This window comes from Callithrix jacchus, chromosome 1 (assembly GCF_049354715.1).
Source record: "Callithrix jacchus isolate 240 chromosome 1, calJac240_pri, whole genome shotgun sequence".
Classification (NCBI taxonomy): domain Eukaryota; kingdom Metazoa; phylum Chordata; class Mammalia; order Primates; family Cebidae; genus Callithrix; species Callithrix jacchus.
Window position 1 is genome coordinate 83423419 of NC_133502.1, and position 144179 is coordinate 83567597.

Consider the following 144179-nt stretch of genomic DNA (forward strand, 5'->3'; position numbering starts at 1 on the left):
GATCGAAGTCTGTGGATGTTAGATATTAAGACCTGGGAGAAAGTAAATCAGCTGGTTACTGTGCACCATTTTTATAGGCACTCTCAATAGCACATAAGAAATAGCATGTTTCTCTCTCAAAAGTAAACTAATTCATGTTAATCAGTTGGCATATTTGGTGTGCACCTCTATGAGTTTTTTTGGGTATCTTTAAAGTCTTCACATATTGATCCTGTTAATCCAAAGCTTATTTAATAACATAAGCTCTTAGTTATCAATTAGATGTTAGGAAAAATAGAAAAATGAAGAGCTGATGTAATCAGTTAAAGGGATTGGAGCTGTAGAAATGCTGTTACCAGGAACAATGTTACCAGCAATTAGGATTGTTTGCTACTGCACCCAGCTGTGAATTCCCAGATAGGGAGAAGGATGAATGCTAAATCCATTACAAATGCCCATTATCTTTCTTTACATGGCTTCTACTGAAAAGTTCCTAAGTACCTAAATAGCAAGTGGTCTGAAATGATAGCAGCTGTTTATTAAAATAACATCTCAATTTTTGAAAACCATGAGTCAAATATTATTTTCTTCCTCCCATTTTACAGGTGTGCAACCTATAGAACAGAGAATTAAAGTAATTTTCCTAAGTGGCAGAGCACAGATATAAATCCTCTCATTTTGGCCTCAGAGTTTGTACTTTATTTTATTTTTTTATTTTTATTAATATTTATATTTTGAGATGGAGTCTTGCTCTGTCACCCAGGCTGGAGTGCAGTGGTGCAATCTCTGCTCACCACAATCTCCACCTTTTGGGTTCAGGTGATCTCCTGCCTCAGCCTCCTGATTAGCTGGAGCTACAGGTGTGTGCAACCATGCCTGGCTAATTTTTGTATTTTTAGTAGAGATGGGGTTTCACCATGCTGGCCAGGCTGGTTTTGAACTTCTGACCTCGTGATCCACCCACTTCGGCCTTCCAAAGTGCTGGAATTAGAGGTTTGAGCCACCACACCCAGCCCTTATTTTATTATTTTAAAATTCATTTAAAAAAATCCTCTTTTCTCACATAAAAATAATTGTGTATATGTGCCACATTTTTTTGTCCAGTCTGTCATGGAATAATATGTAGCCATAAAAGTGATGAGTTCATGTCCTATGTAGAGACATGGATAAACCTAGAAACCCTCATTCTCAGCAAACTGACACAAGAACAGAAAACCAGACACCATATGTTTTAACTCAGGTGGGTGATAAACAATGAGAGCACTTGGGCACAGGGAAGGGAACAATACTCACAGGGCTAGGTGGAGGGGGAGGTGGAGGTGAGGGGAGGTGAGGGACAGCACAGGGGTTCAGGGAGGATGGGGAGGGATAACACCAGGAGAAATGCCTGATATAGGTGAAGGAGGTGATGGGGATGGAGACAGCAAACCACCGTGGCATGTACATACTTTTGCAATAATGCTGCAGGATGCAGGATGTACGCATGTATTCCAGAGCCCAAATACCATAAAAAAAAAAACAAAAAAATAATTGTGCAGGTATGCTGAGGCTGACATTGTTTCAGTATCTCAAAGAAGGTAAGACTGCCTTCCCTGTGCTTCTCTTCACTTTTCTTTCTGGTGCACGGTGACCAAGGGAGCTCCTGTTATGTCTCCATCCAAACAGGACATACATAAGTAAAGAAAATGCAGCGTGAGCCCTGCCTGCACCCATGGTCAGGAAAAGCAAGAGGCTTTTTTTGAATCCTAGTAGAATTTCACTGAAGTCTCTTGGTTTTTTTTAAAAAAGATGGATTTAAAAATAATAAATCACAAACTCTGAGACCAAAGTGAGAGGATTTAAATCTGTGCTCTGCCACTTAGGAAAATTACTTCAATTCTCTGTCCTTTAGGTTGCATGCTTGTAAAATGGGAGGAGAAAAACAATATTTGACTCGTGGTTTTTTAAGATTGAGGTGTTATTTATTTAATAAACAGCTGCTATCATTTCAGACCACTTGCTATTTAGGCCCTTATAAATTTTTCCCTAGAAGTCATGTAAAGAAAGCCGAGCATTTGTAATGAATTTAACGTTCACCATTTGACTGCGTGATTTTGAACCAGAGCTGTAATTTTACTAACAAATTTTTCAGAAGCCAGTTAGCAACTGAACCTCACCAGCCAACCACCCTCAGCATTCAGTGCTCTTTTGTTCTTCTGTTTATATTCAAACTTGGTTACTCTCACAAAGTTATATAAACTTGCATTTCTTTTCTTTCCTTTTCTCTTGCTCCATCACTCAGGCTTCAGTGCAGAGGTGTGATCATGACTTGCTATAGTTTCAAACTCAAGTAATACGCCCACCTCAGCCTGCCAAGTAGCTGGGACTATAGATGTATGCCACCATGCAAAGCTAATTTTTTTGTTTTTTGTTGTAGAGATGGGATAATGCTGTGCTTCCCAGGATGGTCTTTAACTCCTGGCCTCAAGTGGTCCTCCTGCCTCAGCCTCCCAAAGTTCTGAGCACAGGCTGCCACCTGTGCCCAGCCCCCTATTTATTTTAAATAATAGCTTTATTGAAATATAGTTAACATACCTTACAATTGATTCATCAAAATATGCAGTTCAGTGGTTTTCAGAATATTCATGGAGCTGTGCATCTATCACCACAATTTTAGAAGCTTTCATTACCCTATAGAGAAATCTACATTTCTTTGCCACTAGTTTCTACTCCCCCTATACCCCTGTACTCCCATAGGTAACTGCTGATCTATTTTCTGTCACTATAGAGTTGCATAATCTGGACCTTTTATATAGATAGGATTGTGCAATATGTTGGGATCTTTGGTGGCTGGCTATTTTTTTTTTCGCTCTAGCACAATGTTTACAGATTTTCTACATGTCATAGCATGTGTCAGTATTTCTTTCCTTCTATGGCTGGTTAATACACTCCATGGTAGAGTGACACTACAATTTATTTATTTGTTCATCAGTTGATGAACATTTGGGTTGTTTTCATGCATTGGCCATTATGAATAATACTGCTATGAAGATTCATGTACAAGTTTTTGTGTAGACATGTATTTTTATTTCTCTGGGATATATGCTTAGGAGATAAATTGTGGCATTCTACTATATTGTACATTTAGGCTTTTAAGAAACTGTTTTCCAAAATGATTATACCAGTCAGGTGTGGTGACTCACATCTGTAATCCCAGCTACATGAGAGGCTGAGGTGTGAGGATCACATGAGCCTATGAGTTAAAGGAGACCAGTCTGGGTAAGATAGGAAGACGCTGTCTTGACTTAAAAAAATAAAATGAAAATGACAAGAAAATAAACACCCAAAAAAAGTGGTTGAACCACTTTATGTTCCCACCAGTAATATATGTGGGTTCCAGTTTCTACATTTTCACTAACATTTCTTTTTTTGAGACAGGATCTCACTGTGTCACCGAGGCATGAATGCAGTGGTGTGATCGTGGCTCACTGGAGCCTTGAACTCCCAAACCCTCATGATCCTTTTACCTCAGCCTCTTGTGAAGTTTGGACAACCTTCACATGCCACCACACTCAGCTAATTTTTGTATTCGTAGTAGAGAGTGTGTTTCACTATGTTGCCCAGTCTGGTTTCAACCTTCTGGACCCAAGTGATCCATCTGCTTTGGCCTCCCAAACTGCTGGGATTACAGTGTGAACCACCATACCTGGTTATCTCTCTCTTTTGTCTCTTCCCTTCCTTCTTTGGTAGATGGAAGAAAATAGTATCCATGTCTTGTTTTTAGGCCTGAGACTTTTAAAGCATATGAGGGAATATATGATTGTATTTATAGATGTTTAGTGGGAAATAGCCTTGAATACAAGTGATATTAAAGGATCCCATTAAAGATATTTGGAATATGTTTCAAAAAATCTGTGTGTTGCCAAGTTACCACTTTACTTGTGAGGTCACATGTATCATGAAGCACCTCATGAGACAATTTGCAATTGTTATTTTGTTTTGTTACTCTGTAGATTTAGTTGTGCTCAAGCATTCAAATGATCTTTTCTTAATTTTTTCCCCCCTGAGACAGAGTCTTGCTCTCTCACCCTGGCTGGAGTGCAGTGATATGATCTTGGCTCACTGCAACCTCTGCTTCCTCGGTTCACACAATTCTCCTGCCTCAGCCTTCTGAGTAGCTGTGATTACAGGCATCTGCCACCACTCCAGGCTAAATTTTGTTTTTAATAGAGACAGGGTTTCACCATGTTGGCCAGGCTGGTCTCAAACATTCAACCCGTGATCTGCCTGCCTCGGCCTTTCAAAGTGTTAGAATTACATGTCTGAGCTACCATCCCCAGCCTGTCTTTTCAAAACCACCCTTGATGATTAAATGTTAAATATGTACTAGTGGATATTACTTTGCTGAATATTGCATAGTGAATATTAAATGTTTATTCTCACCTTTCAGACACAAACTTATTAATTCTACACATGAAGATTTACAACTTGATAAACCAGCTTCAGGAGGTAGGTCTTCAGTGTTAACTCAGATGAGAAGATCATGTGCAATAATTATTTAATGCTTACCATTGATTTTTAATTGTATCTTCCACATGAAATAATATGCCTCTAACCATTAATTATGTGCCAGGACAGGAGAGTTCATGTTGTCCAAATTTTAATACTCTCTAGAACAATTAACTCACTTTGCTTATATTAGCCCATTATCAATAAGTGTGAATATTGCATTTATGTGAAGATAGGACTAAAATAACAGTATTTGTCCTACTTCTGAGTTGCATAATTTATCTGGCATAGTGCATTGAACAGTTTATTATTGAAGTCTACACCAGTCAACTGAACAAGTTTTCATCAACTGTCCATGATGCCCAGAACCTAAGAAGCTTTCCTTTTAGAGTGTGGAGCCACACATATAATCTCTTAATTGTTAGATGTGTTTTGAAATAAATAGAATTGATTTCATTACTGGTTTTGTCTCTGGAGTGGAGACGGACAAAACAGAATGGACTCACACTGTTTAGATTAACTAAAATGGATGGATTGCCAGCAAGATCATATTTCTAGTCTCCCATAGCAAATGTTTTCTTTCTTTTCTTCTTTCTTTTTTTAAGATGAAGTTTTGCTCTGTTACTCGCTCTGGAGTGCAGTAGTGTGATCTCAGCTCACTGCAACCTCCACCTCCTGGGTTCAAGCAGTTCTCCTGCCTCAGCCTCCCAAGTAGCTGGGATTACATGCATAAACAACCATGCCAATTTAATTTTTGTATAGTAGAAGTGGGGTTTCACCATGTTGGCCAGGCTGGTCTTGAGCTCTTAACCTCAGGTGATTCACTCACCTCAGCCTCCCAAAATGCTACTGTGCCCAGCCTGCTCACTGTTCTTGAGTGCACTGAGTTCTGCTTTTTCCCAGCTTTAATGAATGTCTGTTTCTTCCTTTTTTTGTGCAGTGTCAGCATAGTTTCAGTAATAAATACATTCTGAAATCTTAGAAACAATTTTAGTCACAGGAAAAGGAAAAATAATACTGCTTTTTTTATACTAATATTAGAGTTGTGTGAGAGTAGAGAGGGAAGTGGATATGAAGGGATGGGAAATGGGCAGGAAAACCAGCATTGTAAAGACCTGGACAATTCAGGTGACACATTGGGTTCAGGGAATGAGGAATAAAGTATGGCAGGAATGCTTTTGAGAGACAGTAATTTGCTTGTATGGAATTTTGCCTGAGAGACCTCACTACAGTTTCTAATCTTGTAATGTTATCATCACTGTCCCTGTCAGATAGTTTGGAATAGGTATGATGATCACAGTAACAACAAGCATAATATTTCATGAATTCTCACAAAATCACAGGCAGGTACCACAGTTAACCCCATTTTATGAATGAAGTGATGAAGATATAGGGATAAAAAGTGATTTGCCCAAGCTCACATGGATATTAAGCTGAGTCAGATGTAGGGACTGGCTTGACTTTAATGCTTGCTCTTTTCATGAGCACCATGTATTGCTTCCCCTATGCAGTTAGGCAGGTGAGTGAAAGAAAAGCCCAGGTTTCTCTCTAAGTCAAACACTTTGACTGACTGACTCTGTGTGGAGCTTATACACTAAATTCGCCAGTGCTCTGAGTATTAACTGGGTATTCCACAATATTATTCTGACACTACCTGGAGCTGGTGTGACCCCTACTGGTTAGGGGTTTAGTCCCATGAGACTACCCTTGCTTCAGATCCCCATGGCAAGTACTAGGTTGTCACTTGTACTTTTGACCAACCTGTTACAAATCAGGGGTTCTCATGACCCCCTTCTTGGATTTAATCATTTGCTAGAACAGCTTACAGAACTCAGAAAAAGTTCATTTTCTTTTTTTCTAAGAGACAGGGTCTCATTTTGTTGCCCAGGCCAGTGTGCAGTGGTGTAGTCATAGCTGACTGCAGCCTTGACTGCCTGGGCCCAAGTGATCCTCCCGCCTCCCTAGTAGCTGAGACTACATGCCTGCATCACCACATCTGGCTAATTTCTTTTATATTTTTGTAGAGATGGGGTCTTGTTTTGTTGCCCAGGCTGGCCACAAATTCCTTGGCCCAAGTGATTCTCCCACCTCAGTCACTTAAAGTGCTGGGATTACAGATGTGAGCCACCACATCTTGTCAGTTCATTTCCTATTTTTGGTTCACTGTAAAGGATACATGTCTCAGAAACAGCCAGTGAGAGAGATGTGCATGCTGGATGCAGTGGCTCACACCTGTGATTACAGCACTTTGGGAGGTCGAGTTGGGAGATTGCTTAAAGAAAGGAGTTTGAAATCAGCCTGGGCAACATAGCAAAACCCTGTCTCTCTAAAAAATGCAAAAATTAGCCAGGTGTGGTGATGTGCACCTGTGATCCCAGCTACTCAGGAGGCTGAGGCAGGAGAATCCCTTGAAGCCAGGATGCAGAGGTAGCAGTGAGCTGAGATCACGCTACTGCACTCCAGCCTGGGCTACTGAGTGAGATTTTGTCTAAAAAATAAATGAAAATAATTAAATGACTAGGTGTGGTGGTGTGCACCTGTAGTTCCAGCTAATAGAAAAGCTGAGGTGAGGATGCCTTGAGCTGGGGACTGTGGAAGCTTAGGTTGCAGTGAGCTGAGATTGTGCCACTGCACTCTAGCCTGGAAAAAAGAGTCAAACCCTGTCTTTAAAAAGAAAGAAAGAGAGAGGAGAAAGAAAGGAAGGAAAGGGAGAAAGAAATGAAAGAAAAATGGATGCCCAGGGGAAGGTAAGTGGGAGGGGCACAGAGCTTCCATGCCCTCTGTTCAACGTGCCACCATCCAAGCATCTCCTGTGTTCAGCAACCCAGAAGCTCTGCAAACCCTGTTGTTCTGGGTGTTTATGGAAGCTCTATTATGTAAACACGATTGATAAAATCCTCTGCCATTGGTGATTAAGTCAATCTCCAGCCCTTCTCACCTCCTGCAGTTCAGCAGGTGAAGCTGAAAGTTCCAAGCCTCTAATCATGTGGTTGCTTTCTCTGGCAATCAGCCCTCCTCCTGAAGAAATCCAGGAGCAGGCAGCCACCAAATCATCTCAAGCACATCCCCAAATGCATTCATAGCATGCTGGAGATTCCAAAGTTTTTAGAGGCTCTTGTGTTAGAAAGCTGAGACCAAGACCAAATATTAAAACAAAGATGCTCCTATCACCTCTATCACTGAGGTCTTAATAAGCTTTAAAAGCTCTGTGCCAGGAACAAGGGACAGAGACCAAATATATATTTCTTTTCTTTTTTTGAGACAGATTCTCCCGGTGTCATTAAGACTGGAGCACAGCGATATGATCATAGCTCACTATAGGTTTGACCTCCAGAGCTCAAGCGATCTTCCCACCTCAGCCTTCAAAGTAGCTGAGACTAAACATGCATGTCACCCATGCCCAGCTAATTTTTGTAGAGACAAGATTTAGTTATGTCACCCAGGCTGATCCCAAACTCCTGGGCTAAAGCCATTATCTCACCTCAGCCTCTCAAGTAGCTGAAACAGCAGGCACACACCACCCTGTCCAGCTAATATTTATTTTTACTTTTGTAGAGGTGGGGTCTCACTATGTTGTCCAGGCTAGTTTCAAACTCTGGGCTAGTGTTCCTCCTGCCTTGACCTCCCAAAGTGGTGGGATTATGGGTGGGATCCACCATGCCCAGCAGTCACAAAGATCTTTATAAAAGAAAGAGGGTAGGAGAGTCAGAATTGGAGCAGGAGATGTGGTGATGGAAGCAGAGTCAGAGAAGGCTATTTGAAGATGCTTCACCTCTGTCTTTGGAGATGGAGTTAGGCGCTGTGATCCAATGAATGAGGGTGGCTTCTAGAAGCTGGAAAAGCCAAGGGAACACTTTAGAGCCCCAAGAAGGAATGCAGCCCTGCTGGCATCTTAAATTTAGCCTTAATAGACCTAGTTTGGGCTTCTGATTCCCAGAACTGTAAGATGATAATTTTGTGGTGTTTTAAGTGACTAATGTAGGGTAGTTTATGGCAGTATCAAGAAGAAATGAACATGATGCCAGGCATAGTGGCTGATGTCGGTAATCCCAGCACTTTAGGAATCTAGGCAGGAGGATCACTTGAGTCCAGGAGTTCAATATCAGCCTGGGAAACATAGGGATACCCTGTCTCTATGAATAATTAAATTGACTGGGTGTTGTGGCTCACACCTATAATCCCAACACTTTGGGAGGCTGAGGAGGGCTGATTACCTGAGGTCAGGAGTTTGAGACAAGCTTGGGCAACATGGAAAACCCCCATCTCTACTAAAAATACAAAAATTAGCCAGGTATGGTGGCATGCACCTGTGATCCCAGCTACTTGGCAGGCTGAGGCAGGAGAATCACTTGAACCTGGGAGGTGGAGGTTACAGTGAGCTGGAATTGCACAATTGCACTCCAGCCTGGGCAAGAAAAGTGAAACTCCACTTTGAAATAAAATAAAATAAATTAGCCAGGCATGATAACATGCACCTATAGTTCCAGTTACTAGGGGGTCTGAGGTGGGAGGCTCAGTCAAGCCTGGGAATTCTAGGTTGCAGTGAGTTGTGATTGCACCATTCCATTCCAGCCTTGGTGATAGAGTGAGATCTTGTTTTAAAAAAAAGAATGAACACGGTGGGAATGGGGACAGATGGCAATGTTAAATACAAGGGTCAGGAGTGGCCTCCTAGTAAGAATTGAGCCAAGACTTGGAGGGGAAGGGGCTGGCAAAGGTGCTGAAGGAAGAGAATTGTAGGCAGAAACAACAGAATAAAGTATCTGAGGTGTGTCTGAGGCTCTGGAAGGAGGCTAGTGGAGCAGGAGAGAGGGAGAAAATTAGGGGAGGAGGCCATGGAATTGCTGGGCAGAGATCAGTACAGATTGTGTAAGCCCTGGGAGGTTATTGCTGGGGCTTTGGGTTTTGCTCTGAGATGGGAACTGTGGTCGGGTTCTGAGCAGAGAGGCGACATGATCTCTCTCCTGATGTAAAAGCATTCTCTGGCTGCTGAGTTGAGAAAGACTGTGGGAAGATTTGGGTAGACACATGGGGGTCAAGCTGTGGTAACATCCAGGTGAAAGATGATAGTGGTCCTGACCAGGGTCATGGTGGTGGTGAGAGATGGTTAGAGGAGAGAAGTAGGGGAGGAGTTCAGGGAGTTGCTGGGTGGGGATCTTCAGAACATGGTGAAGACAGTCAACAGGATTTCCTGACAGACTGGATGTGGGGTGTGAGAGAAGGCAGGGGTCAAAGTTGAGTTTGATCCTTACTGAATTATTAATTTTTGAAAACACTACTGCATTTCCCAATGTTACCAAATATGGGATGCTAGATTAAAGAAATCTCTTCAGGCTCAGTGTGGTGGCTCATGCCTGTAGTCCCAGATGTTTGGGAAGCAGAGATGGGAGTATCTTTTAAGGGCAGAAGTTCAAGACCAGCCTGGGCAACATAGCAAGACCTTCTCTCTACAAAAATATTTTTCAAAATTTAATAAAATAAGTGTAGCTAGGCATGGTGATGTATACTTGTAGTCTCAGCTACTCAGGAGGCTGAGGTGGGCAGATCTCTTGAGTTCAGGAGTTTCAGGCCAGCTTGGGCAACATAACAAGACTCCACACTCTCCAAAAAAAAATTAAAGAATAGCCAGGTATGATGGCAGTCAACTGTAGTACCAGCTCTGGGGAACTGAGGCAGGAAGATGACTTGAGCCCAGGACATTGAGGCTGCAGTGAGCTATAAGTGCACAACTGCATTCCAGCCTGGGTGGCAGAGCAGGACCTTGTCTCACAGTACAAATACAAATACAAATAAAGTAATAAAATCTCAAGTCAGAGGCTTTTGGCTCTGCAGCCTTTGCAACTCTGAAGCCATGCAGTGGGCTTATTATCACTGAGAATGAGTGACTTAACCCCTGCATTCCCAACACTTTGGGAGAATGAGGAGGGTGAATTTCCTGAGGTCAGGAGTTTGAGACCAGCTTTGCCAACATGGCAAAGCCTTATCTCTACTAAAACACATACAAAGATTAGCCAGGCATGGTGTCAGGTGCCTGTAATCCAAGCTACTTCAGAGGCTGAGACAGGAGATCCTTTGAACCGGGAGGTGGGGCAGAGGTTGCAGTGAACCAAGATTACGTGCTTCATTCCAGGGCTCATTCCTTGGGGAAAGAGCAAGACTGTCTCAAAGAAAAAAAAAAGGATTACTTATATTAACACTTAATGGCTTTATTATTGTTATTGTTTAAGATGGAGTTTTGCTCTTGTTACCTAGGATATAGTGCAAAGGCATGATCTTGACTCACTGTAAACTCTGCCTTTCAGGTGTAGGCAATTCTCCTGCCTCAGTCTCTCAAGTAGCTGGGATTACAGGTACCTGTCATCACACCTGACTAATTTTGTATTTTTTATTAGAGACAGGGTTTCAGCATGTTGGAGGGCTAGTCTCACACTCTTTACCTCAGATGATCCACCCACCTTGGCCTCCCAAAATGCTGGGATTATAGGCATGAGCCACCTCACCCAGTCAATTTTATTATTAATATGTAATGAATAATAAATATTTTTAAATTTTTGTTTTGTATGTTATATTAACATGTTTTGTATTAGTTATATTACATTGTATTAGTTATATATATAATATTAGCTATATTAGTTGTATTACATTGTATTAGTTATATTAACATGTTTTGTATTAGTTATATTAACATGTAATGGTTTTATTATTAATATGTAATGAATAAAATATTTTAAATTGTTTTATTTTTTAACTTTAATGTAATTATTTATGTAAAGAAAAGTCTTAGAAATCTTACATAAAGTTAAAAAATGTAATGGGATGCTAGACCCCAAAAGATTTAGAAGCATTACTCTGAGAACTTCCAGTTTAGAAATATTCAGAGTAAGCCACATACAATTTGCTACTTGATCTTTTTTTTTCTTATTTGTTTTAGGATATGGGGTCTCACACTGTCACCTAGGCTGGAGTACAGTGGTACAATCACAGGTCACTGCAGGCTTGCACTCCTGAGCTAAGGATCCTCCTGCCCCAGCCTCCTGAGTAGCTGGGACTGTAGCTGTACATGATGACACCTGGTTAATTTTTAAATGTTTTCATACACAGCAGATCTCTCATTAACCTGGTTAATTTTTAAATGGCGTCAAACTCCTGGCCTCCAGTGACTTTTCCACCCCTGCCTCCCATTCTAGAGGCATGATCCACAACATTGAGCACTTGTTCAATTTTCTAAAAACATAAAAATATCTAAAGTAAGCCTGTGGCAGGAAGATAAAAGTAAAAAACAGAAGAATAACTTCTAATGATTTATTCCTACATATTCTTTTGACAGCAAGAACTTTTAATAGATACATTTTTTTACAAAGGCAAATAAACCATGTTTTACAGGTACTTCAACACACACTATAATATTCTTACTTCTCTGACATCAGTTCTTGGTTTACTTGACTATCACTATCAGTATTTTGCTCCTCTGATCATTTTTATCAGCTTCCTCATCTGTTAAATTCTCTCCAAGGTATGTCATATCGTGACATGCTGCTACTGCACGAATATGGCCAGGGGCATCCTGTTACACATGTAAAATGCTTCCCTAATTTCATTTTTATGCTCTGTTTCTTTGTTTTGCATTTTTCCTACCTTTATTTTCAGAAAATCCAGAAAGTCACCTGTACTAATTTATTGCCATTTACTTTATTCATTAATTTGCTTATAAGGAATTTTCCCCAACAGACCTCATTACAATTTCTAACCTTTTTTTTCTGAGACACGGTCTTGCTCTGTTGTCCAGTCTAGAGTACAGTGGTGCTATCACAACTGATTGTAGCCTTGACCTCCTCAGTTCAAGCTATCCTCCCACCTCAGCTTCCAAAATGGATGAGACTATAGGTGCTTGCCACTATACCCAACCAATATTTGGACTTTTCCTATATGTGGGTTCCAGAAGGCTGACTGCAAAACATGAGTATGCATGAATTTTGGTATATGCAGAGATGATGGGCTGAAACTAATCTCTGTATACTGAGGGATGGGCGGTATATGTTTTACAATCATGCTGTAGGACACATATTGTTCCATAGCCTTGAAAATGATAGTTTTAATGCCAACTAATTTTTAATTGAGTGGAATAATAATAATAAAAGTAGCAGCTGGCCAGGTGTGGTGCTTCACAATGGTAATCACAACACTTTGGGAGTCTGTGGCAGGAGGATGGCTCGAGGCCAAGAGTTTGAGACTGGCCTCGGTAACAAAGGGAGTCACCATTCCTACAGAAAAATACATACATTAACCTAGTGTGGTGGCATGTGCCTGTACTTCCAGCTACTTGAGTCCAGGGAGTCCTCCAGCCTGGGTAACAGAGTGAGACCCTGTCTCAAAACAACAAAAAACTGGCAGATATCATTAACTGATCTTTTACCAGGTGCCTGTAAATATCATAGTTTAATTTCTTTTAACTGTTTCTTATTTTACTTAACCACTCTGTCTTAAATTACTCCCAGATTTTCACTGTGTTTGTGCAGATGACCTTTTGTTTAGATTGAATTGTCTCCCAAGGTATTTACAGAAGTGAGATTACTGTGTGTCATGGGGAATGGCCATTCTCACTGCCCTTGTTGTAAACTGACAAGGTTTTGGGTGCCTCCCAGCTATAATCCCAGCACTTTGGGAGGATAAGGCAGGAAGACTGCTTAAGACCAGAAGTTGGAGGAGGCGGTAATAGAGACACTGTCTCTATTATTTTTAAAAATTGCCAAGCTTTACCTTGGAAGGCTTATAGACAATTTAAACTTTTCCATAGTATAAGAAAGTGCCCATTTCACTGAATCTTTGTCAGCACATGGTATTATAATTTAATTTTTTTATTATTTAAATAGAGAAATGACCTCATGTTGCTTTATTTGTCATATTTCAACATCTTTTCTTATCTTAGTTTATTAGCTCTATTTCTTTTCTGTCTGTAAATGGTTGTCTTTGTTGTTTTGTTCTTTGAGATGGGGTCTTCCTCTGTCACCCAGGCTTGACTATAGTGGCATAAATCATGGCTCACTGCAGCCCTTACCTCCCAGGCTCAAACTACCCTCCCTCTTCAGTTTTCTGAGTAGCTTGAACCACAAGTGTGTGCCACTACATACAGCTATTTTTTTTTCTCTATTTTAGATAGAGACACGGTCTTGCTGTGTTGCTTAGGCCAATCTCTAGATCCTGGCCTCAAGAAATCCTCCTGTATTGGCTTCTTAAGTTACTGGAATTTCAGACATGAGCCACCATGCCTGGTCTTGGCTAGTCCTATATTCTCCAGAGTTATAGGACTTTATGCTAGCCAATCTCATTATGCTGTTCCTGTTATACTGAATAATTCTCTGTATTATATTTTACCACTTTAAACTTTTGAGTGGTTTATGTCTCCTGATTGGACTCTAATACAGAGTTGATGCTAGGAAGGATCCCAGGAGATAGATAAACCCACACAGATGGGATTTTGGCATAGGTTTGGTTATCTGAGGGGCAGTGCTGAGCTTTTTCCAATGAGAAATGGGATGCTGGGGATTTCCAGAAAGTGACCTTACAATGACTCAGGCTACCACTTACTGTTGATTGTGGTGAAATGCCAGCTGAGGCACATGCTTTGGGAGCTAAGTTGTTGCTGCACTTGACCACTATAATGACTGGTGTGGAAAGGGTCCTTTTGTATGTACTTGAGCAGGGGTCCCCAACCCCTGAGACATGGAGCTGTAAGGAGCCACACAGCAGGAGGTGAGTGATGTCTAGTGAGCGAAGCTTCATCTGTATTTACAGCCACTCCCTGTTGCTCACATTCCAGCCTGACCTCTGACCTCTGCTAATCCCATCAGATTAGCAGAAGCATCAGATTAGCAGAAGCATCAGATTCTCTTAGGAGCATGAACGCTATTGCAAACCATGCATGTGAGGGATCTAGGTTGTGTGGTCCCTGTGAGAATCTAATGCCCGATGATCTGTAACTTTCTCCCATCACACTCAGATGGGACCATCTAGTAGCAGAAAAACAAGCTTAACATGCCTACTAATTCTACATTATGGTGAGTTCTATAATTATTTCATTTTATATTACAACATAACAATGGAAATAAAGTGCCAAATAAATGTAATGTGCTTGAATCTTTTGACTCTGCTCCTACCTCCTGGCAGCCTCTCCAGTCACAGAACTTTTTCCATGTCAGCCTCTACAGGCCAAGCTCATGGCTCACAATGCCATATTTAGGTGCATACCCTACCTCGTGGTAGTCTCCTCAAATGAGGCTACTACCTCATGGCAGCCTCCACAGGCCAAGGTTTATCATTACAGTGGCCTATTTAGGCCCAGCTCCTGCCTCCCTGTCTTCTCTTCCAGGCACAGAACTTTCTCAAGTCAACCTCACCAGGCCCAGCTCCTGCCTCTCATTGGTCTCCCAAGGGCCAGCTTTTGCTTCATGGCCACCTTCCAATACCCATTTTCTGTTTTACAGCAGCCTCCTGAGGCCCAACTTCTGCCTCCTGGCAGCCTGTACCAGCCCAGCTCCTCCCTTACTGTGGCCTCTTTAGTCCCAGCTCCTGCTTCTGGGTGATGTATCTGGGCCAAAAGTGTCCACAAGCCAGCCTCTCAAGACCCAGCTCTTCCTCCCAGCTGTGCCTAGAGGCCCAGCACCTGCCTCACATCTCTTGTGGCTCAGCTTCTGCCCAGCTCCTGGTGGCCTTTGTAGGCCCAAAACTGCCTCAAGTCAAGCTCTCCAGGCCCACCTCTAGTCTCCCAATGACCTGGACAGGCCCAGCTCTTGCCTCCCAGTGGCCTCTGCAAACCCAGCTTTTGCCTCACAGAAGTATTCCTTGAACAGGTTTCTACTTGCCTCCTGGTAGCCTTGACAAGCCCTGGTCCTGCCTCACACTAACCTCATTAGGACCAGCTCACAGTGCCCTCTTCAGACCCAGCACCTCTCCCCTGACAGGTTGTCCAGGCCAAAACTTCCTCGAGTCACCCTCTTCAGGCACAGCTCCTGTCTCACACTGGCCTCTTTAGGTACAGTGCATGCCTCTCGGCAGCCTCTTGAGGCCCAGTTTCTGCATCTCTGTGGCCTCTCTAGACTAACAGATTTCTCAAATATGCCATTCCAAGTCCAACTCCTGCCTCCAGTCAGCCCTTATAGGCCCAAACTCTGCCTCACAGCAGACACCCCAGGCAAAGCGTGTGCCTCACCACAGTGCCCCCAGGCCAAGCTCCTGCCTTTCAGCAGCCTCTGCAGGCCCAGCTACTACCTCCCAGTGGCCTGTCTAGGTGAAGCTCATGCATCACAGTGGCCATTCTGGCCGAGCTTTTGCTTTTTGGCAGCGTCTCCAGGCCCAGAACTTCTTGAAGTGGGTCTTTCGATGTCCAGCTCTTCCACCCAGTTGCATCTCCAGGACCAACTCCTGCCTGACACCCTCCTTTGGATCAGCTCTTACACAGCTCCTGGTGGCCGTTTTAGGCCAAAAACCTCAACTCAGGTTGTCCAGCAGAAACTTCTGAGGAACAATGGCTTAAACAGGCATAGCTACTGAATGACAATAGACTCTCCAGGACCAACTCTTACCTCATGAAGGATTTCCCTGGCAAAACTTTTGCCAGCCTCCCAGCAGCCTTGACAGGCCCAGCTCCTGCCTAACACTGACTTCATTAGGCCAAGCTCCTCCTACCCACCAGGTGGCCTCTCCAGGCTGAAAACTTCCTCATGTGGGCCACTTCTGGGCCAGCTGCTGCCTCTCAATGGCCCCCTTTGACCTTGTCGGCCTCTCCAGGAGGCTTAGCCCCTGATCACTCCTGGTGACATCCTCAGGCTTGGCTCCTACTCCTGGCCATGTCCACGGGCCCATGTCCTGCCTTCTGGCACCCTCTTTTGGCTCAGCTCCAGGCAAGCTCCTGGTGCCCTGGACAGGCCCAGGTACCACCTAAAAATATCCTCTCCAGAATCAGCTCTGACATCCCAGCAGCCTCCTAAGGACCAGCTGCTGCCTGCTGACAGCTTCCCCAGGCCAAGATCCTGCCTGCCTGCCTGACTTCCTGCCTGCCTGCCTCCCAGCTGTGCCCATAGAACCAGAGCCTCAATCACGCTGGCCCATTGAGACCCAGCTCCTGCCTCTGGCAAACTTTTCTGGACCCAGCTATCACCTGGTGCTGGTCTCGAGTCTGGTCCCAGGTCTTCCCTCACACTGGCCTTTCTCAGTCCAGCTCATGACTCTCACAGACTGTGTACGAGGACAGCTCCTGCCTCCTAGGGCTCTGTCCAGGACAGAAGCTTTCTTCCCAGGCCCAGCATCCACAGGCCCAGCTCCTGCCTGTGCTAGGTCCTTAAGGGACCAGCCTCTGCCTCCAAGTGGACCCTCCAGGCCCAACTCATTGTCTCCACTCAGCCCAGCTCCTGCCTCTGTGACAGCCTGTTTCCACAGGCCCAGCCCCCGGCCTCCCTATGGTCCCCTCAGGCCAAGCTGTTGCCATCCAGTGGCCCTCCCGGGCCCAGTGTTGCCCTTCTGGCATCCTCTCCATATCAAGAACATCTTCAGGTTGGCAGCTCGTGGCTCAGCTCCTCCTCCAGGTGGCATCTATGAGCCTACCTTCCAGCCTCACCTCCCAGCAACCTCTGAGGACTTGGCTCCTACCCAGCTCCAAGTGGCCTTTGTAGGCCCAAAAGCTCAGACCATCGACTCTGGCTCTCCAGGCCCACCCAGCTCATGCCTCACAGTAGCCTCTCCAGGCTCAGCTCCTGCCCTCCTAGGGCACCTCCAGGCCCTAAAACGTCCCTGAGTCAGCTTCTGCCGGCCTGGCTCTGGCCTCCGCCTGCTGGCCTCCGGAGGCCCAAGCATTGGGTATTGAAATTGGCCTCTCTAGGCCCAGCTCCTGCCCTCTTGGCATCTCCTCCCCATGAGTGCAAAATGTCTTCACATGGGCGCTGCCTCCAGGGCCAGCTGCTGTCTCCTAATGGCCCCCTGGGTCCCAACTCCTGCCTCCCCTCAGCCTCTCTGGGAGGTCCAGCCTATGCCTCCTTTCTGGTGGCCTCCCCAGGCCCAGGTCCTCCTCCTGGCTACGTCTACTGGACCACATTTTGCCTCCTGGCAGCTTCTTTTTGCTTGGCTCCTGACCAGCTTCCAGCGGCCTTTCTTCTGTAGGCCTGAACCTTTCTCAAGTGGGGCTTTCTGGGCCTCTTTTGTGCCTCCTGATGGCCTTAACAGACCCTGCTACCACCTGACATTGGCCACTCTGGGCCCAGCTCTGGACTGTCTGCAGCCTCCCCAGCACAAGCTGCTGCCTGCTGGTGACTTTCCCAGGCCAAGATCCTGCCTGCCTGCCTGCCTGCCTGCCTGCATCCCGGTTGTGTCCACAGGCCCAGCACCTCCCTCACACTGGCCCGTTGGGGCCCAGCTTATGCCTGTGGCAAACCTCTCCGGACCCAGCTCTTGCCTCACACTGGCCTTGAGTCTAGGCCCAGACCCTCCCTTGCAGGGGTCTTCCTCAGCCCAGCTCGCCTATCATGGTATCTCCCGGGCCAGCTCTTGCCTTCCAGTGGCCTGTTCAGGCTCGAAGCTTCCTCTCTGGGCCCAGCCTCCCCAGGCTTGGCTCCTGCCTGCTCCACACCCCTCCAGGCCCAGCCTCTGCCTTTCAGTGGACCCTCCAGGCCCAGCTTGTGGCATCACCTTGGCCTCTGCTCAGGCCCAGCTTCTGCCTCTGTGGCAGCCTGTACCCACAGGCCCTGCCCCAGTCTCCCTATGGCCCCATCAGGCCAAGCCAAGCTGGTGCCTCCTGGTGGCCCTTCCAGGCCCTGTACTGGCCATTTTCTCCAGGTCCAGAATGTCTTCAGGTAGGCCTTTCAGGGCCCATCTCCTCCTCTTGGCAGCATCTATGGGCCCAACTTTTGAATTTGCCTTGCAGCAACCTCTGTGGACTCGGCTTCTGCTTAGCTCCTGGTGGCCTTTGTAGGTATGAAAGCTCAGGCCCTCAACTAGGGCTCTCCAGTCCCACCCAGCTTATGTCTCATGCTGGCCTCTCCAGGCTTGGCTTCTGCCCTCCCAGGGTGTCTCCCAGCCCCAGATGTTCCCGAGTCGGCTTCTGCCAGCCCAGCTCCTGCTGCCTCCTCCTGCTGGCCTCAGGAGGCCCAAGCATTGGGTCTGAAGTCCATCTCTGTAGGCCCAGCTTCTGCCTTCCTGGTGGCCCCCCAACATGGGTGCAATACCTCATCACGTGGGCCCCTCCAGGTCAAGCTTCTGCCACCCAACAGCCCCCTGGGGCACAGCTCCTGCCTCCCGTCAGTCTCTCCAGGAGACCCAGCCTCTGGCTCCCTACTGGCAGCTTCCCCAGGCCCAGATTCTCCTCCTGGCTGCATCTACAGGCCTACGTTTTGCCTTCTGGCAGCCTCTTTTGGCTTGGCTCCTGGCCAGCTCTTGGCGGCCTTTCATCTGTTGGCCTGAAGCTTCCTCAGAGCTTTCAGGGTGTCCCTTCTGCCTCCTGGTGGTCTCGACAGGCCCAGCTACCTCCTGACATTGGCTTCTCCATGCCAGGGGGATGTGGGCATCCCCACAGCCCCAGCAGCACCATTCACTGTCTGCCAGCAGATCCTCCCAGCCAAGATCCTGCCTGCCTCCTGGCTGCTTTTACAGGCCCAGCGCCTCACTCATACTAGCCAGTTGAGGCCCAGCTCATGCCTCTAGCAGACATCTCTGGACTCAGCTTTCACCTGGCACTGGCCTCGAGTCTGGGCCCAGGTCCTCCCTTGCACCAGCCTTTCTTGGCCCAGCTCACCTCTCATGGACTCTCCCAGGCCAGCTCCTCCCTCCCGGTGGCCTGTCCAGGCCTGAAGCTTCCTCTCTAAGCCCAGCCTCCCCAGGCTTAACTCCTGCCTGCACTAGGCCCTCAGGCCCAGCTTCCATCTCTCAGCGGACCCTCCAAACCCAGCTCCTGGCCTAACTGTGGCCTCCACTCAGCCCACCTCCTGCCTCTGTGGCAGCCTGTTTTCACAGTCTCAGCCCCTGGCCTCCCTGTGGCCTCCTCAGGCCAAACCAGTGCCTCCAGGTGGCCCTCTCATGCCCAGCATTGGCCTTCTGGCATCCTCTCCATGTCCAGAATGTCTTCAGGTCAGCCCCTTGAGGCCCAACTTCTCCTCCTGGTGGTGTCTAAGGGCCAACCTTCTGGTCTCATCACGCAGCAACCTCTGTGGACTCGGCTCCTACCCAGCTCCTGGAGGCCTTTGCAGTCCCGAAAGCTCAGGACCTCAACTCAGGCTCTCCAGGCCCACGTGGCTCATGCCTCACGTTGGCCTCTCCAGGCTTGGCTTCTGCCCTCCCAGGACGCCTGCAGGCCACAGACATCCTTGAGTCAGCTTCTGCAGGCCAGGCTCTGGCCTCATTTTATTGGCCTTGGCAGGCATTGGGTTCTGAATTAGGCCTCTCCAGGCCCAGCTCCAGCCCTCCTAGCATCTCCTTCCCATGGGTGCAAAACGTCATCAGGTGGGCCCCTCCAGGGCCAGCTCCTGCCTCCCAAAGGCCCCCTGGGCCCAGCTTTTGCCTTCCATCGGCCTTTCCAGGAGGTCCAGCCTATGCCTCATTTCTGGCGGCCTCCCCAGGCCCTGATCCTCCTCCTGGCCAAGTCTATAGACTCTCGTTTTGCCCCCTGGCAGCCTCTTTTGGCTCAGCTCCTGGCCAGCTCCCAGTGGCCTTTCATCTGTCAGCCAAGAGCTTCCTCATGTGGGGCCTTCCAGGCATCCCTTCTGCCTTCCAGTGGCCTTGACAGACCCAGCTATCTCCTGACAATGGCCTCTTCAGGCCCAGCTCTGGCCTCCCCTCAGCTTCCCCAGCACCAGCTGCTGCCTGCTGGGGTCTTCCTCAGGCCAAGATCCTGCCTACCTCCTGGCTGCATCCACAGGCCCAGCGCCTCCCTCACAGTGGCCTGTTGAGGCCTAGCTCGTTCCTGTGGCAGACGTCTCTGGACCCAGCTCTCATCTGGTGCTGGTCTCAAGTCTGTGCCCAGGTCCTCCTTGCACTGGCCTTTCTCAGCCCAGCTCGTCTCTCACAGAGTATCCTCGGCCAGCTTCTGCCACCCAGCAACCTGTCCAGGCCTGGAGCTTCGTCTCTGGGCCCAGCCTCCCCAGACCCAGCTTCTGCCTGCACTAGGCCCCTTGGGGCCCAGCCTCTGCCTCTCAGTGGACACTCCAGACCCAGCTATGACCTCACTGTGGACTCCACTCTGCCTACCTCCTGCCTCTGTGGTAGCCTGTTTCCACGGACCCAGACCCCAGCGTCTCCCTGGCCCCCTCAGGCCAAGCCAGTGCCTCCTGGTGGCCCTCCTGAGCCCAGCATTAGCCTTCTGGCATCCTCTTTATGTCCAGAACATCTTCTGGTTGGCCTCTCAGGGCCCAGCTCCTTGTCCTGGTGGTGTCTATGGGCCCAACATCCTCTAGGCCTCTAGGCCTAGATGCCACAGAGGCACAAGCTGGGCCTGAGCAGAGGCCATGGTGATGCCATGAGCTGGGGCTGGAAGGTCCATTGAAAGGTGGAGGCTGGACCCGGAGGGGCCTGGTGCAGGCTGGAGCAAGGCCTGGGGAGGCTGGGCCCAGAGAGGAAGCTTCAGGCCTGGACAAGCCACCGGGAGGCAGGAGCTGGCCCGGGAGGGTTCCTGAGAGGTGAGATGGGCTGAGACAGGCTGGTGCAAAGAGGACCTGGGCACAGACTCGAGGCCAGCACCAGGAAAGAGCTGGGTCCAGAGACATCTGCCAGAGGCACAAACTGGGCCTCTATGAGCCACTGTGAGGGAGGCATTGGGCCTGTGGATGCAGCCAGGAGGCAGGCAGGATCTTGGCCTGGGGAAGCTGCCAGCAGGCAGTGACAGGTGCTGGGGAGGCTGTGGGGAGGCCAGATATGGACCTGGAGAGGCCACTGTCAGGAGGAATATGGGCCTATTGAGGCCACCAGGAGGTAGAAGGGACACCCGGAAGGCCCCACCTGAGGAAGCTTCTGGCCAACAGATGAAAGACCTCTGGGAGCTGTCCAGAAGCTGAGACAAAAGACTGCTGGGGGCAAAACTTGGGCCCATAGACTTGGCCAGGAGGAGGATCTGGGCCTGGAGAGGCCACCAATAGGGAAGCAGAGCCTGGGCCTTTTTGAGAGGCTGATTGGAGGCAGGAGCTGGGCCCCAGGGGGGCCACTGGGATGCAGAAGCTGGCCCTGGAGGGGACCACGTGATGATGTATTGTGCCCATGTTGAGAGTGCCACTGGAAGGGCAGGAGCTGGACCTGCAGAGGCAGACTTCAGGACCCAGTGCTTGGGCCTCCCAAGGCCAGCGGGAGGAGGCAGCAAGACTGGGCCTCCGGGCTCAGCTCTGGACTCCCTGCAGTCTCTGCTGCCTATTGGCTGCTTCCCCAGGCCAAGGTCTTGCCTGCCTGCCTGCCTGCATCCCAGCTGCATCCAAAGGCCCAGTGCCTCCCTCACACTGGCCAGTTGAGGCCCAACTCATGCCTCTGATAGATGTCTGTGGACACAGCTATCACCTGGCACTGGTCCTGAGTCTCGGCGCATGTCCTTGCACCAGCATTTCTTGGCCCAGCTCACCTCTCACAGACTCTCCCGGGCCAGCTCCTGCCTCCTGGCGGCTTGTCCAGGCCCAAATCTTCCTCTCTGGGCCCAGGATCCCCAGGCCAGGCTCCTGCCTCCACTAGGCCCTTCAGGCCCAGCCTCCACCTCTCAGTGGACCTTTCAGACCCAGCTCTTAGCTTCACCATGGCCTCTGATCAGCCCAGTTTCTGCTTCTGTGGCAACTTGTTTCCACAGTCCCAGCCCCCAGCCTCCCCACGGTCCCTTTCGGCCAAGCCAGTACCTCCTGGGGGGTCTTCCCGGGCCCAGCATTGGCCTTCTGGCATCCTCTTTCTGTCTAGAACATCTTCAGGTCATCCTCTCGGGGCCCAGCTTCTTCTCCCAGCAACATCTGTGGGCCAACCTTTCGGCCTTGCCTCACAGCAACCTCTGTGGACTTGGCTCCTACCCAGCTCCTGGTGGCTTTAGTAATCCCTAAAGCTCAGCCCCTCAACTCAGGTTCTCCAGGCCTACGCAGCTCATGCTCAATGCTGGGTTCTCCAGTCTCGGCTCCTGCCTTGCCAGCATGCCTCCAGTCCCCAAACATCCCCAAGTTGGCTTCTGCCAGCTCGGCTCCTGCTGTCTCCTCCCACTAGCCTCGGGAGGCCCAAGCACTGGGTCCTGAATTTGGCCTCTCCAGACCTCTCCTCCCCATGGACACAAAATGTCATCACGTTGGCCCCTCCAGGGCCACCTCCTGCCTCCCAACAGTCCTGTGGAGCCCAGCTTCAGCCTCCTGTCAGCCTCTCTGTGAGGCCCAGCCTCTTTCTCCCTACTGGTGACCTCCCCAGGCCCGGATCCTCCTCCTGGCCATGTCTATGGGCCCACGTTTTGCCTCCTGGCAACCTCTTTTGGCTCAGCTCCTGGCCAGATCCCGGCGGCCTTTCATCTGTCGGCCTGAAGCTTCCTCGGAGCCTTCAGGGCATTCCTTCTGCCTCCCAGTGGCATTGACAGGCCACGATAGCTCCTGACAGTGGCCTCTCCATGTCCAGCTCTGGCCTCCCCACAGCCTCCCCAGCACTAGCCGCTGTCTGCCGGTGGCTTCCCCAGGCCAAGATCATGCCTGCCTCCCAGCTGCGTCCACAGGCCCAGCACCTCCTTCACACTGGCCTGTTGAGGCCCAGCTTGTGCCTCTGGCAGACGTCTCTGGACCCAGCTCTCACCTGACACTAGCCTCAAGTCTGGGCCCAGGTCCTCACTTGCACCAGCCTTTCTCAGTCCAGCTCACCTCTCATGGACTCTCCTGGGCCAACTCCTGCCTCCTGGAGGCCTGTCCAGGCTCAAAGCTTCCTCTCTGGGCCTGGCCTCCCCAGGCCAGGCTCTTGCTTGTGCTAGGACCCTTGGGCCCAGCCTCCGCCTCTCAGTGGACCCTCCAGACCCAGCTTGTAGCCTCACCATGGCCTCTGTTCAGCCCAGTTTCTGCCTTTGTGGCAGCCTGTTTCCACAGGCCCAGCCCTGAGCCTCCTCGTGGCCCCCTTGGGCCAAGCCAGTGCCTCCCAGGGGCACTCACAAGCCCAGTGTTGGCCTTCTGGCATCCTCTCCATGTCCAGAACATCTTCAGGTCGGCCCCTTGGGGCCCAGCTCCTCCTCCCAGTGGCATCTACAGGCCAACCTTCCAGCCTTGCCTTGCAGCAACCTCTGTGGACTTGGCTCCTACCCAGCTCCCGTCTGCCTTTGTAAGCCCGAAAGCTCAGGCTGTTGACTCAGGTTTTCCAGGCCTCCCAGCTCATGCCCCACACTGGGCTCTCCAGGATCAGTTCCTGCCCTCCCAGGCCTCCTTTAGGCCCCAAACATTTCCGAGTCAACTTCTGCTGGCCTGGCTCCTGCTGCCTCCTCCCACTGGCCTCAGAGGCCCAAGCATTGGGTCCTGAAGTCAGCCTCTCCATGCCCAGCTCCTGCCCTCCTGGCTTCTCCTCCCCATGGGCACAAAACATCCTCACGTGGGCCACTACAGGGCCAGCTCCTGCCTTCCAATGTCCCCCTGGGGCCCAGCTCCTGCCTCCCCTCAGCCTCTCTGGGAGGTCCAACTTATGCCTCTCTTCTGGTGGCCTCCCCAGACCCAGATCCTCCTCCTGGCTGCACCTACCAGCCCATGTCCTGCCTCCTGGCAGCTTCTTTCTGTTCCACTCCTGGCCAGCTTTCAGCAGCCTTTCCTCTGTTGGCCTGAAGCGTTCTGAAGTGGGGCTTTCCAGGCCTCTGTTCTGCCTACTGGTGGCCTTGACACACCCTGCTACCACCTGACATTGGCCACTCCAGGCCCAGCTCTGGATTCCCCACAGCCTCTGCAGCACCAGCTACTGACTGCTGGTGGCTTCCCCAGGCCATGATCCTGCCTGTCTGTCTGCCTGCATCCTGGCTGCATCAACAGGCCCAGCTCCTCCATCACACTATCCCATTGAGGCCCAGCTCATGCCTGTGGCAAACCTCTCTGGACCCACTTTTCACCTTACACTGGCCTCGAGTCTAGGCCCATGTCCTCCCTCACAGCGGCCTTTCTCAGCCCAGCTAGCCTATCACGGACACACCTGGGCCAGCTCCTGCCTCCCAGTGGCCTTTCCAGGCCCGAAGCTTTCTCTCTGGGCCTGGCATCCCCAGGCCCGGCTCCTGCCTTTGTTAGGCCCCTCCAGGCCCAGCCTCTGCATTTCAGTGGACCATATAGGCCCAGCTTGTGGCATCATGGTGGCCACTGCTCAGGCCCAGCTCCTGCCTCTGTGGCAGCCTGTATACACAAGCCCCATCCCTGGCCTCTCCATGATCCCACTGGGCCAAGCTGGTGCCTCCCGGTGGCCCTCCCAGGCACAGCATTGGCCTTCTGGCATCGTCTCCATGCCAGGAACGTCTTCAGGTCAACCTCTTTTGGCCTAGCTCTTCCTGCTGTGTCTGGAAGCCCAAGTCTTTCCTCGCAAGAGCCATCTCCCCACCTCTTGGTAACCTCTGTACACCTCAGTCTTCCTCAAATGGGCTTTTCAGGCCCTCCTTTGGCCTCCTGGTGGTTCAGAAAGAGGTAGTGCTTTCCACAAAGCTGTCTCTCAAAGCCTAGCTTATCTTGTGTGGGCCTTCTGAGGCTTATTTAACACCTGTTTTTCAACACTTTTGGCAGGTTTTTTTTTGTACACACTTTCCTTTCCAAGACCATCTGCTTAGTCATGTCTCCCTCTGAAGATGTTGAAAACAACTTCTGTTTTGCCATGGCCTTTTTTGCCTCAGTTCCTGCCTCATGATGGCCTCTTCAGGCTTTTCTTCTGCCTTGTAATGGACACTCAAGTCTCACCTCCTCTCTCATGGTAACTTTTTCTGCAGTGCACTTGCCTTATAATGGCCTCTTCGCAATCCAGCTCTATATGTCTTTGATTGTTAACTGCATCTAGAATTCCAAAGCTTCCCTGGACTCCCATGTGTTTAATTTCTAGCAGTGTGCCTTGGCTAAATGCCTGTGTCTACTTTTAATCTTGAAAGTGTATTTCTGACCGATTTTTAGTAAATTCTGCCTGTATAATTTTACAGTGTGGTCTGTTTTATTTAATGTTTCATTGTTTTTCTTGTCTTCTGGGGATTCGGAGTGAAATGGGTCTCTGCTTTGGCTGTTTGTCTTTGCCCTGAACATGGTAGCTGTTCATTTCATGTCTCCTTTTTTATATTTTTTACTGTTAACTTTTTTTATCCTCTTGATCTGTCACCCAGGCTTGTGTGTCATCATGTTATCATGGTTCCACTGCAGCCTTGGCCTTTTGTTCTCCAATGATTTTCCCCAGTCATCATCTTTAGTAGCTGGGACTGCAGGCAGATGTTGCCATTTCTGACTAATTTCTGATTTGGTTTGAGAGGTAGGTTCTCACTCTGTAGCTTAGGGTGGTCTTTCTTTTTTTTTTGAGATGGAGTCTCACTCTATTGCCCAGTCTAGAGTGCAGTGGCAAGATGTCAGCTCACTGCAGCCTCAGCCTCCTGGGTTCAAGTGATTCTCCTACCTCAGCCTCCTGATTAGCTAGGATTATAGGTGCATGCCACCAAGACCAGTTAATTTTTGTATTATTAATATAGATGTGGTTTCAGCACGTTGTTCAGGGAGTCTGGTCTTAAACTTTTGGACACAAATAATCCTCTTTCCTGGGCCTCTCAAAGTGCTGAGATTACAAACATGAACCAACATCCATGGCCTGTTTTTTGCTTGCCAAGAACTACTAAGAATTTACTTTTTGATTAATATACTATGGTTACATACATTTGTGAATATACAAATATTTTAGTTTTCTGGGATATCAATTTTTTTTCTTTTTTGAGACAAGTTACTGCTTTGTCATTCAGGCTGAAGTGCAGTGGTTTGATCTCAGCTCACTGAAACTCCTGCCTTATTGGCTTAAGTGATCCTTTCACCTTGGCCTCCTGAGTAGCTGGGAGAGCTGCCATGCCCATCTAATTTTTATATTTGTGTAGAGACGGGTCTCACCACTTTTTCTCGGCCAGTTTCAAACTCTTGGGCTCAAGTGATCCTCCCTGCTCAACCTCCCGCTGTGCTGGGATTACAAGTGTGAGCCACTACACCTGGTCTGCCATTTTCTTTTTATGGATCATTAAGAATTTACCTTTTAATTAGTGTACTATGAGCATATATATGTAGACATGTGTGTATATATTTATATGTGAATATTTGTGTGTATATCTTTTCATAGCATGCACACACACCCATGATAAACATTGTGACAAAGATATTTGCATACTCAGAAATTGATAAGCTTCTTCCAGCTTTTGAAATAACCTTTAGTACAAATATGAAAGAAGTACAAAGTATCATTATTAATGACCATGGACCAAGATGACCATGAGTCAATAGTACTTTGCAGTTCCACGACCTTCCGGCAGAGCATCTCAAATGGCTGGATATATCTGAACATCATACCCATTCACATTCATTAGGATGCTTTGTAATTATTACTTTTCTTGAAATTTCCTTGTGACCCTTATCAGTGTGGAATCAGAAACTATTTCCCAAATCTTAGAGTTATTGAATAACAGCTTTCATAAGAAAATAGTTATTGCATTTGATTTGTCATGACAAGTTCCTGGCCTAGGCAGATAAAATATTGCAGAAGTGTGTGTGTGTGCACACATACATTCTTGTACACAGCTGTGGAGGTAGAAGTAGATGGTTGAATTTGATAAAACCAGAAGGGGTAGGCTGTTGGGGCAGGCACTTATTATGGCAGCAGCTGTGTAACTGTGGAGTTAAGAAATAATTGTGTCAGTTTTCTCTCCCAGAAAATAAATATTATAATTTCTGCCTTGATATGTCCATTGGGTGGTCCACTATATGCAAAATATTTAGTATAAAATAAATGCTGAACATATACTACTTTCTGTAACTCATTCTTAATTACTGCTTACTTTTGAAAACCTTAGAATAACGATGGCTTTTATAAAAATTATTTGTAATTATTATAAAAATATCTAAGTCATATAGAAAAGTGCAAAGAGGCTGGGCATGGTGGCTAATGCCTGTAATTCCAACAATTTGGGAGGTTGAGGCAGGCAGATCACTTGAACTCAGGAGTTCGAGACCAGCATGAGCAGCATAGCAAGATCCTATCTCTATAAAAAATTATAAACCAGTTATGGTAATGAGCACCCGCAGTCCAAGCTACGTGGGAGGCTGACGCAGGTGGATCACTAGAACCCAGGTGTTTCAGACTTCAGCCTGGGAAACAGAATGAGACTCTGTTGAGAGAGAGAGAGAGGTAGAGAGAGACAGAGAGAGATAGATAGAGAGAGAGAGAGAGAGAGAGAGAGAGAGAGAGAGAGAGAGAGAAGTAATAAATCAGGAAATTTTTAATTACCAAGAAATAACTCTTAACATTAGGTGATATGGCCGGGTGCTATATCTCATGCCTGCCATCTCAGCAGTTTGGGAGGCCAAGGTGGGTTAATCACTTGAAGTCAGGAGTTTGAGGACAGCCTGGCCAACATGGTGAAACACTGTCTCTCCTAAAAATTCCAAAATTATCCAGGCATCGTGGTGGGTGCCTGTAACCCCAACTACTCGAGAGGCTGAGGGACAAAAAACACTTGAGCCTGGGAGGCAGAGGTTGCAGTGAGCCAAGATGGTACTATTCCACTCCAGCCTGAGTAATGGAGTGAGACTCTGTCTCACAAAAAAAGGTGATAATTATTTCAAAACTCTTTTTGTGCAAATAGGTTGTTAGATGAATAAATAAATTGATCAAAAATAACTACAGATTTTGTTTGTGTTTAGTTTAAATATATATATAAGTTTTATTTGCCTGATAGAACAGAAGCTGGAGAAACTAAAGTAAGGTGGGAGAATTTCTGAACTTCAGATAAATGCCTATGTACAAGTGATATCTTTTCATTCAACATTCATTAAAATTATGAAAAAGATAAATGTGTCATGATTCTTTTTAATCTGCAGTTTCTATCTTCACTCACAGCTGCTGTATTTTTAAAATTGGTTTGATAGTTTCTGTTTAATGCTTGTATACTTGGATGACATCTTTCTTTGGAGAATATTATTGATTCTTTTTTTTAGTTCTTTAAGTTCTGACTCTATTGTCATCTGGTTCTGGCTGGGGCTATGGGAAGGTCTGAGGCTGGCTGGAGGTTCTTCTCACGTGTATGTTATATTTTCCTGCCGACAGGCCAGTGGAGTACTATTTTTTTAATCATTGAAGTTCGGTAGCTTAGCCAGGGTTGGCTCTAGGTCAGTCATTTTGTATTAGTTTTTCCAGGTATATGATGTGCCCTTTGACTACTGATTATGTAGTTCTCTATCTCTGCATTCCTTCCTTTCCTTCTTTCTTTTACACTCTCTCTTTTTTCCCTCCCTCTTTTCTTCCCTCCCTCCCCCAATTCCTTCCCTCCTCCCTCCCTCCCTCCTTTTCTTACTCCCTCCATTCTTACATTTCTTCCTTTCTTTCAAGACAATGCCTTGCTCTGTCACCCAGGTTCTAGAAGAAAGTGGTGTAATTATAGCTCAGTGCAGCCTTAAACTTCTGGGTAAAAAAATCTTCCTGCCTCAGCCTCCCTTGTAGCTATGACTACAGGTGTGCACCACCACACCTGGCTAATTTTTCTTACTTTTCTAGAGATGGGGTTATGGTATATTGACCAGGCTTTCCTGGAACTCCTGGCCTCATGCTATTCTCCAAATTTAGCCTGCTAAAGCACTGGGATTATAGGTGTGAGCCACCATGCCCAGCCCTGTTTTTTATTTATTTTAAGGTTCTCTAACTCAGGGTCACCTATTGACAACCCAGTGTTAGACTACCATCTCTAATTTTCATATTTTTTTCAGTTGCCTTAATGTAGTTCTTTTATTGTCTGATTCACTCTGATCTTTTTTTGAGATGGAGTCTCACTCTGTCACCCAGCCTGGAGTGCAGTTGTGCAATCTCAGCTCACTGTATCCCTTGCCTCCCAAGTTCTAGTGATTCTCCTGCCTCAGCCTCCCAAAGTAGCTGGGACTGCAGGTGTGCATCACCACATCCTGCTAATTTTTGTATTTTTAGTGGAGACAGATTTCACCATGTTTGCCAGTTTGGTTTGAACCTCCTGATCTCAGGTGATCTGCCCAACTTGGCCTCCCAAATTGCTAGGATTACAGGTGTGAGCCACCACACCTGGCTGCCACTTTTTTTATTCTTTTTTCTATTGATGGAAGGAAACTTAGGTTGATTCTCTCTCTTCACTATTGTGAATAGTTGTCTGCAAATGTTTTTGCACTTGTCATGGAGGGATAGAATTCACTTTCTCTTCTCTTGAAAATGAGGCTAGACTACTGCTTCTGTAAGTAGAATACAGTAGAAGTGCTGCTCATGACCTACCAAAGTTAGGCCTTAAAAGACAATACTGTTTCCACTGGGCTGTCCTTCCTGGGAGGTGTGCACTTAGAACCCATTCACCATTTGGTGAGAAAGCCCAGGCCATGTAGGGAGGTTATGTGTGAGTATTCCACCAGGTAGCCCTGGCTAAGCCCTGGCTGAGAGCGCACATTAACCAGGGGATATTTGAGCAAAAAAACCTTTGACACTATTCTAACTCCATACTGTTTGAAGGCAACCACATCCTAGGCCAGAACTGCCTAAGTGAGTCTAGTCAGCCTCCAGAAGTATGAAAAGACTAATAAACACCATTGTAACTTTATACTTTGGGTCGTTCTTTTTTTCTTGTTTGTTTATCTGTTTGTTTTCTTAGACAAAGTCTCACTCTCTCACTTTGTCCCCTGGGCTGGAGTGCAGTGGCACAATCTCAGCTCACTGCAACCTCTGCCTCTAGAGTTCAAGTGATTCTCCTGTCACAGCCTTCTGATTAGCTAGGATTACAGGTGTGTGCTACTACACCTGGCTAAGTTCTGTGTTTTTAGTAAAGACAGGGTTCATAATGTTGGCCAGGGTGGTCTCAAACTCCTGAACTTGTGATCCACCTGCCTCGGCCTCCAAAAGTGCGGTGATTACAGGTGTGAGCCACCATGCAAGGCTGGTATGTTACACAGCAATAGATAGCAAATACACAGAGTCATCTTCCAATATAAATATTAGGTCACTTCTCCACTTGACAGCATTTAATGGTTTAGAATTGGGTGTAAAATAAAGACAAATCCCAATCCTGAATCCATCTGATGATGGATTAAAAACCAGAGTATGTAAGTAGCTCAGGGGAAAAATAAATAGGAAAAAAAGCTCTAATAATCTGATTTAAAACATGCAAAAGATCAGAATAGACCTTTCTAAAAAGAAGACATATAAATGGCAAACGGGTATATGAAAATGTTCTCAACATCATTGATCATCAGAGAAATGCCAATTAAAACTACAATGAGCTATCATTCCACCCCAGTTAAAATGGCTTATATCCAAAAGACAGGCAGTGACAAATGCTAATGAGAGTGTGAGAAAAGGGAACCCTGGTACACTGTTGGTGGGAATGTAGATTAGTGCAACCACCATGGAGAATGGTTTGGAGGGTCCTCAAAAAACTAAAAAGAGAGATTTTTTATGACATAGGAATCTAATGCTGGGTATATACCCAAAAGAAAGAAAATCAGCATATCAAAGAAATATCTACATTTCTATATTTGTTGCAATACTATTTACAATAGCCAAGATTTGGAGGCAATCTAAGTGTCCATCAACAGGTGAATGGATAAAGAAAATGTGGTATATATACACAATGGAATATTTTCCCACCATTAAAAAGAATGTAATCTGTTATTTGCAACAACAAGTGTAGAACTGGAGATCATTATATTAACTAAAATAAGCCAGATGCAGAAAAATAAATTTGCATGCTCGCAGTCATTTGTGAGTGCTAAAAATAAAAACGATTGAACTCATGGAGATAAAGAGTAGAATGATTGTTACTGGAGGCTGGAGAGGGTAATGGGCTGGAGGGAGTGCATGGGAATAATTAATGGATAGAAAAATACAGTTAGAAAGAATAAGATGTAGTAGTTGATAGTACAACAGAGTGACAGTGGTAAACAATAATTTATCGTATACTGTAAAATAGCTAAAAGAAGCCAGGCACGATGGCTTATGCCTGTAATCCCAGCACTTTGGGAGGCCAAGGCAGGAGGATCAGGAGTTTGAGACCAGCCTAACCAACGTGGAGAAACACCATCTCTACTAAAAACACAAAAATTAGCCAGAGGCAGTGTCGAGCACCTGTAGTCCCAGCTATTCAGGAGGCAGAGGCTGGAGAATCACTTGAACCTGAGGGGAGGATGTTGCAGTGAGCTGAGATTGTAACACTACACTCCATCTCAAAAATAAAAAATAAAAAGAGCATAATTATATTGTAAAACAAAGAATAAATGCTTAAGATGAGGGGTATTCTATTTATACTGATGTGATTATTACACATGCATGCCTGTATCAGAACATCTCATGCACACCATAAATATGTACACCTACTCTGTACTCACAAAAATTAAAAGTAAAGCATTTTTAAACCCCAATCTTGGCCAGATGTAGTGTACAAACCTGTAATTCCAGTGTATTTTGAGGTCAGGATAGGAGTATAACTTGAGTCTGGGAGTTTGAGACCCACCTAGTCAACACAGCAAGACTCCCATCTCTAATAACAATGAAAAAAATTAGCCAGTCCTGGTGGGGTTACCCCTTGAACCCAGGAGGTTGAGGCTGCGGTGACCTATAATTGCCCCACTGCATTCCAGTCTGGGTGACAGAGCAAGACTATGTCTTCTTAAAAAACAAACCAATCCTAGCATGATCTGACCCTGGCTGCCACCCTCTATTCTTTTCATCTTGCTCATTGTGCATCAGGAATCTGGGCTTCTTTTCTGCTCCTGTAAATGCCAAGTGGTTTCCCTCTTCAGGACCTTTGCACATACTCTTTTCTGCCTGAAGTGGACTTCCCACATCTCCTGCCACAGCTGGATTTTTCTCGTGTTTCAGACCTCACCTCACACATCACCTCTGCAGGGAAATCCTCCCTCATCCTGTGAAGGGGGAATCATCCTTTTCTGCATTGCCTTGTCCTGCCTGGTTCTATCAAAGCAGATATCACAGTCAAAAACCAGCTTCTTATTTATTTAATTGCCTGTCTGCATGTTCTCGCAAACTCATGCCAAATCAGAAGAGAAGCTCTCTATGACAGGAGTCTCATCTTTTTCATTCTCAGAACCTAATCTAGTAATTGGCACACAGTAGGCACAAAATAAATGTCATTAGAATGATTAAGTATCAAGGGGCCAGGCACTGTGGCTAATGCCTGTAATGCCAGAGCTTTGAGAGGCTGAGGCAGGTGGATTACCTGAGGTCAGGAGTTCGAGATCAGCCTGACCAACATGGTGAAACCCTGTCTCTGCTAAAAATGCAAAAATTAGCTGGACATGGTGGTGTACACCTGTAATCCAAGCTACTCGGGAGGCTGAGGCTTGAGAACTGCTTGAACCTGAGAGGCAGACGTTTAAGTGAGCCAGAGGTTGCAGGGAGCCAAGATTGTGCCATTACACTACAGCCTGGGCAAGAGAGTGAGACTGCATCTCAAAAAAAGGGGAATGAATAAGCATCAAGGAAGGGATATTTTTGATTTTCCACCTTTACATGGAAATCCTACTTAATATTGACATTTTCTATTTGATGGTATTTCTAAAATAGGAAATTGAAAGTGAGCTAATTAAAGGAGAATGAAGCTGGACACTGTGATTCATGCCTGTAATCCCAGCATTTTGGGAGGCTGAAAGGGGAGGATCACTTGAAACTAGGAGTCTTGACCAGCCTGGGCAGCATACAGAGACCCCTGTATTTGCAAAAATAACTTTTAAAAAATTAAACAGGTTTGCCAGGGGCAGTGGCTCATGCCTGTAATCCCAGCACTATGAGAGGCCAAGGCAGCTGGATCACCTGAGGTCAGGAGTTTGAAACAACCTGGCCAACCTGGCAAAACCCCATCTCTGTTAAAAATACAAAAATTAGCCAGGTGTGGGTAGCAGATGCCTGTAAGCTTAGCTACTTGAGAGGCTGAGGCAGAAGAATCACTTGATCCCAGGAAGCAGGGTTTGCAGTAAGCTGAGACTGAGCTCCCCAGCCTGGACCACAAAAGTGAAACTCTGTCTTGAAAAAAAAAATGTAGTGGCATTTGCTTATGGTCCCAGCTCCTCAGGAGGCTGAGGTGGGAGAATCACTTGAGCCCAGGAGATAGAGGCTACAGTGAGCCATAATTTCACCCCTGCACTCCAGCCTGAGTAAGAGAGCTACACATTATCTCTAAAAACAACAACAAAAAAGTCCAGGCTCGGTGGCTCACACATGTAACCCCAGCACTTTGGGAGGCCAAGGCCGGTGGCTTACCTGAGGTCAGGAGTTCAAGACCAGCCTGGCCCACATGGTGAAATCTATCTCTACTAAAAAATTAGCCAGGCATGGTAGCAGGTGCCTGTAATCCCAGCTACTTGGGAGGCTGAGGCATGAGAATTGCTTCAACCTATGAGGCGGAGGTTGGAGTAAGCAGAGATCACACCACTGCACTTCAGCCTGGGTGACAGAGAGAGACTCTCTCACAAAGAAAAACAGAAAAACAAAACAAAAACACAAAGAAAAACACGAAAAATTTCCAGCTGCTTGTGAAGAGACTGGGTATGAAAGGGTAAGAGTAGGAGCAGGACATCTGGTGAGGAGCTGCCAAATCAACATTTTTTTATCACTTGAGGCCAAGTTTTGAGGAGGGCCTCTGCAAGAATATGGCCCAGCCTTGAATACCTTAATTCTGACTCAGTGCTGGTGGAGGCCCTGTGAGGTCACACTGTGGAGGCTTCTTGGGAAAGTGTTGGCTCTTCAAAATCAACATCTTTGTTCATTCTTTCGATGCTGGAGACAATGACCTTTCTCTCTTCATATATCTGCTCAAGACAATTAGAGAGCATCTTATAGTCCAGGAGCTTGTCTCCTCTAGAGTTTGCACAAACACAAATAATCATCACAGGCTCTCAGGCCACATGTCTTGGTTATGATGCAAAACAGTCCTCCAGCAGTGGATGTCTACATTGTGAAAGTGGAAGTTCCCAAACACCATTTTTTTTCTTTAAGACAGAATCTCACTCAGTAGCCCAAGTGCTAGAGTGCAGTGGTGCAATCTCATTGCAACATCTGCTTCCTGGGTCCCAGTTCAAGCAATTCTCCTGCCTCAGCCTCCTTAGTGGTAGAGATTACAGGCATGTGCCACCGTGCCCAGCTAATTCTTGTATTTTTAGTAGAAACCATGTTTCACCATGTTAACCAGGCTGGTCTTCAACTGCTGACCTTGTGATCCCTCTGTCTTGGCCTCTCAAAGTGCTGGGATTACATGAGTGAGCCACTGTGTTCAGCCTTTTTTCTTAATATATAGGGACAAGGTCTCACTCTGTTTCCAAGGCTGGTCTCAAACTCCTGGCCTCAAGAGATCCTCCTTCTTCAGCCTCCCAAAGTGCTGGCATTACAGGTGTCAACCACTGGGCCTGCCTTTTTGTTTTTTTAGACAGGATCTTGTTCTGCTCCACAGGCTGGAGTGCAGTGGCTTGATTACAACTCACTGCAGCTTCAAATTTCTGGGCTCAAGTGATCCTCCTTCCTCAGCATCCTGAGGAGCTGGGATGACAGCCATGCACCACCAGAACCAGCCAATTATTTTTTTTCTAGAGACAAGATCTCACTATATTGACAAGGCTGGTCTTGAACTCCTGATTTTAGATCCTCCTGCTTTCACCTTCCACCTTGAGGACCTCTTTTCCCATGTTTGAAAATAGAATCCACGCTTTGAAAAAAGGAAGAAATGGGGAGCCCAGAAAGCCAAAAAGCCAAGTAGGCTTGCATGGATACACACTAAATCCCTTAAATTGGTTTTACTTCAATGATACAGCTAATTAAGGAATTTTTTTAAAGTTCCTACTTGGCATGTGAATAGCTTCTTCTTCAGTAAATTTGAACATCAAGTGTCTATCTGTGATTGAACCAAGCAAATATTTTACACATGGAAAACCATTATTAAATGATTGTATTATAGAAAGGGGTGGATGGGATGGGGCAAGTCAGGGGTGGATGTCACCATGCCTGTGTCCCTGTGCTCCCACCCACCTCCTCTGTCCCTGCTCCTTATGATTCTTGTCAAGAGGCACAGTGCACTGAATAAGGAGTTACCAGGTAGCATATCCAGAAGACATCATTCTAGGCTTCATGTAATTCACTTACTTTGATCTAATTTATTTACACACAAAATTCATTTAAAAGCTCACATCCACTGCTTCTGAATATCTAAACCAATTGTCAAACATAGTGATGTTACTGGATTCTTAAAACAAGCTGGAAGTCCAGCACAGGGATCGCACCTGTAATCCCAACACTTTGGAAGGCTGAGGCTGGTGGATCACCTGAAATTAGGAGTTCGAGACCAGCCTGGCCAACATGGTGAAACCCCATCTTTACTAAAAAAAAAATTAGCCAGACATGGTGGCGGGAGCTTGTAATCTCAGCTACTTGGAAAACTGAGGCAAAAGAATCACTAGATCCCAGGGTCAGAGGTTGCAGTGAGCCAAGATCACACGCCTGCACTCCACCCTGGGAGATAGAGAAACTCTGCCTCTAGGGGAAAAAATAGCCAGGAAGGGTTTGTTGGGCTTTATTTTGAAATTGTGAAGACAGGCAGTGAGATTAAGTTGTCCAAATTCAGGTGGCAAGCTGTAGACACGCAGTCCCTGACCCTTTACAGCCAGAGTGTGTGGGCTGACCGTGTGGTGGAATGCACTCCCCCTCCATCTGCTATCACTACCATGTACCATATCTGGCCTCACCACCTGGAGAACTGGGAGTCTTTGGTTTTCCCTGACCTGTGGCATCAGACCTGCTTACTTGCAAGTCCTATTGGTTGTACCCCTTCCAACATTTCTCCTGTCTTCCTACTTTTTATCTTCATCATTGTTTTCACCTGGCTATGATCATATCTGGCCCAGGTTGCTGCAATAGCTCCTAGTTGGAGTCCTTTAAACTCTCTTCTTTAAAACAAAGATGGCCTAACAGTGACTCACGCCTGTAATCCAAGCATTTTGGGAGGCTGAGGCAGGAGGATCACTTGAGGTCAACAGTTCAAAACCAGCATGGGCAACAGAGTTGGACCCCCATCTTTGCAAGAAAATTCAAAATTAGCTGGGTGTAAGAAATAATGTATACAGTGGTCCATTTCCAAGACAAAGTGCCTTAAATCAGCCTAGGTCAGCGAACTACAGAAGAAACAGGCTATGCTAGGTCCCTGCTTGAGTCTGGATATCCAAGTCAGCAAACTACAGAAGAAACAGGCTACACTAGGCCCTGGCAGGAGTCTGCATATCCAAGTCAGGAGTCTGCTTGGATAGCCAATGCCTCCTTCTCACCCCCACCCCCTTAGTTGCCCTCACCTGAACCAAAGAAGTTTAGTCTAAGATGAAAGTTTTTACTAGCCTGCAAAATATCTCATTTGGTCTGTTCTTATTATACTGCCCAGCTAGTTAAGTCATAAGTCAAATACTTGAAGAGCCTTTGAGCTGACTAGGATTGCAATGTGGGCTGCAACAAGATGCAGCAGGACAACCCTAAGAAACCCTAAAGAAAACACCAAAAACCAATATGTGACATCAGGGAAGATTGTGGCCCCAAAGTACTCAGCCTATAAGGAACCAGGAAAGGGACGTGTGCACTAGGGGATAAACTGATTGTTGAAACTGTGCTGGGTATGCCTGCTGCCAGACACCAGATATTGCCAGATCATCATTAGAAGTCTCACTTTCACTGTTTTCTGAGTCTCTGAGTCTGTTCTTTGGGTTTGGCGGGGTGAGTTTTTTTCTATAACGGGGAGTAAAAATCATACATTCCCTTGGGGGCAAGTATTGGGATCTAGGTGGGTTATAGCTAAAGATGTTTTATCATTATGGTATGCTCTAGAGGGGTATATGACCTCATGCCCACAAAGTTGGTGACATAATACTAACACAGGAAACAAGGAGAAAAACAGTTATGCTGAAGCTGATTTAAATTGCTATTTGGAGGTTGCAGCACTTGAGTTCCACTTTATAAGGAAACAGAACTTACGATAGCTGAGCTGTTAATGAGGCTGTGATTTCCCAGGTAGGGAGACTGGGTGTATGAACATCTGGAAGGAGAAGAAAGTGAAGAGAATGAAAGGAGGCAGGGGAAAGGCACTGTATATGGGGGAGCAGTAAGGCCACACTGTGGTGGAAGAAAAGCTTAGACATTTATTTATTATTTAGATTTTTAAATTACTTTTTGAGATGGAGTCTCACTCTGTCACCAAGGCTGGAGTGCAGTGGCACTACCCTGGCTCACTGCAACCTCTTCTTCCCAGGTTCAAGCAGTTCTCTTGCCTCAGCATCCTGAGTAGCTGAGATTACAGGCATGCACGAACATATCCAGCTAATTTTAGTGTTTTTAGTAGAGATGAAGTGTCACCATGCTGGCCAGGCTGGTCTCAAATTCCTGATCTCAGCTGATCTACCCACCTTGGTCTCCCAAGTGCTAGGCTGATATGTTTGGGCCACCATGCCTGGCCAGCTTAGACATTTAGATGTATTGTTAGGCACAGGAGAATTAAACATTTTTTGAGAGAATGAGTGACTTAAAACTGTTAAAGCCAAGATTAATCTGACATCAGTATTTATTTAATTTTAAATTTGTTTTGAGGCAGAGTCTCCCTCTGTCACCCAGGCTGCAGTGCAGTGTCACGAACTTGGCTCACTGCTACTCAGGTTCAAATGATTCTCTTGCCTCAGCTTCCCAAGTAATTGGGATTAAGAGCACATATCTCCATGCCTGGTTAATTAAAAAAATTTTTTTTGGTAGAGACAGGATCTCCCTATGTTGCCCAGGCTGGACATACTCATTTTAAATGGAAGGGGACAAGGCAAGGGGAGTGGAGTGGAAAGGACATTAGAGTCAGACTGTGCCTTGGCGCAGCTGGATGCCAGGTCATTCATGGCCCTAGCTGGGGGCCTTGTGTAAGTGACCTCACCTGGCCGAGCCTGTTTCCTGATCTGTGAAATAGTACATATGTCAGAAGCCCCTTTTGAGGATTAGTCAGTCATTCACCAAGTATTTTACTTGGTTTCTAGAAAGTGCCAGACAGTTTACTAGGTGCCAGAAGTACAACAGACAAGACAAAACATAGTCTTGGTACTCCAGGATCTTACTCACTGGGGTAGAAGTCAGATAATTAAAAAGGCAACAAACAGATGAAACATTGCAAAGTGTGATAAGTACCCTGAAGAAGGCAGGCAGCAGGAGAGTTTCCTTCAGTTTAAGAAGCCAGGGAAAATTTCTCTGAGGAAGTGAGACTTGCTGAGACCAGAGAATCGAGAAGGAGACTATCAGTCAAAGAGCAAAGGGGGCCAGGCACGGTGGCTCATGCCTGTAATCTCAATACTTTGGGAGTTTGAGGCAGGCAGATCATTTGAGGTTGGGAGTTTGAGACCAGCCTGGCCAACACGGTGAAACCTGGTCTCTACTAAAAATAAAAAAATTAGCCAGGCATGGTGGTGCATGCCTGTAATCCCAGCTACTCAAGAGGCTGAGGCAGAAAAATTTCTTGATCCTGGGAGATGGAGCTTGCAGTGAGCCAAGATTGTGCTACGGCACAGCAGCTGGGTGAAAGAGTGAGACTCCATCTATAAATAAGTAAATAAATAAATAGCCAAAGAGAAGAACATTCCAGACAGAGGAATGAGACATGCTGGAACAGGAAGAGCTTGCTATGTTCTGGAAACAAACACATTTCTAGAGTACAAGAGGTGAGGTGAGAAGAAAAGCCTGTGATGAGATGGAGAGGAGAACCTTGCCGGCCCTGGCAGGAGTCTGGGCTCTCTTCTAAGTGAAATATAAGACACTGAAATGCTTCAGTGGAGAGGGACCTGTCCAGATTTGCATTCTAAAAACTTATTCTGCTGTGTGATCCAAGAAACACACTGAAGGTAGGATCAAAGATCTTGGATGTGGATGGAAAGAGGGAAAAAATAGTGAAAGCAAGTGTGACTCTTAGCTAAGTTTCTGGCCTGAGTGAAAGAGGAGAATATATTGCAATTTCTGATATGGATAAGACCTATATGAATAGGCACAAGTTTTGCGGTGGAGATGAGATAACATGTTAAATATCCTTTTCATGCCTGGCAATAGAACACACAATGTGGGAATTATTACCACCATCTGAACATCCTGTGTTCCATATCAATAACTTCTAGAAAATGAGTAAAAATAGTAACTTCTGTGTCCTTAAGTACAGTTTGCAAGCATAAAATAGAACAGAATTCTGAAACTGGATGGTGATAGGTTCTGTCTGAAATAAATTACAGAAAACTTCACTAAAAAATAAATGATGCAGACCAGGCACAGTGGCTCAAACCTGTAATCCTAGTACTTTGGAGGCTGAGGGGCTTTAAAAGAGCAGGTTTGTGAACACACATTGTAAACTGTGAATATAGTATAATAACAATAATAGTCAATAGCTTGAAAAAGCTATGTACTACATAAATTGTAGCCTGTACTACAATGTTTTAGTTGTTCATGCTAGTTCTTCTTAACTTCACCTCACGTGGGGATACTGTGCACATGAATCCTTCACCATAAAGCCTGGAGCCTTATGTTTAAGGTTACTTTAAGGGGGTCCAAAGTGGCTCCCGCCGGAGGTTGGGGCACTTGTGAAGGCGAGGTCATGAGTTCAAGGCTAACCTGAGCAACCTTATAAGCTCAAACTGAATGGCCAAAAAAAAGGTTACTTTAGGGGCTAAATCATATCAAATATCAGTCTCAGGGCCAAAAAAATTCTGTTGCAGCAAAGTTGACTATATAAACTTCTGAAAAGTGAATTCTATTTTCCAACTGATATCTTAATTAATATCAGAATCATGTCTCCCAGAAAATATTTCAGTGGATTAAATAGAAAAACTCATTTTCCTATTTAAAGAATTATAGAAGTTGCCTAATTATCTTTGAAGGGTCTTTGTCAACTAAAATAGTAGATGGTTCTGATTCTATTTTAGGATTCAGTCTGGGAGTTACCCTTTCTCAAACTGGGATGCCACTGGGCGTATCCTGCTCTTATTTTCATGGGGTCTTAAAAACGTGTCTCTCTTCTTGATGTAGATCTGGTAAAGCTCAGTTTACTCAAACTTTGTTTCTTTTCTAACTGTGTGGCCACAAAGGACAGAAATAGAATTTGTACTGATGTTACTGAAGGAAAAATCCAATGTAAAAATCTTTCTAACAACCAGAGCTGACTAATAAAGAAGTAGCCAGTAATGAAGAAACTGAGTTACTATGGTAGTAGAAAATAAAGGGAACTCACCACTTACTGAGGATAAGCATCCATTTTAGAATATTACTGCTCATCCTTTATCTATTCTAACTAACTGTAGGCATCCTGGAAACAGCTTTTTAAATTTTGTTGCTTTCTGGATCTCTGGATGTACTGTAGATGTTTAGTAAATACATTTTTAATAATTGAAAAAATAACACAGAGGAAAATTCTGCACTTATTGAGTGGGGCATTGGAAAGCAAAACTTTAAGATGCTTTCACTGTGAGATTTTTGGAAGCATTCATCATCCTGTGGAAAATTGAATTCAATGGTAAGCATGTAATATGTTAGACTGTTGTCAATTTCTTCTTGCAATTCTGTGTTTAGAAAACTTTCTTTCTTATCTAAGGCCCCAACGTTATACTAAGACCACCGAGAACCGAGAAATCACTCTTCTTACTGTAAGGTGTCTGAAATTTCAAAGAGCTCTGCTGCCAAATTGTCTTTTAACTGCATAAGCCACATACCAATTGGAAAAATAGCTGATTCTGAAAAACTTTAAGTTTTATATTATGACAAATAAAACCCAAATTTGATAACTTCTGGATTCTACCAGACTTGTTTGTTTTAAATAAAATATACTTGAATTTCATATTATTCTCGAATACACTCAACATCCAGATTTAATTATGTCTGTGGTTAAGACTCATACTCTGAGTCTCAATTTTTTCTTGGATAGTAAAATCAATTTAATGGATTGAATGCAGAATTTTTTTATGATACAATGAAATTAAACAATATCAGAATGCATTATACCTAGTAAGGAAAAAAATTTTTAATAAAATTTCCATTTTGGTAATTTAGATTTTCATATATGCATATATGGGTTGTGATATAAAATGTATTTCTTACAGTGAATCACATGCAAAAAATAGTTCTGTGGCCCTTTAAAATAATATCTACAGTATGTCAATAGTATAATGTATAAATGATATCCACAGTATGTAAGTATTTCAATATTTTCAGGAGGTCATTTTGATAGATAATCAGGCTCATACATGTGAAACTACTCAGTTCAAAATTTCTCATTAGCAGCAAAGGGAACAGATGATGCAGTTGCCAAGTTTCATGCACCTAGATTACCTGGAACTTAAATAGGAAGAGGGTGATGCTATTCATTTTACATCTTCCACAGAGAAAGTGAAGGTCAATTGGTGCTTTGCAACTCAAAGTCCAGATGTAGATGCTCCTACTTCCTTCCCCAGGGTCAGTGCACAGGCATTGTTTCTTTCCAGGAGTTATCTTGCTTCTACTTTTATAACCCACTCTTATTACTGTCTCCTCTACTCTTTTATTTTACCACTTGGCAAATATGTAAGGCAAAGTTTACAGGAGTCAAATATTTCAAAGAATATTGTTCTTAAAAGGTTGTTAGAAAGGAGTCCCTTCTTCTGCCCTCCTTACTTCCCTTCCCCCTCTTTTCTTCACTCTCCCAAGACCACAAGACAAGTGTTTAAAAGCATTTTTGTTCTACAGAGTGGTCTGTATCTCCTTTAGAATGGTAAGGTTCTATGTATGGTGGCAGTGGTTGAATAACTCAAAATGAAAAAGGTTAAGAGAATGTAAACAATTTTAAATTGCCTTTTTCAATTTTGTTTTAGTAGCCTTAAATAGCTATACATAATATACATTTCATAAACTAAGGAAAATTAATTCTTATAAATATTATTTCAGGAGAAATAAAATATTAGGTGCATTTCACTTGGTAATATATTTTCCATTTACTGATTCTTTTCTAAAAGACTCCCCCTGCCCCAAATTTCTGTCTTATCAGTATAGTGGATAGAGAATATTTGACTTCAAGCTGAATCTATTTTCTGAATTTTTTTGAGTGACTATTCTCTAAGAAAAGTATTATTAAAAGCAGGCTTCCCCCAAATTGACTTTAATGACAATTATTTTCTTTGTATATGAGAAGGATATTTTGATTTCCCAAATGCATGTTAACTGAATTTTTGAACTGGATTTTTATGGCTAAATTTTCTCTATTTTTTTCTGTAATAGAAATATTATGTTACATTGTCTCCCTGAGAAATCTAAAGCTGAAGGATCCATGATATGTGTCTTGCATTAAATAAAACTGCAGACAATAGCAAATTTATTTTTCTACTTTTCCATAGCTCCTATGCTAACTAAATTTTGAACTATGGCTATGCTGAGTGGATTTTCTTGTCAGGCTCTGTAAAATTGCATTTCAGAGAGAGCAAAAGCAACTTGAGTTTTCTGAAAGGGACCTGTGAGAGTGGACAAGTCACATGGCTTTTTTGGGCATCAATAACTTCTATTCCATAAAGTAAGAACTTTCAAATAGAATAATCTCCAGGGTTTCTTTTTTAAGTAGTTCTAGCAATAAAAAAGTGTTGATTCTGTTAACTAATACTTACTCATTTTAAGTTTAACAAAACCAATTTTTACATCATTGTAGCATTACAAATGTATTAGGTTTCTTTCAAGTTGACCAGAGAGAACTTCTTAAACATATATTGAATTTTGGTGTTCTAGATATAAATTTGAGCATTTCTTAATGAAGAAGGAAAGATTAAAACTTACATTGGCTCAATTATACTGGAGTATGTTGAGAACATCTGACAAGGCAAGAGCAAAGACAGCCCCAAGTATCTCCTCTCCTTTGTTGAAATATTTCCAGCAAAACATGACTGATCAAAAAAGACTCACAAATTAGATGACAGCCTATGCCTACAAAATATAATACAATTTGGTCAAGGTATATTAGATCAGTGGCTAAGAGCCTTGTGTTTCTTTTAGTAGTTACATAAACAGCTAGATGTGTTTGCTTTTTTTAAGACTAAAAAAAGGGGAAATTGCCAACACAATTACCAAAATAATTAATTAAAATCCAAAAAAAAACCACATGATTATCTCAATTGATACAGAGAAGACCTTTGACAAAATTCAACAACCCTTTATGCTAAAAACACTCAATAAACTTGGTGTTGATGGAACGTACCTCAAAATAATAAAAGCTATTTACTACAAACCAACAGCCAATATCATACTGAATGGGCAAAAACTGGAAGCATTCCATTTGAAATCTGGCACTAGACAAGGAGGCCCTCTCTCACCATTCCTATTCAATATAGTACTGGAAGTTCTAGCCAGAGCAATCAGGCAAGAAAAAGAAATAAAGGGTATTCAAATAAGAAAGGAGGAAGCCAAGTTGTCTCTATTTTCAGATGACATGATAGTATATCTAGAAGACCCCATTGTCTCAGCCCAAAATATCCTGAAACTGATAAGCAACTTCAGCAAAGTCTCAGGTTACAAAATCAATCCGCAAAAATCACAAGCATTCCTATCCACCAATAACAGACTTAAAGAGAGCCAAATCAAGAACGAACTGCCATTCACAATTGCTACAAAGAGAATAAAATACTTAGGAATACAACAAACAAGGAATGTAAAGGACCTCTTCAAGAAGAACTACAAACCACTGCTCAATAAAATAAGAGAGAACACAAACAGATGGAAAAACATTCCACGTTCATGGTTAGGAAGAATCAATATCGTGAAAATGGCCATACTGCCCAAAGTAATTTACAGATTCAATGCTATTCCCATCAAGCTACCAATAACCTTATTCACAGAACTGGAAATAACTACCTTAAACTTCATATGGAACCAAATGAGAGCCTACATGGCCAAGTCAATTCTAAGTAAAAAGAACACAGAGGGAGGCATCACACTACCAGACTTCAAACTATACTACAAGGCTACAGTAATCAAAATAGCATGGTACTGGTATCAAAACAGAGATATAGACCAATGGAACAGAACAGAGTCATCAGAGGCAACACAGCATATCTACAACTATACAATCTTTGATAAACCTGACAAAAACAAGCAATGGGGAAAGGATTCCCTGTTAAATAGATGGTGTTGGGAAAACTGGCCAGCCATGTGCAGAAAGCAGAAAATGGACCCCTTCCTGACACCTTACACTAAAATTAACTCCAGATGGATTAAAGACTTAAACATAAGACCTAACATCATAAAAACCCTAGAAGGAAATCTAGGCAAAACCATTCAGGACATAGGAGTAGGTAAGGAATTTACGACAAAAACACCAAAAGCATTGGCAACAAAAGCCAAAATAGACAAATGGGACCTAATCAAACTCCACAGCTTCTGCATGGCAAAAGAAACAGTCACTAGAGTGAGTCGGCAACCAACAGAATGGGAAAAAATTTTTGCAATTTGCCTATCTGACAAACAGCTGATATCCAGAATTTACAAAAAACTAAAACAGATTTACAATAAAAAACAAACAAGCCCATTCAAAAGTGTGCAAAGGATATGAACAGACACTTTACAAAAGAAGACATACATGAGGCCAACAAACATATGAAAAAATGCTCATCATCACTGGTCATGAGAGAAATGCAAATCAAAACTACATTGAGATACCATCTCACACCAATTAGAATAGTGATCATTAAAAAATCTGGAGACAACAGATGCTGGAGAAAATGTGGAGAAATAGGAACACTTTTACACTGCTGGTGGGAAAAACCATTGTGGAAGACAGTGTGGCGATTTCTTAAGGACCTAGAAATAGAAATTTCATTTGACCCAGCAATCCCATTACTGGGTATATATCCAAAAAATTATAAATCGTTCTACTATAAGGACACATGCACACGAATGTTCATTGCAGCACTGTTTACAATAGCAAAGACCTGGAATCAACCCAAATGCCCATCAATGATAGACTGGACAGCGAAAATGTGGCACATATACACCATGGAATATTATGCAGCAATCAGAAATGATGAGTTTGTGTCGTTTGTAGGGACATGGATGAACCTGGAGAACATCATTCTCACCAAACTGATACAAGAACAGAAAATGAAATACCACATGTTCTCACTCATAGGTGGGTGTTGAACAATGAGAACACATGGACATAGGGAAGGGAGCACTACACACTAGGATCTGTTGGGAATAGGGGAGGGATGGGGGGGTGGGGAGTTGGGGAGAGATAGAATAAGGAGAAATGCCAGATATAGGTGAAAGGGAGGAAGGCAGCAAATCACACTGCCACGTGTGTAACTCTGCAACTATCTTGCATGTTCTTCACATGTACTCCAAAACCTAAATTGCAATTAAAAAAAAAATCCAGCCCCATAAGCAACAGCTGGCTGCAGTTGTCCCAAGTGTGCCCTGAGGCCACGGATTCTTGCAACTCCTTTCTCCGGAAAGGAATGCTGCCATTATCTCATTCTTAATGGAAAACCACCTCTCCCGTCACACCCCTATAAATGGTTGAACTTAAAGAGCTTTTCCTTAATCCAGAAATGAAGGTAATGGAAATTAAAGTAGGCTGTTCAACTATAAGTCTTAGGAAGCTTCCAAAAGCCTTCATTCCTACACATAAGCTCCTAAAGAGGAGGCCTCAGGTTAGGGAGATAACCAATACTACTTTTTGGAGTCTGGAAATGTTCTCCCCAACTCCATTGGTCTTTTAAGTAAGGAACCCAGAATAAAAAATAAATATTTGAGAAAGACACAGGAACTATATTTTGATCTTACAAATCCTTTGTTTTAACCTTATTTATTGAAAAATTTTATATATATATCTCTACTTTTATATATATCACAAGGTGAGGTCCTTGTGAGGGACCCCCTCTTCTTCTGCCCAGAATGTTCTTCTTTCCTGTCCCTGTCAATGTGAAAATTGGTTTTGATTTAAAATGATTAAATATTAGTTAACAGAATCAAGTTTTTTATTTCTAGAAAGACTTAAAAAATAGATCCCACATTGATCTATTTTTAGGCTTTGTGGTGACATAGCCTGGAACTTAAGGGACACTCAGATATATATAAAAGTAGAGAGGGTAATATAATGCACCCCTTGTATGAATCTTTAAGCTTCAACAGTGATCAACTTCTAGCTCATCTTGTTCATTGTTTTGAAGCTAATCCCAGCCATCATGTCATTTTAGAGGTTTTAGAGATTCTGTGTGTATATGTAAAAGGGTTTTGCTCTGTCACTCAGGCTGCAGTGCAGTTGAGAGATTATAGCTCACTGCAGCCTTGACCTCCAAGCTCAAGTGATTCTTCTCCCTTAGCCTCCTGCATATCTGGAACCCTAAGAATGTGTCATTATACTCAGCTATTGTTTTATTTATTTTTGCAGAGACAGGGTCTTGTTATATTGCCTAGGCTGGGCTCAAACTCCTGGCCTCAAGTGATCCTCCTGACTTGGCCTCTGAAAGTTCTGGGATTGCGGGCATGAACCATCACACCTGGCTTAGAGATAATTTTTTAACATAAAATTATCTTCCCCTTCTCAGAGGTCAGGAAATATAAATGAAGGAAGAAAAATGAAAACCTCAGCTAAAATCATTACAGTTGTTAAGATATGTTATATAAACTTGTTATACTCTAAGTACAGTTTTCATTTTAGCCTCAAAATTGATAATTTTCAATCATGAGTCAACAAATATTTATTGAGTGTCCCTTAAGTTCCAGGCTGTGTCACCACAAAACCTAAAAATAGATCAATGTGGGATCTATTTTTAAGTCTTTCTAGAAATAAAAAACTTGATTCTGTTAACTAATATTGAATCATTTTAAATCAAAACCAATTTTTACATTGACAGGGACAGGAAAAAAGGACATTCTGGGCAGAAGAAGGAGGGTCCCTGACAAGGACTTCACCTTCAAGCCTGAAACCATGGCCCAAAGTGAGAACAATCCCTGTTGTCCCACTGGAATGTTGCCTTTGCCAAAACCACCCATGGCCTGCCCCACTCCCCATCCTCTGCCCATTAAAACCACAGGCTCAGCCAGCAGAGAGAGGAGCAGAGGAGATGCAGCTGGATGTCAGATACTACAGTTGGAGAGAAGCTGCTTGACTTCAGAGGGACAGCTTGATGGCACAGCTTTGGAGACAAGTTGGGCCATCTCCAGCCAGACTCCATAGGAAGATTATCTTCCCCCAATCCATCCTCTCTTCAGCTTCCCTTCCTGCTGAGAGCCTCCTTCATTGGCAATAAAATACCCCATTTTGACCATTCTTCAAATTCATTTATGCAACATTCCTTCTGCACACCAGATAAAAACTCAGGTGCAGGTGCAAAAGGCTGTCACACTGACACTCTACTGAGCTGTTAACACTTAAGCTGTCCATGGATGGCAAAGCTAAAAGTGCACTGAGAGTAACACTCCTTCTGGGGCTTCAGGGGTCACAGGCAACCCCAAGATGATTTGATAACTTCATAAATTATATAACTGATACATTCAAGAGAAAAATATTTTTAAAAATTGAAGCTTGCATTATTAAAAATTATGCATATAAAAATAGATATAGGTAAACATATCCATTCATGTATACATTACAGTCAAATTGCGAGGTAAATTTTTCATTGGATTTACATTTTTAAACAATGAATGTACATGTTTTAGGTGCATTTTGCCTAAGTAAAGTGGTAGCCAAATATGAAATATTGATATTGACCACTATAGAAGCAAGCACATAAGAAGAAAAGCACTAATACAGGAAAGAAACTGATTCATAATTGTAAATAGTGTGCAAATCGGGTTTTTTTTAATTTATACTGGTTTCAGTAGTGAGTTTCTAAAATAAGTCAGCAAATGAATAAAAGTATCAAGTTACCAATGAAAATTCTAAACAACTGCAAATAAATTAGATTCCCGAGTAATTAATCTTGAATCCCAGATCACCTTTATCAAGAGGAAGACTGAGAAAATAGATAAGCTCTCCATCCTGCCTAGAAGGTCAAGGACACAGTTGGCATCATCAGCTCCACATTCCTAAGGGGAGGACCCTTCATCAAGAATGCAAAAAATGGTTTCTTGGTCTGGATAAAACCATTGGTTCTGGGGCTGTATTTCTGCTGGTGCATGGCAAGGCAGCATGCAGCACTTTAAAAATAGCATGCTTTGATGCTATTCAGCTATTTAATAAAATATTTGCTGACATGGGAAAACAGCACCCTGTATGTTGTTAAGAAAAAAACAGGTGGAAAGCTGTAAATGTAATTTGATACAATTTTTGTCAAACAACATAAGATACATAAAAAAACATTATAAGGCTTTGCCAAACATAATACAAGACACCCACGTGCAACAGGTTTTAGGGTAGCTTTTTTCCTGTTTCTTTTGTGTTTTTATTTGTTTTCCAAGCTTTTGGCTGTATGTGTTATTTCTAAAGTATAGAACAGTTATTTTAAAACATAGAAGGAAGTGAGGCAACAATAAAGTGATACTGAGAGTAAACAAAACACAATATATTTGTAAGTGCTTAGTAAACAAATCAGCGCCCTACCACAGCACATAATATTTCAAAGTAACCACAACATACTATGTTAAAGATTTAATTTAAATTATAATATGAGGCTGAAATAGGAGTTATTATAAATATTGTGTAGTTATTAGGTATTGCTAGACCTCATTAGCTAATCAAAATTTATCAAGAAAAAATGCACATGAAATTGCAGTTGCCAACATATAGACTCATTTATAAATCTTTAAAAATATTACTGACATGTTAGAGACCATGACATCATGTTTGAATCAACAATATTTAAATCAACCAATATACAGGAATTCCCTGTTATTTGTGAAGAATAGGTTCCAAGACCCCCAGTGCATACCAGAAACTGCAGATATTAATAGTACTAAATGCTATATATACCATGTTTCCCTATACATTAATACCTATTATAAAGTTTAATTGATCAATTAGGCATATTAAGAAATCAACAGTAATGGATAATAAAGCAGAACAATTATAACAATATGCCAGCATCTCTACCCTTGCACTTTGAGGTCATCATTAAATAAAGTAAGGGTTACTTGAACACAAGCACTGCAATACCATGACAGTTCATCTGATCACCAACACAGCTACTAAGTGACTCACAGGCAGGCAGCATATAGAGCAGGAATGTGGATACCCTAAACAAAGGGATGATTTATGTCCCATGCAGGGCTGAGTGGAACAGTGAGAGATTTAAAATTTATAAATTGTTTATTTCTGGAATTCTTCATTTGATAGTTTTTGTCCCCAATTGACAGCAGGTAACAAACCACAAATAAGGGGGGAACTACTGCATGTGTTATGATTTTAGGGGAAAAAGCCATTGAGGGTGGAATTTCTGAGCTTCCCATAGGTTGCATTGACATGAAGAAACCCCTCCTTCTACAAGGCAGTCGCTACTTCTTTGATTTCTATTTCCAGTGTGTAGCATGTGCTGGAAGGTGTTGCCCAGTAAATATCTGTGTCATGAAGAGAGCCAAAGTCTTGCTTACGGTGGTGAATGTGCTAAAAGTAATCCCAAGGTCCATATTGTAGAAATACTCCTTTGTATTAGAGTCTTGCCAACACACAGCACACTTACTATTAAACCGATAGGATTATCAGTATTCATAAAAAATAATGATCATTTCCTTAAACTTACTCGATACTTGCTTATTCACTGATTAGTCATCAGTCACAGGCTGTAAAGTTGGAAGGAAAAACTTCTGGCTCCTGCTGTAAATTCTCAAAAATACTTGTAAAGCCTTTTCATTTTTTCTCCTTTGACTTTCAGAAACTCCTGCTTTATCGAATCAACTAAAATAAGAAAGACTTTTGGTTTAGCTTAGTATTCCCTGAATTTATGGGAAAGCCAATGGCTTTTTTACTGACTAGATCTGTATGCCAACTTGGGAATATCAATTCTCAGAAAGCATTACTTCTGTCTCTTCATATTTGATTTTATTTGACTCTCCTGTGCTGCTTTGCCTATATGGTTACTTAAAAAGGGCTGTTCAGAATGCCCGGTTAGGTTGCTGAAGGTGATTGATAAGTGATACACTTTTATCCTTACACAGTTTGTCCCTGTCAAACTGTTTCCAAGTACTCTGTAAACTAGGAACTTGGTTTGTAAGTTCCAATCCCCAGGAATCCTCAAGAACAAGGAGCTGACCCTGCTGTTCCTATATTAAAAGCGAATCCAGAAAGAAAGATGCCTTGCTGGGCACATGCCTATTTACCTCAATACAGATGGAGAAGGACATGTTGATCACTTGGGCTCCCTTCCAAGTTCACTGAAATTTGGTATTTATTCTTTGTGCATTGTTTCAACAAATATTGGTTTAGTGCTAACAATGTACAGAGTTCTGTTTTAGGTTCTCCAGGGATATATAGTTGTAGAAGACACAACTCTAACCCTCAATAAATTTACATTCCATGCCAGTTTACAATCTAGTTAGTTCAGGCAAATTCTCTCCCAAATAAATAATACAAATAAGACCAATTCCCATCCAAAGTCAGTGGCCTGTCTATTTTAAAAAATGTTAGAAACTGCCTAATTTCTGTGTGTTTTTTTCTGTTTTTTGTTTTTGTTTTTGTTTTTGTTTTGAGACAGAGTCTCACTCCATCACCAGGTGCCAGGCTGGAGTGCAGTGGTGTGACCTCGGCTCACTGCAATATCTGCCTCCCGAGTTCAAGCAATTCTCCTGCCTCAGCTTTCTGAGTAGCTGAGACTACAGGCACGCCACCATGCCCAGCTAATTTTTTGTATATTTAGTAGAGACAGGGTTTCAACATGTTGGCCAGGATGGTCTTGATCTCTTGACGTCGTGATCTGCCTGCCATGGCCTCCCAAAGTGCTGGGATTACAGGCATGAGCCACTCTTCTTTTTCTTTTTAAATCTCTTTTTGTATTTTATTCTTTGTTTTTCTTTTTCTTCCATTTTTTTCCGTGTGTTTTTTTAAAAAGGTGTATCTACAGAGTCTCAAATAGGAAAATTCAAATTGTTAATTCTAAGTACAAATTAAAGTTCCTGCTCTACTTTCTTAGAAGACTCGGAAGAACAAAAGAATCTGGAAGAATTAAAAGAATCTAAGATCAGAGCTGAACTGAAGGAGATTGAGACTCGAAAAACCCTTCAAAAAATCAATAAATCCAAAAGCTGGTTTTTTGAAAAGATCAACAAAATAGACAGACCAATAGCCAGATTGATTAAAAATAAAAGAGAGAACAACCAAATAGATGCAATAAAAAATGATAAAGGGGAAATCACCACAGATTCCACAGAAATTCAAACCATCATCAGAGAATATTACAAACAACTCTACGCACATAAACTAGTAAACCTGGAAGAAATGGATAAATTCCTGGACTCCTGTGTCCTCCCAAGCCTAAACCAGGAGGAAGCTGAAACTATGAATAGACCAATAACAAGGTCAGAAGTCGAGGCAGCAAATAAGAGCCTACCACACAAAAAAAGCCCAGGTCCAGACGGGTTCACAGCCAAATTCTACCAGACACACTAAGAGGAGCTGGTACCATTCCTTCTGAAACTATTCAAAATAATCCAAAAAAAAGGAATCCTTCCCAAATCATTTTATGAGACCAACATCATCCTGATAACAAAACCCAGCAGAGACCCAACAAGAAAAGATAACTTCAGGCCAATATCAATGATGAAAATAGATGCAAAAATCTTCAATAAAATATTGGCAAGCCAATTGCAACAGCAAATCAAAAAACTTATTTCTCATGATCAAGTAGGATTCATCCCGGGGATGCAAGACTGGTTCAACATATGCAAGTCTATAAACGTAATTCACCACATAAACAGAACCAAAAACAAAAACCACATGATTATCTCAATTGATGCAGAGAAGGCATTTGACAAAATTCAACAGCCCTTTATGCTAAAAACCCTCAATAAACTCGGTATGGATGGAACGTATCTCAAAGTAATAAAAGCTATTTATGACAAATCAACAGCCAATATCATACTGAATGGGCAAAAACTGGAAGCATTCCCTTTGAAATCTGGCACTAGACAAGGATGCCCTCTTTCACCACTCCTATTCAATATAGTACTGGAAGTTCTAGCCAGAGCAATCAGGCAAGAAAAAGAAATAAAGTGTATTCAAACAGGAAAGGTAAAAGCCAAATTGTCTCATTTGCAGAGGACATGATAGTATACCTAGAAGACCCCATCGCCTCAGCCCAAAAACTCCTGAAACTGATAAGCAACTTCAGCAAAGTCTAACGATATAAAATTAATGTGCAAAAATCACAAGCATTCGTCTACACCAATAACAGACTTAAAGAAAGCCAAATCAAGAACGAACTGCCATTCACAATTGCTACAAAAAGAATAAAATACCTTGGAGTACAACTCACAAGGAATGTAAGGGACCTCTTCAAGGAGAACTACAAACCACTGCTCAACGAAATCAGAGAGGAAACAAACAGATGGAGAAACATTCCATGTTCATGGTTAGGAAGAATTAATATCGTGAAAATGGCTATACTGCCCAAAGTAATTTACAGAATCAATGCTATCCCCATCAAGCTACCATTGACTTTCTTCACAGAACTGGAAAAAACCACCATGAACTTCATATGGAACCAAAAGAGAGCCCGCATAGCCAAATCAATTCTAAGCAAAAAGAACACAGCGGGGGGCATCACACTACCAGATTTCAAACTATACTACAAGGCTACAGTAATCAAAACAGCATGGTACTGTTACCAAAACAGACCAATGGAACAAAACAGAGGCACTGGAGGCAACACAACATATCTAAAACTATACAATCTTTGATAAACCTGACAAAAACAAGCAATGGGGAAAGGATTCCCTGTTTAGCAAATGGTGTTGGGAAAACTGGCTAGCCATGTGAAGAAAGCAGAAACTGGACCCCTTCCTGAAACCTTACAGTAAAATTAACTCCAGATGGATTAAAGACTTAAACATAAGACCTGGCACCATAAAAACCCTAGAAGGAAATCTAGGCAAAACCATCCAGGACATAGGAGTAGGCAAGGACTTCATGAACAAAACACCAAAAGCATTGGCAACAAAAGCCAAAATAGACAAATGGGACCTAATGAAACTCCACAGCTTCTGCACGGCAAAAGAAACAGTCACTAGAGTGGATCGGCAACCAACAGAATGGGAAAAAATTTTTGCAGTTTACCCATCTAAAAAGGGCTGATATCCAGAATTTACAAAGAACTCAAACAGATTTACAGGAAAAAGACAAACAAGCCCATTCAAATATGGGCAAAGGATATGAACAGACACTTTACGAAAGAAGACATATATGAGGCCAACAATCATATGAAAAAATGCTCATCGTCACTGGTCATCAGAGAGATGCAAATCAAAACCACATTGAGATACCATCTCACGCCAGTTAGAATGGCGATCATTAAAAAATCTGGAGACAACAGATGCTGGAGAGGATGTGGAGAAAAAGGAACACGTTTACACTGTTGGTGGGAGTGTAAATTAGTTCAACCATTGTGGAAGACAGTGTGGCGATTCCTCAAGGCCTTAGAAATAGAAATTCCATTTGACCCAGCAATCCCATCACTGGGTATATATCCAAAGGACTATAAATCCTTCTACTATAAGGACACATGTACACGAATGTTCATTGCAGCACTGTTTACAATAGCAAAGACCTGGAATCAACCCAAATGCCCATTGATAATAGACTGGATTGGAAAAATGTGGCACATATACACCATGGAATATTATGCAGCAATCAGAAATGATGAGTTTGTGTCATTTGTAGGGACATGGATGAATCTACAGAACATCATCCTCAGCAAACTGACACAAGAACAGGAAATGAAACATCGCATATTCTCACTCATAGGCGGGTGATGAAAAATGAGAACACATGGACACAGGGAGGGAAGTACTAAACACTGGGGTCTATTGGGGGGAAAAGGGGGAGGGCCAGTAGTAGGGGGAGGTGGGGAGGGATAGCCTGGGGAGAAATGCCAAATGTGGGTGAAGGGGAGAAAGGAAGCAAAACACACTGCCATGTGTGTACCTACGCAACTGTCTTGCATGTTCTGCTCATGTACTCCAAAACCTAAAATGCAATAAAAAATTTAAAAAAAAAGAATCTAAGGTCAGAATTTTAAAAAGGAAACTTAACTCATATGAATGGTGTAACATGGCTTCTCTGCAGTAAATAGTAATTCATCAAAGTGACAGATTAAGTTATATAACACAGCTTCTAGGACATTCGCAGATATAGTCTTTGTTTTTCTTATACATACTTAGATTTTCCTTAACCAGTTGAACATTCCAGTTCTTTCTTCATTCCTTAATCCCTTAGCCCACTCTCCATAATATTCCTATTCCTCTGCTTAGTTCTCTGCTATCTTTGGCCACACTAATTTCTTTCAGAGACCATTGAAGGCTATTAAATATCTATTCCAGAAATTCCTCCAATGCTCATGTCATCAAGGCATAGAGAGGTATTTTTGCAGTAGACAGCTCCTCCATCCGTCAAACAAAAATAAACAGTTCTCTAACAAACTGAAATATTAGTGTTGATAATCCTGGCCCAATTGTTTTATCATCTGGGTTTTTTGTTCTATCCTCTTAATTAGATTGGGCCACACATTATGGCATGCTGTAAAAAAGTTTCTGAAGGGCAGAATTTGTGGAAGAGAGAGAGTTCTAAACTGGAAGACTCAAAAATTAAAGATATCACAAATGAGAGCAGATAAAATGTTCACATTCTAACTTTTTTTTGAAAGAAAACAATCCTCAGAGGCAAAAAGAATTATTATTAGTGGTAGAAAGAAAAATACACACAGGCTGAAGATTAGACACTAAAACTGGGAGCAAAAAGGCAGTGTAAATAAATACAAAAGTGCATATAGAAAATGTTGTAGTTAAGAGAATAAATTAAGAAAGGCATCAGATTGAACCAAAAGAAAAGCAGTGAAAGAATTATGAAACCCTAGAAACAGAAGTCAGAAACAAAAGGTAACTGAGAACTTCAAAATATAGAGGCTTAGAAGATCAAAGGATAGGCCAGGTGAGGTGGCTCACATCTGTAATCCCAACACTTTGGGAGACTGAGGTGGGTGGATCACCTGAGGTCAGGAGTTTGAGAGCAGCCTGGCCAACATGGCAAAACCCCATCTCTACTAAGAATACAAAAATTAGCCAGTCGTGGTGGCAGGCACATGCAATCACAGCTACATTGGAGGCTGAGGCAGGTGAACCGCTTGAACCTGGGAGGTGGAGGTTGCAGTGAGCCGAGATTGCACCATTGCACTCTAGCCTAGGAGATAAGAGTGAAACTCTCTCTCAAAAAGAAAATAAAGGAAGAAAAGAAGATGAAAGGAAAAATGGAAGATATGTAAAGATAGGAGGAGTGGCTTAAAAGTGCCTCAAATAATTACCAAAAAGAAAAAATAATATTTTGCATAGAATAATTCTTGCAATGGAAGCTTCAGAGAGTTATACCTCCTGTATGTTTGCATGCTCACTGAGTTACTTTATTCCTTAACTGAAATTTCACAGAAAAAAATCATTCCTTCTGAAGCAGTCTTTCACAAAAGATTGTGGCAGTATCTACTGTTTACATCAGAAAAATGCTACTTTTGGGAAAAATCAGGATTCTCTGTTTTGGAGAGTGGGATGGGAAAACAATCTTATCACAGCTTCCTGGAATGAGACAAAAAATAAATTGCTTTCACCAAGGTTCAACACATGCTAATCCCACCATCAATTTAGTTAGTCTGTCTTTCTGTAGCAACATTGACTTTGAGTCATCTGAACAGATTCTTGGTGTCATCAGTGTAACTAGCATTGCTTGAATATACCCTGTATGTCTCTAAGGTCTGAAGTTAGTGGAACTGGACAAACTCCATAGTTTAGGACACCAGAAGAGTCTAGAAACCAATCATTGGCATGCATGGGACACTAAGGAAATGTTGCACTAGATAAATGTCTTTCTTCTCTCCCACTCTTTTCAAAATCCAGGATGTAGGGCATCTCTGACCTACATACTTGGCCCAATCTACAAACTCTTTAAAATTCAGGGTACCACTGCAGTTTGAATCTACCCACAAGATGAATAACTGGAATGTATAATCATTTAGTAAAACCAGTTATGTCATATACGGGGAAACTGTAGCCTGAGTTGAAGTTTCATACTCACACTTTTGATGATGCCAGCACAGGTCTAGTGACTGCGTGGTAAATGGTGGCCTCTGGGGGCAGTGGAATGGCCAGGATGTAGGTTTAAATAGTTAAAGCTTTAGGTTGTTTTCTACTATGGAAATGGGAGGTTTATGGGAAATCCCTAAGGCTCCGGCCAACAGCAAGTCTTAATAAAATTTGGTTAGTAAAATGAACAAATGAATGAATGATTTTTATAACTTCTCTCAAAGCATTAGGTGATTGCAGTCACCTCCCTCACTGCCTGATCACCCCCAGTCCACTACAGTAGAGTCAGCATAGGCAATAATCTAAGGACAGTAATATTTTGACTTGGCATCCCTGCATTTATTAGTTTCTTTCACCAGTTGATAAAACCATTTGATATGAAGTATGAGGGACTTATGTGTTTCCTTCATGCATCTTTTGTTGAAGCAGTTTTATGTTCATCAATATTCAGCAAAAGATACAGAGCATTCTCATATGCCCCACGAACATACAGTCTCCCCCACTATCAAAATCCTTCACCTGTGTCCTGAGGAATGAAATGTTCCAGTGATATGGAAAAAAAAAAATCCTGCACCAGAGTGGTGCATTTCTTAGAATCAGTGAAGCTCCATTGGCACATCATTACTACCCAAAGTCTACCATTTACACTAGGGTTTACTCTTGGTACTGTATGGTCTGTGGGTTTTAGCAAGTGTATAATGGTGTGTACACACTGTTATAGTATCATATGGGATAATCTCACTGCGTTAAAAGCCCTCTGTGCTCTGCCTATTCATCACTTCCTCCTCCTCACCCCCCTGCAACCACTGATCATTTTACTCTAACATTTTGCCTTTTCTAACAAGTGATATAGATGGAATCGTACAATATGTAGCCTTTTCAGATTGCCTTACTTCATATAATAATAATCACTTAACATTCCTCCACATCTTTTCGTGGCTTGTTAGCTCATTTTCTTCTAGTGCTGAATATTTCATTGCCTGGACATACCTCAGTTTATTTTTCTATTTACCTACTCTAGGACATCTTGGTTGCTTCTAAGTTTGGGCAATTATAAATAAAACTTGTAGAAATTTTAACTTCTTTGGGCAAATACCAAAAAGTACAATTCCTAAATCTATGGTAATAGTGTTTGGTTTTGTAAGAAACTGGCAGACATTCTTCCAAGGCAGCTGTATCATTTTGCATTTCCAGCAGCAATGCATGAGGGTTCCTGTTGTTCCATGTCCTTGTCAGCATATGATATTGTCAGCGTTCTGGATTTGGGCTGATGTAATAGATGTATAATAGCATCATTGTTGTTTTTATTTGCAATTCCCTAGTGACATATGAAGATAAGCATCTTCTTATATGCTTATTTTACATCTGTAGGTCTTCACTCGTGAGGTGTCTCTTCATGTCTTTTACCCATTTTTTAATTCATGTTTTCTTGTTGTTGAGTTTAAAGAGTTCTCTGTATATTTTGGATAACTGTTATAGTATTTTCTCAGATATGCCTTTTGCAAATATTTTCTCCCAGACTATGGCTTGTCTTATCATTCTCTTCAACTTCCTGTATCTTCAAATGGGAGCCACAGAAGAGACTGCTTAATCCAAAGCAGGATTTCTAAATCTCAGTCCATACTATAGGCACTTTGGGTTCAATCATTTCCTTGTTGTGGGGACTGTTCTGGGCACTATAGTATGCTTGGCAACATCCGTGTTCTCTATCCATTAGATGCCAGGAACAGTCCCCATCCCAGTTGTGACAATAAAAAAATATCATTAGGCAAATATTCTCTGGTGGCAAAATTATCCCTGGTTGACAACTTGTAATCAAAAGGAATGACTTCCTAATGGTGAAATTTAAGTCATTAGTAAAAAAAGGGAGGTGCAGAAATATTTTGGCTCAACATCCTTTTCAGTCCACCAGCAATGGTAGATTTGAAATAATCTGAGGCTGTTGGGTATGGTGATTATGCATCCTAATTTGTCTAGTATATGTTTACACCTATAGTCATGGCAAAATTATTAATTGCACCTTCTTTTACTCTCAAAGCTATCCCAGTTTAGATAATAAATGAAAAGTCCATTCTGGAACCTTTAAGGACTGTAATTTGAATTTGTGCCCTCCTTGTGGTCCTCTGGACTGGGGTGTCTGAGATAGTAAGCAATTGCTGTATGCAGCCACAAATCTGGTCATTCATATGCTTTATATTCATGTGCTTGTCCATGAGGCAGTGGAGAATCAGAGATCTCCAGAAAGCCTTGGTTGTATAATTTACATGGCATTGGAGTAAAAGACAAAAGAGGATCAAAGTATTTTGTGTACGTGTGTGTCTGATTTAATGAGTACTTATCAATGCCTAGATTCTGATTTCCTTCCTGGTGTATGAGCAGCAAATTCACCATGGTGTAACTCTACACAATGGGAAGGAACAATTAGTGTGTGATTTTTAACTGCTGTTGAAATCTGTAACGTATCTGTGATATTATGCTTTTCTCCTGTTTATATCAGAATATAACACAGGTCAGAGCCAGGACAGGAATAAAGCAAGTGACTCAAAAAGTTTCTGTGTATTAATTTTGGGTATATTTATTGCAGGAATTGCCCTATTTTAATTTTTATTTTGGAGTGTAAAAATCAGGCAATAATATTTAAAATGCTCTTAAACATTAGCACTTTTTTTATAAATAAATAAGAGCTATTATTTAGCTATTATTATTGCTAAACTCAGGGTTGCTACTATAACCAAACATGAACTCTAACCTTTTGACAGCCCAAGCAAGGAATAAAATAAACATTAAAAACTAGTCACTTATCTGCGTTTATGATGTTAAAGTTAAAGGAAGCCTATTAGTTCATCAGGAGGGCACATTCTGTTTTTCTAGCTTTGTAATCTAACATTAATTTAACAAAGTCTTATTTACTATACATGAGATTAAAAGACAAAATGAGCAGTATCTTTAGAAGTAGTTTTACAAAAATTGCAAAAATGTCTTTCTGTAGATACTTTAATTTCTTATATTCTTCCCAATAATCACCAAGAGCAGCGTAAGAAGCCTAGCGATCACAGGTAATGGGACTGAGTGTTGACTGTGTCAGGCTCTACAATAGTGCTTTGCCTGCTTTAACTCATTTAATCTTTATAAATAAGTTATGATGTAAAGGCAGGATTCAAAGCAGAAAGTATGCTCTGGAGCCCAGATCTTGGCTCTTGCTATTAGATGCTAAAGTGACCTATGGAATTTGAATGTGTTGCTTCCTGGTGCTTGGGCTTGCTGCAGGGTCAGAGATGATTAACACTAGAGAAGTAAATTGTTAGCACACACTACAGGATCTTTTTCTAGATTCTAGAATTTTGATGCTCTCAGATACTTTTGTGCTAGTAGGTGTTAGCTGAAAATTCAAGGCTAAACTTTTTGGCATCCACTTAAATTATGTGTTTAATTGGATTTTCAATTTAGAGTCAGAAAGCATCTGTTATGACTTTGGATGACTTCTACAGGCTCTTGAATGGAGCATGTGTGCCAAGGAGGCTATTTGGGCATCACACAGCTCTTACAAAAGAGGACTTTCCTAAACTGAATGTAAATGAAGTAGAAATATAAGAATTACAGCCAGGCGCAGTGGCTCACACCTGTAATCCCAGCACTTTGGGAGGCCGAGGCGGGTGGATCACAAGGTCAAGAGATCGAGACCATCCTGGTCAACATGGTGAAACCCCATCTCTACTAAAAATACAAAAAATTAGCTGGGCACGGTGGTGCGTGCCTGTAATCCCAGCTACTCAAGAGGCTGAGGCAGGAGAATGGCCTGAACCCAGGAGGTGGAGGTTGCAGTGAGCCAAGATTGCGCCATTGCACTCCAGCCTGGGTAACAAGAGCGAAATTCCATCTCAAAAAAAAATATATTTCTTTTGAAAGCAAGGGATTTAAAAAATTATAGAAAAATTAGTGTGGGAAGGAATATCTGCTGCCCCAGATAGCTGTGTCATGCTGCACTCCCAACACAAAGTCTATTTGAGTTCTCTTTTAGCTGTGGCAGAGGGAAGGCCCACCAGGCTAAATGAAATTCCAGGACACAAATCTGATAAAAGTACCAAAAAGGAATCATGAGCAATAAAATAAAATTGTAAAACAAATTGGTAGGAAGCATTAGTGTTGCTAGGTACTTACCTGCTATCAATGGAGAAGAGCTATATAAATCATGGATGTGGGAACAACCCTCTGGTTTGGAACTGTTTTGGTGATTGAATGCTAATTCAGAAAAGGAGACTAAAGTAAGAAGGGCAATTTTCCTCCTTAAATATCCCATATCCCTTTCCTTTGCTGCAGCACACAGAAAAATGTTCACATTATGCTGAACTACTTTTCTGTTTATCCTCCAAATTAGCTGTGAATTCTTTCCTTCCAACTTTAAGTCTTCCTAGGCCTCTCAATTCCACTTGTCTTCTTATATTCGATTCTCTTCAAGGCCAGGACCTCTGGAATCTTAGCTTCATTTCTGAGGTAATTTCTGCTGGGAGACAAAGTTTGACACATCAGCTTTTAATATGTGCTGTGGCAATTGGTGGAGACAGGGAGGGAGGAAACGGGAGAGGAAGAAGAACGTTAACCTACTAGCCTTGGAAATTCAACTGGAAATTCTGTTAGTTACATTTTTTTTCTTGAAACTGATTTATTACCAAACATATGACAAACTCCAGTGAGGCTCTAAGACTTTATGTGATAAACTTTGGAAGACAACTAAAACTCAAAAAACCTTTTGGCAGCAGGGATTCTAGGATGTTTTCCTGAGATGTTGAGGCTTTTTCAGGTAGGTGGTAATTCAAGAACATAAAGAGTCAATATGGGATGTGAGCACTGAAGTTCTCTCTCATGCTCCTACAGCCTCAGAATGGAGTGTCAGGCTGACAGGGGAATGGCAGTGGTGAGAGCCTGGTGAGGGCCTGGCAAGGAGACTCCCAAGGAGACCTGAATTCCTAAACAATGAATGGTCTGACGTTAAAGATAGGATTTATGAGGGAAAGAAATGGAGTGCTAAATCAGGCTTGTCAAAGCTGAGCCCCACCCATGGGCAGCACCCAGGTTGCATCTCAGCTCTCATCAAAGTAGGATCTAATCAGTGGGGCAAGGTCAGAAGGGTTTGGTGAGGAGGACGTGGAAGCCTCTAGTGGACTGCATTCCGGCCGGGACACTCACCAAGGCAGGTGACATGTACGAGATATTGGTGACATTTGCTCAGATGAAAAGTGCAGGGTGCAGTGTTATCAGTGCTTTGTTTGGCTAGGCAGTCATAATTATTCCAAGGTTACAGGAGCTTGAGTGTCAGATAGCTTGGTTGGGAAAGCTAGAGGTTACAGCTGCCCTGTGTTTGGAAATGTCTTTTTTTTTTTTTGAGAGGGAGTTTTGCTTTTGTTACCCAGGCTGGAGTGCAATGGCACAACCTCGGCTCACCACAACCTCCCCTCCTGGGTTCAGGCAATTCTCCTGCCTCAGCCTCCTGAGTAGCTGGGATTACAGGCATTCACCACCAGGCCCAGCTAATTTTTTATATTTTAGTAGACACGGGGTTTCACCATGTTGACCAGGATGGTCTCAATCTCTTGACCTCGTGATCCACCCACCTCGGCCTCCCAAAGTGCTGGAACTACAGGAGTGAGCCATTGCGCCTGGCCTGGAAATGTCTTTAAGGGTCATCCTAGCTGCTATGTAAATGTAATATCAGGAAAATATCCATTTGTGCCCATTGTACAGTTAAACATCAAAAACAAGATTATTCTGAGTAGAAATTAAAACCTCATGGTTAATATATGGTAGATCTCTGATGAGTTAAATTTTTTTCCCTTCCATCACTTAGAGAAATTTTTTGCTTGTTTACATACAATGAACTAACTTTAAGGGGGTGTATAATTGTGAACATTTTAACAAATGCATAGTCATATAACCATCACCACAATCAGGACACAGAACAATTCTCTCACCCCGTGTCCCTGATGCTTCTCCTTTGGAGTCAAACTCTTCATCCACCCTTGGCAACTCCATCCTATAGTTTTATCTTTTCTGGAATTTCATATACATTTAATTATATATTATGAAAACTTTTGTGTCTGGTTTCTTTCCTTAGCATAATACATCTGAAAATCATCAATATTGTTGTACACATCAACAGTCCTTCCTTACTGAGTAGCATTCCATTGTATGAATGGATCATGACTTGCTTATCTATCCACCCACTGAAGAACATCGTAATAGTTTCTAGTTGTTGGCAATTGTGAACAATGCTTCTATAAGCATTTGGATACAGGTGTTTGTGTAAAGGTGAATTTTCGTTTCTCTAGAGTAAGCACCTAGGATATTGACTGCTCAGTCATCTGATTTGTGTATGTTTAATTTTATAAGAAATTGCCAAACTGTTTTCCAGAGTGCCTGTACTGTTTTGCATTCCTACCAGCATTCCATACGTTCCCAATGTATGAAAACTCAGATGCTCCATATCCTTGCCAGCACTTGAAAATGTCAGTTTTGTTTTTATTTTTACCCATTTTAATAAGTGAGTGGTAGTATCCCATTGTGGTTTTAATTTACATTTCCCAAATAACTAATATACTCAAGTCCTTTTTCATGTACTAATTTGCTATTTATATATCATTTTTGTAAAGTATCTGTGTAAAGGTTTTGCTCAGTTGTACTGGCTTGTTTTTTCTTTTCTTTTCTTTCTTTCTTTTTTTTTTTTAGGCAAGGTCTCGTCACCCAGGCTAGAGTACAGTGGTGTGATCTTGGCTCACTGCAACCTCTGCCTCCTGGGTTCATTCTCATGATTCAGTCTATGAATTAGCTAAGATTATAGGCCACAGTGCCCACTACTTTTTGTATTTTTAGTAGAGACAGAGTTTCACCATGTTGTTCAGGCTGGTCTTGAACTCCTGGCCTCAAGTGATTTGCCCATCTCAGCCTCCCAAAGTGCTGGAATTACAAGTAGGAGCCATTGTGCTTGGCCATTTGTTTTCTTTGTGTTAAAATTTAAGGTTTCTCTATATATTCTGAGTACAAGTTCTTTATGAGTATGTGATTCCTGAAAATGTTGTCTTAGTCTATATCTTGTCTTTTCATGCTCTTTAGAATGTCTTTTTCAGAGCAAAGTTTAAAATTTTCATGAAGACTAGCATATCCATTTTTTATTTTATTAATCATGCTTTTGGTGTTTTATCTAAGAACTCTTTGCCTAGACCAAGTCCATAAATATTTTCTCTTGTTTTTCTTCTAAAAGTCGTATAGTTTTACTTTCTACATTTTGATCTGTGACCCATTTTGAGTTAAAAAGTTTTTGAAACTGTGTGAAAGGGGTTGCTCATTAATTGAAACCAGCATGTCCATTTACATTTGGTCCTTGATGTGTAAACTTTGAGCTACAAGATATTTTTATCAGAGGTATATTCAGCATTTGATGTTCTTTAATCAAACAACAAATATTCATTAACCATGGCATTTCACTTTTATTACTACATTCTGAGCACTTTAGAACAATCCTAGTTGGACGTCCTGTACTCCCAGCTCACATCCCTGGATTTCATAATTCTCACAGTTAATTCCATGGAACAAAAGTTACTTTCATTAGCTACCTACTGATAGATATATAGTCAAGGAGTTTGGAGTTCAAAGAGGGAAGAAAACTATCTTGTATCTATTCCCAGGAAAATTCAATTCACTGTCCTCCTTGACCAAAAAAAAAAGACCATGTACACAAGCAAATTGAAGACCAAAATGAAAGTAATTGGTTAAATAATTTAAACTTCAAAAGTTCTGCCCCATTACTGATTGTAGTACATGCGTGTTTTTCAGTTCCAAGAAGTAAACTATGGTTTTCAGGGAAGTGGATTTGGGAAATGAAGCTGATTTGGGAAATAAGTTTTAAAAGTTTTGAAAGGGAGAATTGTGACTAAGAGAATAAGGTAACTAGAAAGACTGGGGAGTGAGGTCTGGAAAGGGAGATTAAAGAAAGGAGATTATGATTTAGGGACTTTTTCAGAGGAGGATCTAGAGTTATTGAGTGGGAAATACGAGAAAGGAGGCTGTGGTTTGGAATAAGGGTATCAAAAGAAAAATTAGAATAAAGAAAAGGAGTTTGAAGAAATATCCTATGGATTTGCACTACAATTTACTCGTCCTGGACTCCAGGTCACATATTAAATAGATATATTACAAAAATGTACCCAAAAGAACAAATGTACAGTTTTGAATATTATACAGTGAGTCTTTTTAAACAATAACTCTGAATGCTTTCTTCTTTAAAATAAATACTTAGGTAACATTCTTATGCAGTGGTGTTTTAAGATTGCCCAGAGTTTAGAGGTTTTTTTTTTCTTCTGATTGTGGCAGGGTGAAAATCCTGCCTATTTCAAGACAGCCCTGCGCATAGATAATGGTGCACGTGTGAGACCTGGAATCCCCCCTGTAAAATAATTCCCAGTCTGACACATGCAGGTAGCAGCTGAACCTTGTTTGTACAGGGAAGGAAGGGGTAATGCCTTCTCTTAGATTAAGAAACTACCAAACAGGAACCCAAAAATTGATCCACTTTAGAGCCTGCAGAAAGAGCAAGCTGGTCAAGAGCAAACAGGTCTTCCAAGAGTGTATAAAAGTTTTCAAGAGCTAGCTGGGTGCGATGGTTCACGCTTGTAATCCCAGCACTTTGAAAAACTGAGGCAGGTGGATTGTGATGTCAGGAGTTCAGACCAGCCTGGCCAAGATGTTGAAACCCCATCTCTACCAAAAATACAAAAATTAGCTGGGCATGGTGGCAGGCGCCTGTAATCTCAGCTACTCAGGAGACTGAGGCAAGAGAATTGCTTAAACCTGGGGGGGCAGAGGTTGCAGTGAGCTGAGATCATGCCACTGCACTCCAGCCTGGGTGACAGAGTGATATTCCATCAAAAAAAAAGAGCTGAGACAGAGATAAGCCCTAAAAAGACATCCACATTCATTGGCAGAGAATAAAGTATTTGAAATTTCTTTTTATTTTATTTTATTTTGTTTTATTGCATTGCATTTTAGGTTTTGGGGTACATGTGCAGAACATGCAAGATAGTTGCATGGTTACACACATGGCTGTGTGATTTGCTGCCTTCCTCCCCTTCACCCGCATCTGGCATTTCTCCCCATGCTATCCCTACCCAACTCTGCTCCCTGCTGTCCCTCCCTTATTCCACCCAATAGACCCCAGTGTCCATGTGTTCTCATTGTTCATCAACCGCCTATGAGTGAAAACATGTGGTATTTTATTTTCTGTTCTTGTGTCTGTTTGCTGAGAATGATGTTTCATTCATTGAAGTGGGTACTTCTCTGTTTTTATTTAAGATGCCTGTGAGTAAATAAATGTTTTAGCAACTTTATTCATAATAGCCAGAAGGTGGAAACAACTCAAATGTCCATCAACTGATAAACAGATCAACAAAATGTGGTATATCCATACAAGGAAACATAATTTGACCATAAAAAGGAATGAAGTGGGCCAGGCGTGGTGGCTCAAGCCTGTAATCCCAGCACTTTGGGAGGCCGAGGCGGGTGGATCACGAGGTCAAGAGATTGAGACCATCCTGGTCAACATGGTGAAACCCTGTCTCTACTCAAAATACAAAAAATTAGCTGGGCATGGTGGCGTGTGCCTGTAATCCCAGCTACTCAGGAGGCTGAGGCAGGAGAATTGTCTGAACACAGGAGGTGGAGGTTGTGGTGAGCTGAGATTGTGCCATTGCACTCCAGCCTGGGAAACAAGAACAAAACTCTGTCTCAAAAAAAAAAAAAAAAAAGGAATGAAGTTCTGATATTTGCTACAGTATGGATGAACCTTGAAAACATTATGCCGAGTGAAAGAAACCAGACACAAAAGACCACATATTGCATGATCCTATTTATATAAAGTGTCCAGAATTGGAAAGTCTGTAGAGTCAGAAAGTAGATTAGTGGTTGCCAGGGTCTAGGAGAGAGGAGACTGTTAATGAGTATGGAGTTTCTTCGGTGGGTGATAAAAAGAATATCTGCAGCTAGTTAACAGTGATTGTTGCTCTGATTGTGCACTTTTAAAATACAAACTTAAAAAAAATACCCATGGACATATATCTCTTTCTATAGCTAAAACAAACAAACCCTGTTAGTTCTGTAGCTGGCACTTTCCTGAACAGGTACAGATGGTAACACCAGGCTCCTATCTCTATCCTGCCCTCCAACCAGACAGGAGCAGGTAATGTCTCCCAGCTCCATGCTTCTGTTTATGTTCATAAGCTGATATCCCCCTACCCTTTCCTACATCTTAAAGTCCTTGACCCTCTTGAATGCCACCTACTCCAGGAAATATTTTCCTCCTATAAGTACCCTCTGTATGCTCAGACTTTCTGTAGACACTTCTCCCACAACCTACAGCTAACTCCTTCCAATATTATGGGATTTATGACCTATGTAAGCCTTACTTTGCCTTGCCCTGTAAGCCAATTGAGAGTCACAACAATCCAACACTCATATCTTTCATGCTAGTGCATAGCCTGGTACATGATAGGAACTGAATGGAGTAGATTCAAGTGAGAATACAAAACCTCGCTAATCCTGGCCCAACTCACCTCTTCTGCTGTCCCTGGTTATAGGCAGATCCTTGTTTCCATCCCTCAACCCCTTACAGTTTCAATCCCCACAGGAGCAATGAGGGACCTCAGCATCAACTACACCTTTCACTTTACCCAAGGCTTCCTGAGCCTCTCGGGAACAAAACTCCTTCAGATAGATACTCAAGTTCTATGGTTAACTCTGATAATAATGAAGCCTCTTTTTTTTCTGTTCTTTGAGTGCTAACACTAGGCTATGCACCAGGCTGCAGAGCATCACTTCCCTTTTCTCATATGCCTCACTGTCCACTGGCCCCATCATATCCAAAGCACTAATGAATGAGAGAAGCAGCAAGGCTGGTTGGAGAGGGAGAAGGGGCAAGGTTAGGGGCAGGAGTAGCAGAGTCATTACAGCAGATCCAGCTTGCCAGGCCTGTTAGAGATGTCAATAAGCAAGAGGCCGCCTCTGCTCCATGCATATCTCTATTTTGTGGGCAAGAGCATTCTATCAGCATAGGTTACTTTTCTAATTTTTTGCTTCCAACCTGGATTAAAAAGCTAAACCAAAAGGCATGTAAATAATTTTGTGGGAACCTTGCCCAGTCCATGCATATCAGTCCATTAACACTATGCTCATTATTTTCTGTCTAAATTGTTCACTGCTGACCACTTTAACAGGCACACTGTTTGTATTCTAGTTTAAACATTATAAAGGGGAGTAAGGATGTCTCCTTACATTGGAAGATGATCTATAACTTATCAAGTGCTCACCATTGAATTGTTATTTACTCATGCCTCATTACAGATAACATGAAATATCTTGTTTAGCACCTATGGAATAGCAATAATTATATCTGCTTGAATATATCTCAATTAGGCCTTGCCAAAAAAGGAGGTATTTAGCAGTGGAACAATACTCAACAGGTACAATAATTATAAACTAGATGTATCCTAGCCCTATTCTATTTTATTATTTGGCAGTATATGCATGAGTTCATTTTATGATTTTTTAAATCTATCAGTGATAAGGAAATTATTAGACTGCTTTTGAATTTCCAATTAGAGTTCTTTTCCTACTGAGGTGTATTCTCATTGGGCTTCTTAGCTTACCAAAACTTCTTTCCATCATATCCAAATTCTGACAGAACTATGTTTGAATTATACTTACCCTTTAAATTCTAAGGCTAATTGTAAATTTTTCATCATCTTTTTAATATGGCAAACCTTATTGAAAGGTGAAGAATTATTTAAATTTAACAATTTTTAATTAGGAATCATCAGGGCAGCTAAGACCTGAATAAACCATTTTTAATATGATTTTGAAAGAAACTATTTTCTCCAAGCAGACTCTGTTCTCCCCTGCCTGCACCCAGGGTACAAGGCTTAGTGAGTGGAGCACAGACAGAATGTCAGTGCCCCCGAGGCCTCTTTGGTAGAGCACAGCTGCACAAGCATGCCCAACAGCTCTAGGAATAGTCTAGAAATTAGCTTTATTTACAAAGTTACTCATCTTTATTTGCTAAGTTGATCTAAGCAGTTCAAACACATTTCTTGGACAAAACCTAGAAATCAGCATTCTGACCAGAATGTCAAAGTAAAGTCAAAGTAATAAATGAATGAGAGGTATGGTAGAATCATGAGTTAGCCAAAGTTATGAAGATAACTGAAAGAGTAAGACCAAAATTAAATTACCTGCCTCTGGTGTGGAAATCAATAGAATATAGACACTTTTGCTTATATCTTATGTTAATTTCATGGGACTTCTGGTTTTGACTATTGTCTTTACAAAATTGTATGGACATAAAAATTGATAATGTCTTCTCACAGTGTGATCTGAAAGCAATTCTTAGAAATCTGCTTGGGCAAATCTTTGGCCCAGGGATTTTATTCTGAAAATATATTCTAAAGAGTACAAGTGTGGCAACAATATTTTCAACAGCAAAATATTGAAAACTGCTCAAACATTTATTAATAATGGGTTGATAAAACAAATCATTGTGTGATCATATTGTGAGTCTGATAATCATATGATTCTATTTGAACTGACAAGGAATAAGACCAAAGAAAATATATTATTGAAGCAAAAAAGGCAAATGGCAGAATAGTAGAAATTCCATTAATGTAAGAAAAATGTGTGTTTTAAATGTGCAGATGTATGTATGTATGTATGTATGTATGTATGTGTAAACACATAGAGAGGTATTTATGAGGCCATAGTCCTGAGTGGTCATTGCTAAGGAAGAGTGTGAGATTTGAAGATTTGGAATAGAGAGGGGTGGGTAGAAAATTGGGAGAGGGTATTCATAAGGGCCTTATAGTTTCTGCTGTATTTGCCTCTGCAGTTTTTTAGCAATAAGCATGCATTACATTTGTAATTTAAAAGTAATTTTAAAGAATTTTATAGACAAAAAAAGGAAAAAGATTACTCATAATTGCGTCGCCCAAACACAATTTTCACTTATACATATTGCCACCCAAGCTTTTACTATGGGTTTAAAAATGGGGAGAATATATAAAATTTCAAAATTACTTAATAAGAATGTTCCTGTATGGTCATTATAACTTTGAATTTTATAGTTTTAATATAAACTACATAACTACAGTATATAAATTGCCACTTTGTTGCAAATAGTTATCATTTGGTATTGATTCATATACATACAATTATTGTACCTGAATGTAATCAACCATTTTATAGGTACTTATGTTAGCTGCTTTGGACTTTATGTTCTTCTCATAAACAATGCAGAAAAACATTAGTTTATAATGTGTTCTGTCTTTGGATTATATCTTTAAGGAAAATTATAAGTAGTAAAGTTATCAAATTAAACAAGAATTTAAACATTGCATGACTCAATATACATTGCCAATTTTCATTTCAAAAGTAGAGTTTAACCTTATTGCACAAAAAGTGTATTAGCTTTTCTTCATCTTAACTAGCATTAGGTATTAATTTTCTAACTACTCTGGCCAAAATAGAACCATATATTTCTAGAATCAATTATAAATTTGAACATGTACTGACTTGTACTAACCTAACTGACTCCATCTTCACTGCAAACCTAAAAACTTTCTCTAGCCTCTCCCTCCCTGCCTCAGCCCCCTCAGGGACACCACTGTGTCACACTACACTCAAAGCTTTGAACCATTGAGAGTGGTTCACACTGTTAACAGCACCTGTATCCACTGTGACCACATCCTTCTTGGCAAGTCTACCTGCTTTTGTGAATACGCTTTTTGGTGATTGATTGTATGGAAAGTTCCCCTGCTACCCACCCTTGAGGATTGTAGGGACATACCCTTAGCAACCACCAATCCTGGAAACCTCCTGCCCTGGTTACCAGCTTCTTTATCTAACTTGCTTGTTCTGCTTCTGTAAAATTTTGCTTCAGCTAGGCTCCCCTCTCCTCTGCTTAAATCAAGGTATAAAGGGAAATCAAGCCCCTTCCTCAGGGCCATGATAATTTTGAGTGTTAGCCATCTCTTGGTCATTGGCAAATGAAACACTCTTAATTTGGAACTCAGATAATGGTACTTTCCTTCTAACTTGCTCTGTTACAACAAACATTTCTCTTGTATTACAATTTGTTAACTGTAGTTGACTGTTCAGGTCATTTTTTAATTTATTTGTTTATTAATTTTGCTTTTACTAATAACTATAATAGGTAACTCCTACTGAATGGTTATCAAGTGCCAGGCACTGTTCTAAATATTTTACTTACATATCATATTTAAACCTCACAAAACTCCTAAAAGTATTACTATTATAACTATGTTACAGATGGAGAAACTGGGGACCCAGATAAGTTTATATTATAGGAAGTCTATCATCAAATCTGAGGCTCTTACTCTCACCTCAGTATACAATACCTCAGTATACAGCAATATATGAATGCATTAAATAATTAAGATGTCATCTCTTTATCTGTGATACTTATCAAAAGCATTTTTCCAATGTTTTGTATTTTTATTGTTCTTGTGTTTTTATATGCAGAACACATTAATGTTCTTATAATCAACTCATCTTTTCACATTTTTGTAATTATTTTTTACAATTTCTAAGCTTATAAAGGTGTCTCCCTCTGCTCCATCTTTTTAACCCATGCAGACATTGTCTTGCTGTACAATAATACAAGGTATTTGAGGCTGCTTTTCTGACGCTGACACTGTTACTGGGTTGACAATTACTCTACCAGTGCTCAGATGAGATACTGAGCCACCAGGATTTAAATCTTCCAACTTGCCTTTCCTGAAAGTGATATGATTAAGATGAGACTATTTAACCCAAGCCCTGGTGAGTCAATCCAAACCCTTGAATCATTCTGAGAAATTTGTAAAGCTTCTGTTGAATCAATGCCTTGGAGAATTCTTTGCTTGTCTGGTTGAACACTGGATGACTGCAAGACTTATGATTTAGTGACAGGCACATGTCTGACCCAATGGGCACACCCATTATATTTCTCCATAGAAGAAATATCCTTGGAGTTAAATGAATCAGTAGAGCAGCACATGTGGTATGCTATTACTTGTGTAAGAGAAACTGTATGTCTTCTGTACATAGAAAAAAGGATATAGATTAAGATACGCATATATAGCTATGATATAGCTATATGGGAGGGCAAGGACTGACTGAGACTTTTCATTAACCTTTCATAATTTTAAAAATTTAACTTTTAATTTCAACTTTTATTTTAGATATGGGGATATATGTGCAGATATATTACATGATACTGAGTTTTGGAGAATCCTGTTACCCTGGTAGTGAGCATAGTACCCAATAGGCAGTTCTACAAATCAGTAGAATTTGTATACATCAACAACATCAAGGCTGAGAGTGAAATCAAGAACACAATCCCACTCACAACAGCCACAAAGAAATAAAATACCTAGGAATACAGCTAATCAAGAAAGTGAAAGATTCCTACAAGGAGAGCCACAATACACTGCTGAAAGAAATCAAAGAACTGAAAAAGAGCCCAAATAGCCAAATCAATTCTAAGCAAAAACAAAAAGAAGCAAAAGAAAAACAAACAAAGCTGCAAAGCTGGAGACATTACACTTTCATAATTTTGAATTTTGTTTTATGTGCCTGCATTACCTATTAAATTTTTATATCAAAAATAATGAAGGTCAAGTTTAATAATTTTACTAATAATGCAGTAATATTTTCTAGTGACCTTATGACATTATTACAAGGTTGACCACATAAGGGGCTAATAATTCCAAGGCAGTTTGGCAACATTCTTCATTACACAAAACTTAAATTTGTTGTGCTATGCAGTCCACCTCCAGTTTGTTCTCATAGGAATCCAGCACTCTGCTTTGGCTGAAAGAAACTACATTTCCCAGGCTGATCAGACCTCTTGTCCAGCTAGCTACAGCCAAAGGAAGTTACTGGAACACTAGAATGAGGAGTAAAAGGAAGAAAGAAGCTAGAGTGTGTTTCTGTGTTTCCTGTAGTATTTCAAGCACCAGTAATGTCACCTCTGCGGTCTCAGCTCCAACAGAGAAGTCTCTACTATGGTTCTAGTTCCCACTGAATGGCCCTGGGCTCTGAAAGTGTCATTTCCTGCTATTGTTCTTCCAGTCTTAAAGTGAGAAATGTTAGGACAGGCGGGGTGGCTCATGCCTGTAATCCCAGCACTTTAGGAGGCCGAGGTGGATCACAAGGTCAAGAGATGGAGACCATTCTGGCCAACATGGTGAAACCTTGTCTCTACTAAAAATTCCAAAATTAGCCAGATGTGGTGCCATGTACCTGTAATCCCAGCTACTCAGGAGGCTGAGGCAGGAGAATTGCTTGAACCCAGGAAGCAGAGGTTGCAGTGAGCTGAGATCATGCCACTGCACTCAAACCTGGAAAACAGAGCAAGACTCTGTCTCAAAAAACAAAACAACAAAAACAAAAAGAAATACTTATTAAAAAATGATATTTTAACTATAAGAATTCTCCTCTGACAGAATCTAACAATATTAAAGTTATACTGCAAGAACTGGATACTATAAAAAATGAATAACTCAAAATAAGAAAGAACTTTTAGAAATTAAAAATATGGTAATTTAAGCAAAGTTTTAATAAATGGATTGAAAGATAAAATAAAGAAAATCTCCAAGAAAGTAGAAAATATAAGTAAATTAAAAATGTGAAAGAAACACTAAATTGTAATGTACAAATCCAGTAGGCTAATGTTCATTGAATAGAAGTTCCAAAAAGTACAAACAAAATGAGAGAATACAAGTGACTCAGGGAGAGGAGCATCACACACTGGGGGCAGTTGGTAGGGGGCTGGGGGGGATAGCTGGGAGTAGGGAGGTATAACATGGGGAGAAACACTGGATATAGTCAAAGGGGGAATAGAGGCAGAAAACTACCTGGTTATTTATGCACCTATGCAACAACCCTGCATAACCTGCACATGTACAGAACTTTAAAATAAATTAAAAAAAAGAATTTGGAAAAAAATGAAAGAATACAAATCAATTTCTAAAAGGAAATTTATGAGAGCTGAAAGACAAGAGTCTCTAGATTGAAGAAAAAAAGGAGAAAAAAGTAGAATACTAAACAAAATGAATGAAAAGTGACCCACATTTAGTCGCACAACAGTGAAATTAACGAATATTAAAGATTTTTTAATTTAAAAAATATTCAAAGCAAAAGAAACAGAAAACAAAAAACAAATTGCCTCTATTTCCAAAAATTCAGATTGTCGTCTAATTTCTCAGCAATACTGGATGATAGAAGACAACATTGCCTTTAAATTTCTGAGGAAGAATGATTTTAAATGAAAAAGTCAATATTCAATCAAATTATCAATATAATTAGAGAGTAAAATAAAGTTATTCTGAGTAATGGAAGGACTCAGTAAGTTTATCTCAGTAAGTTTCCCTTCTTATAGAAGTGATTCAAGGATATGTTCCCACAAAACAAGACAATAAATCAAAAAAGAGAAAAACATGTAGTTGAAGAACAAACAAGAGAAAAATGGAAGGAAGACATGGCTTATCTGTCTCTTCCATTTTAGCTTTTCAATAAATCTAGAGAAAAAAAGTCCAGTTTGGAGCTGGTGGGACAAGAGCTTTAAAAGGCATATGTCTGGAAAAAAATGTAGATGAACTTAAGTGATCCACAGATCTGATGCTATCTTTAAGAAACTGGAATATATCAAGCTGTATAAAAAAATCACATAATGCAAAAGATGGGGATGCCGAGGAGGAAATAATGAAAATTCCAAGAAAATTGCAAAGCTATGTAAAAAAAGATATAAAATCATAGTATCTTATGCAGCTAAATGGTGAACAATCTTTACATAATCATAATGTTATAATCGCTGCTGATCAATTTTCAACTCTTAGAATCAACTCACAGGGTCCTCCTATAATGGAAGACTTGGGGTAGTTGCAGAATGAGGTTCATGTTTTTTGTTTTCTTTTTTCTTGACATCATAAACTAAAATTAAGCATTTGATTGCAATCAGAAGGAATCAAGAAATGAAGAAAAGTGTAAGGGCTTTCATACTTTCACCTCACAAAGCAAAGAATTAAGAGGTACTGTCAAATGGTTGATGGAACTAGAATTAAGAATGTGAGTATATTTTTTGTTATTACAAAGGTAACTGTTAATAGTGGGAAGTGGAGAAAAGAAAGGCCAGATTTGAAAGATAAGATAAGTGAGTAAAATCCATAGCTACCATTGTAGAAATCAGCAGATAATGTCTAAACTTGTTGACTAAAGAAACAGAGAAGTAGTAATAATGTATTGATGAATTTATTACAAGTAAAAACAAAATGTATGCCAAACATAGCACAAAGGCTAGGAGGAAAAAAGAGGTATACTGGGGGTTCATACACTACACATGAAGTGGTATTGGATCACTCAGAGGGAGATTATGATTAGCTAAAGAGGTATGTGATAATACTCTTCCAGTCAAATGGAGTAAGAAGGATTAGATTTATTGTCCTGCCTGAAACAACTAAAATACCAGATAAAATATATGAAACTATGGCACTCAAGACGTTGGACACCTCATGATAAAGAACAATGATTGCTAAGAAAAGAAAGAGAAAAAAATGTAAATCTATACAAACACTTGTGTAAAAATGTTCATAGCAACTTTATTTGTGACAGCCTCATGCTGGAAACAACCCAAATATCCACCAAAAGATGAATGAACAAATAAATCATGCTATATCTATACAATGAGATGTATTACTTAGTGACAAAAAAGAATGAATTCAGCACATGTTACTACATGATTGTATCTCAAATTAATTATGCTGAGTGAGAGAAGCCAGAAAAAAATAGCACATACTGTAAGGTTTTATTTATTTAAAATTTCAGAAAAATGAAAACTAAGCTATAGTGACAGAAAACAGATCAGAGAGTGTGGAGAAAGGTGGTAGGGGGTAATAAAATGCTCATGGGGAAACTTTCAGAGGTGATAAATACGCTCAACCCTGACAGTTTCCTCTTGCCCCTTTTAAAAGCTTGATTGTGGTATATATAATTGTCAAAATTCATCAGACAGCGCACATTAAATGTGAGTAGTTTATTGTGTGTCAATTACATTTCAATGGTTAAGAAAGAAAAGAAAGACATGGCATAAACATATTATTTAAAATATATATATAACATATATTTATATATAAAACATATATCAAATAAATAATAAACATGGCATAAACTTATTATTTTAGGAGTATCAAAGTAACTGCCAAAGAGCTGTAAGGGAAACTGTTGAAAGTGTTTCTTCATGTGAGGAAATGTGGGGAAGGAGAGAATGAGGGGAGAAACTGTTGCTTCTTCATAGAAGCCCTTCCGGATTTGCTCATTTTTACCAGTGAGTATGTATGTCAGTTCAGATGCTCAGAGAAGAGAGGCTTAGATGGGACTTGATGTTTAATGCTTAGCCTGTGAATAATAGAGGGAAGAGGAAGCAGGAGTAGACAGGGAGAGAGCTGGGACTGAGATCAGGTCTGCCACATGTGAAGAGAGGGGGCAAGGAAAGCCTGGATAGGAAGAGCCTCGAAACTCAGAGCAGTTCTGAGAAAGATTTGCTGGGCTGATAGTGAGTGTCTAAGAAAAAAGTTGCCCATTAGCAGAGTCCTGAGTCAGGCAGGACAAGCCAGCTCTTATCCTAGCACCTCTGCAGTGTTCAGTCATTGGCTGGGACAGCCCAGAGTGCTGTGGCTCAGCATGAATGCCACAGTAAATCCAGAGATGTGGGAGTTGGGGCTATCATTCTGCTGTGTGCCCCACAGCAGGTCTTCTTAAAAAGCATATATTCCTGGCTGTTACAGCAGACATTGATTTGATTTTTAAATTTCAAATTTTTTTAAAAAAGAAGAATAAATTCCTCTGATCAACTAGTACAATCAGGCCCCACAGTGGCTCACACCTGTAATCCCAACATTTTGGGAGGCTGAGGCAGGAGGATCACTTGAGGTCAGGAGTTCCAGACGAGCCTGACCAACATGGTGAAACCCCACCTCTACTAAAAAAATACAAAATCAGCTGGGCGTGGTGGCACACACCTGTAATCTCAGCTACTTGGGAGGCCGAGGCAGGAGAATCACTTGAACCCAGGATACAGAGGTTGTGGGGGGCCATGATCATGCCATTGCACTCCAGCCTGGGCAAAAAGAGCGAAACTCTGTCTCAAAAACCAAAAATATAAAATGAATAAACATTCAGAGAGTAGCACAGTTTTTTAGAGTTGAACATTCACATGGTTGGTGCTATATATTCTGCATACTTTTTTGTTCAAAGGTGTCAAGTTGAGTAGGCTAAATCTATTTGGTTCTTTCTTAGTTGAAGGATCACAGTGGACAACCAAAGAGGCAGTTATTTTCTGCAAAAACTATCTGTAGAGTCAATAAGTGGGGTTCTGTGAGCACAAGGAGGAGTGTCTCTTGAGAACCTATGGATTCTGATGAAACAACCCTGTGAATCACATAAAACCACTTAGGAAACCTTGAGCTCACTAGAAATCCTCTCTGTAACCCTCATGGCTCTGAAATTTCTTCTGACTTAACAAATAAGACTAGCAAATAATAAATAAATTATGTTTACATGACAAAGCAACTGAAAAAAGCTGTTAAAATATGTATACACAAACATATATATTTATATTTAGAAATATATTACCTATATATTTGCAATTCAGACATCAAGAGGTTTTTAGATCCTGGAACTTATACAGTTTTTCAGGCTTTGTTAAAAAATATATATTATAACAATAACATGCCCTCGCATGACCACTCACCACCACCCTGCGCAAAGGAAAGAATCTGTGTGTTGGGGTGGAAAGTGGGGCAGAGTGGAAAGATGTAGCAGTCTTAACCAATTGTGACTCAAGTTATTTTATTTTATTAAATTTTGAGAAAATGTATGACCATCTGAACACTTTGTAGAACCCTTCTCAGGGCCTTGGAGAGGATCCTGATGCCTCCACTTTGCCAGGGTTGCAGCCATATCTGAAGAACAGATAATAAAGAACTGTGATTCCCTTAAAAAACTTTGGATATAAGTATAAGTTATCTGGGGACAGAAGTTGGCCCTTCACACACATGTTAGTACTGAAAATAAAAAGGATATGCACAGAGGAAACTGCCTGTTGATGTAAATCATCTTTCATGTGTCTTGCACCCCCAGGCACTGGTCACTCCCTGCAGGGCCTGGCTCCAGCCACACTCTCACGTGCCTTCTGCATGCTCAGTACATAGTTGCATATGATTTCTCTGAGAACCTGTCACTCAGAGCAGGGAGAATGATGACAATGAGCAAAGCACATTAATTTTGTTATTAAATGAAATGGATTTGACTTAGGTCAAATGGTTATACAGCACATGATCACATGGTTATACAGCACATGATCACAACTACTTTTTTTGACACCCTGAAAGAAAATGTAGGGAAGTACACTCAAATATGCTAACTATAGATGTCTTTGGGTGTTAGAACTATGGGTAATTTTTTTTGAACTTCTCCCTCACATTTTCTTTAATAAGCATATGTCTTTAAAATGGAAAGTGAATTTCAAAAAATGTTTAGAAAAAGTGCATTAAATTCATATATATATAGATACACACAGGTAGATGTATTAATTAATGCAAGCAATGTGCAGTAATCTAGAGAGATCTGAAACTTCCCAAGGCTTCTAGTAAGAATATTTCACATGGCAGCTATTACCAGTGTGGTATGAGAATCAGAGAATCAATTAATCCTGCTTTTGAAAAGAACTTTGTACTAGCTATCTATTGCTGCATCACAAATTACCCCAAACTTTAGCAGCTTAAAACAATGAATATTTTGCTGGGTGCGGTGGCCCACGCCTGTAATCCCAGCACTTTGGGAGGCCGAGGCGGGTGGATCACGAGGTCAAGAGATCGAGACCATCCTGGTCAACATGGTGAAACCTCGTCTCTACTAAAAATACAAAAAATTAGCTGGGCATGGTGGCGCGTGCCTATAATCCCAGCTACTCAGGAGGCTGAGGTAGGAGAATTGCCTGAACCCAGGAGGCGGAGGTTGCGGTGAGCCGAGATCATGCCATTGCACTCCAGCCTGGGTAACAAGAGTGAAACTCCGTCTCAAAAAAAAAAAAAATTAACATTTATTATTTCACACAGTTTCTGAAGGTTAGGAACCTAGAAGTGACTTAGCTGAGTGTCTCAGGCTCAGGGTCTCTGATGGGATTACAGAGAAGCTATGAGCCATCATCTGAAGGTTTATCTAGGGCTGGAGCATCTACTTCCAAGATGGCCATCCATGTAGCTATTGGCAGAAGTTCTCAATGCCTTGCCACATGGGCCTCTCCATGGGGCTGCCTAACTGTTCTTACAACACAGCATCTGGCTTCCACTGGATGGAATGATGTGCATGTGTATGAGAAAGAGAGAGAGCCACAATGCCTTTTGTGATCTAACCTAGGAAAAGTCATACATCATTTCTACTGTATTCACAGACCAATCCTGCAGTGTGGGAGAGGACTACACATATCCAAGGCAGAGATCATTAGAGGTCCTTCAACACCATCATGTTCAATCCTCATGGGAGCCTAGAGAAACTAAAATTTTTCTGTAAAGCAAGAAATATTGAGATTTTCAGTCAAAGTCATTTAATCCTATCAAGGAAATAGGTACTAGAATCCTATTTCATGTTCTGATTCAGCGGTAATATTTTTTCTGAAAACAATGTCAAAGATTGTGAGTGTAATGTGACTTTAAAATGTTAATTGGTTTTTACTTCTTGGAAAGTTACACAATTTTATTTCTTTTTGCCCAGGCTAGAGTGTAATGGTGTGATATCAGCTCACTGCAACCACTGCCTCTTGGGTTCAAGCAATTCTCCTACCTCGGCCTCCTGAGTAGCTGGTATTATAGGTGTGGGCCACCACACCTACCTAAGTTTTTATTTTTAGTAGAGACAGGGTTTCTCCATATTGGCCAGGCTTGTCTCAAACTCCTGACCTCATGATCCACCTGCTTTGGCTTCCTTGGTGCTTGGATTACAGGTGTGAGCCACGGTGCCCAGTCTGATGTTCTGTAAACAGTCAGCATTCCTCTACTTATTTTAACATTTCAACTAATAAATTAAAAATTAAGAAGTTATAAGATTAGATATGCCCACTCTTTAAAATATTCACTTCTGATGTAAATAGTTCTTAATGTTTCCTTATATCCAAACCTAAACTGTCAGATTCTATTAAATGCTTTAAACATTTTAAGAAACAGAAGATATACCCAGAATGTCACAATCATTATATCAAGCCAGTTATAAAAATGTTAACTTCACTGGGTGTAGTGGCTCACACCTGTAATCCCAGCACTTTGGGAGGTCGAGGCGGGAAGAACACTAGCTCAGGAGATTGAGAACATCCTGGCTAACACCGTGAAATCCTGCCTCTACTAAAAACACAAACGATTAGCTGGGCATGGTGGCACCCAGCTACTTGTAAGGCTGAGGCAGGAGAATCACTTGGACCTGGGATATTGGAGGTTGTGGTGAGCCTAGGTTGCCCCACTGCACTCTAGCCTGGGCCACAGAGTGAGACTTCATCTCAAAAAAAGAAAAGTTAACTGCATGGATTTAATTTCTTTCTTATACTTATTTGAACACTTTCTCTGGATTCTGATTTTCCATATGTTCTAGGTTTATGCTATTTTTTTTTAAAGAGAGTCCCACATTATTGCCAAGGCTGGAGCAAAATGGCACAATCTCAGCTCACTGCAACCTCTGCTTCCTGTATTCAAGTGGCTCTTGTGCCTCAATCTTTTGAGTAGCTAGGATTACAAGCATGCACCACGAAGCCCAGATAATTATCATATTTTCAGTAGAAACAGGGTTTCACCATGTGGACCAGACTGGTCTCAAACTCCTGATGTCTAGTGATCTACCCACCTCAGCCTCCCAAAGTGCTGGGATTACAGGCATGTGTCACTGTACCTGGCTGAATTTATGTTATTCTACCACATACTCTTTTTTTTGAGACAGAGTCTCACTCTGTCACCAAGCTGGAGTGCAGTGGCACGATCTCAGCTCACTACAACCTCCGACCTCCTGGTTCAAGAGAGTATCCTGCATCAGCCTCCTGAGTAGCTGGGACTACAGTCATGAGCCAGCTAGTTTTTGTATTTTTAGTAGAGATGGAATTTCATCATGTTGGCCAGGTTGGTCTCGATCTCTTGACCTCATGATCTGTCCGTCTTGGCCTCCCAAAGTCCTGGGATTACAGTTATGAGCCACCACATCTGGCCTTCAAATTTTAATTTTTGAACAACTATCATGATTTACACGTTCAAAAAATAAGGTTAAAAGGATAGAGTTTTTTCTATCTTCAAATACAAAATTATATACAAACAAATACAAATTACTCTAATTGTGCAGAATATTGATTTAACCATACAGAAGAAAAAAAATAATACAAGAAATGTTTAACACATTGCTGTCATTGTACACTCCAAGGACAAAAAGAACTATTGAAAACAATCTCATGCATCACTTAGAAAGTTTGTTTATATTTGGTGTATTTTTACTACAATTCCAAATGCATTTAGTGTATATTGTAGAATTTAGCATTCATCATTGATGTTGCTGGGGTAGGGACCAGGGTTCTAACTCTGGAAGAAAGGAGATAAAAATACAGAACTGATGAAGGAAAAGAAGAAACCCACTGGTGTTTAAAAATAGGGCTTGTGTGTGTGTGTGCTTCAATAGAGCTCTATTGCTAAGTACTACTTCCCACTGAAATTTTTTCTTGAAGAAACTTCTGATCCAATGACTGGGGCAGGGCAAGTATAGGTAAACCTGGACCATCAGGGAGCAGTGGCTCATGCCTGTAATCCCCAGAGGTAGGTGGAACACTAGAGGTCAGGAGTTTAAGACCAGCCTGACCAAAATGGTGAAATCCCATCTCTACTAAAAATACAAAAATTAGCTGGGTGTGGTGCCAGCACCTGTAGTCCCAGCTAAAATGGAGGCTGAGACAGGAGAATCCCTTGAACCAAGGGAGCAGAGGTCGCAGTGAACCAAGATCTCACCACTGCACTCCAGGCTGGGTGACAGACTGAGATCCTGTCTCAAAAAAAAAAAGATACTTTTATGCCAGGCACAGTGACTCATGCCTGTAATTCCAGCAATTTGGAAGGCTGAGGTGGTTGGATCACTTGAGGCTGGGAGTTCAAGACCAACCTGGGCAACATGCTGAAACTCCGTCTCTTCTAAAAGTACAAAAATTAGCTGGGCATGGTGGCACATGCCTCTAATCCCAGATACTTAGGAGGTTGAGGCAAGAGGACTGCTTGAACCCAGGAGGAAGAGGATGCAGTGAGCCAAGATCATGCCCCTGCACTCCAGCCTGGGTAACAGAGAGGCACCCTGTCTCAGAAAAAAGGAAAGAAAGGAAAAGAAAGAAAAGAAAAGAAGGAGGGAAGGAGGAGGGAAGGAAAGATGGAAGAAAGGAAGAAAGAAAGAAGGAAGAAAAGGGAAAGAGAGGAGAAAGAAAGAGAAACAAAAGAGAGAGGAGAAAGGAAAAGAAAGAGAGAGAGAGAAAGGAACCTGGATCATATGTTTGTGCCAGAAAGTAAGAAAGAAAAGAAAGAAAGAGGGAAAGAAGCAAATAAATAAAAAGAAAAAAGAAAGATGGAAAGAGAGGAAGAAAGAAGGAAATATGGAAAGAGAGAAAGAAAGAAGGGAAGATGGAAAGAGGGAAAGAATGAAAGAAAGAAGGAGATAGAAAGAAAATCAGAGTGAAGAGAAAGAAAGAGAGAAGAGAAAGGGAGGAACTTAGATCATACCTATGTGCCAGAAGTAAGGAAATGCACAGAAACTGATGGATACAAGAGAAGAGGATGGAAACTGATGGATACAAGAGAAGAGGATGGAAACTGATGGATACAAGAGAAGAAGATGTGGGCTTCAGCTTTAAGAGGCTGAACTTTAGAACAATGTTTCTTTTCTTTATCCCAAATACACTGGTAGAATTAGAGAACAATTTGAATTCAAAATGAGTAACAGCACTAAAAGGTTATATTTAAAATTCCATAAGTTAATACAGATAACAAAAAGGTTAAATTTTTAAAAGGTGTGAGTGCAACAGCCTGAAAAGCTCAGAAATATTATACTGAAGGAAGGAAGCCATGCTTAATAGATACTGCATAATTCCATTCATAGGAAACTCTAGAATAGGCAATGTTGGTAAATGGTGGTAGAAATTAGACCAGTGGCTGCTTCTGTGAGTTGACCAGGAAGGAGCAAGAGAGAACTTTAGAATTTATCTTCACATGGGGTCAGAATCATATGTATGTTTGCCTTCACCAAAAACTGATTAGACAAACAATATATAGACCAGGTGCAGTGGCTCACACCTATAATCCCAACACATTGGGGGACCAAGGCCAGGGATTGCTTGAGCCCAGGAGTTCAAGATCAGCCTGGACAACAGAGGAAGACCCTGTCTCTACTTAAATCAAAAAAATGATATAGGCATGGTAGTGAATACCTGTAGTCCCAGCAACTCGGGAGGCTGAGGCAGGAGGATCCCTGAAGCCCAGGAGGTCAAGGCTACATTGAGTTATGATTGCACCACTGCACTCCAGCCTCAGTGACAGCATGATCAAGTCACAGAAAAAAAAGAGAGAAGGAGTCAGGCGTGATGGCTCATGTCTGTAATCCCAGCTCTTTTGGATGCCAAGTTAGGTGGATTGCTTGAGCCCAGGTTCCAGATGAGCCAGGTTCAAGATCATCTCTACAAAAAGTACAAAAATAAGCTGGGCATGTGGGTGCATGCCTGTAGTCCCAAATGCTTAGGTGGCTGAGCTGGAAAGATTTCTTGAACCCATAGGAGTTTGCAGTGAGCTAAGTTCAAGCCACTGCACTCCAGCCTGGGTGACAGATCAAGACCTTGTATTTTTAAAAAGTATGCATTTTTAAAATTTATTTATTTTGGGGGGACTTAGTCTCACTCTGTTGCCCAGGCTGGACTGCAGTGATACAATCCCACCTCACAGCAGCCTCTGCCTCCTGGTTCAATCGATTATCCTGCCTCAGCCTCCTGAATAGCTGGAATTACAAGCAAGCATACCCAGCTAATTTTTTATTTTTAGCAGAGCAGAGCATGTTGGCCATGCTCACTGGTCTTCAACACCTGACCTCAGGCAATCTGCCCAGCTCAGCCTCTCAAAGTGCTGGACTACAGGTGTGAACCACCATGCCTGGCCTATATATGCATTCAATATCACAATTTTTTTTCTGAGATGGAGTGCAGGGGCATGATCTTGGCTCACCACAACCTCCACCTGTCTGGTTCAAGTGATTCTCCTGCCTCATCCTCCCAAGTAGCTAAGGTTACCAGCATGTGCCATCATGCCTTGTTGATTTTTATATATTTAGTAGAAATGGGGCTTCACTATGTTGGTCAGGCTGGTTTTGAACTCCTGACCACTAGTGATCCACCTACCTTGGCCTCACAAACTGAATTAAATTGTTTAAAGATATGCAGGGAAACCAGAAAGCTACTTTTTACAAAAAAATGCCAACTAAAAATGTAATAGTGTGGAAAATAACCTATATGTGACGGTTTATTTTCAATTCTAAGTGCCTTAGTTTTAAGCCAGCTACATGGAAATAAAGAGATAAAGAAGCAGAATATACTGAGTCACCACCCTCTCCTTCCTGTCTTCCCTTTCACCCAGCAACCAGGCGTTTTTCAAGGGCCCCCTCAACTACCTGCTCCCCACTCCACGAAGAATTTAGTTTAGGCTAGCTTGCAACATAGATAATTGTACCCTTTCTTTTTTTGGAGATGGAGTCTCGCTCTGTCACCCAGGCTGGAGCGCAATGGCTTGGTCTTGTCTCACTGCAGCCTCCACCTCCTGGGTTCAACCACAACATTGCAGTCTGGCCTAGGCAACAGAGCAAAAAATTCATTTAACAATAGTAATAATAGGCCAGGCATTGTGGCTCTCAACTGTAATCCCAGCATTTTGGGAAGCCAAGGATGGTGGATCACTTGAGATGAGGAGTTTGAGACCATCCTGGCCAAAATTGGCCAAATCCCATCTCTACTAAAAATACAAAATTAATTAGGCATGGTGGTGAGCACCTGTAATCCCAGCTAGTCTGGAGGCTGAGACATCAAAATTGCCTGAACCTGTAAGGTGGAGGTTGCGGTGAGCCAGGATCATACCACTGCACTCCAGCCTGGGTGACAGAGTGAGACTCCATCTCAAAAAAAATAAATTAACAAATAAAAAGAATAATATCCACCAATGAGCACCAAAATGATTCCAGATAGATCTCAACTTCCCAGTATCCTAAGAAAGATGAATATATCTTGGGTACTTGTGTGTTACTTTTATATTCAGGATCAGATAATTACATGAGCATCTGCATTATATAATTCTAACATTTCAGCTAGGAGAAATGTGAAAGCAAAACTTTTTCTTAATTTTTTGAGACAGAGTCTCACTCTGTCACCCAGGCTGGAGTGCAGTGGCACGAGCACAGCTCACTGCAGCCTCAACCTTCTGGGTCCAGATCCTCCCACCTCAGCTTTCTGAGTAGCTGGAACTACAGGAATGTGCCACCACTAACCATGGATACTTTTGGTATTTTTGTTGTTGTTGAAATGGAGTCTCACTCTGTTGCCCAGGCTGGAGTGCAGTGGCGCAATCTCGGCTCACTGCAACCTCCAATTCCTGGTTCAAGAGATGCTCCTGCCTCAATCTCTTGAGTAGCTGGGATTACAGGCACCTACCACCATGCCCACCTAATATTTGCATTTTTTAGTAGAGATAGGGTCTCCCCATGTTGGCCAGGCTGGTCTCAAACTACTGATCTCAGGTGATCTGCCCACCTGTGCCTCCCAAAGTGTTAGGATCACAGATGTCAGCCACTATACCCAGCCTGATTTTTATTTATGTATTGTTTTAATGTTTTACCATGTTGCCCAGGTTGGTATGGAACTCCTGGGCTCAAGCAATCCACTCGCCTCACCCTCAAAAAGTAAAGCTAAACATTTTAATACAAAAATGGAACAAAATTTATTTTTCCACAGGATCTCACTCTACCCCAGACTGGAGTGCACTGGCGTGATCTCAGCTCCCCACCACCTTCACTTCCAGGTTCAAGTGAATCTCCTGCCTCAGCCTCCTGAGTAGCTGGGATTACAGGTGCTCACAACCATGCCCAGCTAATTTTGTATTTTTAGTAGAGTCAGGTTTGGCCATTGTTGGCCAAGTTGGTCTCGAACTCCTGACCTCAAGTGATCAACCTGCCTTGGCCTTCCAAAGTGCTGGGATTACAGGTATGAGCCACCACACTTGGCCTAAAATTTTTTATTCAAAGACACCATCCATGGAAAATTAAATAGCCAGGCACAGTGGCTAAGAATCTGGGACTACAGGCATGCAACCTGATAATTTTTAATTTTTCATAGAGGTGAGGTCTTGCTATATTGCCAAGGCTGTCTCAAACTCCTGGAGTCAAGCAGTCTTCCGAACTCCATCTCCCAAAGTAGTGGAAATGAGAGGCATAAGCCAGTGTAGCCAGAGGAAATCACTTTCTTTTTCTTCTTTTTTTTTTTTTTTGTTTTGAGACAGTTTTGCTCTTGTGGTCCAGGCTGGAGTGCAGTGGATGATCTTAGCTCACTGCAACCTCTGCCTCCTGGGTTTAAACAATTCTTCTGCCTCAGCCTCCTGAGTAGCTGTGATTTCAGGCACCCACCACCATGTCTGGCTAATTTTTTGTATTTTTAGTAGAGATGGGTTTTACCAAGTAGGGCAGGCTGGTCTTGAACTCCTGACCTCAGGTGACCCACCTGCCTGGGCCTCCCAAAGTGCTGGAATTAAAGGTGTGAGCCACTGCACCTGGCCAGGAAATCATTTTTTAATATATAAGAACATTTTAAGATTTGTTTTCCTAAACCCAAATTTTTATTAAAATGTATAATTTTTTTTTCAAAGCACTGTGAAAATTGCCACAATCATAACAAATCCACTAATATTAAGAAACCTCTTACAAATAGAACTAGAGAAGGTCATGAAGAGAGGGTTCTCACATTTATATGTTTAATAATAAAAAACACTCTACAAAAACTATAGGCTTACACACAAAAATACTTTTACAGAGACACTCAGACTGGTAAAACCCCATATATACAAAAAATACAAAACTTAGCTGGGAATATAGTGTGTGCCTATGGTTCACTTCAGCCTTGGAGGCTGAAGCAGGAGGATTACTTGAGCCCAAGCAGTCAAGGCTGACCCTTGTTACTGATCTTTCAGGATGAGGATAATTATTTCTAAACAATTATGTAATTCTCACTTTTTTTTTCTTTGAAAACCTTTGTCGGCTGGGTGCAGTAGCTCATGCTTGTAATCTCATCACTTTGGGAGGCCAAGGTGGGTGTATCATGAGGTCAGGTGTTGGAGACCAGCCTGGCCAATATAGTGAAACCCTGTCTCTACTAAAAACACAAAAGTTAGCTGGGCGTGGTGGTGGTGTGTGCCTGTAATCTCAGCTGCTTGAAAGGCTGAGGAATGGGAGGTTGCAGTGAGCCGAGGTTGTGTCATTGCACTCCAGCCTGGGAGACGGAGTGAAACTATCTCAAAAACAAACAAACAGACAAACAAACAAACAACCCTTGTCCCAGGCTGGGCAACATGGCAAAACCCCATATATGCAAAAATTATCTGGGAATAGTAGTGTATGCCTACGGTACTAGTGCATTGTAGGCTGAAGCAGGAGGCAACAGAGACCCTGTCTTAAAAAAACAAAAACAACTTTGTCTTCCTTTACCTCCCTGAATAAGCACATAGTTTGCTATGGTGCACAGATTCCCATTTCAATGCCTGTTACCATTGTTTTAATTTAGACAGCCTCTGTTGTTTATGTTGACATAATAAACACATGAATTATGGCCAGGCACGGTGGCTCAAGCCTGTAATCCCAGTACTTTAGGAGGCTGAGGTGGGCAGATCCCAAGGGCAGGAGATCGAGACCATCCTGGCCAACATGGTGAAACCCTGTCTCTATTAAAAATAAAAACAAAAATTAGCTGGGCTCGGTGGCATGTGCCTGTAGTCGCAGCTACCCAGGAGGCTGAGGCAGGAGAATTGCTTGAACCCAGGAGGCGGAAGTTGTGGTGAGCTGAGATCGTGCCATTCTACCCCAGCCTAGTGCCTGGTGACAGGGCAAGACTCTGTCTCAATTTAAGAAAAAACATGAATTTTGACAATTATGGACCAGTTGCAGTGGCTCACACCTGTAATCCCAGCACTTTGGGAGGCTGAGATGAGCAGATCATGAGGTCAGGAGTTCAAGACCAGCGTGAAACATGGTGAAACCTAGTCTCTACTAAAAATACAAAAATTAGCCTGGTGTGGTGGCAGACCCCTTTAATCCCAGCTACTTGGGAGGCTGAGGCAGGAGAATCACTTGTACCTGGGAGGCAGAGGTTGCAATGAGCTGAAATTGTGCCATTGCACTCCAGTCTGGGTGACAGAGACACTCCATTGTAAAACTTACAAACAAAAAAGAGTTAGATTAAAAAAAGTTTTTCTTTTGTTTCTTTCTTTTAGTCAGGTCTCACTCTTGCCCAGGCAGTGGTGTGATCATGGATCACTGCAGCCTCAACATTCTGGACTCAAGCAGACCTCCTGCCTCAGCCTCCTGAGTAGCTGGGCATGCACCACTCCACCCAGCTAATTCTTAAAAGCTTTTGTAACAGCCAAGTGTGGTGGCTCACGCCTGTCATCCCAGCACTCTGGAAGGCTGAGATGGGTGGACTGCTCGTGTCTAGGAGTTTGATACCAGCCTGGGCAACATGGTGAAATTCCACCTGTATAAAAATACCAAAATTAGCCAGGGACGGTGATATATGGCTGTGGTCCCAGCTACTTGGGAGGATGAAAGGGGGAGGATTACTTGAGCCTAGGAGGCAAACATTGCAGTGAGCCAAGATCTGTGCCACTGTACTTCAGCCTGGGTGACAAGAGTGAGACTCCAGCTCAAAAATAAATAAATAGTCCAGGCTTGGTGGTTCATGCCTATAATCCCAACTCTGCGAGGCTGAGGTAGGTGGATCTTGAGGTCAGGAGTTTGGGGCCAGCCTGATCAGCATAGTGAAACCTCATCTCTACTAAAAATGCAAAAATTAGCTGGATGTGGTGGTATGTGCCCCAGCTACTCTGGAGGGTGAGGCAGAAGAATCGTTTGACCCCGGGAGGCAGAGGTTGCAGTGTGCCGAGATTGAGTCACTGCATTCCATCCAGCCTGGGTGACAGAGTGAGACTGTCTCAAAAGAAATAAATACACCAGGCATGGTGGCTCACACCTGTAATCCCAGCACTTTGGGAGGCTGAGGTGGGTAGATCATGAGGTCAGGATATTGAGACCATCCTGGCCATGGTAAAACCCTGTCTTTATTAAAATTCAAAAAATTAGCCAGGTGTGGTGGCACATGCCCTTAGTTCCTGCTATGTGGGAGGCTGAAGCAGGGCTATTGCTTAAACCTGGGAGATGGAGGATTCACTGAGCCAATATCGTGCCACTGCATCTAGCCTGACAACAGAGTAAGACTCTATCTTAAAATAAATAAATAAAATAAAATAAAAGCAAGTATGAAAATATATTTTGAAAAAAGAAAATAAAGAAAAAAAAAGGCCAGGCGTGGTAGCTCATGCCTATAATCCCAGCACTTTGGGAGGCCAAGGCAGTTGGATCACAAGTTCAGAAGTTCAAAATCAGCCTGGCCAATATGGTGAAATCCCATCTCTACTAAAAAATGCAAAAATTAGCTGGGCATGGTGGCACGTGCCTGTATTCCCAGCTATTCAGGAGGCTGGGGCAGGAGAATTGCTTGAACCCAGATGGTAGAGTTTGCAGTGAGCTGAGATGCTACCTGTGCACTCCAGCCTTTGCAACAAAGCAAGACTCTGTCTCAAAAAAAAAAAAAGAAAAAGAAAAAGAAAAAAAAGTGTATGTGAGTCTACGACTGTATAGCTGGTTTATACTTTTCTGTTAATTGCAAGTTAGTCTGACACTCTATGAAGAGGACCCTCCCTCTGGCTGAGTGCCACTCACCTTAGACGCCCCTCTGGGATTTGATGCTGATCTCCAATGTTATAAAATCTCCAATTTTCTCCAAAAATACACCAGGAATCACCTCTTGTAAATTTTATAATTTCCTCCTCATTGGATATTTCATTCCCAAAACATCTCTCTGAGAACTTGATCCACTGGTTCTAACATAAATGCAACTATCTGGGAGGACTGATTACACAATTTCTTAGGAGAAAATATGTTGGGATAAAGGAAAGAAAATAGATCACTTATGTATTTCTTTTCATATACTAATCCAAAACTGTAATCACAGTTTATGATTAGAAAGAATGTTGACTATTTGTATGTCCTCTTTCGAAAAATGTCCATTCATGTCCTGTACCCCACTTATAATGGGATTATTTCATTGTTGTTACTGAGTTGTTTGAGTTTCTTGTACATTTGGGATATTAGTCCCTTGTCACATGAAGAGTTTGCAAATGTGTTCTCCAATTCTGCAGGTTCTGTTCACGCTGTTGATTATTTCGTTTGCTGTACAGAAGCTTTATAGCTTTACATAGTTTCATTTGTCTATTTTTGCTGTTGTTGTCTGTGCTTTTAAAGTCTTATCCATAAAAGTCTTTGACCAGACCAATGTGCTGAAATATTTCCCCTATGTTTTCTTCTAGTAGTTTTGGATCTTATATTTAAGATTTTAATCCATCCTGAGTTGATTTTTGTACATGGTGAGGGATATGGCTTCAGCTTAATTCTGCAAATGGCAATCCAATTTTCCCAGCATCATTTATTGAAAAGAGTGTCCTTTAGCCAATGCATGTTCTTGTCAGCTTTGTCAAAAATCTGTTGGCTGTAAATAATGTGGGTTTATTTCTGAGTTCTCTATTCTGTTCCATTGCACAGAATATTTTAATATTAATACCATGCTACTTTGATTACTATAGCCTGGTAATATAATTTCAAGTCAGGTAATGTGATGCTTCCAGTTTTGCTCTTTTTGCTTAGGATTGCTTTGATTGAGATATTTTTCGGTTCCATATGAATGTTAGAAATATTTCTCTAATTTTGCAAAAATAATTACATTGGCATTTTGATAGAGAGTGCATTGAATCTGTAGATTAGGGAAGTATGCTTAATCATATTAATGCTTCTCATCCCTTAGAATGAGATGACTTTCTAATTTTCGTGTCATTTACGATTTCTTTCATCAATGTTTTGTAGTTTTCCTTTTAGGGATCTTCCACCTCCTTGGTTAATGTTATTCCTAGATGTGTGTGTGTGTGTGTGTTTGTGTGTGTGTGTGTGTGTGTGTGTGTGTTTTCTTCAGCAGCTATTATAAATGAGACTGCCTTCTTAATTTTATTCTCTACTAGAACATTTACAGTGCACAGAAATACTACTAATTTTGTACATTGCTTTTGTATGCTGAAACTTTACTGAATTCATTTATCAAATCTAAGAAGTTTTTGTAGGGTCTTTTTGTTTTTCTAGGTATCAGATCACGTTATCAACAAGCAGAGATAATTTGACTTCCTTTATTTTTCTAATTTTGATGCCCTTTATTTCTATTTTTACAGACAGACTTTGATTTCTGTCACCCAGACTGAAGTGCAGTGGTGTAATCATAGCTCACTGCAGCCTTGAACTCTTGGACTCAAGCAATCCTCCTACCTCAGATGCCTGAGTAATTTTTTAAAATTTTTATAGAGACAAGGTCTTGCTATGTTTCCCAAGCTAGTCATGAACTCCTGGCCTCAAGTGACTCTCCCACCTCAGCCTCTGAAATGCTGAGACTACTACTACACCCAGCCTGGATGTCTTTTATTTCTTTCTCTTGACTAGTGGCTTTGGTTAGGACTTCCAGTACTATGTTGAATAGGAGTCATGAAAGTGGGTATCTTTGTCTAATTCCAGTTTTTAGAGAAAACACTTTTAACTTTCCCCTGTTCAGTGTGATGTTAGCTGTGGGTTTGTTGTATATGGCCTTTATTATTTTGAGGTATGTTCCTTCAATGCCTACTTTGTTGAGGGTTTTATCATAAAGAGATGCTGAATTTTATCAATTTTTTCAGCATCTATTGAGATGACGATATGTTTTTGTCTTTAATTCTGTTTATGTGATATATCACATTTATTCATATGTGCATGTTGAACCATCCTTGCATCCCTGGTATAAAACTACTTGCTCTTGGTGTATCATGCCTTTGATGTGCTGCTGGATTCAGTTTGCTTGCATTTTGTTAAGGATTTTTGCATCTATATTCATCAAGAATATTGATCTATAGTTTTATTTTTCTTTCTTTTCTTTTTTTTTGTCATCTTCTTGTCTGGTTTTGGTACAGAATGGTATAAGCCTCATAGAATGGGTTAGAGGGAATTCAGCTACTTTGTTTAGGGGTTGACCTTTGCCTTTTCAGCCTCTTCTCTGGTCTCTGGTTGGCTAAGGTTTCCTGCCTCCTCCTGAGATAATTTATTTTTGAGATGGAGTCTTGCTTGAGGTGTGTTGATTTTTTTCATTTTCCTGTCTTTAATGAACTAACTTTTCTTTTTTCCAATATTCATTCAAATTTTTCCCATAATAACACTACTCTCAGTTTTCCTCCTAATCTTTTACTGCCAGTTAATTTTATGTCAAATAATTTTGTTGTATCCAAGTAAAATATATAAAAGTTTAAGAGTTAGATATGACTAAGCAGCTTGAAACAAAAAACGGAAGTGTCTCACCCCATCTTTCTCTACCTTGGGGGCCTAACTCCTATCCCCAGGCTGCTCCCTGATACTTGGCTCCAACTTTTGGAATAATAATCACAGCTGGTAAAGTGATTACTGCATATAGGTACTTCTCTAAAAATGTATTTCTATTATTTTACTCCTGTTATCCTGTTTTACTGGTGGGACAACTGAGGTACAGAAACATTAAGAAACTTCCTAAAGGTCACATAGCAAGTGAGTAACAGACCCAGGATTCAAATCTAGGTAGCTGCACTCTCTTAACCATTATTACAATATGCTGCTGCCCAAAAATGCCTTTGTAACTGTTGTAATGTTTCACTGTTTTTTCTTGATTTATCAATTGCAGACATCTTCCACTGACTTCCCAATGTGGTAAATACAGACCAAGCTGTCCCATGGCATGCCTTTACTTCTTGTCTCCCCTTCCTAACTTTAACACAGTAATTTATAACTCATTAGTATTTAAACTCATGGCAAATATAGCATTATCATAACTACTAATTGCACAGCTGACTAAATGGTACACTCCATGACCTCGTTCATGAACAATCTCTTATTTTCCCAGGAGTATTTTTTTGTTTGTTATTGTTATTAAGTGACTTTGCTTTTTTATTCTGAAATGTGATTTTTTTTTCTTGAAAACCTGTATGTTTCCCTTAATTCTTCAACTGCTCATCAGTAACATGTTCCATGTTCTTAGATATAAAGTTTAAAATTTTTTGGGGGGGTTTCAAGATGGCACAGTAAGAACAACTCGGGATCACAGCTCTCAGTGAAAGCTCAGAGGGTGAGTCAAAGCCGCATTTCCAGACCGATCTTTGTTGCCCACAGAACGGGGAAAGTCCCAGGTGTAGGAAAGACACAGGATGCAAGCGCAGCCGGTTTGGCTGTTGTGGCTGCTTCGGCAGGTGCCGCTGTGCAGGCACTTCCCAACAATCCGCACAAAACACATTGGCCCGGGTGCCCTGCTAAACTGGCAATCTGAGATTGGGGAGGGCAGATTAAGATATCCATCTGATTAAACGGCACTTGGACAGTGAACCAGACCAGAAGATTCCTGGGAAGTGGTGTTTGAGCCAGCGCAGTGGCTAGCGGCACAGGAAATCACATAGATCCCAGTGATCTAACAGCAGGCGACCGAAACACCTGGGATAGAGCCATCCATTCAACTTAAAAAAAAAAAAAGAAGAAAAAAGGGCGCTCAGAGGCAGGGAGCCAGGCGAGCGGGCTCTGCAGGTTTCACCCCCACAGGGACAAACAAAATGGCAACTCAAAACGCTCCAGGTGGAGAGTTTCACTGCGAGCACAGCTGGACTCAGGACGGTGCAGCTCTGTGGGGGAGGGGCGTTCATCATTACTGAGGATATCCGCCCCTACAGAGGTACAATCCCATTGCTGATGCAGCCTGCCATTATTGAGGCAATACGTCATAACAGAGAGACTCCACTGCAGGGCGGAGCTGGTGGCAGCAGGGCGGAGCCTGCCATGGAGCCCGCAGCTGCAGGGTAGAGCCCGCAGCAATAAGGCCGACACCACATCAGCAGGGCGGAGCCTTGGCAGGCAAATAGTGACTAGACTGCCTCCTAGCTGGGCAGGATAGTGCCATGGACACTCATAAAGATAGCCCCAACCCCCTGAGACAGAGCATCTGAGGAAAAAAAGGGGTTCTAAGAGTTGTGCTGCAGGAGAATTAAACGCACCTGCCTAACAGCCCTGAATGAAAAATGGAGCTCACAGCTCAGCACCTGAGCTCCTATAAAGTACAGACTGTCTCCTCAAGCAGCTCCCTGACCCCTGTATATCCAGAGTCATCTCAAAAAGGACTGATCAAACTGACATTAGGCGGGCAACATTCTGGGATAAAGGTAGCAGAAGAAGAGACTGGTAGCATCCCTCACCATTCTGCAGCTGCTACAGGTGTACCCCAGACAAGCAGGGCCTGGAGTGGACCTCAGCAGTCGTACAGCACAGGGGCTAGACTGGGAGAAGGAAAACCAAGTAACAGAAAGACCTCATCATCAACAATCTGGGCGTCCACTCAGAGACCCAATCTAAAAGTCAGCAACTACTCAGACGTCAGGTGCATAAAGCCACGAAGATGGAAAGAAACCAGCGCAAAAAGGAGGAAAACACCCAAAACCAGAACACTTCGCCTCCTACAAAGGACCAAAACTCCTCACCAGCAAGGGAACAAAGCTGGACAGAGAATGACTGTGACGAAATGATGAAATTAGACTACAGAAGGTGGGTAATGAGAAACTTCTGTGAGCTAAAAGAACATGTTCTAAATAAATGCAAAGAAACTAAGAACCTTGAAAAAAGATTTGAGGAAATGATAACAAGAATGGATAACTTAGAGAGGAATATGAATGAATTCAAGGAGCTGAAAAACACAACACGAGAACTTCGTGAAGCATGCACAAGTTTCAACAGCTGAATTGACCAAGCGGAAGAAAGAATATCAGAAGTCGAAGATCAACTCAATGAAATAAAATGATAAACCAAGATTAGAGAAAAAAGCGCAAAAAGGAATGAACAAAGTCTCCAAGAACTGTGAGACTATGTGAAGAGACCTAACCTGCGTTTGATAGGTGTACCACAAGGGGACAAAGAGAATGAATCCAAGCTGGAAAATACTCTTCAGGATATCCAGAAAAATTTCCCCCACCTAGCAAGGCAGGCCAACTCTCAAATTCAGGAAATACAGAGAACACCAAAAAGATATTCCGCAAGAAGAGCAACCCCAAGGCCCATCATCGACAGATTCAACAGGGTTGAAACAAAGGAGAAAATACTAAGGGCAGCCAGAGAGAAAGGTCGGGTCACCCACAAAGGGAAGGCCATGAGACTCACAGCAGATCTCTCAGCAGAAACTCTACAAGCCAGAAGAGAGTGGGGGACAATAGTCAACATCCTTAAAGAAAAGAACTGTCAACCCAGAGTTTCATATCCAGCCAAACTGAGCTTCGAAAGTGAAGGAAAAATAAAATCCTTTGTGAACAAGCAAGGACTCAGAGATTTTGTCACCTCCAGGCCTGGTTTACAAGACCTCCTGAAAGAGGCACTACACATAGAAAGGAACAACCAGTACCAGCCATTCCAAAATCACACTAAATGCTAAACAGCATCAATATAATGAAGAACCTACATCAACTAATGGGCAAAACAGCCAGCTAGCATCAAAATGGCAGTGTAAAATTCACACATAACAATATTAACCGTAAATATAAATGGACTAAATGCACCAATCAAAAGACGCAGACTTGCAAACTGGATTAAAAAACAAAACCCACCAGTGTGCTGTATCCAGTTAAACCATCCCACATGCAAGGCTACACAAAGGATTAAAATAAAGGGATGAAGGAAGATTTGCCAAGCAAGTGGAGAGCAAAAAAAAAAGCAGGAGTTGGAATTCTCATCTCTGATAAAATAGACTTTAAAGCAACAAAGATCAAAAGTGACAAAGAAGGTCATTACATAATGGTAAAAGGATCAATACAACAAGAAGAGCTAACGATCCTAAACATATATGGACCCAATGCAGGAGCACCGAGATACATAAGGCAAGTTCTTAATGACTTACAAAGAGACTTAGACTCCCACACAACTTTAACACTCCACTGTCAATATTAGACAGATCAACCAGACAGAAAATTAACAAGGATATCCAGGGCTTGAACTCAGACCTGGAGCAAGCAAACCTGATAGACATTTACAGAACTCTCCACCCCAAATCCACAGAATATACATTCTTCTCAGCACCACCTCACACGTACTTTAAAATTGACCACATAATTGGAAGTAAAGCACTCCTCAGCAAATGCAAAACAACGAAAATCATAACAAACAGTCTCTCAGACCATAGTGCAATCAAGTTAGAACTCAGAATTCAGAAACCAACTCAGAACCACACAGCTTCATGGAAACTGAAAAACTGGCTCTTGAATGTTGACTGGATAAACAATGAAATGAAGACAGAAATAAAGAAGTTTTCAAAACAAATGAGAACGAAGACACAACATGCCAGAATCCCTGGGACACATTTAAAGCAGTCTCTAGAGGAAAATATATAATAATAAGTGCCCATATGAGGAGAATGGCGAGATCCAAAATTGACACCCTATCGTCAAAATTGAAAAAGCTAGAGAAGCAAGATAAACAAAACTCAAAACCTAGCAGAAAACAAGAAATAACTAAGATCAGAGCAGAACTGAAGGAGATAGAGACATGAAAAACCCTTCAAAAAATCAATAAATCCAAGAGGTGGTTTTTGGAAAAAATCAACAAAATAGACATACCATAGCCAGATTGATTAAAAAGAAAAGAGAGAACAACCAAATAGATGCAATAAAAAATGATAAATGGGAAATCACCACAGATTCCACAGAAATTCAAACCATCATCAGAGAATATTACAAACAACTCTATGCGCATAAACTAGTAAACCTGGAAGAAGTGGATAAATTCCTGGACTCCTGTGCCCTCCCAAGCATAAACCAGGAGGAAGCTGAAACTATGAATAGACCAATAACAAGGTCAGAAGTCGAGGCAGCAATTAAGAGTCTACCACACACAAAGAAGCCCAGGTCCAGATGGGTTCACAGCCAAATTCTACCAGACACACAAAGAGGAGCTGGTACCATTCCTTCTGAAACTATTCAAAATAATCCAAAAAGAGGGAATCCTTCCCAAATCATTTTATGAGACCAACATCATGCTGATACCAAAACCCATCAGAGACCTAACAAGAAAAGAAAACTTCAGGCCAATATCCATGATGAACATAGATGCAAAAATCTTCAATAAAATATTGGCAAGCCGATTGCAACAGCAAATCAAAAAACTTATTCATCATGATCAAGTAGGATTCATCCTGGGGATGCAAGGCTGGTTCAACATACACAAGTCTATAAACGTAATTCAACACATAAACAGAACCAAAAACAAAAACCACATGATTATCTCAATTGATGCAGAGAAGGCATTCGACAAAATTCAACAGCCGTTTATGCTAAAAACCCTCAATAAACTCGGTATCAATGGAACGTATCTCAAAGTAATTAAAGCTATTTATGACAAACCAACAGCCAATATCATACTTAATGGGCAAAAACTGGAAGCATTCCCTTTGAAATACAGCACTAGACAAGGATGCCCTCTTTCACCACTCCTATTCAATATAGTACTGGAAGTTCTAGCCACAGCAATCAGGCAAGAAAAAGAAATAAAGGGTATTCAAATAGGAAAGGTGGAAGCCAAATTGTCTCTATTTGCAGACAACATGATAGTATATTTAGAACACCCCAGCATCTCAGACTACAAACTCCTGAAACTGATAAGCAACTTCAGCAAAGTCTCAGGATATAAAATAATTGTGCAAAAATCACAAGTATTCCTCTACACCAATAACAGACTGAAAGAAAGCCAAATCAAGAACGAACTGCAATTCACAATTGCTACAAGAAGAATAGAATACATAGGAATACAACTCACAAGGAACGTAAGGGACCTCTTCAAGGAAAACAACAAAACACTGCTCAATGAAATAAGGGAGGACACAAACAGATGGAGAAAGATTCCATGTTCATAGTTAGGAATAATTAATATTGTGAAAATGGCTATACTGCCTAAAGTAATTTACAGAATCAATGCTATCCCCATCAAGCTACCATTGACTTTCTTCACAGAACTGGAAAAAACCACCATGAACTTCATATAGAACCAAAAGAGAGCCCGCATAGCCAAGTCTATTCTAAGCAAAAAGAACACAGCAGGGGGCATCACACTACAAGATTTCAAACTATACTATGAGGCTACAGTAATCAAAACAGCATGGTACTGGTACCAAAACAGAGATATAGACCAATGGAACAAAACAGAGGCATCGGAGGCAACACAACATATCTACAACCATACAATCTTTGATAAACCTGACAAAAACTAGCAATGGGGAAAGGATTCCCTGTTTAATAAATGGTGTTGGGAAAACTGGCTAGCCATGTGCAGAAAGCAGAAACAGGACCCCTTCCTGACACCTTACACTAAAATTAACTCCAGATGGATTAAAGACTTAAACATAAGACGTGGCAGCATAAAAACCCTAGAAGGAAATCTAGGATAAACCATCCAGGACATAGGAGTAGGCAAGGATTTCATGAACAAAACACCGAAAGCATTGGCAACAAAAGCCAAAATAGACAAATTGAACCTAATTCAACTCCACAGCTTCTGCACGGCAAAAGAAACAGTCACTAGAGTGGATCGGCAACCAACAGAATGGGAAAAAATTTTTGCAGTCTGCCCATCTGACAAAGGGCTGATATCCAGAATTTACAAAGAACTCAAACGGATTTGCAGGAAAAAAAACAAACAAGCCCATTCAAAAATGGGCAAAGGAAATGAACAGACAGTTTACAAAAGAAGACATATATGAGGCCAACAGTCATATGAAAAAATGCTCCTTATCACTGGTCATTAGAGAGATGCAAATCAAAACCACATTGAGATACCATCTCACGCCAGTTAGAATGGCGATCATTTAAAAATCTGGAGACAACAGATGCTGGAGAGGATGTGGAGAAAAAGGAACACTTTTACACTGTTGGTGGGAGTGTAAATTAGTTCAACCATTGTGGAAGACAGTGTGGCGATTCCTCAAGGCCTTAGAAAGAGAAATTCCATTTGTCCCAGCAATCCCATTACTGGGTATATATCCAAAGGACTATAAATCGTTCTACTATAAGGACACATGCACAGGAATGTTCATTGCAGCACTGTTTACAATAGCAAAGACCTGGAACCAACCCAAATGCCCACTGATGATAGACTGGATTGGGAAAATGTGGGACATATACACCATGGAATATTATGCAGCAATCAGAAATAATGAGTTCGTGTCATTTGTAGGGACATGAATGAATCTGGAGAACATCATTCTCAGCAAACTGACACAAGAACAGAAAATGAAATACCGCATATTCTCACTCATAGGAGGGTGATGAAAAATGTGAACACATGGACACAGGGAGGGGAGTACTAAACACTGGGGTCTATTGAGGGGAAAAGGGAAGGACCAGCAGGGGGGGAGGTGGGGAGGGATAGCCTGGGGAGAAATGCCAAATGTGGGTGAAGGGGAGCAAGGAAGCAAAACACACTGCCATGTGTGTACCTATGCAACTGTCTTGCACGTTCTGCACATGTACCCCCAAACCTAAAATGCAATAAAAATATTTTTAAAAAAGGTTTAAAAATTTTTTTATTTTTCCCTAAGTTATTGGGGTACAGTGGTATTTGGTTACATGAGTAAATTCTTTAGTGGTGATTTGTGATATACCCATCACCCAAGCAGTATAGCCTGCACCATATATATTGTTTTTTATCCCTTGCTTCCCTCCTACTCTCCCGCTCAAGTCCCCAAAGTCTATTGTATCACTCTTATAACATAGTATAAAGCTTATTTTTCCCAATAGAGCCTAGTCTGGGCTATTGCTCTTCAGGCCTGCTGTACAGCTGTTTATGTTGTTCATGGGACTGCCCTTGTCATTATTCTGAGTCTTCTTTTGCTGCTTTCCTGTATCAAATCCTGTATTAAGCCAAATATGTCTTCCCACTCCATTTCCTAAAGCACATTCAGGTAGCGTCCTAAGAAAAGGGACACAGGTGATTCTTTTGTTGGTTTTGAGTGCTTGTAAGCTGGACAATATCTCTAGTCTATCCCCACACTTAATTAATATTTGGTTGGTCATAGTAGGCTGAGCACTTCATTCCACTTTTATCACAACACTGATGCTGTTGAGAAATCAGGTGTCATTCAGATTGCAGTTCCTGTTTCATGATGTGTAATTGTCTCTTGCTATCCCTTAGCTGCCCCATCCTTGGGGACCTTCTCTTTCCCCCATGTGTTCTAAAACTTCATAATATACCAGCTATGGATGTGTCCTCAGAGGCTCATGGGCTTTTTCAATCCAAAGGCTTCCTTAATTGGAAATTATCTTGTTTATTTCACAATTGTCTTTCCTCTATTATTATTTCCTATGGTATCTTTCTGGTGTTACTATTATTCTTATGGCTACACTATTCTTTTAATTTCTTTTTGAACTCAAATTTTTTTTATCTCAAAACGTTTTTTAAGTTTCTGGGAAATTACCTATACTTTATCTTGCAGCCCTTCTACTGAGTCTTTTTCATCATATTTTAAATTTCTAAGAACTCTTCTGTTTTCTCTGATCTCTTTGTATAGTACAATTTCTTTAGCATTTTTCCCATATTTTTTCTTTTCAATTTTGTTCTGTTCACTGAGTTATTTCCATTGACCTCTGCCTTCCTCTTCCCCATTTGTTGGTTTTGATGTCTTCCTTTTTTAAATTTATCCTCAAGTGCCTGGTCATTGTTGACTATCCATTCATATAGGAGAATGCATTTCAGAAAGCTGATAATTAGAAGGCATCCATGCATGGACTTGTTCCTGGCTGGGCTTCATCGAGTGTAGGGAGCTGACTTTCCCACTGGGGAGACCTCCAAATTCCAGGAACTGGAGGCTGTTTAGCTCCTGCTGAGATGAGTGCTCCAATGCTCCCCAGGCTGAGAGCAGGGCGGTGTCCATCTGGGTGGTGGTGATCTGGCAGCTCAACAGAGGAGGTGGTGGAGAAGGGTCCCCTGCAGGGCAGCATGAAGACTTAAGCTTAACTCCCACTTGTGATCTCTGTTACTCCAGCCTTCATCCGTACTGGCATCTCTGAGCATGGGGCCTTCTTCTTTCAACTTGGTCACAGGATAAACCTTTTGTTTCTATATATACTATTGTGAGTGATGAAATAAGTGAATCTACATGATCTAGCCATCCTATACATAGACTTTCAACCCTCCTGCTCTCTCTCTCTGTGACACCTATGGTCAGTCTCCCAGTGGAACTCCTCATGGGTTCTGCAGAAAGATTTCCTTCCCTTTGCTATTTGCTCAATGCCAATACGGAGGTTGTAGCTTCTTCTGTTTCATTAATTCAGTTTCCACTACTCTATCTGCTTCCTCTCTTCTAAAAACTTAATGAAATCTCTCATCTGATTTTGCTGCTTCTCCTGTACTCTTTCTCTCTTGTTGGCTAATGCCTTTATTTCTATGGTCTGGAGACTTGGAAGTGGGGTTGCTGAAGGAAGAAAATAAGTATTTTTAATTTGAATAGCTGTTGCCAGCTAGCTTTTCAAAAAGTCTAACACTTACATTTATGGGAGTACCCTCTCCTTGGTATCCATAACAGTAATAAGCATTATTTCCTCCTTGATCATTGCTAATATAATTAAGGAGATATTTAGTTGTTACATAAAATTGCATTGCCCTGAATACTAGTGATGTGGAGAAACTTTTGACATGTTTGTGGGCCATTTGGATCTGCACTTCTGTCAACTGCCTTCTTATATATTTGCTCAATTTTCTAGCATCTTATATGTCTTTTTCTTGTCCGTTTGTAAGAGCTCTCTATATATTATAGATGTTTGTCCTCTGAATTCAAATACTACCCCCCAAAATATATTGCTTATGTTAGTAGGATTTTAAAAAATCATCCAAAGTTTTTATTTTTTATAGAATAAAATGAGTTCACCTTTCTTTTATAGCTTCTGGATATTTGATTTTATATGTGGTCTCTTACACTAAAATCATATATATATAATATATATTTACATATATATATTATATATATAATACTAATTATACCTATTTTCTCTATATGTGTTTTTTTTCCAGATAGATAGCCAGTAGTATAAGTACTGTTGACACTTGGTCCCAACAATGTGAGGGTTAGGGGTACTGAGCAGTCAAATGTGTCAAACGTGCAAATGGTGAGTGCAATAGCCCATATGTATAATCCCAACACTTTGGGAGGCTGAGGTGGCCAAATTGTTTTGAGCCCAGGAGTTCAAGACCTGCCTGGGAAACATGGTAAAAACTGATTTCTACAACAAAATGCAAAAATTAGCCAGAGATGGTGGCACTTGCCTGTCCCAGATATCCAGGAGGCTGAAGTAGGAGGATTGCTTGGGCCCAAGAGGCAGAGGCTGCAGTGAACTTTGGTCATGCCACTGCTCTCCCACTTGGGTGATGGAGCAAGACCTTGTCTTAAAAAAATGGTGCAAGTAACTACTAATAGTCTACTGTTGACCAAAAACCTTATCAATAATATAAAGAGTTAACACATATGTTGCATGTTATAAGTTTTCTATACTATTTTCTATATATTGTATTCTTACAATAAAGTAAGCTAGAGAAAAGAAGATATTATTAAGAAAAATATTTACAGTAGTATACTATATTTGTCTATAATAAGAATTTATGTAATCTGTTTACAAGATGAATCATTTGTCTGACATGTGGCAACTGCAGCTGCAGACCTCAAACCATGGTCTATATCTAGCAATTCAATGGTTTCTTATAATGTCTTGACTTTTCTCTGCTTCTTAGGACCACTTCCAGAATCACTAGTGGCACTTCACATGGGTTTTCAGCATTGCACTAAATACAACAACAAATACATGAGAAGCAAGAGAGATCATTTTTCGCCATAAAATGCAACTGCAATAAAAATATTGGAGAGATTAAATGCCCACAGAGAGATGATTAACATCACACAGCTTTTTTTTATATATATAAAGTGTCACTCTGTTGCCCAGGCTGGAGTGCAGTGGCGTGGTCTTGGCTCACTGCAACCTCCACTTCCCAGGCTCAAGCAATTCTCCTGCCTCAGCCTCCAAAACAACTGGGATGACAGGCACCCACCACCATGGCCTGGCTAATTTTTTGTACTTTTAGTAGAGATGGGATTTTATCATGTTGGCCAGGCTGGTCTCAGACACCTGAACGCAGGTGATCTACACGCCTTGGCCTCCCAAACTGCTAAAATTACAGGCACAAGCTACTGTGCATCATACGACCTCACACAGCATTTTAAGTGGATACTAGGAAAACTTGAGCTCACCACAAGAGTAACAGAAAGTGGCTGTTTAATTATTACAATAGTACAATGTGTATACAGTTAATTTTACAGTTAATACTATATCTTTACATTTGTTTGCATTGCTCTTTATCGACAATGGCTCCATGTATGGTCTGTGTTTGTGTGCATATGTTTTGATAATTTTTAACTTTTTATATTAGGTTTGTGTATATTTATTTTTAAAAATATTTCTAGGCTTTGTAGTTTATCTGTGAGCTTTTTTCAAATTGTCACAAATCTCCAAAAAATTTCACCATATATTGATTGAAAAAAATCTGTGTATAATTGGACCCATGCATTTCAAGCCCATGTTGTTCAAGGTCAACTATATAATTTTCAAATAATCCATTTGTCTTCTGCAGAACTGAAATACTGACTTTGTAATATATTAGATTTTCATATATGGTAGGATCTATTTCTGTACTTGGTTCTCTTGATATTTTTTCTATTCCTATTTTAACACCATACTGATTTTAAATATAATGGCTTTACAGTTCATTTTGATATCTAGCAGAACAGATTACCCTGACTTTTCTTCTCAGAAACTTATTTTACCAAAACCATGTTAAAATATTTTAATACAATTTCATTTTTTGTGGGTTTTACCATTTGATTCAGCATATTTCTTTTAAAATTTATTTCAAAATATATTATAATTTTAGTTCTTACTATGAAAAGAAATAATTTACTGTTTCCATTTCTAGGTGCTTATAGAGAAAAGAGATTTTAGCTATCAATTTTTATCATATTTATCTTCAATCCAATCAGTTAACCATTTTTATACTAGCATATTTTTATTACAGATTATTTCTAGTAATGTTGTTATGAAATGTGCAGAAGAATATAACATTCATTCTACTTTTTCAGCATTAATAGTTGCCATTTTATTTTCATGTCTTATGCTTACTAGAACCTTCAATATATTGTAGAATATAGTAACTGGCATTATTATTTATTTCCAGAATTTAATTGAAAAGATTTCTGTTTTGTTTGCCACCATATTTGCTATTTTTTGTTGTTGTTATATATACTCTATTATACTTAATTGCTTTCCCTCTCTTCTGTTTTACAGAGTTTTTATTGGAAATGAGTATTGAGCTTTTCAAGTACAAATGAAATGTCTTTTGTCTTGGTCATGTGATTTTTTTACTTTAATTTGAAGTTACATCACACTACATTATGTTGATATATTTTCTGATATTGACCCACTCTGGTACTTCTCAAATTGCCTCATTTAGCATAATGTATTTTGAATGACATTTCTTTATTCTATCTGCCATATTTTCTTTCGAATGTATGCATCTTAATTTATCAATGATATTCATCTATAGTTTTCCTAAGTGTAGTATTTTACAAGATTTTGGTATTAAAATTATGCTGGCTTAAGCTTTTACATGGTATGACATAATTTAGTAACATTGGCATTACACACATTTTTAGGATAACATAAATCTTAGCTGTAACCTTGTCTGTTGTCAGGACCTTTTTCAATCGTAGATCTTTAATTTTCTTTCCAATTACTTCTGTAATCCACTTCATTTTACAGTATATATTTTGCTAGGCAATAATTTATTTCTAATTTGTTAGGGCAGACTATGATTATTTTCTTAGAAACTTTTATTCACTCACCTCTGTGGCTATAATTTTTCCCCTCATTCTTATATAGCTTATCTCTCTTTTCTTTGTTAGTGAAATGAGAGATCTATTTTATTGGTATTTTAATAAACTTTTTGTAAATATACATAGTAACATCTACATATATATGTTAACACACATATATAAATCTTTGCTTACTTTCAGCCTTCATTGTTACTTATTTCTTTTTGTATTATCCTTTGATTTTTGTTAGCCTTTTCCCAATTTCTAAAATAAATGGTACCTTATTATTTTCTAATACTAAAGATATTTGAGGATATCCAGTTTTTTCTCTTTTTAAAAATCTTTTTTGAGACAGGGTTTCACCTTGTCACCCAGGCTGGAGTGCAATGGCACTGTCATGGCTCACTGCCTCAACTTTCTGGTCTCCAATACTTCTACTTCAGCCTCCCAAGTAGCTTGGACTACAGGTGCATGCCACCATGCCCAGATGATTTTTCTTTTTCTTGTTCTTTTCCCTTTTTTTCCCTTTGTTGCCTAGGTTGGTCTTGAACTTTTAAGATCAAGCAATCCTTCTGCCTCTGCCTCCTAAGTGCTGAGATTACAGGTGTGAGCTACCGTGCCCCACCCAATTTCCATTTTTTCTATGTCCAATGTAAATTTTCTATTGTTGCTGTGTCCCATAGGTTTTGATATGAAGTATATTTCTTTACATAGTTCTCAATATGATTTATAACATCATATTTGCTATCCTCTTTGATACAAGAATTTTCTAGGAGTATATTTTATAATTTCCAAGTAGTAAACATTTTCAGTCACTTTTAATCTATAATTATATTAGCTTATTTTCAGACAGTTGGCCTGTACAATCTACGTTTTTCAATTTTGCTAGTGTTTTTATGGAGCTAAGTCATAAACGATCTTTCTAAATGTTTTACAGATATATAACAATGAATATACCTTTTATTGATGCAATGCAGGGGTTTGTATATAGCTATTAAATCAAGATTGGTGATTGTATTCTTTATATCTTTATGTTCTTATTATTTATAAGAATTGCCAATTCTGAAAGAATCTTTGTGTTCTGAGGTCTTTTTCTATAACAGTATTGTTTTATTAAGTTCCCCTTACATTTAAGTTTTTGCTTTGTATATTTAACTGCTTTGCTTTTGGGTGCATACAATTTTATGACTGTTACATTTTTATTCGTGACTAGTAATTTTGTTATTACCTATTGTCCCTCTTTATATGTTTATGGCTTCTAAACTTAAATTCCACTGTATCTGTTGTTATTTATTTACAGTTGTTTTCTTTGTATTAGCATTTTTCAGGTGTCTTTACTCTTCCATTTATTTTCCCCTTTCTTTGTCACTGTAAGTTGTCTTTAAAAAATATTTAAAACTCCTATTTTCTAACTTAATCTGACAATCTCTGATGGCTTTTGCCCACTCTGTAATCCTATTTCTCTTTTTACCATACATTTTAGTGTTAAGTTGATATATTTAATTTTATCTCTTATATCTTACTTTAGATCTCTTATTTTATATTGTTATTTCATCTCTTTCCCATTTGGTATTTTTACTGATTGAAGTTGCCATTGTTTCCCTCATTAATTTAAAAGTTCTATAGTGCTTTGGTCCTAAATAATATATATATATTCCCCACGCATTTTGAGAAAACATGATACCAGCTATTTCCCCTGTGGATACATACTTTTTCCCTCATCTCTGCCCTTCCCCAATCAGGTAAATTATGACCTTAAAAATACTTTCATTTTCTTCTCCTTTCTCTTCCTCCTTTCCCCTTCCAGGAATCTCTGGAACACTTTTACACTTCCCTTTATTCAATCCTCCCAGTTTCAGGATTTTACTGAAAATAGTTTAGCAGTTTAGGATTTAGACTAATAGCAACTACCATGAAATTGTCTGCAAAACAAAAATAAGAATATGTAATGTGTTTTCTTTAAAGAGTCTATCATTATAAAGGTATATGTGTTCTCGCATGTATGCATACATTTTTATCAATATTTATAAACTTTCCTACCATTGGTATGAGCTTGATTTACTTTTAATTTGAATATTTTTTAACTGTGTAAGTAACATATGAATAAATTCTCACTGTAAAGAATTCACATAAGAATTCACAAGAAAGATAAACTCTTACTTGGCCACCCTTTATCCTGTTCCCTTCCTAAAAATACTTCCTTAAAGCCACTGCATTAGTACAACATACATTTTTTTCACACTATTTTCCATGTGCTTATGTATATATTTGTACATTATGCATTGTTTTGCTTTTCTGTGTATTTACCATAAATTATGTCCTGTTACCTGTATTGCTTTGCAACTTTACTTTTTCACTTAATATATTTTTAAGAGATGTTTCTAGGTCAGGAAATAGGGTTTAACTTAATACTTATTTTTTGAGATGGAGTTTCACTCTTGTTACCCAGGCTGGAGCGCAATCTCGGCTCACCGCAACCTCCACCTCCTGGGTTCAGGCAATTCTCCTGCCTCAGCCTCCTGAGTAACTAAGATTACAGGCACACGCCACCCTGCCCAGCTAATATTTTGTATTTTTAGTAGAGACGGGGTTTCATCATTTTGACCAGGATGGTCTGGATCTCTTGACCTTGTGATCCATCCACCTCGGCCTCCCAAAGTGCTGGGATTAGAAGCATGAGCCACCACACCAGGCCCCTACTTGATACTTTTAAGCTTCTAACTTGATAATACTGACTAGCATGTATATAGCATAGATTTTTGATGGACATTCAGGTTGCTTCTATTAATCTGTAACATGAAGACAGTGCACAGTGTCTCACATGTCACCCTCTGCACACTAATGATGGTTTCTGTAAATATGGATATGTGGAATTGCTAGGTCGAGGGGTAGATGCTTTTACTACTAAACTGTCAACCAGGAATTGCTATGCTTATTTATAACCTGCCAGAAATACATGAATTTTACATTTTCAACATTTTTGTATGTGATTGTTTCTCTCTACCTTTGAATAGAGGGTACTTCAAAATGTATTACAAAGTTGTATCTATTATTATCACACTGTTATTTATGCCAGTCTGTTTGGTGAAAAAATGTATCTTGTGTTTTAATATGCTAACTGACTGGTAGTGAGGTGAGTATCTTTCATGAGTTCATTAGCTATTTGTGTTTCCTCTCCTGTAAATTACCTATTTCCACTCTTGTCTTACTTCATTTTGTTTAACTCATAACACATTCTAACTCATAGGAATTACATGCTTCCAGTTTTAATCCTTTATTTGTATGTCACAAACCTTTCCTACTAGCCTATTGCCTATTTTGTCTATGTATGTGGCATAAACTTTTAAAAATTTAAAAATTTAAAAATTTTGATTTAGTCCAATTTAACAGTCTTTTCCTGTATAACTTTATTTTATGCCTTGCTTGAGAAAATAGCCAATACACTAAAATAAAAACAATAGTCTTCTGTGTTTTCTTCAGCAGCATTTACATAATTTCCTGTACATATAGGGTATTAACCCATGTAAAATTTATATTTCCTTATGTGAAACAGGGCTCCAATTATTATTTTTATTATTTTCAAATGAATTATCAAATGCACCACAACAATTTATGCATATTTCATCATTCCTTACTGTCACTATTATTATCAAATAAATTCTTTTATAAAAACGGGCCTTTAGGACTTTCTTCTCCCTCAATCCATTCATTTCTTCTTGGTCCAAACCCATGCTGTTCTAATAACTACAACTTTGTAGAGTATTTTGAAGTACTACAGAGTAATTTTTCCACCCCATACTTCTGTGTAGTTCTTTATTTTCAAAGCTTTCTTGGCTACTTGAGAACATTTCTAACTTTCCAGTTATATTTTATAATCAGCTTGACAAGTCCCATACAAATAATATTGCATTTTGATTGAAAATGCATTAAATTTTAGATTGGCCCGGGGTGATTAACTTTTTTTTTGAGACAGAGTTTCACCTTGTTACCCAGGCAGGAGTGCAATGGCACGATCTCGGCTCACTGCAACCTCTGCCTCCTGGGTTCAGGCAATTCTCCTGCCTCAGCCTCCTGAGTAGCTGGGATTACAGGCATAAGCCACAATGCCCAGATAATTGTTGTATTTTTAGTAGGGATGGGGGGGTCTCACCATATTGGCCAGGTTGGTCTCAAACTCCTGAGCTCAGGTGATCCACCTTCCTCAGTCTCCCAAAGTGCTAGGATTACAGGCATGAACCACTGCTCCCAGCCCTTCAGGGTGACTCTTAACATTTAATAATTTCTTCCTCCATCCCTCCATCCATTATTTTTTTTCCTCAGCACAAATGAAGCTATAATAGAAAAAAGGATCCCTGGTTCTTGCTAAATCTTTCATTTTACCTACTGAGACCCAAATAATTTAAATGATTTGTCTAAGGTCACACAACATAGCACTCAGAAAGTGGCAGAATTAGATTAGCTTCAGGAATGGTTATTACCGTCTTCAACATGTAAGCAGAAATAACCGTGGCTTAACTGTGACTATTTTGTAAATTGTATTATGCTTCTATACACTACCCATTTTGTTATTACAGAGAATGATTTGTGTATGTATGAATTAAGTAAGTTAAATTATAAATTAAATATTTTTATATTTTATGAATGTGAGTGGAATAGGCAAATTTCCATGTAAATGTTTTTTATTTCTTTTTGTTGTTGTTATACTTTAAGTTCTGGGGTACATGTGCAGAACAAACAGGTTTGTTACACAGGTATACATGTGCTATGGTGGTTTGCTACACCCATCAACCCATCATCTACATTAGGTATTTTCCTAATGCTATCCATTCCCTAGGCCCCCACCACCTGACAGGCTCTGGTGTGTGATGTTTCCCTCCCTGTGTCCATGAATTCTCATTGTTCAGCTCCCGCCTATGAGTGGGAACATGTGGTGTTTGGTTTTCTGTTTTTGTGTTAGTTTGCTGAGAATAATGGTTGCGCATCAGTGATAGACTGGATAAAGAAAATGTGGCACATACACACCACAGAATACCCATGCAGCCATAAAAAAGGATGAGTTCATCTTCTTTGCAGGGACACGGATGATGCTGGAAGCCTTGCAAATATTATGTTTTCAATTGTATACTTTTGAAAAGTAGAAATTGGGCCATATTTATTATATAAAAATCTGTAAGTATATACAAAGTGGCTAAAGGAAATTATCAAAATACTTCAGACTATAGCCAATGAAATGTAGTTAAGCCCTGAAAGTGCATTCAGCATTATGAGAGATTAAAGAGATGCATAAAATATGGGGTAATGATAAAGAAATAATATAATTAAATAGTTATTATTTGTAGTGCAATACATTATACTAAGTACCTTGCATATACTAACTCACTTAACCCTAAAATATACACACACAGCAACCAAGAAGTTAGTATCATTTTTCTCCTTTCACAGAGGAGATAACTGAAATTTAGAGAGATGAAACTACTTGTCAAGGTCATGATATTAATGAGTAGCAAAGACTGAATTTGATCTCAGGTGTATTTTACTCCAAAGCCCTTGTTCTTCCTTTTCTATATATATTGTTTTCCTTAGAATTCGACTAGACAGATACACACATATCATCCCATTTGGCAATGCTGCATTAGTACACCAAGTCCCAGGATAACATTTTTAAGTTTTAACTGAGCCACAAATGAATCTACTGCCAAAAAACTGGTCATGTAACTTACTGAACATTTTCTGTGAACACCTTCAAGGACATATCTTATCACAAATCAAAAAATCAAAAGTCATTGTGGAAGAACTCCTGATAGAAGCAGCTACATGGCTGAGTATCAAACACATGTGAAGCAAAATGAGCCAGATACAAAAGAGCATATCTTACAGGATTTTGTTTACACTCTGGAAAAGACAGAGCTTATCCATAGTGACAGAAAGCAGATCCATGTTTGCCTGGGGCTGAGAGTTGAGAGGAATTGATTGGGAAGATAAATTAGGAAATCCTTTTGGGGTGGATAAAGGAGAATGTAAACATTCTTCAGTAAAAGTTCACAATTACATGTGGAATGCATTTAATGGTTCCTCTGAACTAGGGTAAAGACTCAGATTCATTAGGAAACTGCTTTGGAGAAGTTAATTTAATAATATGTTATGTGGCTCTTCAATGTTTCAGCAGTTTGATCCGAGACCAGAAGCAAAATTTAGCTACTGAAATGAACAGTCTGATAGTTTAGTGAACAATCAATTCTGGTAATCCATCCAGATGAACAAAGGGCACACATGAACATCTCACATGTCCTATCCTGATACAAAATTAAGGCAGCGAGTTATTTTTTTCTTTTGGGAAATGGACATAACATTATAATGAGAAGACAATTTTCCATTCGAGGCATCAGCTTGCAGATTACCTCTTTCATTTCAGATTTTCTCGTTTTCATGGCAAATTCTGCTGCAACATTAATGATAACGGTTTTTTGCACTCATATCATTATGAGATCTTTACGTTAATTCAAGGATCTCAATGCCTGTCTTGAACAATGTCAAATGTAACAATGAAATATGAGCAAGGCTTATTGGAAAACATCTGTATGCATCTCACATCCAAAAGTATATAATGTGTTCTATTTTGAAATTCTGATTTCTTCACAACATAAACATATCTATTATATGATATGATTTCTAAAAGATGAGCCCCTAGAGGCTGTGGCTTCTTCTTAGCCAGGGTTCTTTGCTGGTCCAAAGCTTCCTGCCTTAAATTACCCACTGCCCACTTAGGCCTTCATTTCCAAAAGTACCTTCCTTCATGTCTTTTCCCAGGCTTGCACAAGGAAAAGATATTGCAATGGCATTCAACAAATTCGCCAATTAAAAGACATTTAATGGCCTCTTTGGACTTGGTAATGTGCTATACTTTGGAAAAATCAAGTTAAATGCATTTGGGTGGTGTTCTAATAATCTGAGTTATAGACAACACTGTTATGGGCATAAGATATTTCCCTGAATAAGGACATAGATCTAATAATCTAGTAACATGATAAAATTACTTGCTCTAGAAACATGTTTGTGCCAAGGATTAATAGAATTATATATTATTATATCTCAACTTTCAGATCATAGAATCTACCCCCATCCCTGGTCATTGGACACTCAGATTGATACTTGCCTTTTGCAAGGTCACACAGTCTGTTTAGAGGAGAGTAGTGGCTCTATTCCAGGAGTCCTGATTCCCAGCATTGTACCCTTTTTACTATGCCATGGGGGTAATAAATTTGACATTTACCTGAATAAGGAATAGAAAGAGCTTGGCATGAGAAATGTGCCTTCAGTTTAACGAGCAGCTTTGGGGAACAGTTCAGATGGAGCTTACTGACTAAATCATTGAGGTCCAAGGAGGCATTTCGGGTGGACCAGAGAGGTAGGAGAGAGGTTAAAGGCTACAGTTCTTGATTTTGAGACATTAGGCTGACAGTGATGGACAGAAACTCATCCAGCTAAGACATACAAACTGCTTTAAAGGCAGAAAAGTTGTGCTGGAAAGCAACTGCATGAGAATGGCTTTATGAGCAGCAGACTTAGCAACATTTCCTGGGTCTCCCACTTTCACAAAGGTGCACTAATATCTCTGGAGATTTCATTACTTTTTCCTCTGAGGACCTCAGATGGTAAATGTTTCTGTTGTGTTTACTAATCTACTGCACAACAGTTTGTTGCTTTCTGGAGATTTCTATTAGGCTTTTTGAAAACTTGACCCAGGCTTGTGTGTGCTTGTATATGGGGTAGTAGGTCAAAGTGGGGCATGTCTTTTTGCCTTTGAAGCTGGTCCAACTGTTTTAGTGCAGCCATGTGTAAGCTATAAACCAGTGGCATTAAGATATGAGAGTACTTGCCCTGGGAATCTTTGTCTTCATCCCCCTAATCATTCTGGGGGCTACTATGAGACCAGCCCCAATGTATTTCTGAGTGGGTACAGCAGGCCAGGTACAACTGAAGTTGCCCCACATGCCTCTAGGGTCTGGCAATTGCAGGCAGCATGGGGTTTCAGTGGACTTCCTGCAGTTCTCTTCCCAAGGAGGCTCAGCCTGTTCTGGCTTTGCTAAGAAATTCTGGATTCTTCTACTTGCCTCCTTGGTATCTACCCTCCCTTCCCTTCCCTTCCCCTTCCTTCCTTAACCCATCCAGCCAAGATTCAGAACTTCAAAGATATCCTTCCTCCCTGTATCCTGACGGGGTTAAAGACTTGTTCCTGTGTCTTCTGAAGAGCTGTGGCAGGTTGCAAATCACTGGCTAGTTCACGAAAACTGCTCCCAGTGCATCAGGGCAGCTCTTAAACAGGTGCACCCTCGTGGTAAGAAAGGTGACAGAACAAAGCCAGAATTGCTTGTCACTTCTGGAAACACTGGTCTTTCATGTCAGAGTTTGGGTTACTTAATCTTTTTGTGTCAGGAATAAGACAAAAAAAAAATATCCCTGGTATGACATCTGCTGATAGCAATGGACAGTCCACAATTTCCAGTGCCAAGGAATTAATGCTCTAATCTGCATAATCAAATCCCCAGGTAAACATCACCATTCTTTTCTCAGTGCTTTCTGTCCCTTGCATTCCCAAATCCTTCTATTTATCCAAAATTGGGAACGAAAATGTAGTGCTTAATAACAATTTTTATTAGGGTAGTTTTTAAAGTTACTATGACAAACATTTACTGCATGAAATTTACTAAATTCAGGATAATCAGGTTTTCTTATGTGTTTGAAATATAAAATATATATATATATATAGCCTGAATGTTCCATGCTACAAGGTGCATTTCCTGAATTCACACTTCAATCACTCAGTCTATTCCAATATATGCTGATTTATGTTCAGAGTTTGAACCGCTATTTAATGTTGAAATCCTTAAAACAAACTTTAGCCATAGAGGGCTCTTCACTTTTCCATTAGACTTCTTAATTCAGTCTACCTAGATTTTTCTTCAGTTAAAAATCCAAAAAGAAGTGTTGTTGAAGGTCGTAGTGACACAAAATTCACCAGCGTGATGCTCCTGGAGGTTGTTGTTTTCCTACAGAGAGGATGAGTTAATCTGACATTGTTGCAAGAGGTTGGGAAGACCAAACAAGGCCCAATCAGGGTAAGACAATTTTATCATCTTACAGCTATAATTAAATCCAGGACTTGGGATCAATGTAAATATAAATTCCAGTATTAGTCTTGAATTTAGTCTGCAAATTGCTTTTTGGAAACTCTGTTACCCTAACAAACTCCTATTTATCCTTCAATGTCCAGGTTAGCTGTGACTGCCTCCTAGAAGGCTTTCCTGACACTCAGAATAGTATTCATCACTTTTTCCTCTGAGGACCTCGGCTGGTAAACATTTCTGTTGTGTTTACTACTCTACTGCACAACAGTTTGTTGCTTTTTGGCAACTCTGTTACCCTAACAAACTCCTATTTATCCTTCAAAGTCCAGGTTAGCTGTGACTGCTGCCCAGAAGGCTTTCCTGACACCCAGAATAGTGTTCATCACTTTTTCCTCTGAGGACCTTGGATGGTAAATGTTTCTGTTGTGTTTACTACTCTACTGTACAACTTTTTGTTCATATAATCTGACTCCTTATTAAATGATGACCTTTTCAAGTCTGTGTCTAAACTATCTCTGTGTCCTCAGGAGCTAGTACACTACCAAGGACATAGTGCTCAATGAATTTTTGTTGAAAGAATAAATAAAGCAATATATTCTGGCTGCCTCATGTATATAATTGTACAGCATAGTGCCCAGGTGTTCTGAGCACATGCATCACATTTATTTTTGCAACTTACTTGACAGGGGCCCCCATGGTTATCTTATGTCTGCAAATCGAACTACTGAATTTGGAAGTCCCTCCAATAGTTCTATCACTTGGTCAAAGTATAGGCTTTCAGAACCAATATTACAACTAAAAGGAAAACAAGCGTTAAGCCCTGCCCACACCCAAATTTGGAAATGACAACTTCCCTTTTTTAAATGGGTTCTTTCACATGGTACATTACTATTGGTGGCTACTATTCCCTCTCTTTGCACAATAATGTTACTAATACAGTCCGAATTTGTACTACACGCCCCCATATATTTCTGTTTGGGCAAGGTGTTTCTAACATAAAACAAAATATTAAAATTAAAGAGCCACCATTTTAAATTAAAGAGCCACCATTTCCAGGGCAGAGAAATAAAAGCAGGTTGCAGGCCAATCCTGGTCCACAGTTGCCTTAATATGTTTCCTCAGTGTCTTGAAGCAGTTGAACTAGGTGTTAGCCAATATTTAAAAATCGAGGGACTACATGCAGAAGTCTGCATTTCTAACTTCTTAAAATTTGCAAAGCTATGATAACACCTAAAAAGCATTTCCATTGGGCCAAACTGGCTGGAGCTGGCTGCAGAGCACATCGCTTCCTTTCCTGTTTCCTTCACCCTCCATAGTCCCTTAAGGCATCTGATCTCAGAGCATGAGCGTTTTCATTGGTTTGGTAAGAGGATGGCTCATACAGAGCCAACCACATAATAATACACATTGACACATATTATTGGAATATGTGTCATGTGTTCTTGGAAGCAATTAATACATGCTAATACAATTAATACAGCTATCTAATTTAGAAGTATATGAAGAATAAAAAGGTGCCTTCCATTAAGTTACTTAAAATTTAAGAGGGAGTGGGATGGGGAGATAAAAACCCATGGAACAATATGAAAACATTGGTCCTTCTGAACAATGCACATTCATGTAATACAATCTCTGCAGCTTAAGGAGCCAACAATTCCAAGATAGAACCCATGTTTCTCACTGGAAACAAGAAGAGATAAAACTAACAACAACAAAACATCTGAAACACATTTAAAAGGAGAGAAAATTTCAACGAATTGTCCTGACCCACCTAAACATAATATTCCAAAGCCTTCCTTCTTCACCTTAAACACACAACACCCTAAGAACTGCTCTCACTCTCTTCTCCTCTTCCCTCCATTGGAGTTACTTCATTTGTGAAACCACCTCCCTCTACCTCTGCTACAGGCATTTCCATTTGCCTGGTTTCATGTAACCCTTAGTTCACTCAGCATTTACTGAGGCTCAGGTTTGTTCAAGTTGTGTATGGGGAGGATTCAAAAGTCAAGACAAAGTTTTTGTCCCTAAGAAAATAAAGGCCAAATCAAGCAAGAAAAGAGTAGGAATCATGACTTGATTTCCTTATAACAGACCACAAATACCTACCATAATAATGCTGGTGGGAACACAACATTTAGTCATGATGCATGGACTGGTAAGCCCTGGGTCTTATGAAGAGAAAAATGCACCCCTCAGTTGCTTTTGTAATGAAGAGCAAAGGTATGCAACAAGAATTGTAGCATACTTACAAAGTAACATATCAACACTGCTGGGACTTAGTGAGCAAGGTGTGAGTAGAAGATTGAGTGGGGTGGGGAACTGTGATCTTACTCCAAGAGCACCTCCAAAGCATATGAATTTAGAAATCAGATTGGGAGGAAGAGAATTTTTTATGCCTTTGCACAATGTTCTTTCTGTATAGCATTTATATTTTCCCTTGTCCACCTAGAGTCACATGGAGGCATGGCTTCCTCTGCTGGACCTTCCCCAGAGCCCTCTGCAAGCAGAGCTAGGCTTCCACTTCCTCCACACCTGTCTGCTTGGCTGCTCTAGCTTCCCACATGTCTTTTAGAACATTGTTTCACTTTCAGGCTTAATTGTAGACCACAGGCTCTTGAGCAAATGCATTTTGCGTGGACTTCTCAGCACTGACATTGCTTTGGGTGCTCCCAATTTGGTAATTGAATGAAGAGGAGTTGCAGGGGTGGGGCAGGCAGGGGTAAAGTAGCATTTTGAACAGAAAAATCCATTTTGAACAAAGTGGAACAGTTGAAGGAAAACCTATGTCATGCTCTGTGAAGTGAAAGTATTTCTCCTTGGCTAAAGTAAAGAACTTGTGTCAGGAAAAAAAGAAAAACGAGGCTGTTGAAGTGTGAAGCAAGTCTATAGAAGGTCTTGGGCATATTGTGAAGAGGGAAACATCACATCTTGCCATAACCCTGATGATTCTTTCTCATCTTTTGTATAGCTCTTACTTGATCCCCAACAAACCTCACGTGTTACGTCTCATTATCGAAAGCCCTGCCCTGCAGGAACTGTGTGATTTTTCAAAGCCTCCCTTACCTCTCAAAGGGGACACTTTCTACATATCTGATGGGTTAACCTTTCCAGTGCTTAGTGCATGAGACAGAGTCCCTGCTATACATTCTCCATATGTTTTGATGTCTGACCAGTGCCTATTATAAAACCACTAATCTTCTGTAATGATGCAGGATGACAGGCTCACCACCAGTGGATACTCTGCCCACTGAGCCCTGGTGTTACTCATCATCCCTGAAGCATCACTGGCTGCTCCTCCTGTCACCCTGTGGGTCTTTCTAAACTAGATCTCAGGTTTGTAGGGCAGGGCTGCAGGTACCTCAAATGGCTGGTCCACACAAATAGCTGAGGGACGTAGTTAATCCATTCCAGAAACTCATAAGGCGAACTTATATCCCAGCAGCCTAGAAAGCCAGGTAGATGCTCCAAACTTGTGTGAATGTTCTTGCCTCTTCTCCCAACTCCTTCTTAGTTTGTGTCTCGAGAGGTTATGATTGATCAGAATGAAAAGCTTCCATCACCAAAACTCAAGAACCACAGTTTCATTCTTAATCCTCTTCTTTACTCACTTACCCCTCCCTTGTTGCTCTCACCACAGGCTGCCTGCTTAACTAGTCCTTTTCCTTTTCATCTTTTTGTCTAACTTCAGCCACATATATGTGAAAGCACTCCAAAGGCTGTTTTGGAAAAGCAAAATGCATACATTTAAAAGTGCATAATATGGCTAACATTTTTCAATTTCTCCAAATGACCAAATATCCTAGAGAAGATACTTCTATATTGGTTGTTCATGTGATTGATCAGTTCCAGGTAGTTCTGTGTGGCCGTGTTCATAACACAACAATAAGTTCTAAGGTGGCAAAGAGTGTCAATGTTTACAAATCACTGCTTCTCAGAAATAAAAAATTGGAAAAATATGAATCAGGCACCTAGGGCTTTGATACAAAAATAAACATAAGTGGACAGAAGATGGCATGGCCTTCTCACCACAAAGATTAGAATCTTGTTGGGGTTGGAATCTCCTCCCTAAGAAACTGAGTTTTAGAAAAACATGTATGCAACTAACTGCAAAGTCATCAACAAGCATGCACTGAATATGTAATATAAGCAAGGATAGTATATAAAAATGGATGGAAAGCAACATTCAGCATAGTTCTTGTCCTCAAAGAGATTGCTACTAAGTTAAAGGTTACCAAGAAATCTCTAATTACATGGGTTGTGGGTTGCACTGGATGACCCCCACTCATGGAGGCTAAGATTCTACAATGTCACACACGATACTTAGCTGTGGCATAGGCCACTGATACTACATGAACTCCAGTATGGTGAAAGTTCAGTGAGGACTGCTAAGGCCCTGGATAGATCTCAGAGTGGGATGCTCGGCTGGTGGACAGGTGGAGAAGAAAGTGTGTAGTGACTTGCCAGTCAGACTCATGGATAGATTTACACTGAAAATAAAGACTAAGAGGAGAAAAAACAGAAACAAGTAGAATGTAAAAAACCTCTCATCTGTTGGAAATAATAGTATAAAACACTAGCAAAAATGAAAAATCTGCATTCCAAGACATAACAGCAAATTTTTGCACCTTGGTTCTAAGCTGTCAGACCCTCCACTGTTGATGTAAGTAACCTATTCTATAACATTCCTTTCTTCCTAATTTGGTCTAAGGATAGGAGTAGTAGAACTTTTTGAAATACCAGATGAAAAAGGAAAGAAAACATTGTCTTAGGCTAAAATATGAGAATAACATCCTATCAAGATAATGATTATACAGGTGTCCAAAGCAAGACAAAGACAGAACACATAGGGAAGGGAAAATTTTAGATGCCACATTTCAGAAATGTGTAAAGATGGTAGGCTCCTTATTGGGATTGTACTGCAGAAGCCCTTTGATCTGACTCAATCCCAGGTGAGCCAGTTAATTCAAATGTCACTTAGAGTAGCAAATCAGAAAAATTGTCCTCAAAGCCATTCATGTTTCATGCAGAGGGAGCACCAACTGGAGGCAAAAGAGGGGAACTTAATTTCACCAGATTTTCAGGTTTAAATCCTTGGTCTGTCAAATGCCAGCTATGGGACTTAGCCTGTCTATGCCAAAGTATCCCCATTGGTGAAATGGGTGCAATGATAGGTCCTACTCCACGGAACTGTGATAGAGATTAAATTGGTGAGTGCTCTAAAGATTATTGAATAATGTCTGACATGTGGTAAGCACTATAATATATTTGGTAAATGACATTTTCATTTACCAAGGCCGCTTCTTTGCCCAGAGATATTTTTGTTGTTGGAATCTTCTAATATCTTTCCTTTAGATTTGGCTTTAACACACACCATATACATTGTCTATGATTCCTAATTTTTGTTTTCCTTAACAATGGTACATGAACTTAAAACGATTTGAAGAACAGTTTATGTGCAGAATTGTTCTAGATTTAAGACAACTTCTGATCTCCCACAACCTTTGTTTTATAGTTAGACACCTATCTTTATCTGTTTGTTTTTTGAGATGGAATTTTGCTCTTGTTGCCCAGGCTGGAGTGGAATGACATGATCTTGGCTCACTGCAACCTCTGCCTCCCAGGTTCAAGCAATTCTCTTGCCTCAGTCTCCTGAGTAGCTGGGATTATAGGTATGTACCACCACACCCAGCTAATTTTGTATTTTTAGTAGAGATGGGATTTCTCCACACTGGGCAGTCTGGTCTCGAACTCCACCTTGGGTGACCCACCAGCCTTGGCCTCCCAAAGTGCTGGGATTACAGGCATGAACCAGCCAGACACCTATATTTAATTTGATCACAAAAAGTACTGTAGAAAACCTACTGAGTTACAAAAATAACTTATTCTTGGCAAGAGTTCAGCTTAACTGGTAAGAGAAATATGTGCACCTGGTAGAGAGCTTCACTAGCTGCCAACAGTCATTAGGTTGAGGATATTGTTTCCTGTGATTTACAAGAGGAAATGGTAAACATCAGTGAATCTGCACAAGTAGGTTCAATTGAGCTTAGTTAGAGATTCCAGTCCATGTAAGAACTGTTACTTTTGGATTTTATTTGCTATCCTGCCATCTCAATTCCTTAGAATTTAGTTCCAGTGTTGATTTTATTATTGGTGGGGGGTCCTTCTTAATCTGATTTATTGCCACTCATAGTCCCAGAGAAATCATTCTAGAAACTAAAATCAGTAGAGAAGTTTGTTGTCAATCTTAAGATTAATTTTCAGCTTAGGCCTTTCTTATTTCCATCATGGAGCTAGCTCCCTTTGTAGGTTTACTAGAATCTGGCAACTAATCCCCAGAGCGTTCCCTTTCTGTTTCTCCCACAGAAGAATTGACTAAATGATGTTCATATAACCTCTTATTCTGTATTTTAAGGAACAAATAATTGGCTGTTTCTTAAAAGTTATTTTCCTTTCTACTATTTATAATCTGTCTACCCAAATCACAGTGTTCGTAACTCTTCTTTCTGTATTTCTGTTCAGGTAGTAGCTTTGGAATGAGAGAATCATTAGGCTGTATTCAGCAAATGATAACTAATGGAGCCTTCTAAGAAGTGCAAAAATCTACTTAGAAATCTGCTGTAGTGAATACGTAGGCCATGGGCAGCCCCTATAGGTTCTACAATATTTGAGAGCAGGGGCACACTGGTGGATTTGCTGCCTGCATCCACCATCTTCTCAGACATACTGGGCTGGAACACATGACTGCATAGGACCTCAACATTCATGTAAGCCAGGAAAACTTCAAAAGAAGAAGTGAGAGCATAGACCTCTCATAGGTTTATGTGAAATAACTTTCCAGGACAATGAATTATTATTTGTTCATTATTTCACTCAACACGAGTAATCATCCATAGGTGTAAAGCAAGTTTAGAGTGTTTGTATTTTAGCACCACTGTATATATTTTGTTTCTCACTTAAACCCAAATGTAATATCACAAAATGAAAAGTTATGAATGAATTAATTGACACACCATCTGAAAATCGTATGATGTCCTCTGTGATTATGAGCTCCAACATGTTAAGGGGGCAGGTATCACACTTTATATAATTATTTTTTACGTAACTATTAACAGCTCATCTTTTAAGATATTTTTAAAATTAGAATGGCTTCTGGAAAGGAGTACTATTTAGGGAGAAATATGAAGTATGTTGGCTGAAAACACTGAATGAATAAACACTGATTTCTATTGTTAGCATTCACATCATCCCCTGATCTTTGGATATGAATTTAAGAAATTTGTAACAGCCAATGAAAAGCTTATATATCCAGAGCACATGTGTTTACCATGCAAATAAGTGATCATAATTCATAAACATGGTCTGTAGAGCCTTAAACCCTACTTCAAAAAAGCCTCAAGTTACAACAGGCAAAACAGAAAAAATCATGAACATGCAACAACTTGTAAAGGTAATTCTAATATTGAATCTTGATTATGAGATTGCAAAAGAAACACAGCGTTTCATAAATGCAAGATCCCCTATGACAAATATTTATGGTGGTCAGGAACAGAAAACAGAACAGAGATAGATGACTTCCCTCCTGCCCCACACAATTTTTGAGTCATAAATTATGAATTATGTTCAAACATAAATGGCAAAGAGGAAATTAATTTAGGAGATGAGATCTATTTTGTAATTCAGAGAGCTGTTTTATTTTATTTTGGGGGGCAAATTACATTTTGATGTTCAGCTTAACAAACATCTTTCTTTCTCTGAAGTGAATTACAATTTCTTATTATTTCTCTGAGGAGTCCCAAGATTTTTATGTCAAAACTTAGAGGGTAAATTAGCAACACAGTCTGGATCATTTGGAAAAATACTGTCCCATAGAGCTTTCCACAGTGATGGAAATGTTTTCTATGTGTGCTATTCAACTAAGGTAGTCCCTGGTCACATGTGGCTTTTGATGACTTGAAATGTGGCTAGTTGGACATAGAAACTTAATTTTAATTTAAATTTTTTAAAATTAAAATTTAAATAGCCCTACATGGCTAGTGGTTACAGTGCTGGACAGTATAGTCCAAGAAGACCAGAGGCTGGAGAAGGACCTTCCTCTTAGCCAATCAGACCATGCAGTGGTAGGCTGCCCTTTGTATACTGCCCACTGCCCCTGTGAAACCTCGATGCAGCCTTTGAAAGATTAGCCTCAGAAGGGCTTGGGGCAAAGCTCATGGGACCTTGTTTGAGCAAATATACACATTTATAGGATCATAAAGATTGGAAACAGCAAAGGTTAGCCCGCCAGACTCCTCTACCCATTCATGTGTTTCCCTGTAGTGGGACATATTCTCTAGTGTTTTGTCAGAAACAGCTTCAAATTGATGCAAATGGCTTGCCTTTCCACAGCTTTCCATGTTATGAAGGCAAGTAAAAAAATAGTTCAGTGAGAGCACTTAGAAAAAGACAACCTATAAAAATACTGAGATAGAAAGAGAAGGTGTTCTGTTATAAGAAGGAACTCTGCCTAGAGAGAGATTTGAAAGAAAAACAAACCCCACATATGTTTTTGATTATAAAGAATTTGAAATAAAGAAATATGCTTTGGCATTAAATAAAATCCTTCCCTGCTTATCACAGTATGCAAGATTACTAATGCTAGTCCCCAAAACGATTATTTCCTTTTTTCCATGGTTCCATTTAGTTTACTACAGAACATTTTCTGATTGTCCCTTTTACCTGTTTATTCTGTTAGTGTATTTTCTTATCTGCATGTAGCTTTAAAGTCAAGAACTTAAGACACATTCAAATTTAATGATATCTCTTGAGAGAGGAAAGAATTGGGATTCTGATGCAATATGCCTTGCTCATGAAGATGTTGCCAACTTCCAAACTTAAGTAACTTCCTGTCAATAGAATTTCAGTAGCCAAGATTGTTTTCCAGCTAAACACATACCTGAAGGAGCAGATCAAAAGTTGGTCTGACTCGCTGTTGGAATAGGATGCTTAGTGTTCGATTCTGCTGTTCCAAATCAAACACTTGTTTTCAACTTCACACATTCCTTTCTTAGATCCTACAACAAACACATAGGAGAAAAAAGTCTGTAACTAAAGGATGTCTTTGCATATTATAACCATATTTTATATATCTCACATGAATTAGTAAAAAACAGTATTTTCATTCTTCAAAGCCTCTAGAAATAAATCACATATAAGGTTTTCTTCCACAGACCATTGTCTGATAGAATTATTATGTGCAAGGAAGACCACTTTCTTTAAAAAAAAACACCTTAAAATCAGAAATGCATTAATCTAGCATGCTATTTTTGAAGACAGTAAATCTTAGCTATATAAAGTCAATTTAAGTTTCCACCTATATATTTTGCCTTTTCACTGCCTTTATAAAAGCAATCACATAGCACAAACCACAAGGACAATAACAACATTTCTGCAGTGACTAGAGATTTGATGAGCTAAAGAAACTATCATTTCTGATGGAGTTTTTCATTGTCATTTGTGAAAACAAGTTGAAATTCTCAGTGCTTGGGCTAATAGAGTCAGTGGTGCATTTAGTGGGAAAGAAATAACTCGGAAGAGATGGCTTTTAAAAGGTCATTCACAACTTGCCCATCCTCTGAACTCGTGGATTTCCATATCCTCTGGGGCTTTCTGGTCTCAGTGCTGGGGAAGAAGCACTCTAAGCTCATTCTGGCATCTTTTTGGAGCAGCTTTTTTGAATAGTTCAAACACCACAGAAAACACCACAGGGACCTTTTCCCCAGCTCATGGAGGAAGCTGAGGTATAAGGACTGCCTTCCAAACTGACTGCTACAAAATTATGTATGGTACTTAAATATCTATGCCCTCTTTGATGGGATTCAACACAGACTCGGTAGAATAAAGCCCACATTCAAGGTTCTTCAAAAGCTGACTGACCCTTTTCTACATTTCAGACTATCTTTCACTACTTCCTGATGTTAAAAAAAAGTCTTCTGTTCTCACCAAGCAGAGAACAAAGATCTGGCATGTTGTTCTCTCAAGCTCTTTGCATTCCTTCTATCTTCTTCTCTTTTCCTTCCACTACTTTTCCTTCTTATTCACTTTCTTCTGTCAGCCCATATTTGGCTCTTTGATTGAAGTCCAATTCAAACTATATCACCTCTCTGACATTTTACTTGGCATCCCTCAAGACCTGCTCCATTTTCTGAACTCCCATCGGCCCTTAATGCTTCCTCTGTGATGTTTAGCATATATTACTCTGTATTCATTTTCTCAATTGTGATCTAGACTTCTCAACTATAAAACATGTTCATATTAACAAGGCAAGTACAAGATGATACTGAAATAACCACACAAGCATATTGCTCTTACATTGTTTTTATTCCATCACCCAGCACAATGCCACATATAGTAGAAGCTTAATAAGTACTTGCAATTATTTTGCTAAATGGGATGATGATGACAAATTCTGTTCTCTAGTGATAGGTGTGATAAAGAGTGCTTAAGTTTCTCAACATTTCTTTTTTATTGTATTTTAGGTTTTGGGGTACATGTGCAGAACATGCAAGATAGTTGCATAGGTACACACATGGCAGTGTGTTTTGCTGCCTTCCTCCCCTTCACCCACATTTGGCATTCCTCCCCAGGCTATCTCTCCCCAGCACCCCCACAATAGACCCCAGTGTGTAGTACTCCCTTCCCTGTGTCCATGTGTTCTCATTTTTCATCACCCGCCTATGAATGAGAATATACGGTATTTCATTTTCTGTTCTTGTGTCAGTTTGCTGAGAATAATGTTCTCCAGATTCATCCATGTCCCTAAAAATGACACTAACTCATCATTTTGATTGCTGCATAATATTCCATGGTGTATATGTGCCACATTTTCCCAGTCCAGTCTATCATCAATGGGCATTTGGGTTGGTTCCAGGTCTTTGCTATTGTAAACAGTTCTGCAATGAACATTCGTGTGCATGTGTCCTTATAGTAGAACGATTTATAGTCCTTTGGATATATAGCCAGTGATGGGAATGCTGGGTCAAATGGAATTTCTATTTCTAAGGCCTTGAGGAATCACCACACTGTCTTCCACAATGGTTGAACTAATTTAAACTCCCACCAACAGTGTAAAAGTGTTCCTATTTCTCCACATCCTCTCCAGCATCTGTTGTCTCCAGATTTTTTAATGATCGCCATTCTAACTGGCGTGAGATGGTATCTCAATATGGTTTTGATTTGCATCTCTCTAATGACCAGTGATGATGAATATTTTTTATATGTTTGTTGGCCTCATGTATGTCTTCTTTTGTAAACTGTCTGTTCATATCCTTTGCCCATTTTTGATTGGGCTTGTTTGTTTTTTTCCTGTAAATCTGTTTGAGTTCTTTGTAAATTCTAGATATCAGCCCTTTGTCAGCTGGGTAAACTGCAAAAATGTTTTCCCATTCTGTTGGTTGCTGATTCACTCTAGTGACTGTTTCTTTTGCCATGCAGCAGCTGTGGAGTTTGATTAGGTACCATTTGTCTATTTTGGCTTTTGTTGCCAATGCTTTTGGTGTTTTGGTCATGAAGTCCTTGCCTACTCCTGTGTCCTGAATGGTTTGCCTAGATTTTCTTCTAGGGTTCTGATGGTGCCAGGTCTTATGTTTAAGTCTTTAATCCATCTGGAGTTAATTTTAGTGTAAGGTGTCAGGAAGGCATCCAGTTTCTGCTTTCTGCACATGGCTAGCCAGTTTTCCCAACACCATTTATTAAACACGGAATCCTTTAGCCATGGTCTCTTTTTGTCAGGTTTATCAAAGATTGTATGATTGTATATATGTTGTGTTGCCTCCGATGCCTCTGTTCGGTTCCATTGGTCTATATCTCTGTTTTGGTACCAGTACCATGCTGTTTTGATTACTGTAGCCTTGTAGCATAGTTTGAAGTCTGGTAGTGTGATGCCTCCCGCTGTGTTCTTTTTGCTTAGAATTCACTTGGCTATGCAGGCTCTCTTTTGGTTCCATATGAAGTTCATGGTGGTTTTTTCCAGTTCTGTGAAGAAAGTCAATGGTAACTTGATGGGGATAGCACTGATTCTGTAAATTACTTTGGGCAGTGTAGCCATTTTCACAATATTGATTCTTCCTAACCATGAACATGGAATATTTCTCCATCTGTTTTTCTCCTATCTTATTTCATTGAGCAGTGTTTTGTAGTTTTCCTTGAAGAGGTTCCTTACGTTCCTTGTAAGTTGTATTCCTAGGTATTTTATTCTTTTTGTAGCAATTGTGAATGGCAGTAAGTTCTTGATTTGGCTCTCTTTAAGTCTGTTATTGGTGTATAGGAATGCTTGTGATTTTTGCACATCGATTTTATATCCTGAGACTTTGCTGAAGTTGCTTATCAGTTTCAGGAGTTTTTGGGCTGAGGTGATGGGGTCTTCTAGGTATATTATTATGTCGTCTGCAAATAGAGACAATTTGGCTTCCACCTTTCCTATTTGAATACTCTTTATTTCTTTTTCTTGCCTGATTGCTCTGGCTACAACTTCCAATACTATATTGAATAGGATTTGTAAAAGAGGGCTTCCTTGTCTAGTGCCGATTTCAAAGGGAATGCTTCCAGTTTTTGCCCATTCAGTATGATATTGACTGTTGGTTTGCTATAAATAGCTCTTATTACTTTGAGATACGTTCCATCAATACTGAGTTTATTGAATGTTTTTAGCATAAAGGGCTGTTGAATTTTGTCAAATGCCTTCTCTGTGTCAATTGAGATAATCATGTGGTTTTTGTTTTTTGGTTCTGTTTATGTGGTGAATTACGTTTATAGACTTGCGTATGTTGAACCAGCCTTGCATCCCCGGGATGAATTCTACTTGATCATGATGGATAAGTTTTTTGATGTGCTGTTGCAATCAGCTTGCTATTATTTTATTGAAAACTTTTGCATCTATGTTCATCATGGATATTGGCCTGAAGTTTTCTTTTCTTGTTGAGTCTCTGCCACGTTTTGGTATAGGATGATGTTGTTTCTGAACATTTCTATTTCATAGATTTATGTATTATGACATGGGGCAGCTATTGGCTGATGGCTATGTTAGCAAGAGAGAGCCCAGGCCACAGCTCTGTACTGAAATAGGAGTCACAGAGGTGCCTGGTCCTGTTCAGAACCTTGTATCAACCTAATGGCAAAACCAGATCTCCCTATTAAAGACTTCTCTGTGGCTTGATAGGCCTGCATCACCTTATCCAGTAGTATTAATTCTATTTAAAGGGGCAAAGAAACAGGCCAATGTATGGTCCACTGCAGTTTCAACTCTCCTTGCATTTTTTAGTTAAATGGGTAAGGCTTATGTATAGGGTGTTTTCAACTGATCAGTGCCTACAAATGGAGAGCACAGAAAAGAAATGTGATGTTCAGAATGACATGCAAGAGTGCAAGATCCAGCAGGGCAGGATTAGGAGTGTGCATTTCATACTCGTGAGCACACATGCCATTTGGCAGAGGCCATTGTGGGGACCCACTCACTGCTCAAATTACAAGGTGAAATTTCAGCCTGGCTAACATGGCAAAACCCCATCTTTACTAAAAATACGAAAATTAGTCAGGTGTGGTGGTGCCTGCCTGAAGTCCCAGCTACTCGGGAAGCTGATGCATGAGAATCACTTGAACCCTGGTGGCAGAGATAGCAATGAGCCCAGATGGCACCACTGTACTCCAGCCTGTATGATAGAATCTCAAAAAAACTGTCTCAAAGAAAAGATGAAAATTGCTTCTTTCTTTAGAATTCAACCTCTGTCTGTGTCTCACATTGATTTTCATTCTTAGCATGTATATAACACTTTCTGCTCCCAGACACTGATAGTTTTTAGTACTGCTAATTAAGTAATTAATAAAAATTGACTCTGAGGCAGATAAATATTAATAATACCTATTGGGTGGGAAAACACAATCATCCTCATTTGCAATATAGGGATATGAAAACAGAGGCATACAGTGTGGATATGCAAAAAAAAAAAAAAAAGCGGGGGGGTGGACCTGAAGCAAGAGCAACCACAATTTTTAGCAGCAACACTGAGAATACCTTGAAGGAGCTATTCAGATGGGGAAAAATGAAATAAAAAGAATGAACAAATAAAAAAAGCAATATACTTTACAGAGAGTTTTTATACAAGTACCGAAATTTAAAAGGCCATTAGTATTATTTAAGGTGTGGTAAAATTTCATTAGTGGGAACATAATTTATCGACCCTGAGAACTCTTTGTTCATCACTATTAGCACATCCAGCTCAGCACACAGCAGCGGGGGAGAAAGAGGCTTTAGGGATGTGACACTAATCTGATGGCCATCGACAAACAGAAATGAGCTGGTCTGAAAATCTGTAGATAGGAAAGAATCACTTGCATTGTTTTCAATATACTTATTTTCTTCAGACAAGCTGTGGATTACCAGTAACTTATGCCAGACAGTTACCTTCCCAAGAAACTGTAAACAAAACACTCGTGTGTCTATGTACACATGCATAAACACAACCAGAATGAATATATATAGAAAAACAACTGTTTCTCTGACCACTGCTGTGGTACCTGGGTGAAGGGGGCAGTTAGCTGTCTTAGCTTTTTCTGTGACACAACAGGAACACACTGACATGATACATTTAGGCTGGATGCAAGAGCAGCTCTGACCCTGCTAGTTCACAGGCAAGACCTAGAACAGCCTCCCCAAGGAAGGCTTTACAAACGAAAGAATTCTCCTCTGGGTAGGTGCCATAGTCTGGGATCATGGCTCAAGGGAGAGGCTGTAGCATGTGTCCTCTCTCACAACCCTTTTTTTTTTTTTTGCTATAACTCCCATGGCATGTATTGGGTCTCCAGAAAAGAACCTCACTAAAAATATAAGGTTGTGTCTTCAGATAAGAAAAAGGGGGCATAACATAAATATTAATTATGGAGGGATAATGCTGAAGATTCGACTGCATTTCATATTGTGTAAAAAAAGGTACAGTGGTGTTTGGGTTCAAGAAAATACCCAGACCTCTTTTCCTTGCACTATTCATGTTACTACCAATTGGAAACAGAGACTTGAGTGATTACAGCTGACCAGTGTGCTCCTGTGCATCTTAATGATTCCAAACCATAATTTGCCAGGGGATCCACACACTGTAATCCTGATCAATTCCCCCTGTGCTTAGGCTAAAGATGATTCTGGACCCACTGCTATATACTACCTATAGGAGTATGGTTATTTTATGCACTGAAGAGTAAAATCCTTATCAGCTCTATGCTGAAGTACATTTTTTTAAATGCTGATTGCTTAGAAGAAAGACATATGCTAACATGATAACTGGAGTGTCATTGAAAATTATTTAAATCTGATTTTATCATATAAAAATGAAGTGATAGTGGTATACCTATTTCAGAGGCAGTGTCTATCATGGGAATACATGGAATTGGGGCTTAGAGGGCTGGGACTCTAGTCCTCATTTTCCACAGGATGTTGAAGAAATTATTGCTTCTGATTTGGTCTGTTTCCTCATCTGTAAACCAAAGCATTCCACAAAACTGAGCTTTTGTTCAAAAGACTGTATCTCTGACTAGCTTCATGGGATGACTTTTCAAGTGCCACCTTGTTCCCTCCCTGAAGCTTAATGGCCACCAAAACTGCCAGCCTCTTTTGTCACACCCCTTTCTGGTAGTTTTCACAGATACATCCCTATCTGTGCCCCAAATGCTGAGGCTTTTGTAAAAAGAAAAGCCACTTTTGAAAATGGCTGGTCACATCTCAGACTGACCCAGGGCTTCCACATCAAATAACTAAAAGGCAAGACAGGTGACGTAAAACTGTGACTGAACCAGGATACTGCACAGGAAGTAGTGAATCCTGTGGCAAAATGAATACTGCAAGTCTCCACCCTAAAGGCCTTCAGATTAAACCACTTTTATTTAGGGTGATGGCTAAACAGTTCGTGTAACTAAGGTCAATTGAGCCCATTACCAACGCTAGTTGACAATCTCAGGATTAAATGCTCACTAAGGCTCCTTGAAATTGGGGAATTTGGGAGTCAAAAATAACATTGATTTTGAGAAAGCTTGACCCCAAATATACAGGGTCAGTTTTACTCCACACATGTCAAACTCTTAAGTATTCTTCCTGCTAGAGAAGATCAGCAATACTTCCAGAAGTTTTAAGAATTCCTGTGGCTACCCTGCCCTTTTATTTTATTCCCCATGATCATAATTAATTGCTGGATTTCAATGCATCTGTTGATTTTCATGGCATCTCTCTCTGTGCTATTGAACTATGATGAGAAAAACAAGTGACTGAATGGGATTGTGGAATAAGAAAAAGGGAGTGAGTCAGAGCATGGGATTGACATTGCAACAGCCATAGTCAAAGCAGGGGCCCTGCCACTGCCTGGCAATTGAAGTGATGAGCAAATTATTTTTTCAGTCCTATCTCAGTGGGAGGTGAGAACAAAATGATTTAGTGCATTTAAACTGCTGCATGTGGGGTGTAATGGCCTGTAAATGCCTGCTAAATATAAACAAGCACCTGATGCCATACAGACCACAGCGAGAGAAGTGGACACAGATGATTCAATTGCCCATCTACAAGGGAAATAGGTAGGAATTGGGAGTTTTCTCAGCTACAAGCTATAAAATTGTTTTCTGCTTCTGCGTGAGTGGCTGGATTCCACCATACCCAGCTTTTTTCCATGACGGTGAAGAAAACACACCGTAGAAATATGTGGTTCCTCCAAAGAACATGGAGATAAACCTGAGATTGTTGATATGAATGAAAATAATTGCAGAGAATATGCCTTTCTTCCATATTTTGCTTAATGGCAAAACAAAATAAAAAAAAAAAAACCCAAGCACTGAAGAACCTAGGCAAGTTACATTTTCTGCAAGTGTTAAAAAAAAAAGCTGAGGTATATGAAGAGGGTAAAGGGCATTCAGGAGCTGTCTTTTAAAGGACACTTCCAAAACTTCATAATAAAGATAAAATATATTTCAGATAAAAATATTAGTTTAACTTGAATTATTGATTTCGCTTGTAGACTTGGACCCATGATTTGGAGGCATCAAAGGAAGAAAGTTGGTGTTTAACCTGGTCACTTTCGTATTATTGTTCTAAAGGGGGACAGTCTGTTTGCTTAAGAGAATCCATGGGTTTTTTAGATAAACTGAATTACTTGACTAGGCACACTGAACAGAAATTACTAAGTTCATGGAAATAATTTTTTCTATCATATCAGTAGACTCTGTTACTTCAGGATGCTTGTCTGGGCCAATTCATCATATGCCATGAAAAATGAATTTCTGGTTGACCAGTGAAGAGCTGAAGCCAGAGCATATTTGCCTTTGTGTCATAACTAATGACATACTCTAAAACCGTGCAGTAATGCCTATAATTTCACCTCAAGGATCTTCTGGTGACTTGGATAAATCACTAAAGGCTTTTTCTGTTTTGTCTTTGTTAGCTACATTCCTTTTTGAAATTAGTTTTCTCATTTGCATTTGGAGTACATTGTATATTCTAGAACATGCTCTTAATTAAAGAGAAATTTTAGTCTTTTTACAGCCATTTTACAGTCCCCATACAAACTGGAGGCACACATTTCTGCAGAACATGATTCTTTTGGAATCTCCAAAAGCCCCCAGCATCTCTTTCTGCTTCATAGTGTCCCTGAGGTAAGCTATCTCACAGTAGCACGTCTTTCTACATCTCATTGCTAAACTGTACCAGGGTAGATTTATCTGTTTACTAGTTATTACTTGGATTTATGTAGCTATTTCTTTCTGGCTGACTCAAAGAGTCCCATTTTTCTCTTATTTTTACCAGACAGCTTCCTTGTCTCTTTCCTGAGGCACCATTAACAAAAGCAGGCATGAAGATTCTTTCAACAGTTTTACACAGAGCTGCAACAGCACTCTCTTCATTCCTTAGGTGTGTAACTAAGTCAGCATAGAGTTTCCAACAGGAGAAAAACAACTGAGAAATTAAAGCCTTAGAAAAAGAGAAAGCATTCAAAAATGTTGTGGCAGCAATTACAGTTTGTCCTTAATTATCTATTTCTCACTTTCTTCCACAGTAATTTCAGCCAAGAACACACTCAGAACAACGACTTCTTTGCTGGATTTGTTAGGTGTGGCTGTGTGACTATGGTCTGTTCAAGGAGAGATATGTAATAATGTATGAAAGCTTCTGGCTGTGTTCTTTAAAAGACAGCTACTGTACCTTTTATTCTCTTTATATTCCTCAGCTTTTTTCCCCTTCCTGATGGCTTGAATGTGTGGATGTGATGACTGAAGCTAGCATAGACTTCTTGAACCATGAAGTGACCTTGAAAATGGGGCCACATTCCATGAAATACAGAGATGGAAGCTAGGGACCCCATGGGCTTTATGAAGCAAAGCTACCATTCCAGTCCTATACTGCCTACCCATTGGTTTATATGTAAGAAATAACTAACATTTTAGCTTATTTAAGCCACTCCATTATGGATCTCTGTTTCTCACAATGGAACCTAATTCTAGCTCTACATAAATATGCTCAAATCTCTTCATTTATACATGTTAGTGTAAAACTGAAAGCAGTTAATATTATTTGTAGATGGAACTATGACATTTTGACAGAAGTAGTAGGAAAGAAGGTCTAGAAAAATAATTTACCAAAATGCCTATATCATATAAATTATAAAGAATATTTATTTAAGCATTTCCATGAGAAGCAGTCAACTGCTAATAAAATTATTTTCAATTAAAAAAATCAAAATGGCATAAATTATTTTGCTGCCATTTGTCACATCATCCTGAATATGGTGCAGAATCTAAAAGTTTCTTTTGGAGAAGAAGTATCTATTTCCCAGACAGAAATCAAAGTAAACAAAATCTGAGGGAAATTCTCAGAAATATCGTGGCAAGAGATGGAAAACATTCTGTATAATTCACTGAAACAGCCAAAGTTGGGCAAAATTGACCTGCATTTACTGTCTGTCCTTAGCTAGATCTTAGATGTGATATTATGTTGTCTGAAGGCAGAATGACAAGGCAGAAAATGCACAGGTGTGAAAATTTTGGCACAGTAGTTACCATTATTTCATATGTACCACATACAGTTGTAGTAACTGTTTCTACATGTTTCATTTTGTAGGATCACCACAGCAGTTCCAGAAGGTGGGAATTATTATTTCCATATTACAGAATATGAACTAGCAAAATTAAATAAGTTCCCTAACTTCAAAGATCTTTTGCTGAATTTTAGATTTCTGTTAATGCTGTCCAAAAGAAGATATTCATTTTGTAGATATTGAGAGAATTCACAACTTACGGGAAGTTTGCATTTACTAAATAGAAACCATGGCTTTGCTACTCATCTGGGTACATGAAAAATCTTTCATCCTCAAAAGGCTTTCTATTACTTTACTGAAGGTTTGAATTTTTTTATACAATTCCATTGGCCACTGATGTTACCTCATATGCTATCTAAAACACATACAATTTTCACTAAGTGTATAAATACAAAAGTACTGCATCTATCAATCACAATTTTCCAGCCTAACAACGTGAGTTACAATATAGTTGCATAAGTGCCTTGAAAAGAACAAAGCCAGAAAGTGACCTACCTTTTGAGTAAGCAGAGCTTGAACAACTTGGTTGGCTACAGTTAAAAAATAAAGAAAAAGTTGTGATTTATAATAATGAGACTTTATACGTACCAACCCTAATTTACCAATAAGTTTCTCACAGCTTATTGTAGCTAATTCGCTCCTCATTACCTCTTTCCTCTACATCCAGAGATCTAATTCTTTTCATAATAAGCCTGTCCTTCCAGGTAATATTTTGCTTTCTCCAAAGGTAAACTTGTTGCTAATTAAGATGGTTACACTTTAGAGATCATTCATACCTCGACTTTCACATTTCCGTATCTGGAAAAATGACATCCATTCACATACTCCAAGAAGGCTAAAAAATTATATAGTGCAAAACACAGTCCTAATTATCTGTACACAGTTTCTACATTTTGCTGATTTACAATGTCCTTTGCCTCTCCTTCCTATTCCTTTGCTGTCTATTTCACTGCTTAACATTACTTGCAAGAGAGATAGGTTGAATGGTCAAGAATAGGAACAACTTATTGTTTTCTATATGTCCTGCTTTCATCATCAATGTTTTCTCTTATGCCACCCTCTTGTTGTTGCTACCTGTAATAGAATCTGGTAGTTGTTTACTCCAGCATCTGGTTTTTTTCCCCCTCTTCCTGAGTAACAAACCTGATGTATTGAGGCTGGGCACATTCAACTGCATTTCCCAGCCACTCTTGTAACTAAGTGTCCCCATGTGACAAAATTCTGGCCAATAGAGATAAGCTGACTATTTTCTTGGGCTTACAGGAAGTCTCAAAGAAGAAGGGGGCTCACCCTCCATCCTCTTCCTGACTAGGAGTGGAAGTACAGTAATGGCTAGAACTTCAGCAGGTACCCTGACAACAAAAGTCACATATTAAGTATATTTGGACAGAGAGATAGGACAAGCTTGGCCTTGATGATGTTATGGAGCTGTATTGTCTGCCAAACTTCTATGTGAGAGAAATAAGGTAGTCACTGTTACTTGGAGGTTCTTCCAGTAAACAATCTGATATAATTCTTAGTAATATTTTCAGGGACCTCTTTTTTTTAAGTATCAGGCAGCTTGGGATCACAGAAGAACCTAAATCCCTCCTCAGCCCAAGGCTGTGAAACTTGATTAATCTAAACCAATCTTGGAAATTCTAGTGATTGGTTTGAGTGGGCATATAACACAATTCCAGCTAAGGACCACATGTAAAACCATGACATGTGTTTCTGGTATTTTAAGTATCTGGCGTTTTCTCTAGGTAACCATTCATTATTACTGTATGCCTTTGTGCTAGGATTTCTTCTTCAGCTGCAGACTTCAAAATACTTTACATAGAATTACCTACTAAACATCACTATTACCTTGAAGCTATGCCATATGGTGACTGTTGGTAATATTAAGGTGAACAGCTTATGTTCACCTTAATGTGGGTGGTATCTATATGTGGGTGGTATTTTTTGGCCAACACATAAACTGTAAACATTTAATATGATCGCTGAAATTGACAGCATGAAAGACTAAATCAGAATAATTAAACATCCTAGATATAAGACACTCTGTTTCATTCATTTCTTCTGTCACTAATCCAATATAAATTTTTCTGAGTTGCAAAGCTAGTTGATTGGGCCATGATCCTTGACTTCAAAGATTCACACCTGGCAGTGAGTTGGCAAAAACACGATTATAACCCAGTGTGGCAAACACCTAATTATCTTTATAATTCTCACATTCAACTGAAGACTGAGGCACACTTTTGTGTTATTTTTCTCTTGGTAATGCATTACTTTTGGTGATGCTCAACTATTTGTGCCTCTTCATCTCTCTAGTATATGGAACAAATTATAGTAAAAATGTTTCCATGGAACTTAATTGTTTTTTGACTCAATATTGACAAACAGTACATCCTTCACGAAAGCTGGCTACCAGTAAGTCTCATAAAAAATTAAAACACAGGCTGTTACCAACTTTTGGTTAGAAGACATTCACACCAAAAGCAGTAAATGACTAAAATCAGATAATCTGTAATTGATTAGTTGAATTATATGCACAAGAAGGATATTTTTTTCCATCAGAAGTCTTTTTAAAGTTACGTTGAGACATTGAATAAACAAAAAAAGGCTCTTCAATGAAATTATGGTTTTAAAGAAAATGTGTTCTTAGGTATTTTTTTGAGAGAAGCACAAGTTACAGAAGTGTACCCAAGAACTACCATAGACCAAAATAAACCATACTTTCATTGACTGATGCATTATTGTCCCTTTATCACTTTATTTGTACATGATCACAACAGTGACAAATGTTATTCAACCCACACAAATTAACAAATAGTATAATAGTGAAAGTCATTTTTATAGCATTCATTCCAATTCATAAGTAACTAAGAAATCAAACTACATATCATATTTTTGTCGTTGTCAAATGAGACAAAACAAAACAGAAGAACTGAACTATTCAAGCAGGTTGAATCAGGAACAAGATACCAACGTTAATTTATGCCATAAATAACTTACTTGTTTTGGATCTCAAACTTTGAATTTGATTTACATTCTCATGAAACTGCCCAATATCAATATTTTCTTTTCTTTCTCCCAACTGGTCTCTCACTGAAACCATTCTGGTAACAGTGGTCACATAAAATAGCTCTATATTTGATTTAACAGGAGACATGGACTAATATCCGAACTCAAACAGCCCACAGGAGGAAATATGTTATATCTCACAATCTAAGCAGTTGCCCTATAGGCCTAGAGACTCTATATCTAACAGTTTCTTCTGGCGTGTACTTTGGAAAATTGTTTGCTCCACTTGAAAACTGAACAAAGATACATGAACACCTTATTTCTTTAACTACTGACATGAGGTTATATTACCCAGAAGGACTCACTGGTTCTTTGAAAAACAGCAGGCAGATTATACGGATGCTTTCCTCCATACTGGCTAAAATGACAGTGTCTTAGGTTTTGTTACTGCTTTTAATAGCTAAATTCCCTGATGCATAAATAGGACAGCTGCTTGGAGCTTGTGCCTGCAACCTCTACTAGACTCAGAAGATAATACTTGGAATGCACCCTTGCCCTCAGCCTAGCATTATGCTCTAAGTATTTGGGTTGCAAATAATTACACACCCATAGGGCCTGCTAGTGAGAACAAATCACTTCCAATGTCATCTGCCATTTTTCCTCTCCAGGGAAAGGGCAGAAGCTGGGCTAGGCTGCAAGGGACCTGAGCCACACTGGAAGAGTAAAGCTGGCAATCCTTAAGCCACTAGCTTATAGTATAGTGTCCCTTATGCTTCCCCTGAAGGCCACTTCCCTTTGCTCTTAGGAGATGGAGCAGGGCAGCAGGTGAGACAGGAATGCCAAGGAAAGTGCCTGAGTACATCTGGTGTGTTTCTTTCTCAGTAAGAATTCTCTCAGACAACCTAGCTCCTCTAACATATAGCTGATCTTCGACCCATACAAAACTTTGCTCTTTGTCCCTGAACAACTTCCAGGGGTTATGATTCTTCCATGTACTCTCCTGGAAGTGGGCAAGCAGAGGGAGGAAAAGCTGGGGCTGTGGAGTTCTCTGTGATTTTATTGCAAAACAGTCCCTGAAGTTGAATAGCCACACTAAGGAGTTTATTCAGAAAACGAGCCAATTCTCAGATAGCCAAGGGCTGGGGCAGAGGGTAGAGAAGCTTCAGGCATATGGGTATGGGGAGTGAGGATCTCAAATGGCTCTATGCTTTGACAGTCCTTCCCTGGCTAGTGGGCTTGCTTTCAGACCTTCATGAGCCATTTCCCCATCCAAAGCCACTGTTCCATCAACAAGGTAACTGAAAACTCTCATCAGAAAAAGCAGGTGTTTTTGAAAATGTGGTTTGGAGAGGCTTCTGAGCTTGGTTGATTGTACTGAGGCAGCTAGGAGAAAGCATGAAGAATACGGACTTGGGTTGAAACAGTGCTTATGATAACTATACACTAACATGCACAGGGGATGGGAGAGCAACCTGACTTTTCTCAGTCACAAAATAGGGAAGCCGCCTACCTTTAAAGTTGTGAAAAAGGCATGAGATGACAGACACAATCAGTGAAACCACCTAGGATAGGATCTGATATAAAGCAGTCACCCTAAATGTGAATCAGGCCAGTCAAACTTTGGAAGATATAATGCATGTTCAGGTAAGCAGTTAAGAAAAAATGTTTTAAGAATAAGGGATTTTATCCAGGTAATCAAGTTGACATAAATTATGAAGTTCACATTGAACAGTTATCTTGGGCATTTTTTATTTGTTCCTCATATCAAATTTCATGGAATACTTTAAGACAGTTCTTTGTACAACAGCATGGCTTAAAGAAAATCTATTTTTAAGGATTAAAGAAGCATCTAATTTTGATAAACTCAACGTTTTCTAAATTTAGAATTCTGAATTTCTTTACTTGCAAAAATATATATGTTAATTAAACATTTTTTGAGACAAACAAGCATAAAATATCATCAAATGTGAATATAGTCTGTAAACTGCAGAATGTATATAAATCACTGAACAAGGAATCCGCAATCTTAGGATATTCATAAGTTTTGCCACACTGGGGTTGTGACATTGCTCAAACATAATGAAAACATGAAGTGAAACAAGTCCAAAATATTGGCATATTTGAATAACCACTGATAGATTTTTGGAAATTGTAAAACTATATAACATTGCACCACCTGAAAACTATATTTTTTCTACTTAACATATTAGAATATACAGCTATAAAAATTAAATGAGTTTTCCATGATCAGTGTGTTTTTATTGTATTTTTAAATGCTATGATACACATGCTAATTGTATGCTAACATTTCTTTATGAAAATATTACTCACAATATTAGTATATAATAATACATGCAGAGCAAAATTTTGGGGACAGTGGGGCAGAAGAGGATAGGAATGTATAACATAAGATACTATGAAAAAGGTTTAATGAGTCTTACATTTCACATTAATAAAACATAGTTTCTAACATGTAATATTATAACAGAGCCCAAAATAAGCATAATTAGCAGTTATACAGAAGTTTATACTTTTCTGAGGTTTCTCAAAATATACATTTTATAAAAAAAAGAATAAGGGATTTTATTTGAAAAGGCATGAGGGGTATGTACATTTGTTCTGTGTGTGTGTGTTCACATAATATACATTATAAATGTAAGTCATCAAGCATCTGTATTATTCATTTACTTTGTAAAACAATTTTGTAAGATACAAACAAGAAAGTAAGATACACAAAGAAGTAAATACACAGCTCCGTAGAACACCGAAAAAGGGTGAACAATGAACCCTACTCTTCCTAATCCAAAGCCCATAAAGTTCTCTTCTAATTCAAATCAGAGTCTTTAAAGTGGGTCTACTATTTTTTTTTCAGCTGATCAATCTTTGGATTATCATTTCGGTTAGTGCATAATAAATGAGTGCTCTGAAGAGATAACTGAAGAAATTAGTCTAAATATGTATGTGGGATTTGGGGAAACACTAATTTGGAAATTAGTTTCCAGCTGATACTCTCCATTCATTTATTTAATCATTCAACAAATAAGCATTAGGCTCCTAGGCTCCTACTGTGGGTCAGGAATCTGCTGACTCCTGCAGAAATAATGAGGAAATGAATGCAGAGACTGCCTCCAGGCCATTAGAATCTGGGGCAAATAAGATATGAAATATTTGAACATATGAAAGTGACAAGCGAGATTGTCTTCCATTTCCATCTATCAACACCTTGATTTTAAAAATGATATAGGGTCCAGCCAATATGCCTGAAAATGTCCTGGGAATGATTCTACAGTCCAGGCATGTAGCACATGGATCAGAGAGACAGGTGAGAAACAGCCTCAACAACCTACTTCTACTCTTACTTAAAATTCTTTTTTTTTTTGAGACAGAGTTTTGCTCTTGTTACCCAGGCTGGAGTGCAATGGTGCGATCTCGGCTCACTGCAACCTCTGCCTCCTGGGTTCATGCAATTCTCCTGCCTCAGCCTCCTGAGTAGCTGGGGATTACAGGCATGCATCACCATGCCCAGCTAATTTTTTGTATTTTTAGTAGAGACGGGGTTTCACCATGTTGACCAGAATGGTCTCGATCTCTTGACCTCGTGATCCACCTGCCTTGGCCTCCCAAAGTGCTGGGATTACAGGCTTGAGCCACTGCTCCTGGCCAAAAGTCTTTTTTTTTCTCTATTTCTGAACTACATCCAAATGTCTAGTTTTCAATGTCCTTGCGCTCTAAAGTGTAGAGGTTGGAAAACAACTCAACTCCATCATCACTCAGTATAAGGGCCCAGCTCTGATTAAAGCGGAAAAGGCAGTTTCTTCAACTCTCTGTGTGCAGAAGTTCCTCCTGGAATGTTTGTGAAAATCACCAATTTCCTGTCCCTGCATACTGATTGAGAAGGTCTGCATGAGGTCTAAGGATGTGCAATTTTAGCAACCACCACACATCTTTCTGATGCAAAGGGCTCCCAGGAACACACTTTGAGAAACACTGGGATATATTTTATTTTATTGCTTGTAGCTTTAAATATTATCTCATACATTGTTGTGGAATCAGAAGTAATTCAAAACTTTCACATGGGTCTGTGCTCTTCTATTACCATATCTAAATTTGGTGAAGGGAGCTTTCACCCCCCTACTGAAAATTTCTGAAAATGCTCTCTAAAGCACAGCATTCAGATAATCTAATTGTGGTGGTTCTTAACCCCAATGAATATTATAATCTCCTGTGGTGCTTTAAAAAAACAGAAAGCCCAGGCTCCACCCCAGAGCAGAGTCAGATGGGAATCTCTGAAGTATGACACAGCCAACAGTATTTTTAAAGGTCTCCAGGTAAGTCCACCAAGCAGGTAAGGATGAGAAGCACCTGCTGTTCTGGATCTGAAATCTTACCTGCTGCATCTCTTACTGCTGAAAATACCCTTTCCATTTCTGCCCCCTCCTCTGCTCACCTACCCACTGCTCCTCCTACCCTCTGGTGACTGCATTCTGTTTCCAAAGCCCTCAGTGCAGCTCATTTGCTCTGTGACCTTCTCTCACTTCCCTACTCTGTGACTGTCCATCCCTTGCACTTCTCCTGCCAGGCTGGTAGTGCCATGAGCTCTCAGAGCCCAGGTGAGGCTGGCACCCAGTAAAGGTTTGTAGGATACAATTGAATCCATCAAAGTGCAATGCAGTGGCTTTAGATGTTATTTTACTTATTTTAAGTGTGTCATTTTACTTCTTTACATGGGAATAGTAGGTATGATAGAAACTGTGGCCAAGGCAATACTGTGAATAAATAGCAAGTCATTGCTTGCCAGTAAGCGCCTATAAAACAGCTAGACTAAGAAACTTAATTCAAACTTTCAAACCTCCAAACTCCCAAGGAAAAATAAGATTAATCCTTGGTTTTCCCTTTGTATTGCAAGGCAGGGAGATGAGATCTGGAGCAGTAGTGGTGACGATGAAGTGTATGCATGCACACCTGTTTATATATACATTTGTGGGTGTCTGCACTTGTGTATGTGCATGCCTAGCAAGCCAGGGTGTGTGTGTGTGTGTGTGTGTGTGTGTGTGTGTGTGTGTGTATCTAGGGATGTGAGTCTGTTACCTTCTGAAAAAATGTGCTATTTTATTGGAACACAGATTCTCAAGTGTTTTCCCCAAATCCTCAATATGTTCCTGACTTCCAAGAAAATAACAATCAGTGCAAAAATGATTGAAAAACATTTTGTTTATTTATTTGAGATGGGGTCTCACTCTGTCACCCAGCCTGGAATGCAGTGGCAGGATCGTGGCTCACTTCAGCCTCGGCCTCCTGGGCTCAGGCAATCCTCCTACCATAGCCTCCTAAGTAGCTGCCTCCATGCGCACATGCCATCACACTCACCTAGGTTTTTCAATTTAATTTTTTTTTTATTTTGTAGAAACAGAGTCTCCCTATGTTGCCCAGGCTGGTCTTAAACTTCTGGGCTCTAGTAATCCTGCTGCCTCAACTTCCCAAAGTGCTTACAGGTATAAGCCACTGTGCCTGTCTGAGGAACATTTTAAATTTAGATTTTATCCCTATGTGTACATCTGATGAAACTCACTAGCAAGGAAAAAATGTACATGAGGCCTTACCTTGTTAGTTTGTTTAATTAGTATAAAAAGCATTGAAAAGAATTTCCAGTTGGCATTATTACTACATTCAACTACCCTGTTGAGAGTGTTTTCTTACAATGTGTGGAAATGGATTGTCTACCCTCATGCAATTAGTTATAAAAGAACCTGCTTGTGTAATGAGGGGTCAGTATTCATGAATACAAAACATGTGTGTTGCCTAGAGGGAGTCCTTTCCTGCAAATCACTTCTTTGGTGACAGTTAATTTTCACAACTAAGAACACAGGAACACTTCCTCTAAAAAGTCTGTCTTCAATGGAAACTTTATATGAAATGATTTTGTTGATAATAACTGACATTTTGTCCCACAGATTCTGATGAAACCTACAGCATGCAAGCATGGGAAACACACAGAAAACAACCTATAAGTTTCCATAAAGAAATGTGAGTTTATTGATTGATGGGAAGTGTTGACCTGTGGGAGAATTGGGACAAAGTTTCTGTGGCATGAGTCACATAAATCTGACTTCTAAATACAGATAAAGTCTCAGCAGAAATTTCTGTGCAGGAGGATAAAGTGAAACTTTGCTGATCAGTACATATGACCCAAAGGTACTGTGTGTTCATTTAAATATCCTTGGATCCATTTGGTCTTTTTTGCCCTAAACTTTGACTGGAACAAGCGCCTGGGGAGAAGGGAGGGCTGCTGAACTGGCCTCACTAGACTCTGAGCCATGTCAGAGTCAACTAACTTCAGTGTTTCTTTTAACTTTGGACATTGTCAAGACTATTCTGGTCTTTTAAGGTCCTGATAGGGCAGAGACTTGCAAATACCATTTTCTTGTATGTGGTTGGGAATACTAAACAATTAATATATCTAATATTAAACAAATAATTTTCTGTGGACATTTTCAAAGTTCTTCAACCACATAAGTAACCAATACAAAATGGTGTGATGATGACAGTGTCTCAAACTGTCAAGTGTACCAGCATCATTGAGAGAGCTTGTTGACACATAGATTTTTGAGCCCAACTTGAGTCTCTGATTCTGTAGGTCTGGGGAGGGGCCTGAGAATCTGCATTTCTAGCAATGCCCCAGGAGAGGGTGATGCTGCTGGTCCAGGGATCACTTTTTTTTTGAGACCAAGTCTCAGACTGTCGCCTGAGCTGGCGTGCTGTGGCACGATCTCAGCTCATTGCAACCTCTGCCTCTCAGGCTCAAGTGATTCTCCTGCCTCAGTCTCCTGAGTAGCTAGGATTACAGGCACATGCCACCATGTCTGGCTAATTCTTTGTATTTTCAGTAGAGATTAGGCTTCTCTATGTTGGCCAGGCTGGTCTTGAATTCCTGACCTCATGATTTGCCTGCCTCAGCCTCCCAAAGTTCTGGGATTAAAGGTGCAAGCCCCAGCACCCAGCTGAGATCATATATTTAAAACCACTGGTGTGGCAGACGCAGAGGACTACTGGACCTCAGAGGAGAGAGGCTGCTTCCAGTTTGAAGGGAACAAGAGTTATATACATGGCATCACTGCTGGGAGTTGAGCATGTGTTTTCTTATAGGTCACCCCACTGACTTCTGGGACAGTATATGGAAGGAGAGTGGGATAGAGAGGGTAAGAAATATCAAGAGGAATTTGTTAGAAGAGGTTTCCCTCATGGATAGTAGGGAGAAAAAGACTGAAGATATAATGGTAATTCCCATTGATAAATGCAGTTTTTCTTTTCTTTCTAAAATCTGCATCAGGTACATTGTAACAAATCTCAAACTGAATCACCTAGAACACAGTAAAGTTTGAAGGTGCTAGACAGATGACTAAAGAAGTGATCTCATTTAAACAACAACTCCAGTCACTGACAGGTCCTAGGTGAGAACTTGTCAGGGAGTGAAGGGCCAATCCTAGCAGGAAGAGACAGGCTGCATTGGTGGTAGGTGTGGGCCCTGATGGTGTGAGGCAACAGTAGAGGAGGACAAGGACTCTGAGTGCATGTCAGTTTTCCCCTTGCCTCTCAGAAACTCTCAAATGCCCACCATCTTTG